Source organism: Barbatula barbatula (assembly GCF_947034865.1).
Source record: "Barbatula barbatula genome assembly, chromosome: 12".
Taxonomy (NCBI): Eukaryota; Metazoa; Chordata; class Actinopteri; order Cypriniformes; family Nemacheilidae; genus Barbatula; species Barbatula barbatula.
Window position 1 is genome coordinate 9,110,770 of NC_136775.1, and position 144,179 is coordinate 9,254,948.

General features: G+C 39.7%; 1 protein-coding gene across 4 annotated transcripts; it reads right to left on the reverse strand.

The window, feature by feature from the left end:
* Positions 1–9,618: 9,618 nt before the first annotated feature.
* On the reverse strand, positions 9,619–119,537 carry sema6cb (semaphorin 6Cb). Of its 4 annotated transcripts, XM_079469676.1 has the most exons (21): positions 119,250–119,537; positions 105,784–105,885; positions 72,270–72,400; positions 50,159–50,349; positions 46,167–46,281; positions 45,310–45,367; positions 43,815–43,871; positions 43,159–43,260; positions 38,865–38,955; positions 38,473–38,595; positions 38,272–38,360; positions 37,874–38,091; positions 37,557–37,688; positions 36,562–36,717; positions 36,138–36,311; positions 33,437–33,574; positions 31,473–31,550; positions 25,995–26,053; positions 25,488–25,538; positions 21,282–21,434; positions 9,619–13,347 (listed from the first exon to the last, which is right to left on the reverse strand). In XM_079469676.1, the coding sequence occupies exons 4-21, from the start codon at positions 50,289–50,291 to the stop codon at positions 12,071–12,073; spliced, it is 3,204 nt and encodes a 1,067-aa protein (XP_079325802.1). In that variant the 5' UTR covers positions 50,292–50,349; positions 72,270–72,400; positions 105,784–105,885; positions 119,250–119,537; the 3' UTR covers positions 9,619–12,070. The 4 variants fall into 4 exon arrangements, with proteins under 4 accessions (XP_079325802.1, XP_079325804.1, XP_079325803.1 ...); XM_079469678.1 differs by lacking the exon at positions 21,282–21,434; XM_079469677.1 differs by lacking the exon at positions 72,270–72,400 and having other exon boundaries at positions 119,250–119,456.
* Between the last annotated feature and the right edge of the window lie 24,642 nt (positions 119,538–144,179).

Consider the following 144,179-nt stretch of genomic DNA (forward strand, 5'->3'; position numbering starts at 1 on the left):
AATAATTAATTAATACTAGATTCTTGGACACCACAGTTTTTTTGCTGGAGTAATTTAGCACAAAATTAACCATTGCACCTGTTAAAACTACTAATATATGTTTGGATGATAACATGAGGATCTCTGACTACTTATTTTAATTTGTATTTACATATACTATGTGTATACTATGTGTGGAGGGATGATTTATCAACATGAAAATGAACTGCATTTTGAAGGTATGTACTGTATACGAAGAGTTTGGTTCCAAAATGAGATGATTAAAATCATGTTTTTATTGTGCATTCCAATTAATATCAATCAATGAAACTGCAGCTGGCTTCTTTTAATAACTAAAAGAAATACAGCTAACTAACACAATAAAACACGATAACATAATAAAAAAACTCTTTGTATATAGCTTGCATTTGTTATAATGAATACGTATAATTATTATACAGAATCTTCCACTAAATAGATTTACATTTAATTAAAATATACTGTAATGTTAATTTTCTGAATGAAACATTTTACACTAAACAATCTATTGTTTAATATTATTTTCTTTCAAACATTATTTGAAATGTGTGGACATAAACATTTGTCACAGAAGCCCTTTTCTTATGATCCTATTGAAACCCTGTTTTTGTCTATTTTAATGTAAATAGCGTCACCTATCTATTTTCTGCTGTAGCGCACCCCACCGGTGCTCAAACATCCAGAATGCTCTCAACCAATAGGTTTCCATCTTCTTCTGAGGTCATTGTAACCAAGAAGCAGAGAACACATCAAATATAGTAAATAAATATGTCTGAAAATGGTTCTTAACGTATGTCTACATGTAAACATTTAACCACCTTCATCCTATTCAGACATTTAATACAGTTGTATATAGACGTAGATAAGATTCATATATAATGGTGAAGCCGATGGATAAATAGAACAATTCCACACACGTCTTATGTCTTCTGACCACCAGGTGGCAGCAGAGTTCCACTCTTCAACGCTGCCTTTTCTCTCCATTGTTTTAAATGTATGTGTAGATGGCGCTCTGTATCTCTCCAATTTATTGTAAGAGACTCATTGTAGAGAGACCAATGAAAATTAAATGAAAACTCAAGCCTGACTCAAATGTATCACATATCTGATGTAAAGAGACCATTTCTTGTCACTAAACAGTGAAGTAAACTTGTAACGGATCACGACTTGTTTAATGAATTATGCAAGCTGGTACTTACCTAGGAATTCAACTTTGTGAGAAGGGTAACAACAATCGTTTCATGTAGCTGTAGCACTTTTGCTTGCACTGTGTCTACATCAGCAGCAGCAGCAACAACAACATTAACCATCATTAATCAACGTCCAGGGAGAAATATTAACAAAACCACTTACCTTCCAATTCTTGCTAAATCTCTTTCGCAAGCCCTTTTGTTTTTTATTACAAAATGAACACTGCGAAGTAGGCCTACCGCTGCAGACTCCGGCAGAAATATTACAGTAATGAAACATTTGACTGATTCATTCGCATTGCTACTAATATGGATGCAAATGGAAGAAACCGTAGGCAGCCCACAGATATGTGATCATATATTTCAAAGATTAATGATCTTATCGATCGTTATTATTCAGTTGAGACGGGTGTTTGAATAAATGAGGTGAGAGACGTTCAAAGCGGAATGCTAAAATGAAAACAGAAAAAAGAGGGAACATTCACCACGCTAATGTGTTGCATTACATTTATCGGGTTTTTTTTACGGTTAAAACACAATAACTTCAGCACTGTGCGTGATATTTGCAAGCTTGAGGCTTAGATATTACTTTTTTGTGGTTGCTTTGAAATTGTTCTTCTGTTCTCTATAGCTCTTTTTTCTTTGAGTCAACCCACAGCCAAACGTCCTTGTGTTGAAGCATGTTTTGACACAAGCCTGTGGTGACCTCTGATGAATTTCTTCACAGCAAACATGAGAGAGTTATAAAGCATCTCATGCAAATGGTTCAAGCCTAAATGTCACTGATGCATGAGACTTGTGTTTATTGCAATCAACAGTCCATACGCTTCTTCCTTGCCATCAAAACTCTGCATAAATTCTGTTTATGGATTCAATAGAACAAAAGTGCGTGACACAGCTTTTGAAACAAATGTTGTGCCTTTCATCAGAGAAAAAATCTTATGAAAGAAGACAGAAAAGGCAGCAGTCACAAAGAAAGGGAAATCATCTGTGGTGACCCTCGGGCCATTTCTCAGTCCTGCCTTTTGAGACAAATTATTTAATTGAAAATAGGATTGTGGTTCCGAGTGGTTAACTGCGAGGAGGTGCACCGGTTACAGGACTAATTGAATGTCAGCATAAACCATTAAAAAAAGATCTTAAGTGCTTTGTCAGCGTAACCAGGTGGCGGGTAAGAGCCAAAAAGTTAGGAACATTAAGCTTCTGTGTTAGACAACAATAATTGGGAAGATTTACATCTTGTGATTTTACATCTTACTATATAAAAGCATCTCATTGTTTCAAGTATGCTATTAGCACAATAATAGCAAGTACACGCTAAGTCTACTTTTTATGTGTTTCTTATCTGAAATGACACTTGACATAAACTGACAGAGAAGTCCAAGTACATTTGGCCAATGGGCCTACTTGTACTTAATACACTTTAAAGTATTATGAATTACATTCAGTCATTTTACATTTAGTCATGTAGCAGACGCTTTTATCCAAAGTGACTTACAAAGAGTTCAGGGAGCAATAAGCGATAGGTCATACAAGAGCAATAGTACAATAGGTGCTAAAACAAAGTTACAAGTTTCAACTAAAGCTAGACCACTAACTGTTGAGAGAAAGAGAGAGGGTTAGTGTACTTGTTTTATTTTTGTTTTTTGTCTGTCAAGTATTCACAGAAGAGACGGGTTTTAAGTAGTTCTTTGAAGGTTGTAAGAGATGTGGTTGACCGGACCGCGTTAGGAAGAATGTTCCACCAGGAAGGAGTGTAACAAAGTATTCTATGAAGCATAGTTGGCTTGTAGTTGTGTTTACCCTAATAATTGAGTAGACTTTTAGGCCTTTAGCCTATATCGCATAGTTTGAAATACTATTTTATAAACACATGTGTGACTAGTTGTGTACTCAAAGTTTACTACGGTTACACTTAAAGTATAATTAAACATACACTTTTTTTAAACGACAAAAAAGTGGGCCAAGATAGTCCCTGGTAGTACTGAGTATTACTAGTATATTACTTACACATTGTTATTACAGTTGTGATATTTGCATACTTCGTACATAAAATTACACTTGTAAAAAACGACACTTATAAAATACTCTTGAACCTTACTCAACAATACTAAACAAAAGAACCTTTTTTTTAGTACTTATTTTTGGCATACTTAAAATCCTTAGGAAAAGCGAATGAAAGTCGGCACTTTTCATACGTTTTTCTGATATGATTGGTTTTGGTCGAGCACCCATTTAAAAGTTTATGTGCGTGTCTTTGTTGAATTATGTTATACCGAAGATACGTACCAACCTGATTTTAGGGCGAGTTAATAGAAGAGATAACTGTCTTTGACAGAGAAAAATGTCCAGGACCAACATAGAATTGCCTTGCCTGGGAAACTCACGGTGACCGTATCTTGCCATTTTATAGAAGTCTCTTTGTGTTGGGTTTGGTGGTGCTTCAAACGCATGAACAATGTCTAAGAGAGGTGTGAACTGCTCCCTCAAAATTATTAAATTCTGTCTGGACCCTTTTCCTCTTTCACTGGCAATCTAGTCTGCGATGTCCTCAGCTACGGAAAGGGAGGCTCAGAGCAGATCTTCTGCTTTATGTCTTCCCTGTGTTCCTTGGCTTTCTTCCATCATTACACATGCACAGCAGGAAGGAAACTGTTCTCCAGATGCACCTCTTCCAAAAGCTCATCTTTCTCAGACGTTCACAATTTAGATTCACTACTACACAATCAGAGTGCTCCATTTTTAGCTCACTAGAGTTTCTGGCTAATTGACTGCACAATTAGAAAACCTTAGAAAGTCTAATGCCGGTTCAAAATGAGTTCAATCTGCAAAACCCTTGCACCTGGTGTTTTTCAGGACCCCCTCTACAGGGACCACCGCAGTGCAGACAGCCCTAAAAACCTGTGATAGGAACACTCAATCTCTCTGCTCTCGTTTCATCAGATCACTCTTTCATTTCCGTGATCCACAATCCCCCCAAACCTGAGCTTTAATGGGAATGAGGACAGGGACAAACAGTGTTTACAGGTATTAGGAGTTAGGAGTTAAAACCACAACTCGGGTATGATATAGGACCCCAATAACTTGGCAGAGACGGCCATTACTCACCACAAATGTGGACTCCAAACCTGTTCATTTCCTCCACCTGTCTGTCTCTCTTTACTGGTCTCCAGCATGGCAAACTGGGTTTCCAGCAAAGCCACCAATAACCAGAATAAACCCGTCTGGACCATTCATGTAATCGTGATGTTGGTATAGGAACGTGTATTTCTCAAACCCAAAATCCCCGGCATCAGGTGACGGAGCAGATGTCCTGTGACAGCTGGTAATGTACATGAGTCCTGCAGTTGTTTAGATGGCCTGTGCCTTTGACTTACACTATGCCAGCCTGTGTCTAGCTATGTGTGTGTTTTAGTGTTTGTTGGGATGAGGGTCATGCAATGAGGGTTAATTAAAAGTGGGTAAAAGAATGTGCATGTGGGCTGTGCGTTGCTGGGTAATTAGAGTTGGGGGCAGATGTAGGGTGGGGCGAGCAGGCAAGCAGGGCTGTGTGAGACAGACAGAGACAGGTGTGTTGCTGTTTCGATGTAAAATGTCAGAAGTGCTGGGTGAAGGCTCCTAGTACACCAGAGGAAACTGGATGGAACCAGCCCTTACTGTAATGGGGGGGGGGGGGGGGTCTGTCTGACATACGGTCACGGCTGTCTGACATACTGGACATGCCACCCATAGCACATAGCTCTTCACTGACACAAGAGTTACTGTACTACTGCTTGGGACTATCCATATCATAGCAATTGACTATGATATGAGGTGACCAATTCCTATGAATTTGTATCTCAGCCTCATTTACTTATTTGAGCATGATCCTCTTTCTCCCCAGTGATGTTCCGTTTATGGGTGAGCTAGAGGTGGGTCTTCATATTTTTTTCTAAAATGTTTACCTATTTGTACTTTTCACATACAAGGGGTGTCAACGTATGACAATAACTGTGATATTAAAAACAATGATTATCAATGTTGTGTTAATACTACAATCAGATAATATGTTTAATAAACAATGCATCACCTGTTTCAAATCTCTTTCTGCCACCCTACATTCACATGTTAAGTGTGATTCATTGACCAAAAAAAAGAAAATACAAAATAACAAATTAAGGATGAATTTGATCGGCAGCATTTTTCGATACATTTTTCTTGAAACATTTCAATAGTTATCACGATAACGTAACGTAAAAATCTGATATTGTGACCACCGACTGTACTTCTTACAAATTATGGACTTAAAGATCAATATTCTGTCATCATTTACTCACCCTCTTTCAAACCTTTCTGAGTTTCTTTCTTTAACACAAAAGAAGATATTTTGATGAAAGTTGGTAACCTAACAGCACTGGCCAGTTAACAATGTTCTCAAAAATATCTTCTTTTGTGTTCTGCGGAAGAATTAAAGTTACATGCCATTTAAGTTATATTTTTTGTGACATCTCACAGAAACATAAATAGGCAAAAGTCCACCAATAGTTGTGGCTGAGTAAGCCTGGTAATAAAATAAAAAGAAGATTGAAGGGCAGTAATTTTGAAAGAAATGTAAGAATTTTTATCCATAATTGTTTCATTAACTTCTAGTTTGATGAAGACATTTCTGTGAATTATTTAAAATCAGTATTAATATTTTAAGGTTTCTAACACGCTTTAGAACAATGAAATCATAATATGAGTATTTTATACTTTGCCATGGCTTATTCAAGTACTCAGGTTCATGACTTAACATCCTCATCGGTTCCATCAACCAATCAGGTTTGAGTTAAGTTTACGGCTTCAACAGCCCATTATTTCCCAATGGTTTTAATAGTAGATTATGTTTAATGATACTGCAGTTATATAACAGAGCTTGATTTATGATTGTCCAAGTTTTTCTATGTCACTTCTGGAACCTACCAGTTCAGATCCATCTGCCTTTCAGAGAAATGTGTGTAGGTGAACATGGTTCATTTAAAATAGGTTTTCCTCAGCTATGTTTGGTCACTGTGTCTTAGGACAGGGTCCATAGTTGGACAAGGTTACCATGGCAACGGGAAGAGAATATTCTATTGCGTTCTATCTTTGGGGATTTAAAGACAGCAGCAGCCAACAGAGTACCTGCAGTTAGGCCGTTTACTCTCATGCATACTGTATGTGCTTCACCTCATCTAAATTGAATCAAAAGAATCGATCAAACGAGTCAATTATTCTTTTGACTTGAACTAGTAAAATATAAATGAGGCAAATAGCCGTCATGTAATTTCATTTTGTAGCTGCAATCCGGAAAATACTTGGGAGTCACTGCAGTGAGGACACAGTCCACTAGCTGTCCGTCTCTCAGTACGCACATGGGCTTCTCTTCAGTTTAGGGTTATGAATCCAAACACTGTGTGGCTTGCAGTGCTGTAATATGTAATAGAAGGAAGACACACTGTATACATTAAAATAATCTGTTAAAATCAGTGACATTAGAAAATGAACACTGTTTCTCATGTAGTGAGACATTTCAAAGATGTCTGAGGAAAAATATATTTCATTTTATTATTATTATAATTATATTTATTTAATTGTAGAATACCGTTATTTTTTACATGATTATATGTTTTTATTTTAAATGTGACTGTAACATCTTAATTAAATTTTCATAAAGCATAAGGTCAAGCAACTGTCATACTGTAGAAACTATAAATGATGCAATGAATTCACATGAATAAAGAGTGTGAGATGGAATATTATATCCAAATCCCCTAGAACTCGCAGATAATCTTACAGACTTGTGCAAACTAATTATTTAGAGAACAAAGATGTTTAGCAAAAAAGTGTTTGTATGGATTCTTGAGTCCAACTTTCTAACAAACTGTATCCTTAATCATTTAGACATGCACTATTATTAGGCAAGCAAAAGTGTCTAAAATATACCCTTGTAAACAGAACAGCCAAATAGGGCCTCATATCATATAATGAGCCCACGTGTGCGCAGACACGTAAACATACGCAGTCAGCACAGTTGTATATGGTGCTGTCAGCAGTGTCTATTCTCTTGCTCAGTTCTGTATGCATCCCTTCAGCTGTGTTATTGTGGAACAGACAAAAAAAAACAACACACACTGACAAACAAACTCAACCGACTGAATACATTTCTATATAAACCACATAGACCAATTCACCAGACTGCAGACTGTATATACATTCTAACAAAAAAAAACGTAGTACATATTTTTAAGATATGAATCTAACAGCAGCAGTGAGGTTTAACATAACACAACAGAAACATTATAGTGCCTGACAGCTCCGAGATGAAAGGCATTCATCGTTTCCCAGAATGCACCTTTCTAATAACCCTCTCACTTCCAAAACCCTGACAACCAGCCGGAGACAGTGAGATACAGTGAACGAAAGAGAAATAAAAAAAATAGAAGGTGTATTCGGGCACGAATCGAATGATTCTTGCTGAGGTGATATCAGGTAGTTCCTCTCTCGATGACACCTGATGACTACTGAACCAAAAAACTGTGGGTAAAAATGGAGACCGTGTCAGATAACCTGCTGTTAGTATGTCCACAGAGCCAATCGCCACTTATTTGCACTGAGGACAGACACAGATTTACTGAAAACTGCACAGATACTGAACAGCACATATAGTGTCCGAGTGTCACTTTTCAATCTGACTGGTTTTGTGAGAAATCATTTTGTTTGTTTGTTTTTGCCAATAGAACAGCAAGTCCGTTCTACCCTGTTCATTTGCAGGACCTCTTCAGATCTGAATCTAGCAGAACCTCCGAGCGAATGAGGGCAGCTGAAGTTCGAGAATTTAATCTTAGCTGCATCTAAACCAGAGTAGGGCAGAGAGAACCAGCAAACTATCAGGGAGCGTTTAATCAAGGTCCCCTGTCTCATGTTTCAAGATCATGTTTTTTTATGTTCTCTGTGAGAGGAGGAGCTCATATCTATTCAGAGAAGATAGTGCTGAGAAAGCAGGGTCGAAATTGGAAAAACCTCAATTTGAATTTGAAGGCGTGCACGCCGACTCGCAAAAAGAAAATGTGATACTCATCCAGTTTTCGTTGGAGGTTTTTTAGATGTGTCTGTACATCCCATGGAGAAGCAGCAATCATTTTTCATTATATCAACTTTACAAAGTAAAATTATCCTTGAAAAACTATTATAAAGTCTTATGAGATTATTATAAATTAAACTCTAGATTTTGCCTATATGACTTTTAGGACATCAAACTGATTTAGGTCTACAGTATCTTAGCACCTTGCAATAGCTGCAATATAAAATAATTAAAAAAAAAATTGTTTTGTTGTAAATATAACAAATAATACAGAAGCAACTGTAAGAACTAAGGTCACAACGAGAAGACTGAATATGTCTGACACATTTTAACTATAATACTGCAGACTAGAATTTAAAACTGCAATAAGACACGATTGGTGCTGAGGGGTGTCCAAGACAAACATTATTTCTAATTTCTTTGGTTATTTCTCATTGTGCCAGAACACAATTCCAAGCAATGTTTGTCTACCATTATCAATTTTACTAGCAATTTCTTGTTCTCAGATGTTTGGTCAATGGGGGCGTCTCAGCTTGAGGCCTCTGGCAGTTAAAGGCCTCGGGGCAATGATCCCATTGAGCTGAGCCATAATCACTCCCCATATGCGCTCAACATCTGGCCAGAGAGCCACAGATATCACATTCAATCCAGATTCACAAGAAAACCAAGGGCCCAGGGCAGTTAAATGACCATTGAGTCATTTTTGGCCCTTGACTGGTACAGTCAACATCATCTCACGCATTCTTGTATTGCAGCTGAGTTTGGCCAACAACAACAAGTCAGCTGTACTGTACATGGAGATTTGTGACAGCAGCGACTTGTCACAGACTTTGACTACACACAAATATTTTTTAAAGAAAAAAATTGAAATTGTGTCATCATTTACTCACCCTTAAGTTAGTCTGTATAACTTTCTTTGTTCTGATTGTAACCAAACAGTTCTTGGCCACCATTAACTACCATAGTAGGAAAGATTTTTTGATACATTTTCTTGCACTGCTGAACACAAAAGAAGATATTTTGAAGAATGTAGGAAAGAAAACCGTTCTGGGGCACTTTTCACTACCATTGTAATTTTTCCTACTTTGGCAGTCAATAGTGGAAAGAACAGTTTGGTTTTAAGCACTCTTTTTCTAAATATCGTTCTTGGTGTTCATTAGGACATTTATAGATTTGAAACAACTCGAGTGAGTAAATGAAGACATAATTCGTTTTTTTGGGGTAAACTGTGTGGGATTTTAAATAAAAATAATGCTGTAACCCACTGTGAGCAGTGCCGCGTGCATGTCACTCTACTAGAAAAGCAAAAAAAGACGCATAACACGTAAAGTTTGTAATGGGATCAAGTACACAATCAACTAAATAAAATGCGTGATATGTTGATATGTTATGATCTCTCATTTATTTCTGTTAGAAGGAAAATACAACAGTATTCCATAAAAGCAGGGGTGGAGAATCCATGGGGCTACGCCCAATAGTTATCATAACAGAGCACTGAATCCTGGGAAACTCCAGGACTGTATTTACACTGTGCAATTACAGAAACCTCAATGGCTAAAGCAGGTAAAACAGACACGCGCAGTTCCCTTTCCATCAGAATACCTACAGAAATTCAAAGAAACTACTCCTTATTCCTCCCGGAAACTCCTGCATCAGTCTTTCACTCCAGTTTGCAGCAGAGGGCAGAGCAGACATTGAACCCTCAGTCCGTTTTCCATCTGTGATGCATATGATGCAGTAGCGTTTGTTTAAAATGCAACGTTGCATTTGGTTTTGAATGGGGCGACAGAGCACACAGTTACAGGCAGCCAATTTAAAAGGTTCATTCAAGTGTACGTGATAAGACTGTACTTTAGACCAGTACCAAGAATTTATGCAAAAGCCGACACATCATAGGGTCTTAAACAGATTGAGGAAGATGAAGAGTTTGAGCAGAGTTACTGAAGTAGTGGGGGAAAGGAAAGGGAGGTGTTTGAACTACAGCCGACTCCTCGCGGATCACACACGCACACAGACACCCACACATGCGTTTATCCTCCTAAGAAGTCTTCCTCTCACTTTTAAACAGAAGTTGTAAAGATATGCTGGAGTGTAGAAGTTCACATTTCTTGCATTATACAATTTAGGAAAAACCCAGAAGTTTATTGTTGACATCGATTACTGTTGAGTTTAAATGGATCAGGAAAGAAAAAAGAAAACGAAAGAAAAAGCAGGGAGAAAGAAAGAAAGATAGAGGTAACTACATACATAGATGCTGATCCAAGTTCAAAAGCCTCACACAGCCTGGGGATATCAAACGTATCTAGAAATATATATCTACAACAGTTATGACACATACAGACAACCAAACAAAAAAAATACTAATATTAGAAAATATAATGACGGCTTCTCTGCCCTGTTCTTTCATCATGACCCCTCAACCCCTCTGCCGCCAACCCCAACACATCATATTAAATAAGGCACAAATTTACACAAACAATTAAAATTTGGCTAGTTATTTTTTAAATCCATGTACACAAAACAATTGTAGTGTTAATATTGATACAACGTTCGTTTTAACATATAAGAATAACTCAGGGCAATAGTTGAAAATCAGTTTATTCTGGACTTTTTTTGGCTTGTCTTAGCCAGTCGTGACACGTTTACATTTTCTCCACCTGCTCTAACTGGTCACCACCAATCAAAAGACATTAAGAAGTTTAAAATACGGTTATGTGGTGCAGTGGGTCGGGGCTCCCTGGTGGGCGGGGCTATCCGGCACATCAGCACAGAAACAGAAATAAGCAACCAAACTCACTCGCTTGGTTAGGATAAAAATATTTTGATAGAACTATCTTCGTGTCACACCTGGTTAAGACTGTTATATTATTCTTTTGAAGAAGGGTAAAAAACTTGTATGATCACATCAGTGGACACCGAGGGTAAATACTTGAGCACCTCGAACCAATTCTGCAGCAATACATTCTTCTAAGGTATATACATTTCCTTCATGACAGTAAGACCAATTCACCTCATTGGGGACTAAGCACTGCGATGGAACTGTATCTATATCCACAGATTACATTTTAACCATACGGAGTTATAATTCTTGTAGTTGCATTACACTGGAGTGGACAGGATGGGGTGGAGCTTATTGCTTATGGATTTGACAGAGAACTCTTCATTGGTTGTGTTTGCAAATAAGGCAAAGAAACTTTGAGGGGCTTAACCATTTCAATATTCTAGATACATACACTGGGTATGTGTGTGTCCACATATTCTGTGCAGATATGAACACCCATACACACGCACACACACACACATATATGTATATATACACACACACACATGCATATATACACAATTGTAATTGGGATCAGCACAGTTCATCAACTCTACATGAACAGAATAGTTAAGCCAAAGCAAGATCAGTATCAAAAGTGTGTATGCTGATTTGGATTCAAGTTCATGTCCAGAAAGCCTGTCTAGACAATCAAGAGTAACACTGTAAAGCCATTACTGTGGCAGGCTAAATCTAGGTGGGTGTGGACTCTTGAAACCCCTCCCCTCCTATTGGCCAATAGCTGAGCAATACCAATATGGTACAAATATATTAATGAAACAGAAAAACAGGTCATATAGTTCTGATGTGAAGTTGACAACACTGGCAGTCAATCTTTTGAGGATCTGTATCCGATAAAGGCAGTTTTTCTTTTATCCTTGAATCCTCGTTGACCATGTTTAGCTCTGATAGGTTAAGAGAACTTCCCACGAAAAACCACAGGCTTTTCTTTCCTATCGTTCAGTAGTTGAACTTCCCTGCCTGGTTGACAGGTGAGCTGGCAGGGATGAACAGCGGTTTGGGCGGGACGTCAGGCTTGAGCGAGGCTGTCCGGCGGACGATCGCTCCACGGTGAACATCCGGCTGCTCGCTGTAACTGTGCTGACGCGTTAGATATCCATTAGGGATGAGCGGGTGCCTTACGTCACAACCCGAACTGCTGCCGCTGGAGTTCATGCGGGAGAGCAGGAGGGGCTGATGGGGGCTGCGCTGGTTAAAGCTGTGTTGCCGTGGCACCACGCCCCCGCTGTGCATCTTGGGGGTGGTTATTAGCAAGTGGCGTTGAGATGCATGACGGGACACTCTCTCCAGTGTGGACTGATGATGGGGAGGGATTTCAGGTGGGACGTCCATGCGACGGGTGAGGCTGTCCCGAGGGAGCGTGGAGGAGCTGTAATATGGCGCCGACTCAGTTTCCGGGATCTGAGGCTGGACGCGGTTAGCAAATGCCATCTGACCGCCGTGGGCCGACATGGAGGAGGTTAGGACGGTAGGACTTTTACTAGTGGCCACGTTGATTTCGTGAATGTGTTTCAGAAGTTCATCAAGGGAAGTGACGTCCACGATCTTGTGCGGGTAACAGTGGTACGGCTGATTAACCACACGTTCTGCATTGTGCATTTTGCGTTCCTCGAGGTGCGCAGAGCCACCCAGTACCTGTCCATTGGTCAGACCTTGGGAGAAGGGAAACATCTGATGCTGGATAGCAGAGCTTGGCCGAGATGTGCCCATATTATGCGATTTGGGCTCTTTAGCATTATTGCAGTTTTGATTCTTCTCCCATTGGTTCTTAAAGGCCTTCATGCTCTTGATAGGAAGCTCCGGTGTCGAATCGGGTGTTGGCAGACCGGATAGCTCGGCAGAATGATGGTGATGTGGATGAATGAGCTCCGTCATTGCAGCATGGTGGGCGTTCCTACGGTGTGCCTGCTCTTTGCCATTGGCAAAGAAAGCGTTGTAGAGTTTGGGCGATGAAACTTCTAGCATCTCGTCCTTATTTTGACCCTCAAGCAGGCCATTTAGCTTTGCCAGGCTGCGAAGGGACAGAGCATGAGGGATCGGTGCCTCTGGGTCTTTCGACAGCCTCTTGGTCTTATTAACATTATGGTTGCAATAACAGGAAACGAGGAATCCAGAGAGGAAAGCGCCAAGGACAAATGCCACCAGTACACATGCAATCAGCAGAGTGTAGTGAACGCTGTGGTTGGACTTATCAGCCTCAGGATTTCGCCGCACTCCTGCAGAGAGAAAGAGAGAGAGAGAGAGCAAGATAAGTGCACGGCAAAGACACAGCAAGGTGCCGGTGAGGTGAACTTTCAGCAGAGAACACAAGTCTTGGCAAAGTTTAGTTCACGTTTGAAACTGCTGAAAGCCAAAATATTGTTTAAAATGTTTTTGATGTGATAATGTTGCAGTTCTCATTAGCTATTGCTAATGGTTTTGTAGTAAGCTAAGTGATTCTCTCATTAACGCAATCTTAAGAGCCGCAGAGGTGCGCAGCTGATTTTGCAGTTCTGAGCCTGCATATGGCGTTAAGATGGTACCAAGATGACATGGAGATGTTTTTTCGGCGAACACGAATCAAAATAAATGCACGGACCACCTTGCGGTCCTAATGAGCTGAGGGTACTTCAGATAACACGTGCACACTCAGATCATTAGTAACTCCCACAGCCATCTGCACCGTCAGCTCTTCCCTATTTAGTCCCTCTTACCGGATCTCCTTCTTTCGTCTTTACGAGAGAGGCGGCAAATTAAAACCCTGCTGCGAGCTGGTTAGAGGTATGATTGGCAGGTTGAAAGTTGTAAGAATGGCTGCATCTGAGGCTTCTCTGCTAAACAAGGTTCCATAACTTGGAATGCTTTAGATATCTGTAAAGCCGATTTTTAAAATAGCATACAACTTAAATCTCTTTAATCATGTCATGAAAATCTCTAAAGTGATTCAGTTGTGAGAACAGAACTAAACAGAGATGAAAGGAACGTGTAGCATTGGGTGCTTTAGACTCTTGGCAGAGCTTCACAGCTGCTAAAAGCTCCAATTCAGGGAACAGCGACGGCAAACACAAGAAAATGTAAGCACAGAGTGGGTGGACCACTGTTAGTGAACTATCGAGTTAGAGAGAGAAAGAGAGAGCGATGCTATTGTGCTTTTTCTAGCTGCTGTAAGCAAAAATACATCTATGAATGCATAATAACTCGATGTGAGAAAAACAAGGATAATCTTCCTCAAGGCATCAATACAAACACATTAGCCAAGCAGCGGCGGCGCTAGCTATAGAACGAAGCGAGCTTCCCGCCAACTCAATTTTCCCCAAAATGCTTCTCTCCAACAGTTTATAGATACAAACCAAGATGAGTTGTAGCGAAGTAAACTTCTGAAAGACTGTTCACGCATCCCTGAGTCGCATGGAATATTTATGGGAAGCACTTAACGTTTTTTTGTTTTAATAAGATGGAAGTTCAGAGGCATCATAACTGACAGGTTTAATGTTTGCATACAACTCTAGATAAAACTACTAATAGATCTGTCAGGGTTTGCATCTTTCTCTTGTAAGCAATAACAGGCCTCTGCAGAAACATACCACAAGACGTTATAAATAACGGAAAGGACCTTCATCTTTCTCTGACTCATCTGTTTGGTCTCTGCTGGTCTATAAACTGTGGTCTTTGGCCCCTGGGAAAGCATGAGGGCCGACATATGCTATGTGATGTGACTCACGCGTCACACATGTATGATGTCATGAGTATTTTTTGTGACTCGACTGCTTTTGTATGCTGGTACACTTCAGATAAACTAACTTCTATATACACTGTAAAATTATATATAAGCTTCCAAAGGCACAAATGATTATTTGTATGTTTTAATATTTTTTAAATGCACTAAATCACCATGATCTATTTGCATGCCAACTACCCTGCTAAAAAAAGAGAGAAACCCAATAGAAATCATCACAGAAATTCTAATGTTTTTTTTCTCTCCATTAAACCACTACAAAATATATGTTTGTAGTGTATTTGGGGCATTATTACAATAGGATTAATGTGCCAGATAACACCCCACCTATAGAATCCAACACATACCAGTAGACAACATTATATTTGTAATGGGTCAGTAACTTTCAAGGCTATGCAAACAAGATCATCACCAGTGTTCATAAAACGTTAAAAGCTTTTAGCTGCAGGCTTAACCTCTCTCTATTTCTCCCTCTTTCTCACTCAAGACACAACACAAGCTAAATATAGTGTGAAAGTGTGAAAAACACAGAAAATTAGTAAGGAGGAGAAAAAGAAAGAAATAAAGAAGAATGAGTGCAACTATACTGAAAGTATGAGAGTGGGTGAGAGGTGCGGAGAAGAGAAACCTATAGAAATAAGGGAGGCGAGTTCTTGTGCGAGGGATTGTGTAGGCCCCTGCCAAGAACCCAATAACTCTTGATTGATTCAGACTGAAAGAGCATAAGGAAGTGGGAAAAGGGATAGAGAAAAATGAGAAAGATAGTGGTGAGAAAAGAGAATGACAGATTTATTGAGAAAGGAGACAACGAGACTGTAGTTAAAGAGAGTGGGTGAGAATAGAGGAGTTTGATAGAGAGAATAGGTCGAGAGGAAAGAGTGACAGATTTCCGTGCTGAAAACTCTCAAGTCTTGCAATCTTCCTTTCGGCTGTGTGAGGGATTGTGGAGGCCTCTGTCAAACCCCTCTAACTCCTCAAAGAGCCGGAGAGTGGGAGAGAGAGAGAAAGCACAAGTGTGTGTTTAATTGAAAGCGCATTTGTGAGCATCTCTTAAAGTTGCCAGCATCTGCCAAATTTGACTGCATTAAAGTAAATGTATTTTATGCTAACAATTGCAAAGCCGGACTCTTGTTTATCAGTAAATTATGTACGGACTCTCTCCAAGGCGAACCTTTATTTGTAAATTAAATTCAAATGGGGCTTTGTATAAAAAAATCAAGTCATTTGCAGTCTTTGAATGGAAGAATTTAATTATCCTCGAAACTCAAAAAGTATGAAATATCACCTATGAGTGAGACACAGATAATGAGAAAGCGGCCACTGGTGAACCACTGTGGGCTAGTGGAAAATATTATTTATTTATTCATTATTTTTTCTTTTCTTGAATAGAAGATAGAAAATAAACAAATGTATGTATAGTTATGTAGGTGGGGAAATAGATTTAAAGATAGAGATTAACAGAGAGTTGGAGAAGAATAGGGTGTTTGTAGATATTCTATATAAATAATTGATTTAAAATATAAAGATATAAGAAACTAGTTTGTAATAGTATCTTCAATTTCAAAACAATTTCACGTTTTGTTACTTTCTTTAAAATGCTTTAAAAATCCTTTCACTAAAAATTACTTTTCAGTTAAAAACAATTCGGGCGACATTTGGTCCCACAAAGTACAATTCACCCATAATCAGCCACATTTACCCAACATTGAATATATTCCCTCCATCTCGGATTGCCTGTGATAGGTTGGAGAATGGAAGTTTGTATGCATCATAAATGTGATATCGCCGAATAGATCAGGCCCATTTGGAGATGTGATATCAGGCATCACAGAGCTTCAAGGGCTATTGCTGTGCAGTTTATGCTCTGCATCTTAGAACAAAGGTGAGACGAAAACAGTGGCATCCTCAGGGACTATTATCTATGTAGGTTATTACTACTCTCAGTTTTCTCTGTTTGGTTTAAATCTCTTTTCCCTAGAAAGAGGCAGAAAAATATCTGTTTATTGACTTCATCTGTAAAGACTCCAGATGTTAGTCATATTGGATATAGCTCACTGAGTCCTTAAGGAGACCTGAGGAATTAGCTGCATTAATCTCATGGTCTTTCTGTGGGCGTTCAATAGGCTTGCTTCTTGATTTCCCAATTACCTCTAGTGTAATTCTGCTGATGTGATTGAAGAAGTGCTGTCATAATGTTCTGCGGGTTGCAAACAGACTATATGGGGTTCTGGAGAGCAGTACAAGTTTCTTGGAAAAGTTTGAGCTATGCTCAGTAGAGTCAAATCAAGCAGATCTTTAGTAGAAGTTCAGTCGTTCTTTAGTTAAGGGGCTTTTCAACATCTTGAATTTGGAAAAGCTTAAAATTGAATTTGTCTACCATCAAGGGAATAAGCTGTCTTTAATAGAAACAAGTATCTGTGGGATCTCAACAAAGATGCTTAAAAAGTTTATCGCTGAACATCGCTTTGTCTGCAGAACATTTCAGAGGAGTTTTAAACAAGCATCCACCGCCTCCTGCCCTGTCTCTGTATCTAGTCTGCCCTGAGTAAATGCCAAGAAATGACAACAAATTAATTCCGTCAAAAGGTGATTGACATGCTGTGATCTCCACACAGAAGTGCAAAATCCACCTCTCAGAATTAAACACGGACTGAGATGAGATGGTACACAGTGAACAGCAAATAAAGTTAAATAATTGAGCGCGTCTGAAGCTGTGCATGTAGGAAATGAGAAAATATTCTCAGTGAATGGATTTGTGTTTTCAGCCCGGTGCTCTTGGCACCAGAATTTGATACGGCCTGTGTGAGTGAGCCGTACAATCAGAGATTTTCACTTTCATTTTATTTAAATTATTAAAATTATTTCTCAAGCTGGTGAGAGAGTGAGCTGACAGGGATTGAAGGACTCTCAGATCATCTTTAACGTCTTCCGACATGAGATGTCCAGCAACTTTACATGCTATAGTTAAAATATTAACATCTACACTTAATAAAATAATTAAAGATGGCATGTGGGGTTTGGCATGTGGTGATCGTATTATCTCCTCAAACACATAACAGTGTAGTTTAGCTTAAATCTAACAAAATCCACGGACCCGACAGAAATGAATACATTACAGAATACCACATTTTAAAACATCATGCAACTGATGCATCACGCATTCAAAGCTGAACAAAGCAGAAGTCTTAGAAGGAATCTTTGTTCGGCGCACCGAAGGCGAGACATCCCTTAGATTCATGCAGCAGGTTCACACACACAGGGAAACAAATTCGAAAACTCAAGGGAACAGTCAGCGTGGGTCCATCTCGGGAAAACCATCTTAAGCGAAAACAGACATGCAGGAGATGATGGACCTAGCTTGAGCTTCACTCTGAAGCCTGAGTTCACAGTGAGACTACACCCCATTTCAGCTATGATGTCTATATATATGTGTGTGTCAAGTCCTTGGGAGAAAACTATTCTTGAGACAAAAAACGGAGACAGCGAGTTCTGGAAGTCTGAAACAGCTGAAGGCAATAATCTTCCAGTCTGACTACAGAGCTCAGGCTTTAAGAGATTCTAAACTAAACCCAAATGGGGAAAATAAGAAAGGCTTTAGAAGGTGAAGCATTAGTCTGGAAAAACACAGGCAGGTTAACAAAACACTACACCTCTCCGGTCAGAAGGACCGGATGAAGAGAGGGAGGGGCAAGGAGAGGAGTGTGGAAAGTTTTAGAAAGTGCGTTATGTATGGATCCAAACACCGTATGACCCCACAGTTCGTTAAAAAGGATGCGAGTGAATGTGGCATAGTTGTGTGCACGCTATTGGAGTATGTTTGAGTCCGGAACACTGTTAGAAATTATGGGACACAGACCCCGTTCACCTATTAATGTAGAAATGAAATGTGTTCATTGGGGTCAAAGGGCCTGGGATAAGGTTGCCAGTTGTTTTCCCCATGACGACAGCCCTGGTTTGAGTGATTTCAGGGCATGTGTTGGACCGATATCAGGAAAATATTAAGAGAAAACGGGATCTATTTTTTTCCTGATCTTTGGTGATGGACATTATTTCCTGGCTGTGGCTACATGGGCGGCAGGCTGGCTGTGACATTTACAGGCGAAACATTTTAATGAGATGGACGTCACTTTGCTCTTTCGGGACCAGAGCTCCAATGAAAGCCATTACAGCTGTTACCGCACCTGCCTATGCTGAGGGTTTTTTCTTTTATTTAATTATTGGAAACCATAGAGCCGCATTTGTGTGTGTGATTAGACTGATGAATAGTCTAATTTTGATGATGGTGGAAAGACTAAAGATTATTTATATGCAAGTGCCAAAGATTTCTCATTGCTTCCTTTTCCATTATCTTTCTCCTTCCTCCATGTGGATGGTATAATCCCTTTCATCCAATTTCTATCTCAGTTGATTTTGTTTAATGCAGTACAGAAGTGTCTATTTAGTTTTTCTTCTCTTTTGGGCAACAAATCGGACCTAAAATGTATGTGAAAGGATTAGAAAGAGCATTTGTTATTATTGTGTCTCTTAAAGTAAAACTTTAAATGGGTGCTGAATTATTTGAGATATTATTATAGAATTCACACGGTATTGGTAATCATGTTTTATCAATGTTATTGTGACATCCCTTATAAATAGAGTGTTTCATCAGTCTCGCACGCTGGGGCGAAGTTAACTTCTAGTCTGTGTTTGGTTATAATATAACTTATTTAATATTTTATTTTATGATAATTGTATTATATTAAATTAAACTACTCAACAGTTGCAGACTGTTTGCAGAGGTCTACCGGAAGTTATGTATGGGCCGCATTATGTTTATGTTGTTGCTGTTGAAACCGTCTATATATAAAATTGTTATTATTTTACACTTTGTAGGGCACTACATTGGCCATTAGGTCTCACCCCATCACTTACCATCCCTTTCTAACACCTACTTCTTACGTTTACCACATCAATCCTTCTCTAAACCTCAATTTCTCTCTCTGCTGAGGTATTATTAGCCTCTCTGCAGGACTGAAGGCGTCTTTATCCTGGAGTTCAGCTGCAGTTCACTGTCAGTTCATCTTCGGCTGTGTTTTAATGAGTTTCAGTGTCTGCCCACCCACTCATAACAGTCCATCCTCCAGCACTCGTACAAATTATCAGGGGGCCAGAGTTCCTGCCATCACACTGCTTATTTGAGTGTGTGAATGACCTGTGGGAAGGTGTGTTTAAAATAACATTAACGAGTAGTGTGCACTCGGTAGCCGCCACCTCGGAACAAATTGAGGTTTCATTTTTGGCAGACATCATTATCGCTTTCTTTTTATAAACGGAGAGAGATTCGTCCCAACGTACTCGGCCACTTGCTACCTCAAGACAGAACGGAACGAATTGCTCGACTCGGTGCCTTTGTTTACCAAATTACTCGTAATAATGTAGGGTGCGGATGAAAAGCTAAAGATTAAATCATTAGCTATCGACATTTGCGTCTGTACAGAAGCGTAAATAAGTGTTGCGCACGTAAATGCAATTTTCTATTTAACAGAATTAAATTACATGTAATTACAAATCTATGTGTTTCTTTACATGATAACTAAAGCTACACAATGTTTCCTTTTGTATTTTAAAGTTCAAAAGTGATGCAGCTTTGGAGTTCAGTAGAAAAGTTATTGAAAAGTGAAGATTTTAATTTAATGAGCCCCTGTTTATGGAACACCCCCACAACCATAGTGTAAAAACATAATAATTTCTGAGATTTGTAGAAGACCTCTGCAAGTATTAACAAATTCCCTCTAATGTCTCCTGAGAGTCACAAAAACAGAGATATGACTACAAATTGAGTCAGAGAGATAAGGTGCATTGTGGCTCTTACTAAACCCCAGCGCCCCTCCTGTACGCAGTTTATTTGATTGTTCTCGACCACGTGGTTGAATAGATTGCCCACTGGAAGTTTCTATCAGACGGCGTCTGCCAGCGGGTCTGTAGTCCTTATTTATCGACCGCTGGTGCTTCTCATTATGGGCTGAGTTAGCGATCATAGCTGTACCCAGTGGATTTATGATCATTTCGTTGCGTTCTGACGAACTCCACGCGTGTGGAAACCAGACAAAGAACCTTTTTGAGATACAGGACAAATGCATTAGAATAACAGAACACTGCGGAAATGTATTCCATTAGTTGGTCTAGAAAGAAAAGCGGGGAAGGTCGAACGCAATGATTGCTGAAGAGCTGGATGCTTGACTCAAAGGGATTTTTATCTACCCAAAACATTTTTGCATCCCAAGGCGGATGTTTGTGTATGCAATTTCAAATGCTATGTTTGTTTTTGTGAGTGTTCTGTGTAAGGGCTGTGGGGACACACGGTGGAATCCAGTACAGCGCTAGAAATGTGTAAACTTGGGATAAAGGAAGCTAGAAGACAGACGACGGGTCAAGGGCCTCTCTCCGCCCCCTTACCCTCCATCTCCACAATGATGGGCTCCAACTCAGGAGAGCCCTGCCCTCCCCGATTCCCCTCCTCGGGGTGGGTACCTGTCTCAGGGACACTTTTGACTTTTGGCAGAGCTGGCCCCTGATTGGTTGTGGTGGCGCTTGTGGGTGAGGTCTTTCCTGTGGTTGTATTGGAAGGGGGCAACAAAATAACCAATCAGAGATGTCCATAAGATGCATTTTAAAACAGGAAAACAACAAACGAGATAAACAAAATCCCTTTCTGTACAATGTGAGTACCGCATCAGTTAAAAAAATTAAATTTTGAGGTCCAAATGAAGTAATTATGAGTACAGTATAAATGCAGTATAAATCATTATCACAGTACAAAAAAGGCAGTTTCTTAAGAAAGTAAAAAAGTTTACATTATGAACCCAGGAGAAAATAAAGAACATGACCTTCCTAAGTAATGTGAACATTGTAACACTATCATTAGGCTCAAATGCACGGCTTATTTGCTAAATGTGCACTCAGCTGTGTTTTCCTCATTAAAAACATTTATTTTAAAGAAATAAATAGTAGCTACTTTTTAAACAATGTTAAAAATCACATGAGAAAGATCCAAGTCATATTAGAGCCAATCCACATGGAGACACGTTTAGCTGTATATTAAAACATTTTGTATCGAATCAGTGTTTTGTCCAGATGGATCTGCCTTTTTTAGAGCCTGAAATCAAAACATTTTTAAACAGGGTCCCAAAGTGGATCCATCTGGACAAAACATTTTTTCAGTGTGTACGTGATATTTCTTGAGCTCTTGCTTCGTGTGGATGTGGACTTAGTGACGGCGCAAAAGCTGATTGATTGTGGGTCACGTAATGGGAGAAGCCATGTGGAAATCACATGATCAGCCAAATACAAATAAATTTATTCCTGTAATTCAAAGATTTTTTGTTGTTTTGCTCACAGAAAACATGGCTGGGTTTATGCTGATTCGATGCTAAAAAGTGTCAGTCCAAGATGATATAACCCAGCACAACAAAAAGCAAACATTACCAATAGCCATAAACGTCACCAATAGCTATAAGCACCTATAAATAACATTTGTCATAATTTACTAACCCCATGTTGTTCCAAACCTGTATGACTTCTGTGGAGCACAAATACAGAAATCTGAAGAAATGTAATGGTCATTAAATCACACATAATTACAGTGAAGCTTTAAAGCTTCAAAAAGATTAAAAGGCATCACTAAAGTGGTTCATATGCCATGCATTATATTCCAGGAACAGACCATATTTAAAACTTACAGCACAAAATAATAAAGTCATAGAGGTTTGGAACCACACGAGGATTAGTAAATGATGACAGAATATTCATATTTTATGTGAGCTTAATAACTCTCAAACCTTTTCCTTTTCAAACCAGGCTTTGGTCTGTTGTGCTAACACTTCTTGTTTCATATCCGCCAGTGCATTCTATGACTGTCCTTGGTAGCATTTGATCAAAGGCGAGCAAAAGTTCAGAACTGAAGCTAATCTAACAAAAAGCCAAGTCTAAGCTTCTTTTTGAAGACTTTTGCTTCCGTTCATTTCTTCCATCTGTCCTCCACAAAGTGCTGATCCTATATCTACTTGCAGACCAGAGACTAAGGATATCCTTGCGAGACAGATACAGAGATTTTCCTTTCCTCCTGTCCGATTTTAATTATCAACGACCTTGAAAAGTTCTGTACATGAACGGCTCCCTGTCCTTGAGCTGTTGTGAAAAGCTCCATCACAGGACTAATGCTTAATGTAGCGGCACACAGCGCTCATCAGCACCAGCCGGTTGCCCCGGCCAAGCGATGAGCCCATCGTCCGCCTCTAAATAAAGGCTGTCAGCCTGCCATCCCAACCACACGGTGCCCGCCTGATGGGGAAGCCGAGGGCTGGCACAGGGGAGGCTTTTATTATCGTTCCATTTCCTTTCTATTTTAAGGGTGCCGGAAGAAAAGAGCTGTCGGAAAACAGTGGTGCATTGTGGGACTTTTTGTCTGCCTTTCACAATGGGATGGCTTTATCGCACAGTGGGAAGAGAGAAAGCGAGAGAGTCGAGTTCTGAGGACATAATGACTCCTTGCGAAAGCAGGTAGAGTTCTAATTATTGTGCCACGGTGTCGTGGGAGGCTTCGTCTCAGCGTGAGGCGAAAAGAGAAGGACGGTGCGCTGCTGTGTCATTTACAGTGGCTTGAAGACGAGCTCTGGTGCCTTCAGACACAAACTGAATTAATCTGTGGGGAAGCTCATTGAATCCGTGCACCCACTGTGTGCTCTTTCACACCATACGAACCGCACGCAGAAAGACGGCGGCGAGGCGAAACGCCATCCAGCGTCCCGCACGCCCGTACTGTCAATTCTTCAACAACAACACTACAGGCTAATGAAATGATGAACACTTGTCTTTTCATTTCGTTTCGATTCTCCTTACTTCCTTAAAGGGATGGTTCACCTCAAAATGAAATGTCTCTCATGATTTACTCACACTCTTGGCAGTTCAAACCGTTAAGACAAAAGAACATATTTTGAAGAATGTTGGTATCCGAACAACGACAGTACCCATTGACTTCTATTGTATGGATACAAAACCAGTGCAAGTCAATGGGTACTGCAGTTATTCATTCTATAAAAATCATATTTCGTGATCTGCAGAAAAAATAAAGTCATACAGGTTTGAAATGACAAAGAGGAGAAAATTATGAAAGAATTTTCATTTTGGGTGAACTTTCACTTTAATCTCCAATCTCTCGAATTGACTCTTGATCTTTCTCCCTCTGGCACCATCTTTGACCTCTTTCTCATCTTTCTCTTTTTAATATGGTGGGGCAGTAGCCTACTTTGGTTTAGTACTTGTGGGGTAGATGTGGCCTATTGGTTAGAGTAGGACTCGTAACCAGAAGGTCACCAGTTAGATTGTCAGGGCCAGCTGGTAGCGAGTGACGTGCCCTTGAGCAAGGCACCGTTTGCTCAACCGTGCGCTGCAGTGATAGCTGGCCACTGCTCCGGGTGTGTGTGTTTATGACTTGCAGTGCGTGTGTTCACTACTCACTGGATGGGTTAAATGCAGAGGTCACATTTCGGTTATGGGTCACGATAACTGACAAATAGGTCACTTTCACAATATGTAAATAATAGGAATTTAGGAAGTCGCCAGATTATTCACGCCTTTATTATTTTAGCTCCATAAGCAGTTGTATTTTAACAACGCCACTGGTTCATTAGTTAGGGATTAAAACCAATCAGGTGACTAGAAAATGCTATTGTTTACTGAAACTCATCTGTGCTAATAACCCAAAGAGACTAATCCAGCAACCATACATTAAAAATTTCTCCATCGTGTTTGCACGAGTGTACTGTGTGTTGTAAAATAGCTGTATGCGATTCTCTGACCTCGATCATTCTGTATCCACTGGCACGCTTTCGAAACACAACCAGACTCCACACACACCAGCTGTCAGCTAACGTTAGCATATGACTGTCTGAAATGTAATATATTCCTCACACAAAGAAGCGAATCAAACCCTGCAACTCGGTCTTTCACCCTCCAACACACACACCACGTGCAAGCTCCCACTTTCTCTCTCCAAAACACGTACATATGCTGTCTCTCTTTCATACGCAGATGCACGTGCACTGTCTATCACAACACCCCCCCTCCCTTCAACACACACACACACACAGACATATTATCACACATCCACTCAGTGAGAAAATTAATTTGTCAGAGCATTGTTCCTTCAAAGGTCTCGCTCAAAGCTCACTGGCACAGTCTGAGTCGTGTCCTGCAGGCCATTTCTGTGTGCGCTCCAGAGCTTCCGCCTGAAGCCTCACTGCCAGTCATTTGTGTAATGCAGGCTATTGATCAGGGATGCACCTCGGTAGAAGTCATAGAAATGGCTGCTCAGAGGTCAGAGCGGGACAGAGTGAAGTTTTATGTGTTCGTGTGAGAGAGAGAAAAGGGAAACTGTCGCATATTAAAATGATATGCTGTTATGTTCATACCAAGACGCTAGCCACAGAATGTGACAATAATAATAGCAATCTGTGCCCATTGTTGAAAGTAATGGCTGGTCATGAGTTTTTTGCCTTGAAATGAACAAGAATATGACTATGAATAGGACTGGTCGAGGGTGATTATTTACAAAAAAAAGATGGCATAAAATTAAAACACATGGTAGTCATTTGGTACACTGACCATATGCTGAGTCCACAGCAGGGTTCTGTTTGCGGGTCGTGGCCAAGACATCTAAAAAAAAAGAACATTTGATTAAAGGACCATAATTACAATTGTGTTTATACTGTATTAATTAATTCACAATTATAACATTTTTCACATTTCTTCAACTGTCATTGGAGCAATACTGCTCAGATTTAGTACAACAAATATATTATCGTACATTATGTGTTCACAATACATAAACACTTTTTTTCATTGCACGTATATTAATGGGAGAGGATGCTCAGGCGGCTCATTTTCTTTATGCAAAACATTTTATTATCATTATAGGGTGACATACGACACAGAAACGTTCCCGACACTTTTCGCCAGATTCTTCTCAATAAGGTTCTAGTGTTCTAGAGCTCTTCAGAACAGTAGGGAAGCTGTTCAGTAACAAGAATCAGGAATGTGCGGGGCTGTAATAATGGTGTGGATGGGTTATGACCTCTGAGAGCGAGTCGGCTAGGACTGTCTGGAACTCACCATGACAGCTGTCTGGGTATTGATGATTTCCACTCTCGACATACTGTTCAAATCCAGACCTGTGACAGAGACAGAAGCAGAGAGGACAGAAGAAAGATGAGTAAGAGAGGGAGTGAGATCGAACAAGCGAGTGACAATCATTCTTTTGTGCACGTCTCCTTGAATGATCCTTCTAATTAGTTCTGCTGTCATCGGCCTGTTGTTGCCTCTCTGAGCAACTGTAAATGGAAATAACACGTTACAAGCTGCTTGAAGCTTGAGTGTGTGATATGGAAGGGCAGGCGTCTTCTATACCATGACAACCATGTTTATTAATTTACTGTATATACAGTAGTGACCAAAAGTATTGTACGGAGAGCATATTTGCACGATATTAGCTTTAAACACTCCCCAGGTTTGATTTAACCAGTAAAATATGGTGTATGTAACAAAACCGTAAACGTAAGGTATTTATAGGACAAACTTATTTGGCAAAAAGGCAAACCACAGTGTTTCAGGGAATCTGGGTATAAAATATAAGAAGAATAAACTGTATTCACTACAAATTTCACAGTTATTAATATATTAATATCCCATGTATTCTTTTTAATACATTTCTTTTCTTAAGGAGTTCTCGAACAGTTCAAACTAAATCAAACTGGAACACACATGCAACATTTTTAAAAATCTTTAAAAAACATATGAATAAAAAGTGAAGATAATTCCCAAGTTGAACATTAAGTTGAAGTTCAACATAATTCCCAAGTTTTGAACATCTTCAAAAAGTGAAGATAATTCCCAAGTTGAACAAAACCCAATAAATGGTTTAAAGTCACTAATTTCCATCTTTACCTATATTGTGTCAGTGGGAAATATTAGTTTATATTTCCAAACATTCAATTTGCCATTATTCGTAATAAGTTGTTAGACTGGTTATACATACAAATAATATACAAATAATATATATATAAATTATACAAAATTTAGCATTTTCTATAAATGATGTAAAGAAATAGCAGCTCTTTTGGAAAAAGTACTCTGCATGTGTTTTGTAAGTGCATAATGTTGCTTTTCAAAGCGTACTGTACTGTATTAAACAAATTACAGATGTCATTTATTCATGATTTAGCATTGATAAAAAGGTCTACTTTTACTGATCGTGCAGCGGGGTACACATAACAAAAAAGGTTGGAAAACACTGAAATAATGTGTAATGCGCAAGTAAGATCTCTGAAAAGAGCTACAAGCTCGTTTACTCATTCAAGTGCAATAAATAATGTCTTCATTCAGCAAAACAAATTCAAGCAAATACGCTTAGTAAGATGTCGCAGAGTCATACTGCCTAACACCGTAACCACAACGACACGTCGCTCACCGACCGCAATGTTCTGCTGCTCTGGGCATCACAGAAACGAGGGTGTCACTGTTGCTCACTGTTGAGCACCTGAGTGACATCTCACACCCAGATGCACAACATGTTCTGCCGCTTTTCGCTTTCTCTCAGTGTTACCATGGAGACGTGATTAGATCAGGGAATGTGGTCTAATGGAGCACGCATTTCTGTACCTGAACGTCCAAAACCATCATTCTCAAAGCGCTAAGATCACTGAAAGCCTCTTGTTTCGTACAACAGTGATTCCCAACCAGTGTATCATGGTGGGTATTTAGAGGATTAGTTTACCCACCCTTGTGTCGTTCCAAATCTGTACATTTATAGAAATACAACAAATTTGAAGAAAAAAACGTTTAAACTTTTTTTTCAGCACAATGAAGGTGAGTAAGGACTGTGTATCAGTAACTAATAATCTGACAAAAAGTTTGTTTTGTGTTCACATAAGAGTAAAGTAATAACAATAAAAAGTGTTCATATTGGGTCAACTTTAACCTTTGGAGGCTTAGACTTTACTTATAAGACCAAAACAACTAATAATCATGATAGTTTCTTCAAGTGAATTGCGTGCAAGTTTAGTAAATCTATGTTGGTAAGTCTCTGTTACTTTGCATTCTAATGAGATTTGAAAGGAACACATTTCTGGTTAAGTGTTGCTCAAGGTCTACTTGTGCTTAGAGCTGTGGGATCCAAAAGGCAAAAACCACCGGTAAACATTGTTCTGAAACACTAAACGTTCGAGCTATAGCTAAATCAAATCAATCTAAGTCCATTTAGACAATCAGAGAGGACACAAGATGTTTGGTTCAACTGTGGAGCAAAGGGTACAACTGTGACTTCTTTTAAATAAAACATGCACGTTCACACACACACATAACTTATCATATAATGACAACCCATTTCAGCCCTGCCACGACACCTGCCTCTCTCTTGCCTCGTCCTGCCATGCATATTCAATCTATCTGCGAATCAGTCCTCTCTACCTGACATGATTTAGAGTCCTTATTTCCATTAACCTGAGTGGAGAGAGAGAGCAAGAAAGAGGCTGTGTGTCTGTGAGAGAGACAAAGAGATGACTTCATCTCATACTGAAGGATAAATGGAAGGACAAGATAAAAAAAGTCTCCGGCATAAAGTGGTAAATTGGGATCTCGCAGGTGCATAATATCTGAACATCAATATGGCTCTTAGACGCATGCTTTTCATTATACCTGAATTGGCCAACACACACACACACACACACACACACACACACACACACACACACACACACACACACACACACACACACACACACACACACACACACACACACACACACACACACACACACACACACACACACACACACACACACACACACAAACACACATTAGCACAAACGCACACTCTCTCTCTCATCCTGTGGAGATTAAATTGCCCCTGGAGTGAGTGAATGGGGAAAAGGGGAACACAGAAAGGAAAATCTCCCACCAGATAATAAAGAGATTTTTCGTATTCTCCAACCCTGCTTTGCACAGCGCACTGTGCGAGAAGTTGCATAACTGTTCTAAAATGAGAAAGTCAAACTATTACCAAAGTACATCTATTGGCCTCCTTTCTCTCATGTCACCTTTTCTGTCTAGCAGTATTTCATTAGAAGCAGATTAGCATTTAAACACACTGTGTGCTCTGCTGCTGTAGTGCTCCTGCAAACCTATTGTGCCACGTCTTGTTACCTGTTCCGACACTTTCCAGTCTTGACTTTTCATTAACGGCAAAATATCTGTTCCACATTGCAGCCATCACGCTCAAAGGAAGGTACAGCCTGACCAGCACGTAAAGCAATCAATTACATTTCTTTTATTATATGAAGTAACATGTGCACAATGACTCCTGGAAATCCACTGAATGATAAGACTGAAACTGACGATTTTAGCTACACTGTAAATACGTCTTAATTTGTGTAAAATAAAGGGACAGTTCACCCAAAAATGAAAGAAATCGAGTATCTTTGCTCGGATGAACACAGAGAAAAGAAATTTGGAAGAATGCTTTTAACCAAACAGTTCTTGACCACCATTGACTACCATAGTAAACAAAAGTGCCTCAGAATTTTTTGCTTTCCTGCATTCTTCAAAATCTTATTTTGTGTTCAACAGAACAAAGAGATTTATAAAGCAATTCTTCCTACGGTTTCATTTTCCTTTTTGGGTGAACTGTTCCTTTAATGCTGATATCTGCTGGCACGCTTGACTGGTAAGTGTCCTGTTGCTTCTTGGTTTTCATGAAAAAAACAAGCTTCAGGCCAAGATTCTACATCTCTTCATAATTATTACGATGCACTATATGATTATAGAACACTTTATAGCATCTGACAGCAAAAGATGCGTGACTAGGGCATAAGATTTGCCTTGGAAGCAAATAATTGAACATTGGAGTAAAACCAAAGCTCTTCTGGGACAATGATAAGTACCCTCCCCAAGTTCCATCTATTTCGTTTGCCGTGCTCTGGAAATTTGATGTACAGTATGCATTAAATAACGTTCATGAGTTCAAGACACAAAAACTTAACATCTCTGTTTAAAACGATCCATACTCACTGCTAGACAGAAGGACCACATGCTGCCACAAATATTGGTTTTATGGCCAAAGTTGTAGCTATAACGTAAAACCATTTAACACCGTGACCAGGACACAGAAAAACAGTATTAAAGGAACAAGCCATGAAAATACAATTTACAGGCCGTCATTAACCCTGTGATGCATGGGGTCCACTTCTATGGACGGATCTTTATAAGACATGATTCTAACCATTGTGGAGTGATGATACACCCTTACCCATAACTCTATATGACTGCTTTCTTTAAATGCTATGCTGTTGTAGATTTATGAAAACATAAATTCAACATGACTTCAAAAGCGGTGATGTTCCAGATACCAGTATTCTATTGCAAAGGACAGGTATGTGATTAAGGTAAGGTAAGGTCATCTTACACTATGTACCTTTTCATTTAAATGTAAGCAAGAAATCATGCTCTGCAACATACAGCCGCGCAAACAATGTGAGAGACCACATCAAAATTTCATTTAAACAGCATTTCTAGATGTAATGTGGCCATTTCAGTTCGGTGCCTGTTGAATTAGTCAGGACTGACTAAGTCCTCCGACAGCAAAGGTAAAGACTGAAAACATGACAAGACACATGAAAACTGATTATTTTGACCTGTTTCTCCAGTTTTCATTTTCTGTAAATCAATGCAAAAAGAAACAATATTTTTATTATAAATGTGGGAGAAATATTGTTCATTGATCATTTAACCTAAACACATACCTATAAATAGTAAATTCAGAAAATCTGTTTTTGAATATTAAAATGGTCGCTTAATTTTTTCCGTAGCTGTATACATAAAAATATGCAGAAAGATATGTTCTCTGCTATAAAAGACTAAATATCAATAAAAAACAGGCTTTAAGGGACATAGAGTTGAGCAGTGCAGACATTTGTGAAGAACTTAGACAAATATTTGTAAATGTTAATGTGCCATTCGTAACAGTTTTTGAGTCTCGTAAACAGACCCTTTTGCTTGTCTTTTAAATAAGGTTTATCTTTGACAAATATCTGTCGGACCAAAGCAGCAGATGTAAATTAAGAACAGACGGTGGTGTGTGAATGTGTGTGTGACAAAGATGTAAATGGGCTTTTTTAACCAGATTTTATTGTATAACTTTTATAAGAGGATGTTACTAATTTACATCATAATTCTAAATTGAATCACTTTAAAACTGCTCTGACAAGATGACTATATATGAACATACAGTAACATTATTTTAAGGTTATCTATGAAGTCATTCACTCCATTGTGAAGAATTTCCACAAGAATTCTGTAACTCTGCTTGGTAATAAATTCTCAAGACATTTTATGGCCATCTGATGTTTCCCAGATGTTTTTAAGATGTTTAGAGTAACTTGAGAGACCTTTAAACAGTGATGCATCCTATAAGAATACAGTCTGTATATAGGCGTCTTAAGTTGTGCAGTCTCTTCACAGTAATGAATTGTAAAGTGTGCTATAGGATGTTTACTATGGCAAGACTAATAGAAGGTTGCGTGATGCAGTTTAACTTACTTTAGCCCCGGCGCCACAGTGGCACAATTCCCTGCGCTCAGCCAGATGCAGTATGGGTCTCGCGAGGACAAACAGCTCCTAAAACGCACACACACAGAGTTAACTCGTACCACATGTGCTGGAAACATTGTGTGTGTTTTTCTAACTCACTGTCTCTCTACCCCAACACCCCCTCCTCTATTTCCCCTTCCTTCCCCCCTCTGAGTATATGTCACATGCTGGAAGGGACAGCCAGACACGCCATCTCCATAACAAAGCATTAATGCCTCTCGCTGGTCAGAGACTCGGTGAGATTGAGGGAAAAATACAGAGAAAAAGAGTGTGTCTTACTGCTGTGGTGCCAGGTGTGTGTTTGTGCAACATGATTGACAGGTGTGTTGTGTTTGCCAGAGGCCAACTGAGATTCAGATGGCTAAGCTGGCAAGCCACCCAGAGAAAAAGAAAGAATAGAGACAGACAGACAGAAAAGGGGAGAGAGACAGGTAAAATAGGATTGAAAGGGCGAGGTCTCTTCCTATTTCCTGCTGTATTTTTCCTTGTCACACATTAGTTTCCCTTGCTGGAAAACCACTGTCAACCACTTCAAATTATTTAATAACTGGCCCAAATCAGATCTTGTTTCATGCATGTTATCCTTATTCTCAATTGGTCTTCCGATGCCAAAAACCTGCAACCTTCTTGCCCCGAACGAGTACGCTTGCCAACACTGGACCTCTGCAGCAAACCCCTCTGCACTTTGATGACCTTCACTTCACATGTATGTGCGCTTGAATACTAGCTAGTCAGGATATGAGTGTAAATGCAGTCTATGCTATAGACCTTTTCACATTTCAATCACAGATTAAAAAATAAATCTTGAATTATATGTTTGCCATGTTACCTAGTAAAACTAAATAGTACAACTTAAACCTGTGTGAAATATCTTATTTTGTGTTCTGCAGAAGAAAGTCACACAGGTTTGAAATGACAAGAGGGTAAATAAATGATGACAGAATTTTCATTTTTGGGTCAACCATCACTTTAAATGAAACAGAGTCAGACTAGAAAATGATATACATTTCTTGCAGAAATGAGACAAAAAATTGCATTAAGACTAAAACGAACAAACTCTTGGATGAAAAGAAACTTTAGTTATTTTTTAATAAATAAAAGTGTTTCAATGTAAACAAACCAGCCAGCGCTCACTAGACATGAAAACAATCCGAAGAGAGAAGGCAAGAAAAAAGGGATGTTTTCACACAAACATCCCCAGAGATTACCAAGCAAGCCTGTCCTCAGAGGCTGAGGCTGCATGAGCGAACAGATGGGTAAAAAGTTAAGACACGGCTGGATCCGACATCACTGAGCAGGCAGGATTGTTTTTGGAAAGGAATCTAGACTGAAATCCCCTGATAGGATTTGGAGATCTTTTTAAAAGGAAACACAGTCTATCAGCTTGCTCATAATACAGCCGTGGTAAAAAAAGGAATCGTTCGTGCTGGCCCGGGGCCAATCAGATGGCCCTAATTTGCGTGTGAGTACCGAATGCTGTCTAGCATGTGATGGAAACACGTCCACATCCACAGCAGCCCATCTCGGCGTCATTTATGTGCAAGCTGAATACTAAAGCTTTTGTGCGCTCTAAAATGCATCTGTGTTGAAATATGAATGCATTTGTGAATGTATGTCTTTGGAAACACAGACCGGTTTTAGTGCACTTACTGTATGGAGATCTTTATGCATAATAGATTTAAAGCATCATGCAGGACTTTTAGAAGACTCTTACACGACTGTTATAAGCTTTCTTAGTACTAAACTGGTGCACTGCATTGTCAATGAGGCTATTTCCAGTCAATCTTTAATACATGTTTGAAACGTCTCTTTTGTCTTAGCCTTTATAAATGTCCTGCATACTGAGTGCATGATCTGATACATGACTAATGTGGAGAAATCTGGGTTCGCGGAGCATCTACGTAATAACTCACATTTTGCAGACACCATAATCAGAACAACGACTGAGAGGAACGCGGATTACGCAGCTTGAAAAGGCCACAAAGAGGGCGTGATGGTCCTTATCCAACTCCAATCCCAGAATCCTCCGGTCCTCACCTTGCACATTACACCTAGGGAGAAATAGGAATTTGAGGAGAAATTTGTTATTTAGTTATTATAATGCAAAATGTGTTACACATAGTGAGGAGCTGCACAAATCGAGTTCAAGTTATTCCTACTCGTGTACAAAATGACCACTAGCTCTATGCTTATACCTCCAATCCCCCTTAATATACCCTGCTATGCACAAAGAGCACAAAATCATTCTTTTATTCACATTCACCATTCCTTGCTGGAAAAATCATATTCCAAAATCTGTCAGATCAGCATCACTTAAAATAAAAAAACAGCTACAAATCTTTTGTGTGAACACTTGATGGGAAAATGCTGAACGTGCACTTTTAAAGGCATAGTTTACCCGAAAATGAAGACTCTGTAATGAATTACTAACGCTCTAGTGAGACAAGTGGTTCCAAACATTTTGTATAATTGAACAAAGAGAAAGCTATTTGGACAAATGCTTTTAACCGAACAGTTCTTGGACCCCACTGACTACCATAGTAGGAAAAATTACAATGGTAGTCAAAAGTGCTCCCAGAACTGCCTGCTGTCTAACATTCTTCCAAATATCTTCTTTTGTGTTCAACAGAATAAAAAATATTTTTTTCCAACTATGGTCAACGGGGTCCAAGAACTGTTTGGTTACAAGCAGTCTTCCGAATATCTTTCTCTATGTTCATAAGAACAAAGAAATGTAAACACCTTTGAAACAATTCGAAAGTGAGTTAACGATGAGAGAATATTTTATTTTGGGTGAACAATTCCTTTTAATATTAAATCTAAATAAATTAAAACTACTTGTATTTCTTTCTCTCTTCTCACAGGCATGTCTCTTACCATTGTTAAAACACATCATAGCACCCATATTACCCCTTTCATATGATTCATCGCTTTTTTGTTTTCCTCACTTTTGGAATTAGCTTTGGTCAAAAGCATCTGCTAAATGTAAAAATGTCAGCCGTCTTAGAACCCTAATAAAAATCCTCCATTCCAATTTGATGTTTTTACAACACGTACCATTTTCAGCATAACAATTTGAATAAACAGAAAAATTACCATAATCAACATTCTAACAATCAAAATTATCATATTAAATTGAATGGGTGTGGAACATGGTTTTAGCAGAATATTAAGGGCTGAATAATTAGTTTGAAGAATAACACGCCAGTCATTCTGAAAAGCCAAAGCGTGTCACCAACACAATTGGCTACAATTACTACTCATGCTTGCGCTCCCAGACATAAGGGATTCGTCACTGATGGTAAAGCAAACATAAGGTTTGTGAAAACGTCTGGACCTTGTGCTCTTACTGCTAGTAATTCATTGTATTGAACAAAAGAGCCACATTGACCTCCCCAGTGGCTACAACTTACATTTATATTTGGTGTCCAGAAAGTTATCCTTCTATCTATCTTTCGATGGGCTCCAGTTCTGATTATTTTAAAATATTGCCAAAAATAAAACTATCTTCTACTATCCTAATTTCCTAATTTGAGTGTTATTGGGAAATGAAACAATGAGGGTGCGTATATTCCTTTAAAGGAGGATGGGGGTCTCTTACTCTAATGGAAGAACAAAGAAATCGCAAGAAAAAAAGAAATCCAATATTTGTCCCACTTGGATGAGTCAATCCCATTAAGCTGATTGAAGAAGGTCAAACCTTAAGCATGAATGACCGGCATCTTCCTAGGTATCCGTAATAATCAAACTTTAATCCTCTGTGCCATGTAAATGTCTTTCCTAAGGCCAACGGGCCCATGGGTGGGGTTTTGGGGGAAAGAATGAGCAATTCTAACTCTCTTCACACAAGATGGAGATGAGCTCACGTTTTGTTGTGGAACTTGTGAGTCTCAGCTGGAGTTGATGTTGGTTGTCAGATACACAGCGAGAACACAAACACGGGTGAGATCCCAGGAGTTCAATTAAAGCACCACACCTAAAATCCACCCCATTTTCCGCAGAAGAGTTTCTGCTGTCCTGATCTAGCACCTCAGCTGACATTAAGTCTAGGGTTGTCTTTGTGTACATGTTTATATTTGCCCGGGACCTGTCGATGGGGGTGAAGTGTTTGAGAAAAGAACTGATTAATAGTGAGGATGTGTCATTGTTTTGTATGTGTGAAACGAAAGACCCTTCCTTTAAAGAAAGTTGGTAACCAAACAATGGACACCACTGACTTCTATTGTATTGACACAAAACCACTAAGTGATTTCTCAAAATATCTTCTTTTGCAGCAGAATACAGGTTTTGAATGGCATACTGGTGAATAGATGATGAAATCACAATAAAACAACTACAGTTTTCATCTGGTTCACCTAATGCACATGCATATCCTGGAGTAAACAAAGCCAGCCACAAAGGCTATTTGAATGGCTTTCAAAACAACTGCTATCGTAACAATTTCTACCATTATTCTACTGAACAGCTCATCACATCTTAAAAACAATCCCAGAGCGGCATATAAAACATCAAACATCATTTTTACTTTTAGTACAAACATGCAAAACCACTTTGTTACTGCATCTGCACACAACACATTGTCTGAAAGAAGTATATGTTCACTATTAAACTCACTTGCTAGGGTTGTACACATCTATGTCCTCCAAGACCTGGGTGCTATATGTGGAGTTTGGGTGTGTGCTGGCAAGAATCTTCAAAACTCGCCCATTCTCCGAGCCCAGAAACAGAACCGTGTAGTTTTTATAAGGACCAGCTGCAGTGTCCACTGCGATCTGGGTCAGCTTAAACCTAGATAAAGAGTTTTTTTAGTAAACAAAACAAATCGCAACTATAAATGTTTATTTATCCATCAGAATTGACGACTGTTGCCATCCCTCTGTAGAGACGCAGATGTTAAGAAAAATATGCAAAAAAAAAAAACGGGACTGGGAGAGAGGAGATATAGAAGTGATTGGGAGAGATGCAGAAGGTGTTCAATGAGGAGATGACCTTCTACTGGAACATGCATACTTGTGTGCTTGTGTACTTGTGTGCATGCCTGCTTGTGGTTCGTGTGAAGCAAGGTCGGTTGTTGACTGATGGTACGGCCTCGTCCATTAGTGGGTACGACTTAATAAAAGTGAGAGTCTCATCTGGGAAATTTGTTGAGGACTTGTAACCAGCAGCAGGGCCATCACCAGCACAGGATCCTGGTCTAGAGAGAGAGAGAGAGAGAGAGAGAGAGAGAGAGAGAGAGATGACAAGTATGTTAATGGGTTAGTTCATCGAAAAATAAAGATTATTTCCTCATTTATTCACCCTCATGTCATTTAAAACCTGAATAGGATGTGGAACACAACAAAAGTGATTTTTGCGCAATGTCCCAATGGTTTTCTGTCCATAATATAAATCAATGGAGGCCAATGATGTTTGGTTACCTACGTTCTTCAAAATATCTTTTGTGTTCTGCTGAAGCCTAAAAGTCATACAGGTTTGGAATGACATGAGGGTGACCTGTCCCTTTAAGAGAGGTATGTCATATACTGTGTATATATATATATATATTCCAGATTGTTCTGGAAACACTTCTTAAACTCACGGACCTCACTCTTTTCATCATAATGCCATGCTACAAGAGTTGCAACTGACTTTAATCTCTCAGCTGCTCCCGACAACAGAGCATAATCTTTTTTCACACTGTTCTGGCAACACAAATGTGTCGTTTGCCATGCCAAAAAAGCACAGAAAAGAAGAAAGCATTTCAAGCAGAGAGAATCAGAATAAAGAGAGCAATAGATGAGACTTCTAACCAAGCTGTCTTCACTATAAAGGGACTTCAAAATAATCGAGATAAACAGCACACGCATACAATTAACAAGAGCCATTCCAACCATATGCCACTATGAAAAATTCTCTCCTGGGTCCATTAGGCCAAACAAACAGCTCTGTAACTCCAGAGACCCGGTCCAAGCAGAGCAAGACGACGAGGAAGTCTATCATTTGGGTGTGTGTGTTGATTTGTTTATTCTGGGGTCTTTTGTGTGATCTTCCCACCTTGGTTTGGGCACGATCTCATCAGGAACTGGCGTCCAGGCCGACTCGCTGTTTCGCTGCTCTTTAAATTTCCCGTTAAACACTTTTTCGATGTCGTCCATGTAGAACGCACACACAGCAGAACCAGTGATGCTGACGAGAGAGAAAAAGCTTGTGGGACAAATCTAATTTATCTAAACACACTATGTATTTTCAACAAACCTTTCCTAACCAATGGCTGTTTATTAAAAACAGACCAAATGGATTGAATGTAGGTGTATATTTGTGAGAAACGGAATGTGTTTGTCCATATTTCTCTGCATGTTGGGACGTCATACCTGTTGGCTTGAGTGGTAAAGACCCCCAGCACAGCAGGTCTGTGGTTAATCTGCATGACGTTGGTTAACGATTGAAGAACATCGAAGTAAAAGAAGGAATCTCCTGGGACCGAACAGTTCAACCTGGCCTTCAAAAAAGACGTCCAGTAGCGCTCCAGAACCCGCGGAGAACCGCCATTATCATTCTTGCACACACGAGCAACTCTGGAGAACACCACCTAGCAGTAAAAATGTAGAAAAAGAGGGACAGTTAGATGAAAGGATGTAGGTGATGAAAGTACAGACCATGACATTTTGGAGAATTACCCCAATTGAATTAGGATAGATTGATATAGAAACAGTATTCAATATTTAAAAATCACAAGAGTTCTAGTTTGGGAGAAATGTGTTGGTCTGACCTTGCCAAGGGTAGTGTACTCTACTGCGATCTCACTGAGGAAGAAGTACACGTAGTTTCCATACTCGATAGCATGCAGGAAATGAGGCTCTAAATAAACACAGAAAACAAAATTCTATATTTTCTTATTTTCTACCTCATTTTAAATGAATAAACAAAACACAACTCCTGACAGGTGTCAGAACCGGGTCACGTGACTCACCCCGTAGCCATTTCGAGTCGTATTTGACGGTGCGCAGGACAGGACTGCTCTCTCCCAAACTTCGATAAATCACTGCGTCACTTGCCAGAAAATCCGTCATCGTAGCAGAATAAAAGTCACCGCCTGGGAAGTGAGAAATGAGTATTGATAAAACAGCAACAACATCAAAGCTATAAAGTCGAGTTCAGTTAAGTTCAGCGTGTATATAGAAGAAAAAAAAGAGCATGGGGTGTTCACATCTCCCTGTTGTCCTTTATAAATCTCTATGCGTCTGTGATCACTGCAGTCTCGCTGCCACTTTCTGCGCTTTGTAAAATGTCATTCGAACACTAGTGAGATTATAAGAGATTTCGTGTCTGCCTCCGCAGGTGGCTGGTGCTCTGACAACTCACCGGCGAACAGGCCGACGTTGGATTGCCGTGATTCGAAAGGGCAGCGGGCCTGACCGACCACCTCCTCTCCGTCCTGCTCCAGTGACGACATCTGACCCGAAAGAGAAATAAATTAAATACAAAGTAAAACCCATACATTCCCAACACATCTCGGACGTTCATCCTACTGATGTAGCTGAATTCATCTGAAAGCGATCGGATGCTCCAGTTATTCTCAGTAAGCTACAGGGAAGTGAAAGTGCCGGTGAGCTTCAACAGGTCCGGGAGGTGCTAATCCGGTGAGGATGACACACAGCGTGACCCTGAATACCAGAATGCCCACAGGACCCTCACAGCAGTAACACGCTTCTAAATGTGTGTCCGTGTGTAATCCAGCAGTCTTTGTGAGGGCTTGAGGTGTGAATATATTTGTGGACTCGCACGCATGCCAGTGCCACCCAACAGAGGCAGTTTCCCTGTTAAAACCACAGGTGTTTAGCTGAAGCTCTGCCTATGACTAACAAGAGAAGTTGGCACACAGTTCACACCTCCAGTTCCCAAAGAGGAACAACACAAAGCATCCATGAAACACACACCACCCACCGGTCTACCGAAACACTTCTGCAACACCGGAGACAAGCTCGCAGAAAACCTTCAGCAAGCTCTCAGCCAGCAAACACTTAACATTTGAAACATCTGATGTTTTTACAAATATTTAAAGGGAATTTTTGTATTAAATCAAATATAATATAGAGTTAGGTACTGTAACACAGTTACTTGACATCATACTCCAGAGTTAAAAATATATTTCAAACATAACAGACATGGTTTACATATAGAAGTGTAAAGGGATACTCCAACCAAAAATGTTGTCATGAATTACTAAACCTCCAGTTGATTCAAACCTGTATATATTTATTTGTGTTCAACTAAACAAAGAAAGCTATTTCTTGTAAGCTTCTGACATTTCTGGGGCACCACTGACAACCATAGAAAAAAATTCAAATGGTAGTCAAAAGTGCTCTAGTACTTGCTTTGCTAAATTCCTCGAAAAACTAGAATTTTTCTATGGTAGTCAATGGTGTCCCAGAACTGTCGGTTGCTAACATTCTTCCAAAATTCTTTCTTTGTGTTCAATCGAACAACTTAATGTTCATTTTTGGTACAGTTGCAAAACAGCTACTGTGAAGAGTCAGAAAAGGGGACAATGATCATAACCCGACGTTTTGGTGCAAGAAATACTAGACATATGAATGCTACAAAAGTCTAGGATATATCAAATGTTTATGCTTTATTCCTACACTAAGTCGCAATTCACAACCTCTCTTTGCAGTTTTTCACAATGCTCTCCACGGCTTGTGTGTAACCTCTGGAGCTGTGGGATGGGAGTGAAGGAATGCGTGAGAAGTTGAGACAGAGGAGCTGTGTGACATGATTAGCACGTTGTGACATATCTTCCCTCACCAGTGCTCTTACAGACCGGCCTTCTCCTCAGAGAGATGCAAAAATGAGACTGTGCGTAAAAAAAAAGAAAAGAGATAGGGAAGGAAGATGGCGTCAGGGTAAGGTGCATAAATCAGGATCTCTAAAGAACCTCAAATGGAAAAGTTGCACAGAAACATGTAGGCGCACATATGATTAAACCATAAAGTTCTGCTAATTTCTATGACAATCCATCATTCATAGGATAGTCCTGATTCATTGTCACACTACATACTGTAGCCCTTAAAATAAATCTAGAAATGTGTAAAACACATACACACCAAGAGGGGCGTAATTTACAATGGTGACAATGGGAACATGTCCCCTCCACTTTTCAAAATCCTGTTTGTGTCCCCCGCACTTTCAAATGAGTTTGTTATGCTTTTAAACCGTGCGACATCGTCGCCACAGAGTAGAAGGAAAGAGCACCTGCCTGTGTCGATGCGGGCGTCGCGTGCACACTCTAAAAATAGCTCACTGAAAGGTTGTTTTCAATCATATGGACAGCAGCAAGTGATTTTCTCCATAGGAAATCACATCTGACAAACTCAAAGTACTTATGTTTAACAACCTGAAACCAAATTAAATACTTTTTGTTTATTACTGATATCAAACATAAACATGATAACAGAAAAGTGTTATGTTCTCAGTTTGTCGCTGCCTTGAGCTATTTATGTGGTTTCTTTAAATATAAAAAAGCTTAACGTGAGACTATTGTTATCCTCGGAATAAGTGCTTGTTCTTTTAACAGTAGCTAATGTTATTACAATTAAGGTTTAATAGAAATTTAGTGTGGTTTTATGGTTTAATCAATTTTTTAAAACGATGCAAAACATAGGTATTTTAAGTTTGTGATGGTGAATTCCTTATGGAGGAAATCACCCACTGCCCTCCATCGGCACTTCACTCACTTTTTGGGGGGGATTTTGTATCACCATAGTGCCTAAACTGACTGTAATTAAATGCAGGAAATGCATTTTGTGTCCCCCTCACTTTTCAAACCAAAGTTACACCCTTGCAAACCAACATTAAAAGCAAACCACTGACGCACACTGTGGTGAGGAAGGCGGGACGAGAGCCGTGACGCGGGGCCGGTGGCGTGAGTGCTAAGTGCAAGCAGCTGTGCGCGCACCGGTCCCGCATCTTATCACGGAGGAGATTGGGAGCTTAAATGGATGTTCGGCAGGACTGTTGACGAGAGAGGACCGGGCCCGGACATATGTTTAGTGTGTGTATGTTTTATGGCCGGCAGTCTACCGTGAGGTGGCTGCCGGTTTATTCAGTGTTTATTGTTTATTGTTTATTGAATTAAAGTTTCCGTGTTTAAATGTTCGCCGGTTCCCGCCTCCTTCCTTCCCTTCTTACGAACTTTATTACATTGGTGCCGAAACCCGGGAGGAAGGAGGGGCATGCTGTCGAAGAGCCCTCGCTGCCGAGGGGCATCGTGGTGCGGAGGAGTTCGGGCAGCGCGGACAAGGGACGTCCGCCGGCGGCTGCCCGAGGCGGTGGTGCTGGAGCAAGAAAAATCGTCTGGGACGGAGAGCTCGCTGCCGTGCTCCTGGGCCGAGGTGGGATGGCGGCCTTAAGGAGGGAGCGGAGGGGTCGTCGCCGTTGGCCGTGGGCCGGAATCCTGTGTCCAACAACCATGAGGGTGAGGAACAGGAAACGGGGGACCCGCTGCTGGCTGCCCTCACGCCGAGGGCCATCGCCAACCGCCAGGAGGCGGAGGAGGATCGGGCCGTCCCCCCGACGTCCAGCACCACCGCATTGCACCGCGAGGAAGAGCCTCTCGGCTGGGCTGAGGACCGAGTGACAGCGTGTCAGGGAACCGGACAATTTTTTTTTCTTTTCCTCTCTCCCCTCTCTCGTCCCTGTCGCTCCGGGGGCTCCCGTCTCCGTTCTTTCGTCTCGCCGGTGCATACCCCCAGGCGCTGCCGACTCCGAGACTGGCTCCCCAGGGGGGGGAGTAGGTACAGTCTCGGGGGTGCCCCCCGGCCTGTAAGGGGTGATGGGGGTATGTGGTGAGGAAGGCGGGACGAGAGCCGTGACGGGGGGCCGGTGGCGTGAGTGATAAGTGCAATCAGCTGTGCGCGCACCGGTCCCGCATCTTATCACGGAGGAGATTGGGAGCTTAAATGGATGTTCGGCAGGACTGTTGATGAGAGAGGACCGGGCCCGGACATATGTTTAGTGTGTGTATGTTTTATGGCCGGCAGTCTACCGTGAGGTGGCTGTCGGTCAGTTACGTTATTGTTTATTTAATTAAAGTTTTATTATTGAATGTTCGCCGGTTCCCGCCTCCTGCCTTCCCTTCTTACGAACTTTATTACACACACATTAACACGTTTAAGAGGATACAAAATTCATCATTTTTTTCACTCTCATGTCATTCAAAACCTGCATATGATTAAACCTGCATTATGATTCTTAACAATATCTTGTTTGTGTTCTGCAGGAGAAAGTCTTACAGGTTTGGAATGACATGCGAACTACCACATAATAAAAAAAGAATTTTCGGGTGAACTATTCCTTTAACTTCTTGCAAAACTCTTCACTAAAATGCTTGTTGTTGAGTGACAGGAGAGGTCCAAATGTTGTTTGTAAGTCGCTTTGGATAAATTGTCTGCCAAATGTAAATGTAATTAATTAAAATGCCAACACATTTGGGATAAATGCTTGTGCGTTCAGACAGGTTGTCAGATTTTGTTCTTAAAGAGCCGCTTTGAATATCTACTCAGTTATTCAGAGTGATTTTTATTGTGTGTTTGTGTGTGTGTGTGTGTGTGTGTGTACGCGTAAATCTGTTTGTGAGACATATGTAGGCTTAACATACCTTGTAGTTGCGACAGGTGGGATTGAATGCGTTCGTTCCACACGCAAAGAGGGTTTCGTCATTACGTGGCACCAGCACTTTGATGTAGTTGTAACACTCATCCTGTGAGAGGCAGAACATTGGCTTTTACTCACTCCTGCATCACACGCTGACACATATACTGAATCATCTTCAAGTCACTTTTAACATGCACAAACAAGATTACCATCATCTCTATTCTAAGATGCAGTTTTTGAAACAGACAATATTATAATATCATAGGCTGCTTGTTGTCCAAAAATAGACCACTACAGACAGTTGTTACAGTATTTGCCATTTTCTTAAATTGAATACAATGTTCATTACGATTGGAAGCGTATTAGGGCGGCGCAATACATCGTGAACATCTCATATAACAACTTTAACAGTTAAGTTACATCAAAGTTTTAGGTTGATGCAGTTGATCACATTATGTAGCAAGTCATGGGATCTCATATCACATTTGTATATTTATCAATATTGTGTAAGCGTGTAATCCCTGTAATTCCTACTAAACTCAAACAGTTGACTTATTTTGTAAATTGTATAAATATGTACTTTTAATGCAGTACAGCTCTCTTGACCTTTAACTGTTGACTCTTGAAAAAGGCAGAGAAATAAAAGGTGTGTTTACTCACGCTGTTTTTCCCCCTGACTGTGCATTTCTCCACATCCTTTGTCTTCCATGTCAGTTTCTGCCACACAAACAAACACAATCACGGACATGTCCCTATTCACAACAGCTGCAATGAGAAAACTTATTTACTTCCATAAGCTTCACAGATAATAAACAAACAGGGAGAGGAGACTGAGCAACAGGGAGGAATTGAGATCTCACAGAGGTTGTTAACAAGCTGTGGGATGTGAGTTCATGCTTGTGTGTGTGTACATTTGCATCTGTGTGTCAGGGGTGGTGGTGTCATTAGGTCAGGTTGTATTACAGACTGCCCCCTCTTAGCCCACCCAAAAGGAACACCAGGCAATCAACACACTCACACAAACCATGACAGACTGAAAAAAATAAAAATACAACACAACGCTTTACCACAGTGTCATGAAACCTCATAAGAGGCCAGTCTGGAACACAGTGTGAACAGTGTGACAAAAATGTAGCTAAAGTAATGATTTTGCATTCTAAAATGCATCAAAATATAGTAATATAATAATAATAAAAATAATAACTTATTAAATACCATTTTAACTAAAATAATGTAATAATATGTATTATATATTTGAATTTACATTAGTGTTTCAGAATTTATATTTTATATCAGAATAAGGATTCTATCACTTTCCCTGCCACACTGGCTCTTTTACTGAGGTTATCGCTGTGGGATCGTGAAAGGATGCATGCAACATTGTCTTAAAATTTAGACTTTTTATGCTGTTGTATGTTGTAGAACAGCTATTGTATTAAGAGCAAAACCGCGATAAATTTAAAATGACTCATCTGAAGGCACTTCACTGGGCTTGGAACAGATTAAATAACATAAAAATCAAGAGAAATAAATCTGGTCTTGTTCTTTTGAAATAACTATGCACAAAATCGAACTTTCAGGTCTAAAATCTCCCAACACAGTTTATCCAGTCAACTCATTGAAACCCAACTGCAAAAATACATAAAATCCATCACCATGCATTTCAGCCTTGACTATTTAAACAATTATAATGTGATGTAGGTTTTGCATGAGCTGAATGGGACTGTGTGAAGTACATCAGACCAGAAAGCAAATCCATGACCAATGCTCATTTTATATGCAACAAGCTTAAACAATCATAAAAGATGTCATTAACATACGGCATGGAAGTCTTAATGGTACGATGGCAGAATCAGAATGGGAAATGATGGTGTAAAACAAAATTACAGCTGTTTTTGGTGTAAGAGACCTTGACTAACATTCCAAGTGGACCTCAGGGAAAAATATAAAAATCTGTAGAAAAACGTGTAGAATATGAGGCCTTTCAAGGGATCATAAGGAGAACTGCTCACTGCAAAATTCGATTTCTGAATGGTCCTTCCCCAAGGACAAATAAAATGAAATATTCCAATATCACACACTTCAGTGCAGATCTGTGAGAAAGAGAACCATTAGAAATGACTAAAACAGGAAGTTGAGGGCCAGGTGAGTTTACCTGTTGGGGGATGAGACGTTCCGCTGAAGCGCTGAGGTTAATGGCAAAAACGTGATCTCTGAAAAGAGAGATAAAGACTCAACATTTCAAAAAGCTGCTATTAAACCAAATCCGCCAGGAACAGATCAAATGCATTTGTTTGTGGGAAAGGGCAGTTCATGCCGTAAAACTTATGTTTCAACAGCACAACCTTAGAATTAATCCACGTTCAAGAAAGCATATTCGGAAACATAACCAAATTCAATTATGCAGTATCTGTTAGAGAGCATTCTTGTTTATTTTACAGTACTTTAGTTTTTGTATATTACTATTATTTAATCACCATCCCTGCTACTGTATGTTTTTTTCCAATAACTGCTTTATTTATTGTCCACAATAAATATAAATAGTTTGTAACAATAAACTAGTCAAAATTTCAAACTTGAAAATTGCGTGAGCAATTGAATTTCTTTTGTGCAGGTTCATTCGATACATAACAATATACTACAAATAACACTTCAAGTAAAATTGAAAGGGGCAGAAGATAGGAGAGAGAGCAAGAGAGAGCATTAAAGGTAAAGAGACATAGAGAAAGAGGAAATAGAATGAGTGAGAGAGGTGACGCACACAGAGAGAGCAAGCACCCATCTGTCTGCAATCCAGGTCTGAATGAGACTGATTGGCCCAATCACCCAACCCTTATCATTAGTGCGGGGGTCTTATCACTGCAGCCGTCTGGAGAAACAGTCCCCATGTGTATGAAACAGAAGGTTTGGAATTCCCAGCCAATGTTGCATCAAGAATCTTCCTGGCTGTGGTTTTCTCTGCAGTGGTGCAGTGTAAATGCGCGCGTGTGTGACTGAATTGGCATTGCATACCTGGCAGCAATGTAGAGCATGTGGTTAATCCGCAGCATCCTCTGAAAATCCAGCCCCAGTCTGGCAGTGTCGTTATCGGACATATTCCCCTGGAAATTGGGGTACAGGTAGGTGTCTGCAGAAGGGAGGAGCAAAAAGACATCAACAGTGTACTGTTAACAAGATTTCTATTATTATGACCAATGAATTATCATGACCTTTCTATTTTATTCATAGTCCTTGATGAATCAATAAAAAACACTTTAAAGAGTCTTTAAAGAGATTGAACTCTTAAACAGCAATCTAATGCTTTACATCTGTGCATAAGAAGATAGATTTATTTACTATATAATCTAAGACCCATTAACAATACCCAGTACACACCATGGTCTCTTAGCCGCCTTCGTGGCATTCCACAGCACATTAACAATAACCCCACATTGCTGTTTTTGTATGAGCTACATTAAAATGCACATTAAAATGAACACACGCAAGTTTGTTCGCTACATTAAACTATTATCATTTGCACTGGGCCCACTTTTGCACATTATAGATTCTTCACTGTCATTCAATATACAACGAAAATAGGAACATCCTACACTAGTGCACAGTTCATGTATTTTTTCCCATTTTGATGTACTCTTAGCTCTATTTTTATTCTTATTTATATTTCTGTTTTCTATTAATAGTATTTTGTATACCACTTTAATGTCATTGAAATGCACCAGTACACCAAATAACAAATAACATGACAATAAATGTGATTTTATTCACAAAGACTTGATTCATTTACTTGTGTACATTTTTGAAGATCTGTTGACAGAAACGCAATATAATGTACAAACTTTGTCTTCAGAGGAGTATAAAGGCCTTACATAACGAAGAGTCAAGTTTGTATTAACTATTTCTATCTACATACAACACGGGTCCCCTTGCATTCTACAGTAGGCCAAAACGGACAAATTTCGCAAATACGTTATCTCCCTTGACAAAGAACCGAAAATGCGACAACATCTTAGTTTTGTGTCAGCTGCTGTAGTGCTTTGAAAGGGAGGGGTGAGAGGGGGAGTGAGCCATTGGTTGCAATTCGCAACCTCACCAATACATGCTGCCAAATTTTATACAATGGACCTTAAAGGAATTTCCCTTCCATTTCTAGATCTGATGGCCTTAAGAGCACAAAATGAACTTGAAATCTATAAATATTTAAGATTTTGGCACCACCTAAAGCATTCAGTGATTTAGTTGTTCTCATCCCCCGACAGTTTACATAAAAATAAAAGGGGCTTCATATCACAGATCTCCTTTTGCAACAAGCAATGTTAATGTGTATTAACATTTTGACAGGGCAAGCACTCTTTGCAAATTCTACTTCTTGGTTATACCTCAAAAGGTTTATTTCTATGTCAAAATAAATAAATGTCAAAGAAGAGTCAAGAGGTAGTTCACAATGTCCTTAATTTGACATGCCCTTGAGCAAGTGACCTGCAAGACCTTTTAAATAGCTAAACTTAAATCCCAAATGTAAATTCCGGTAGACCTTTGCAAATAATCAATAACTTAGTGGTTTTAATTTCATTTAATACAATTAAAATATTAAACACAAAATAGTATATTAATTGTTATATTACTAGCCACTAGGCAGACCGATAACCAATCGCAAATGGAAGTTAACTTTAGGCCAGGTGAGGCTGGGTCATCGAACCATTCATGATACAGATAGAGAGAACCCTTATTCAACAGTATTCTTTCAGACTTATTTCAATTACTGAACAGAATATTCATAAGACTGACAATCATATTTACAAAGATGTGTGACAAATTGTCTCAAACAATTCAGCTCATACAACAAATAAAAATAAATAGCCTATAACTTAGGTTAACCAAAGTGTTACTCTCAAGATTGAGTAGCGAGTCTTTTCTTAAACATTTTAAAGAGCTACCACGGTTAAACAACGCAGACAGTCTATTTTTTTATCTGAACTGTTTGTGAACAAAACAAAATTCAAAACACTGTTTAGCAGAGTGCTTAGCAACTGTAATCTGCTACTGTGTGACCATAGCAATGTTTCTGGAATCTCACAGCAGTAAACAAGAAATACTGTATAGCCACAAACATTCAGAGCCATTTGGCGTCTTATATAGATACTTTTGACCAAACTAGGTTAGCAACAGGAGATACATTAAAACCCAGCGTTAGTCTGTATTATTATTGCTGCTTTATCTATGGTCATTCAAGGGATACTTTGCCCAAATTTTTTTATTCTTTCATCAATTTCATCCTTTCCCTTACCCTAATCCCATTCCAAACCCGTATGGCTGTATTCTTTCTTCAGCATAACACAAAAGTAGATATTTTGAAGAATGTTGGTAACCAAATAACATGGGCCCCTACTGACTTCCATTGCAAGTACACAAAACCCCAAAGACCTTTCTCAAAATATCTTCTTTTGCGTTCCACAGAGCAAAGAGTCAAAAACTTGTTTTGAATGACATGAGGATGAAAAACGTCTAGCATAATTGGTGACCTATTAAGGTGCTGTGATCCTTCCAGACTACATAATGTAATGTTTGAATATTTACGAATAAAAAATGGGTTGTACAATATAGTTCTCACTCCATTCAAATAACTGAACTTAACGCATACAGAACAAGATCAAGCTATCAGAATAGGGCAGAAATTACAACTGTTTGCAGGTACAGTGTATATGGCAACATGTTTAAATGATAAAATGCTCACAGCTAAATCTCAGAATGCAGAAGCACATACACACAAGCATACGCATACACATACAGGCACGCACGCACAGGTGGAAATAGTTGATAAATGGGCCTCATTACTCGTGTGATGTTCTTCTCTGAGAGCTCTATTAGCCCAGCTATCTGTAGCAATGGCTGTGAGGCTCGGTATCTCTTTTTGATCCACAGGAGGCTGCAGACTCGTCTACTCTTCCACCTCTCTCAAATAGAGGCCAGTCATTTCAACAGAACAAAGCACCTAGCAGGGCTCTTGTACCTGCTCAAACATAACCCCAGAGTCACCGCTGTCCGTCATGTGACATCCATCATGTTTTTTGTAATGACGGGTACTTCAGAGAAAACGATGCGAAAGAGTTGTGAGCCGGACTCACGTTAGAGTTACAGCTCAATAAGTTAACCGCTGAGCCACAAATTTAGCAAATTCTGGATTTTCTGTCTGTAATAAATAGGTAGCCTACAAAAACCTCAACTTCAAACACTGAACACATCTATCACACATCATTTGCAATTGAATAGGCCTTTTCACATCCCGCTGCTTGCTACACGGCCAAGACGAGGGGTTTTATTTGTCAATTAGTAACAAGTTCACAACAGCTCCGAGTGATGCTGTTTTCAGAACCAGTGCGTATGGATGCAAGGGAGCAGCGTTGGGAGGTAAATTGGGAGGGGGTAGATTAAGGTTGGGAACAGGAAGGTAGAGTGGGGATGGAGTTGGCACCCGTGACTGCTGATATGCGATTTTGGCCTGGGAGACGGTTTGCGTCTGCCAAGACCTGATTGCTTGGCAGGCATTTTACTTTTAAACTCTGCGTACGGTTTAATGCCTCTATTGCTATACCGTGCGAGATACTGCATTCATAATTCAAATTGCCTTCGAATTACAGAGATCTGACAAAACCGAGGTTCTGAGGCTCCTTTTTCTCCCCGAAGTTCTAAAACAAATCTGTGATAAATACTCATCACAGGCACGTATAATAGTGTTAGAAATCTGAACAAACTATTATTCTCATATTTTCATGTTTCATACTAAAAGAGAACATCTAAAAACAACCATAACAGTCTTTCATCATTTATTTATCCTTAGGTTGTTCAAAACATTTATGACAAATGAAGATATTTTTGGTGAACTATCCATTTAATATGTGTAAAATGGACATTCATAACCACGTAGCTGCGAGCTTGTTCAAATAACTAGTCGGCCCATCTGCCCTAAAGAAGCCAGCCAACCTTCATGACCCATTGCTAATACTTACGTTCACTGCCAATGGTGCTGATGGGCTCCAAGTCCTGAGGAAAGGGTGTGGCACCATGGCACAGGTGAGTTAGGCAGGTAAAGGTGAGGGTCAAGGCCAAGAGGGGCCGCGACACCAAAACCACCAACCTCATTTCAGCAAGAGCATAGAACTCAGCCACACAGCATGACCCAGAGTGAAGCAAACACTACCTGAAAGAGACCAGAAAGAGAGCAAAATTGTCAAATTGGTTTCAAAACACTTCACTTTAATATGTTTCTACTACATCTCTAAAGGCTTCCTGACCCATCCGTTATTGAACGACTGTGTCATTGTTAATTTAGTTTAATATTTAACCTGCAGTCTCGATGAGTCTGCCAGCGTAATCTTTTCAACAACACACATAAATTAATTTTAAAAACAAATCTAGATGAGGAAGTAAAAATCGAAGAACTGAGTGGGAGAGCACTAGGTGATATAATAAAGGCCCCTGCCTGGGGGACACCTTGCTCATTGACTTAAACTGTACAGTCTTTCACAGGTGACTTAACTCAATTAACCGCAAAGGCTGCTGGGATAGTGTTTCAGTCTGTCAGCTTTTACACGAGGCCAGCGGGGATGGATCAAAAACGTATTTTCGGGGCAGGGGAGAAATGAAAATCGCCTGCCTGAGAGTGCTATTGAAAATGTCTCTCAGGCTGAATTATTAATAACTGCTTGAGTGTTTATATTAGATTCATAATGGACTGAGATTCTAAGAGTAATGAATTCAGCATCAGGTTATTATCCATGATACAGAGCTGTACTTTAATCCAGTGGTTTTCAACTAGTTTTGATTCAGGATTTTACATCGAGCATCAAGTGGTGACCCCACATGGTACCCAATGTGTTTATTATATCAAAGCAAAATCTCTATGTTATTAAAACGTATATTGCTACTGATATTACTAGTAAAATCACCATGAACTGGATATGCCCAGACCAACAGTATGGAAATCTTGACGTAAACTAAAAAAAATTGCAATTTAATTTCTAAATGTCAGAGCCGCACGAAGCAAACGATAAAGACAGACAATGTTTATCCCTACTGCAAGAGAAATCCATGTTTAATGTGGCCTCACTGGCCTTCCATTTTTTGCATATGTACCAAAATACATAACAATCAGCTGCATAATATATGGGAAGCATTTAAGCCTCCCTTTAAAGGTTTATCAATTATTTTGCTTAATCTTAACTATGGTCAGCTGCCTGTAATGCTCTTCTGCTATCAAAACTGACATGCAGCCCATTTTATTGTTGCAAGCCACCAGACCGCAACTTCAGTAAACAGACTTACAGATTAATTTGTGTCTTATGAGAGGCCAGCGTGCCCTTTAAATTTTAATGGCCAGTTAGTATTTGGACCAGAATACAAATAGTCATCGGCTGTTTGAGCTTAAGCACTTTGGCAGTGTCAACATGGATATAAAGTCCCATCAGTATTAATGTCACCCCACACGCCCATGTGAACACACACCCTGTCAGGGCTATACAAAGGGACATTGTGGCCGTTTCTCAATTCCAGGAACGCAAAGAACGGACTTGTGTTCTTGTGGAGACAGTTCTTGCGTAGCAGCATTGGAAGAACGAACTTGGATGGACGTGCCGCAGTGACTTCTGGGACGTCAAACGGATTCCGTAGGCACGCAAGGCTGCATACGATGCATCTTTGATATCGAGAACACACCCGGTTACTTCCATGCATTCTCTGTTTTTGAGTATTGGACCGGACTTTGACAGTTATTGTTGATTGTGGTGAGGAAGGCGGGACGAGAGCCGTGACGCGGGGCCGGTGGCGTGAGTGATAAGTGCAATCAGCTGTGCGCGCACCGGTCCCGCATCTTATCACGGAGGAGATTGGGAGCTTAAATGGATGTTCGGCAGGACTGTTGACGAGAGAGGACCGGGCCCGGAAATGTGTTTAGTTTATGTAGGTTTTATGGCCGGCAGTCTACCGTGAGGTGGCTGTCGGCCACTTCCGTGTTTATTGTTTGTTTATGTTTAATTAAAGTTTTATTATTTGAATGTTCGCCGGTTCCCGCCTCCTTCCTTCCCTTCTTACGAACTTTGCTACATTGATGTATAGTGAGAACACGAGGACGCAAGACCGCTGAAGAACGCATATTGAGAAATGGCCTCTGTCTGAATATTAGCTATACGCAGAGAAGTGGCTTTGAGTGCTCCTATGCAGAATGTTCACACATTTAAAAAAACATGCGCTCTTTTCATTTATTACAGCAAAAAACTGTAAAACGCCACATTGCCCAGGCCAAAACCCAATTTTTTGTTTTTTTCATGTAGACCACTTCAGGAGATGTAAACAACGCTGGTCCAGAAGGACTTCAGGTTTAATTTTTAACACTGCACAAATTAGAATATGTAACAAATATCTTTAAGATTTAATTATATATGTAAAATAATCAAATAAAAAATATAATCCGGAAGTGCTGCTGGACCAGTGTTTACATCTTGCAAAATTGTCAACAGAAACAAACAAGCATGAGTCACAACCGTATATCAGTCTCATGACCGCAGAACATAAGAAGAGCTTCAAAGAATCGATTATGAGGCCAAGATCATGTGAAACGTAAACAGAGGAGAACAAATAAGTCTTTTCCAAACAAAACTGGGGTAAACAAGTGAAGTCAAGTGAAGCCAAGAATAACATTTTGCATAACTAGCTAAAAATATAACAACTAGATTTGTGACTGAAGCCAGAAAGTTTGACAGAGATACCCACAGGAAACATTTAGATGACATCTTTAATAAATAAAAAAAACAGCTATACCTACAGGTATCAGGTCAAAGTACTCTTTTACAAACTCTTGTCCCAATACTTATCACCAAACAGCAATCCCTTTCACTCAATGCAAAGCCCTCTTTAGAGATCCGAAAGTTTGAGACCGAGGAAGAGATAAGAGCAGACAGCTCATTCCTCCCAACCTCTCTCCGCTGTCATTAATACATGCTCCAAATGGCACCTCAATCAGCACTCAAAGCTGATGGGTGCGCTTGATAGGGCTGGGAAACCAGTGAATGTGTCCCTAAATTAATTAAATGACCTAAATGGATTTGGACTTAATTACTTTCCCTCAGTTACTTTCAATCTCTCTGTGTTTCTGTGAAGCTCGGCACATTCGGCCTACAGGCTACACAAATACGCTTTCGGTAACAGCTTTGAATTCTTGGCAAAATTATATCAGAGGCTCGATGAGAGGCGTATCATCAGTCACACGGGCGGAATGAATGTTAATATTACATCAGCTCTTTTTATTTGTCTACTTAGGACATTGTCTGTGTGTATGCTATAGTGTAAAATACTATGATTAAGCCCCGCCCATTTTCAAGTATGCTTGTTTTGACCTGACTGCCATACTATCCAATGTTCATATTGCTACTGAAATACTCTAGGGATGCACCAATATATCGGTGAATAATCAGTATCGGTATTGGTAAGAAACATCGGTATCGGCAAGAAACATCATCAGTTTTGCAATTTAATATTAATTGTCATTATTTGAATTAATAACATTCATAAACTTAAGAAAATTTTATTTAATCTTCAGAATCTGGAGTGTATCAGAAAATATCACTCTGAATAGTCGGTTATTGGTAGAGGAATTAAGTATCAATTTATCTTTAAAATACACTATGTTGAGTTTAAAGCCACACCCACTTAAATAACCTCACACATTAATATTAAGCCACAACAACTGTACAGGGTCAAATCCACAGAGCTGGACTGTGTAAACCACCTACCAAAAGCTTATTATGATCCATGAAAATCCTTTTTAATGGATACAAACGGAGACCACCAAGTAGTGTTCACTCTCTTTTCCAGGCAGGTAGCTCACAAATGAATATGTGCATCTTAGCAAACTGTTTATGTGTTTATGTGTACTCTAATCAGTTTGCATTCATGTGGCGTCTGTGATAATGTGGGGCGCCGATAAGCAGGCAGCTGTCGATATGTCACTAAACCCTTGCTTATCCCCTGTTTCCTCCACAGGGTCAGCGCTCATTCGGCCCAATGAGGCCAGTGATGCAAGGGTCCGTGGAGGCCCTCTGTTAATGAGGCAGAGTTGGTTATGCAGCGGAGGGTGGGGTAGGAGGGTGACTGAAGAAGCTGCTATGAAGTTTGAGAAAGAGAAATTTGGATTTACCAGCAGCTTCGTGCATTTTCCGGCACCACAGAGGTCGGCGCAGGAACACTGATGGGAACCGGATGGCATGTTTTTATATCACTGGACCAACGCAGTCATGTCACGTTTAAAAGACCTTTATTAATTTACAAGTTGACTCTCTTTTTAACAAGTCTTTTATCACTGCTGGCCAGAGACACGCTTGTGATAAAAACTGTGGTTAAAATTTCACACGGAGAAATTTGAACTCCGTCAGAGGTTTATTATACCAGCGAAAGGAAACATCACGCCAGCCAAGAATGAGTAGCGAGAGAAAGCGAGAACAAGAGAGAGTGCATCATTTTTTATTCAAATAAGAGTCAGGCTGCCTATAACGTAATTCTCTTTGTCCTTTGACACGGGGAAAAAGGACACACTTCATTCGCTCCCTTTCTCTCCTCCCTCCATTCTTTTCCACTCAGGGACCCTTTCACACCATCCGAAGCAGAGATTGAACGAGCCTCCCCTCTGTATACATGGCCCAACATAATAAAGTCTGGTGTCCCTGGGCTCCTCTGTCATTTCAAACACGATTAAGCACATTAGCGCTCTGGCTCTGCACGGCCCATTACCCAGCAACCCTGCTGTCAGGGACCCACAAGTAGCTGGGGCAGAGGCCAGACCTAGCCTTACAATACATATATAGATCCCATATAGATTGTACAATAGAGATAGAGATTTAAAATTCTCGAAAAGATTAGATCCCATCTGAATTATAGAGTTTCTCGAGCCATGCGAGTTTGCAATGACCCCTTAAATCTGCTGGTTTTGAACTAGGAGCTGTTAATAACTGGGGGTTACGAAAAGAAGGCTGAATGATTAATCCTATCTAAATTATAATCGTCAAATAAAGCATAATCATAACTTTAAAGTGCAAAACAGCAAGCACAAAACATCATCATGATAAGGTCAGAAATTGTTAATTTACAGATGATATTGCGCTTTGAAAGTATAATAAGTATACAAAACTGCAAAGTATAATAATATGCTTGAAAATATATTTTTATACATTTTAAACAGCAAAATTGATCGGGATTAAAATTTGGTGCACATAATCGGGTTTATTAACGGCAATAAAAATTTGGATCAAAATAATTGTGATTAACATTTAGCAAATTAATAAATATATTTTTAATCGTAAGAACTACTCCGCTACATGGAGACATAACCTTGCGGCTCAATTGGTAGAGAATCATGCTAGCAATGCAAAATCATGGGTTCACATGAACATGAAATAATTGAAATAATACCTTAAACATATTGAAATAATACCTTAAACGTGTAATAGGTCACTTTAAATAAGAAAAAGAGTCTGCCAAATGCATTAATGTGTAAAAACCCTATGCAGACATTCAAATGTTTTAACTGATCATCAGCAGAGTTTCACTGAAAAAAAGTGGTATGGACCGCTGTCAGCTAAAAACATGGCTGATTAGTGATGCTACGAGTTTAAATTACACCTTTCAACCTCGCAATGATGAGAATCCTTGACTGAATGCCTGTTTTTCACAAATAGATTGAGGTTAATTGCTGCTGAATCGCAAATACACCATCCTGTGTATGAGAAGGCAAGAGCCGACACCTCGCTTCACTGAAATCTGTAAATCCAACTTAATGTTCCATACGCACACTGGTGCACGCACGCTCAGAGAAAATGTTTCATATCTTTGGCTTTTGTGAGTTAATGAGTAAGAAAGGCTGGAGGAGAAAGTAAATCATGCAACACTCTCAAAAGACGTGCAACCTGGACTTTGGTTCATCTTTAGTCTGACAAATGAGAGTCAGGAACTGATCAACAGCCCTCGTTCGTTCAGTGCAGAGAAAAACAAAAACAAACAAATTACCAAAACGACTCGCTGGCTTTTGGGTTGAGGGGGGAAAACAAGGAGGAAACAGTGTCACCGTATGTATGCTGGTGTGTGCGAGTCGCTTTAAATCACAAAGACAACATTGTTTGTTTTAGACAGCAGACATCCACTTGTTTATGGCAAAACAACCAATCATTATCACAGACCTGTCTCATGATATTATCACATGATCCACGGGTCACCTTGCAGGCTAATGCACGCATGCATGAAGTCACACACACACACGCATACACACAGCTGACAACAGTAGGGCTGGGTGACAGAACAAAAAATTTTATTCTAAAAATAAAATGCAAAACACTAATAAACTATATCTATTAATTTATTTTTATTATTTATTATAATATAACATATAGCCATCAGTAAATGAAACCAAGAAATCTGATTTCTGAAACTAATAAATTACATTTATGCAGATATAATGCAATTACACATTTATGCAAATTAAAATGAAAAATTAAGGTGAGATTGAAAATGTTATGCTGTCTCATACTCAACAAACAAAAGACGACAAAATAACTACAAAATAATTATGCAGATTAAAAAATCTTAAATGGCCAAATGACAACTTTGACATCCGACATCCCTAAACAACAGCTCCAGCATTTCCCCAGTTCTGTTTTGGACTCCAAATCAATTGGGTCAGTTTGCAGGTATGAATAGCTCTAGCAGGCTTTAAAAAACTAGATATTTCTGGCACACTGTCTGCCTGTGTTTTAAACACTGATCCAAATGGCTTGCTATGGTGCTATCCGTCATTTTATAGCCCATCTCATCGGGGACACGATGCGGACACACAAGAAAACACACAAGAGCCCCTAATTAGATTTCCAGTGAGTGACCACCCTGCTGTTGCTGGGCTAAATGAGAATGGGACTTAGAGTGTCGGGCAATTATTGAGGGTCTGCCCCTGCAGAACAGATGATGGAGGCAAAGAGAGAGAGAGAGAGAGAGAGGAGGAGAGGTGAAAGAAAACTGCACATCTGACAGCACAAAGTTAAGAGGCCATTATCATGCCTCATAAAACAGACACGCTTGCCCTTATCCCAAGTCACATATTTAAGTTTTTAATCTACTCTGCAGAATATCGGCATATGGGATAAGAGCAGGAACTTTGGGTACCGTAGAAACCAAAAGCACATTAATATGCAGACAATACCAGTGTGACAGCAGACAAAGTCTTCTCAAGAGCAGAGAATAAGAGAGAATGACAAATAGCTGACAGACAGACTGGAAACACTATGACCCTCATGTGGGATTAAATACAAAATTGAATCTCTCACTCTTGCTCTCTCCTTGTCTCTGTGCCAAGGTTATTACTGCTAACTAAAACTTGTGTGAAGACAAAAACTAGCAGTGAAAGAATTATTTAGCCCACTAAAGTTAAAAGTGAACAGCAGTTTTCCATTTAAAAACTAATCTAGAACTAAAAATACACGCTTATATACAGGGAAAGTGACTTTCATTTTAAACAAATGCTGATCTGGTCAAAAAGGAAACACCCCAATGGGACAGCGTTAAGACATTCAAACATTACTTTACTAATAATGTAAAATAACTTTACCTAAATTAAAATTGAACAAAAATGGATTTGTTTAACATTAAAATGAACTAAATTTAAATTGAAATGAAACTACAAACCAAAAGGAAAATAAATAAGCATAAGCATAGTCTGTTTGGCACCCACTGGAAAGGCAACATGAAAAACTGCTTCGATTAAAAGAATCAGAGGCATCTGATGTCACATGGGTGTCTGATCTGTCAGAGCGAGGTCACAACCTTCTCACTATCAATGCCAGTCAGCCAATACCTAAGGGAAGAAAGAGATCTGCTGCGGCCACATGGGTTCTGCCTCCCTGACAAGGTCAGTCTGCGGGAGGAAAACTCTGGTGGGCTGAACCAAGATGCAGCACTGCCTCGGCAGGGAATGGAGGAGGAAACGAGAACATCACTCTTCATCTCATGCACCGATGACAATTCCCGATTTTCCCATTCCAGTTTAAAATTCCAAGAGGACAAGCTGTCAACGTCTGTCTTTATTAGCATGAGGCTCGCTGCGTGAAATGTCATATCTGGTCACACTTTGCACATGGTACATCGAAATAAAATCAAGCACTGGCAGAAATCGGCAGTTCAAATGTTATTTAAATAGAAGTCAGGGTGTAGAAGTTTTTATCTGATGGGTTATACAAGATTGTTACAATGAGAGCCTCAGAGGAAGATCTAATCATTCTAACTGCACGAATAACAATTTATCTACTATGGGTCATCTTTTTTTTACCTTTGCTTACATTTTTAAAGAATGATGGTGTGTTATGCAATATGTTGGCATTCACGCGAAAGACAGAATTTGAAGAAACATATACAATAAAGTCTGACTCGACATTCAGTCTGTCAATAAACATTCACACTTCCCTTTAAAAATGTATTTAACTACCCTTAATATGCACAATTACATAGCAAGGAGTAAGCGATGCAAAGAATATAGGAAAACTAACTGTCCACAACCGGATCACAGCAGACCTGTGACCCATTTCGGGTGTAAACTCAATTACTCTACAGCAGGCCAACAGACCTCCCGATAACCATCAAACAAACTTACAACTGTTTGCTTTCGTTTCGCTCAAGTTTTTCACTCTTGCAGAGTTTGAGACAACATTACCTTCCAGACGTTGACCAGACATCACTGAGGTATCCGTGCCAGACAGCAGACACTGGCTGAGCAGATCAATACAACAACCACAGAGACTCTCCTTTACCGTCTCCCAGCCAGAGAGACTTCACAGACAACTGCAGCATTAACCAAGTGCTACACATCCATCCCTCACTTACCCTCTTTTCATCAGACCTCGGGCTCGCTGCGGCATGCGTTAATTTTGCAAATGAGTCGTATAAACAGGGTGAAATAAATTCTTCTCGAGATGATCTGACAATAACCTCTTCAAACAAAAGCCCCCTGAATTATGCAGGCTACTATCAAATTGCCTCACTCTGCTTTGTTAAAGCTATGTATGCAAAATATGTTTTTTGCTTGATCTCATTAATATTTAAGGTTGTTATCTAGAGGCATTACCTGTCTGTATTGACAGAAATTGGAGCCGTCGTCCCCCGGCGGGTTTTATAATTGGGGGGTGAAGTGGGTGCGTGTTGGCGGAAAAGAGGGAGCAAAACATGTTTTTCCCCTCAACCTTTTAAGCGGGTCTATTTTTATGATCAAATTCTGGTTCTTCCGGAAAAAAACAGCCCAGGGATCCGACTGCTAAAGTCATCACGCATGCACGCCTAGACTCGGCGGAGCGTTCCCGCAGGAGAGCAGGGAGTGGGTGGTTATGTGCAGGGGTAAGCGAGGAATCGAGAGGAGGAGTCTTTATCAAAGAATTGCAGTGTAGTCTGTCAAAATCTGCCTGACGCTCTCTCCTTGCTTCTCTCGCTCGAACCAAGCACAGCATGCACCCGTTCCAATTAGAGAGGGAGAGAGCAGCTCTGATCTCTAAAGGAGACATCAGCTCGCAACAAAGAATACATAACTGTCATGCAACATACTCAGGTGTAATAAACACGGTATTATTATAATTATAATCCAGGCCTGTGTAAGAATATGACTGCTGTAAGGATGTGAAGCCGGGAATATGCTGTCATATTGGTTTTGATCACAACAAGCTAAATAGTGTAAACCAGAAATAACAGGTTCATGTACTCTGGACTGTGTGATCTGTCACTAGTGACATTTACGAAGGGAAGCATCACTATTACAGTTGATTATACGGTTACAGCCTTCCGTTTACAAGGGGCGAACCATAAGTAAGAAAGAAAGAAGGAAAGAAAGATAGGATGAATGAAAGTACGAAAGAATGGACAAAAGAAAGAAAGAACGGACGTAAGAAAGAACAAAAGAAAGAACGGACAAAAGAAATAAAAACAAAGAACAAACGAAAGAACGAAACAAATAAAGAAAGAATGAAGGAAAAAGGAAAGAAGAAAGAAAGAAGGAACAAAAAGAAAGAAAGAAATTGTCACAGCTCTTTAGACAAAACTCTGAAATATTCCCATGGGATGCACACAGACGTGTGTGTGCATATGAGTGAAAGACCCCTGGGTGTATAGCAGAGACATGCCAAGCTCAGCGTCTCAGTGCCCTGTAAAGAAACTCACCCTCCCAAATCCTCTTTATCAAGCACACACACGCGCACACACGCACGCACGCCCACACATAGCTGTGATTATACATCCTGTGCTGGACAGACATGACAAGAAATACACACTCGCACACAAACGAGTGTGCTCACACTCACACACGTACTGTCATGCAGCTGTGATCATACAGTACATACAAGCTGGGGTGGACTGACACGAGAGGACAAACACGCATACACAAACAAACAAGTGCAGAGACACACAGTGCAGGAGACTCATGTCATTTCAGGCTGGTTAGTTTCCAGTGACAGGTCTGTATTCAGTTTCAGTGCTCCATAGCCCAGCTCATAGGCTCGCACAATGATAGCTCCGGGTGTTATCATATTCCCGTCACTACTGCATTGTGCTATTTACATATTTCTTAACAAGAGCTCTTGCTGTTTGTATTTGTGTTCTGCCTGGCTTGACAGCTCTGCCCTAATGTGGCTGTACATTAGTCTATGATTTCCCAAGGCCATTGTATTTCATTACATAGGACATTTTGTATACTTGTTTAAAAAAACAATAATAATAAAACAAACCGATTGTGAAAGCAACCAGAAAGAGATTTGGATACATGGTATAAGGTCAAATATTTAGTCATTAAAAGTCTGGACAGCTTGACCTACCAGACACACACGAGTGCTGACCAAAAGTACAAGCGGTAACTCACAACTCAACAAGATCATCCAACTTTGATTCTAAATGTTAGCAGCTCTTCATTAGACAATGAATGATCAGATTTGCTGCGTTTTTGTTACATGTTTGGCTTTTCGTATGGACAGGACAGACACATGATGCCTGGTTAGGACACCCTTACAAACATTGTATTCAACCCTGTGCACTCTGAACTGAGCCCTATCTGGTATTTACTCATCCAGCTGTTGTCAGGAGAGTATGTTACCAGCCCAGCACTGACAGAAAGCTCTTAGAGGCTTAGACCACACAGGTCACACACTACAGCAGTGTGGTAATGCCTGCATGTCACTGGGCCACATGGTCAAAGGTCAAATTCCTCCAAATAAACTAGCAGTCAGGAGCTCAACATAATCTCAACGCTGAAACAACGTTTTTACAAATATTTTCCAAAAAAATGGCAATGTTTTAGAACCTCCCATCTGGCCTCTTTCATGACAAAATACCTACTGGTGGCATTGCATTTAATCCGCTGAACTGGAAGCTATGAGAGGGCGCCTGGAGTGAGTGTGTGTTTGTTAAGGCATATTGATGTATTAACTCTGAATTCTGATCACATGCTGAATGACACAGATTTGTTTCGTCTTCCAATGGGATAATCCCATATGTAATCCTAATCTCAATATCCAAGGCATAATCTCAATCCCAGACCTGATTAAAAGATCAAATGTGGCTCAGAGACCAATCTAATAAATGCATGTGTTATCATGCCATTTCCTCCATCTTCTCTGCTTTTCAATTAATATTCATAATCGCTCTTAATCCACATCTCTTCGACTATCAGTCAATTACCTACAGCCAAAAAGTAAAATGACTAAACTTTAGCAGAGCGACAGTGAGATAGGAACCTTTAGACACATCACTGAGGGGTATGAAGCCAATCCTTACCAGGGGTGACAAATCCTCTCTTTTCCATGTTAACTGTGTTTCCATATAATATATGTGTATGTATATATATATGTCGATGTGTCTAATGAAGCGTTATGTTTTTATTACCTTGGAATGAGCTATTTCTATCTACTGTACATACTCCACAGGTCCCCTTTCATAAATATGTTATCTCCATCTGCAAATAAGCGAAATTGTGATGACATCTTAGTCCTGTTTAAACCACAGTAGTGCCGCGAAAGGGGCGGGTGGAGAGACCCATTGGTTGCAATTCCCAACCATTTTTTACAAAGCTCATCGCTCTGAAAAGCGAGGTGTGCTAGGATTGGCCAGTTAACCAGTGCGTAGTGATTGGTCTAATACGGCAAGCGTGTGACGGAAATGTAACGCCTCTTACCATATTTGGTGGTGGCACGAGGCGTTTCAGGCAGATCTGGGTGAGCATTCGCTTTTAGATAGAATGCATCTTTTGTTCCAACACTTGAATTTTTGCAATTTTACGTGTCTAATACATGTTTGGGCAACTTATAACACACCAAAGACACAGAACAATGCATATTCACGCCATATGACTCCTTTAAGGTTTTGATCGACTGTGATATTGTTGCCCAAGTATCTTTACATTCACTGAGGCCTGACAAATTAGCTCAAAATCTGTTGCATTGTTCCCGTTGTTAGGGTTCAATGTTCTGCTACACATCCACACTCCAAACCAAGAGGAATGTAGAAGATGAACATTTGAATGTGTCTGTGTAGAAGAGACGTGTGTGTTTAAGACTCTTGCTGTGGTGTCATTAAGCATGTGTGTGTGTGTGATGAATGCACTTCGCTTGTCAGATTTGAGATTCTCATTAGTGTGAGCAAGAGGCAGAGAGAGGCCATTACTCTTCTGTCTCACTGACACATCTGTGTGTGTGAGAGAGAAAGAGAGGGAGGTTAAAGCCACTAAGATCAGAATCCTTCAGAGCAGAGTTATCCAAATTGAATCAATACATAAAGGCAGTGAGGCAGTGCTTCGTCACGTCTGGGGTTTTACTAGTGGCACCAGCCATCATATAAACGCATACACACACGCAGCGCTGATCTAAACACAGCCAGCTATTTCAAGAAATCTCGATATATAATGGCTACGACACCATATCTCTGTAACACAAAACTTACCGCAGAAACACAGAGGTTCTGTGCGTACATTAGTCAGACACAGATACGAGTCCGGGATGCCCATATCCCACAACCACCGACATCATTTACGGCCCTCAGATACAGCTCTCCCAAGAGGGGTCTCGTATCCAGCAGCTCTTACACTACATGCAACAGAGAGCCTATTTTTCAATGCGAATGGAGGCCGGGATGTGTTTGGAAATCGCTCGAGCCATCCTTCACCAGCCTGAAATCGGAATATTTTGAAACGCAAAGAGGGTTTAGTTGGCACGGGGAGACCGGTGAATATGAGCTACGGATCGATGAGAAGAAAAAACAGAGAGAAGAAGTAACAGAAGAGGCTCTGGTTAGTGCTGTGAAATAGAGAAACAGAGGCTATTTATGGCGTTTTGTTGACACGGGTGATGTTTCTCAGACCACTACTGTTGATTCGAGAGCAGAATGTTCAGAGACATTGAGACATTCCTGGTCTCTCAAGTGTGATGGGGCAGATGTTTCAGCCTGTAAATAAGCCAAAGGTGGATGCTGGAAGTTCTAACATATATTTCTAAGCGAGTGCAACTCAAGTAGTAAAGATGGTCTCCGAGAGTCCCGTGGATGTGGTCCTAAGGGTCCAAAGCTAATTAATATAGCGAGGAGGAGAGGAAAGAAGCACATTTAGACCTTGAGAAATACTCAGATCTCTAGAGCTCGGGTCCTATCAACAGATCAAAGGCCTAAATCTTCCGGAACACGCCCTTAGGCGAGGAGGGACCACTGGATGAAATGAAACGGGTCTGTTAAACTCTCGGAGAGGAGTGTCTAAGAATGTCTAGCCAGTATTATTTTGGGTTAGCAGTAGAAGAACCGTTACTTGGCTAAACTTAAAACTTGTTAAAAAAATTGTTGGACGTATTACGTAGCATTTCTCTGCTCGATACACTCCCCCAGTGTTCGTACAGGTCGAAAGTTTTTTACGGACATAAAATCCGTTACGTAACAACTTTTTGTCCCTTACTGGACAATTCTCCCGGAAAATCATGCAGCAAATGTAAGCATCAAACATGGAGAGCGGGAGAAGGAACATGCGCACAAGTCACCTTCACTTTCATGGAAAGAGCACTATGTTCGCAAAGTATAGCTGTGTTGTTTGTACGCTGCATTTGGGTGATGAATGTTAAATAAACGGTGGATATACCGCTGGATTTGGAGATCGTTTGAAACTTGATCCGCATGCAGAGAGTGAAACTGATGTTTGTTTTTTGTTGGGAATTTGTTCACACGTGCTTTAGTCCTCCCACACGCGTCACATGTTTTCGGAAATAATCGTACAGCTGTATCTGTCTTTTATAAATGCGATCAAACTAAAGATGTGATCAAACTAAAAATATTTAAAGGGTGCGACACTATTCTGTAAGTACTCAAGATTAACATGAGATATACAGAAACTGTCTGAGTTATGGCCGCATTAAAACATGAATATACAATAAAATTCAACAATTGTTTTTTAATACAATTATTATAAAATTTAAATACATATTAATCTAAATTAAATCAAATATAAATAGGTATATTATTTGCCACTACCCAGACTGATCAACAAACACAGGCATGTGTGTCCGATAAAATCATCGATACACAAACGGTATAAAATGCAGTAAATGGTATTAAAAAATAAATTCACAGTAATTTATTTCCGTATGCTAAAATGACCAACTTAACTAGTTTGGGAGAAGTTATATCCAATCTTTCAACTTTATTGTCATGATGACACAACAGCAGTAAAGCCTGTAAGCCCAGATGCTTTCGCACGTCAGCATAAAGATAGAAAAGAAAAGAGGTGACGCATCTTCCCTGTTTACACAAAGACAAGCAGGTAAACTCAAAAACCACTGGCTTAAATCAGCAGAAAAGAAACTGCTTCCTGTCTGTCTGCATGCGTTTATAATGTCAGACAGAGAGAACCGTTCAGATCCAGTCTAGGCAAAAGCCACATACATCTACCTCACAGCAATGAACAATGTTTTTACTGTCAAAACATATATTTGATGTCACACGTCACAAACATACAATCATTTTAAACTCAAACTAAACATGGTGCATTTTAACCCAAGCAGCACTAAAGCAATGTAGATGCAAAAGTCTGCAACATGTCCAGACATTTTTTTTTTACATACAGCAATATTGCTAAACAAACTGTTATCTGGAATAAATGAAAGATGGCTTACAATTCAAAACCATCTAATGGTTTAATCTGCATATTTATTATTAATTTAAAAAAACTTCTTATTTTATTTAGCTATTTTGTAAGGTGACGATTTAAAACCATGATGTATTCCTTACCTGTAATCTAGTGAGGGTCATGAAAAATGTATTTTCAATATATGGTTTCATCTTCTTGACTTGTTCTAAGGCTGGTTAAAGCTGAAATTCTGAGCAAAACTGAAAAGCCAATTTAAAGCTGTTAAATAAATGACTATGATATCAAATAATAATTCATATCCTCTATAGTGTCATTTTATTTTATAAATAGGAACACGACTGTATTTCTTCACAGTAAACTGACTTCCAATGGTTTAAAAGAGGGTGGGCATTACCTATCCAGAGGTCCAGTTACGCTCAAAATAGAATTAATTAATCTTCTGCCAATTCTTTTGGACATGTTCGCAGGGACAAATCTAAAAGTAGAACAGCATGTTTTATTCTGCTTATCTGTGGAAACAATTCAGGTCAATCAGATATCGCACCCAGAAATATCACCACGAAAGCCTGATTTAAACATATCCTTCCGGAATAATCTTTTTCAGTTTGAAATGCGAATAACGCAAACACCCCCGGGCAACATTTATCCACGGTCTAGGAATCCAGCATTATTAAAGTGCCAGTGTGACACCAGAATGTCAATATACGCATCACACTTTACCTGCTGCAAGATTTAACATCACATTAAACAGGCCGAAAGTGTGCGGCCAAGGTTGGCCTCCAGCTCCATAAATATGGTAATGTGACCTCGGGGCATAAACGCGTCTGTGAGAGCAACAGAGGAGTCAGGGATTGTCTGCCTTGCTGGTCATCAGCGCAGGATACCCCTTATATACGGACCTTGGAATCAACCTGATGGGGAAAGGCCCGGTGATACCATGTCAAAAAAGCGCCAAGGGGCTGACAGTGCACGTCATTGTGTGCACGATTGCAAGTGCTCTTGCGTGTAGTGCGACTGAGGAAAAGACAGACAGAGTGAAGATAAGAGGGCAAGCGTTAAGAGTGATTCACCGCGTCTCTATCGTACAATTATCAGATGAGAGGGTGCGAATGTCTTGCACAAAGGCCAGAACCCTTTGTGAATAAAAGCAACTTCTTCACATCGAACATGCACATTAATCACGAGCCTCAGTCGGCCGATTTGAGTCTCATCTTCCTCCTTTGTTATTACTAAGGGCATTTTTCCCAGTGCGCAAGAGGTGTTTATTACAATGCTAGGGATGACAAAGACTCTGCACAAAGCGATTAGCATACCATGTTGCGTGTAAAGTCATGGCTAATTTTTATTCTCAATAGGGATGTTAATGATTAATCGAGGATCGATTAATTGTCGATAATAATTTACTCAATAAAACGTAACAATCATCCAGCTGGGTCATGCCCATGCGTGAGGGTCATGCGCAAAACACACACAGGCAAACACGAGGAGTTAAGCGAATGCATCAGAGATATGTCTGGGATCATTTCACATTAAAAGGGGAAAACATCCACTGCTCTGCTTCTTGCAACGGTGAACAACGTTCTGAAAACAAACGTGTCAAATCTAAACAATTTAAAATAATAATAATAATAATAACAACATGCTTACTTTACACTAAACAATTACTAATGAAAAAAGTCTAATCCCAAACAGAAAAGGAGCCTCTGAACACGGGTACAGCCACAAGAACAATCTCCTAAAGCATCCACAGTGAAAGGTTTTAGTCCAGTCCTCCTTTCTTCTATAACTCGTCCCGTTGCGCTGAATGAACGAACGCTCGCTGCTACTTCTGCTCGCGGGGACACTAAACACAGTACATTCGCGGTAGCATGGTCTGTTGTTCTGTGTTTTAAGTTCGCCATTTTTGCGATCTTGCTCAATGTTTTAAATTTACCGTTATCAACTTCTTATCGCTTCTTTATTTAATACATTTCTAATATTAGAAATATTAACAAATGTCTAAAACATAATAAGGAGGACAAGTCTAAAACAAGCCCGGACCACTTGTGAGCTATGATGTAAAAATTGACCCGAAGCCCGGCCCGAGGGGCGTAAATAAGTCAGGCTGAAATGCAGGGCTCTAGCACGAACACAATGACTTATCACTTAAAAAATTGCATCCAGCAGTCTCCGTGACTGGATCTGCACAACCTACATTAACCTCCGTTTTAGCCAGTAAATGATCTGCTCAGAAGGCAGCAAAGCGCCAAAATAAATAATACAGCTCAGGAACATTAATCAATGAAGAATGATATGACAACACTGTCTGGTTTTGTCGCTTAGGCAGGTAGGCCTATTTGATTAGAAATGAATCAGCTAATCATTTACCTTAACTATTACATTTAACTTCATCGCATGCAATATACAAATGATGTTATCCTTTGAGATACGCGAGTCTCAACTGCAGGACTGCAGCCGGTTAAACTTGTGACACGTCATGGACATTCAAGAGTAAAAGCATAAATGATATGCACATTGATTTTGGGAAGAAAGTATCACACTTATAATAACAAAATATAAAAAAAATTACGCGAACACCCATATAAGGAAATGAATAGTCCCACATGCAACTGTTCCAGAACAAGCATCTGAGTTGGCGTTTGATTATTAAAATAAATAATTGTGTCATATGCTAAAGACAAAATACTACGTATTTTTGATTAGTTGATCATGAGAAAACAGCACGTTTAACACTTAAGAAGTCAGAATGCACGACACACCTTTGCACCACCCCTTTAAAGCCAAGATGAACAATAGACTATGAAGAGAAAATCTGTGCAGAAACACTCGCAACAGTGAGTATTACATTCTCCTCTAGCGTTTGGCTTATACGTGGGCAAAAAAAACACAGTTACCAAAAATCGGGTCTGATTGGTCGGTGACTAAGCTCAAGATCAAATCTATGAATCTCACAGTTATCCCATAAACTTTAAAATGGCCTTTGCACGGCATCCTTTCTGTTCAAACAGACGGCCTGATCTAAAAAACACTTCAAAATGATGAATGAATCAGTAGTTACACGATTGAAAATGAATAATAGATCACGCAGAGGTGGTTAAACAGACTTTATGACACATCTCCGAGGTTGTGTGTGTGTAGCAGCTAAACAAGAAGTGTTTACCTGTCTCACATGTTTTTTCACAGCTCAATCTGTGCTATCAGCGCTGCTATCGAACCCTCTGCAGAAAACCGTAATACCATCTCGCTTCATTCAACGAAGACCAGCAGGAGCCGAGCATCATGGCATCCCAGGGAGGTTGGCGGAGGTTTTAAATCCAGCTAAATGCATTTATCTTCTTTTGGCAGCTTTTCAAGTCCTCCAGCTGAAGCGAGATGGTACAGGAGAACGCGCCAGCACTCCCCTCATGGGCAGATGCACACACAAGTGCACAAAATTGCGTAAGTCGTGTGCGTGTTGGCTTTTGGAGAAGACTGGATGTCTGTGGTACAGTATTTTTTTTAAACAAAGCTGGATGCATATCAAAGTAAAGGATTAAAGAATAAAAAGGAATATGTCAAATGAGAGTTGAAAGATCAACCACAGAAGTACAAGTCTACACAGAACTGTGCTAAAATTTAGGCATACAAGATGCTTGACAAACATTTTCAAAGACAATGTTCAAGGCCAAAATATAAGACAAAGAGATATAAGGGGTCTGCATGAGGTTAAAAGAGAAACACAGATTTTGCATGAGATAAAGAGAGCAAGACAGAGGAATCTTGTGTTCTTCACAGCATGTCTTAAAAAACAGAAGAGAGCGCTATGTGAGATTTGAGGCCACAAACACATGCACGTAAGTTTCAAGCTTTAGTGCTGATTGTTGTTTTTTGGCCAGGTTCACATTGATATACATACACGCCAATGCACAACCTCCCCTGCATCTCACTCTGTGGTGGCTGTTATTGTCTCAAAGCAGGCGGGTGAGAGACATCCAGGACTGACAGACCTGATCCTGGATCAGCAGTGGGTGAATCCCGACGGATGCATCACATCAGAAGATCAATACCCCACTTAATACTCCGCTGTTGTGGAATAACAATGGACCGTGAGAAAGCTTTTCACTCACCACCTTCCTGCTGATACCAGCTACAGCCCATAATTACTTTTGGGCGCACACGCGCTGCAGTTATGGGGGCTGCATTTCTGAAATGACGTTTCTGTGAGATTGCAGGGGGATTATGACTATATTCCACTCAGATCTTGGGAAGGTTTTGTGCAAAAATGCAGCAAGGTCTTCAGTTGGAAAATAAATTAAATGACTTAAAAATTTGAACGGCTTTTATGGTATATCATGCATCGTAGGTCATGTACAGAAGATCTTTAAGGGGCCGTTCTTCAGCATATATTTATACTGAAAGATACCAGCATCGAATGCTGGTGTTACTACCAAGGTCCACTACCACATACTAGCATAAAAACATGTCGATCTAAGCTGGTTGAAATTGTTATTTCGTCCCTGTGCAAATCGTCAATATTTTGTCGCATATACAATGGCACATTAACATTAGAAAATATTGAACATACCGTACTTCCATTCCTCACAGTCTTGGGTCAAATTAAATATGGCATAAACTCGCGATGGCTTGAGCCTTTAATAAGTTCTCGATCTTCAAAGCTGTCCTTCCTTCTTTTAGTCAGCGCCAATGCGTGCAAGTTTGTTCAATGCAGTCTATATCATTTAAAGTTAGTGTGTCAATGTGACAGAGTATAATACGGCGGGTTCCCATCACTGGCTGTTATAGCAAGACAGGAGGAGGGGCAGCCATATGGATTACAGAGATACAGCAAATACTGGCGGATGAGCGAGTGTGTGTGCGTGTCCGGGTATCTGTCAGGATTACAGAAGCGAGGCATGTGTGGCTCAGGAGGACATGATTCTGTCAGAGTCAGAGAGCTGCTGCAGGGTCACCCCTCCTTGGAGCCATCTGCTTCCTCCTGCCAGTTAGTCTCAGGGCACTGAAGCTCAGATCTCAAACAGGCCTCGGGAGACAAACACACAAATGAACGGGTGCACTGAAAAACACACAGAAAATAACTAGCGAAACTGCTGGTTAGGGAAGCATACCAGCAACCAGGAAATGATCGGAGTGCCAATCTCCTGGTGAAAAGAGAATTTAACCCCAAGCTATTTCTAAGCAGCCAAGTGTTTCCCTCCTGGAGTACAGAGGAACCAATCAGAAATGCTGTTACTGATGCGGGGACACTAGAGGGACTGTTTGTACAAATCCTAAAAAGGACACTTTAAATGCACGGTTAAGTAAATGATAAATCCCTGCTCGTTCCAGAACTGTGTTATGTGTTATCGCTCCAAGTCTCATCATTATAATAGAGTTTTCATTTATAAAACTCAAGCTTGATTATGTGGAATATTCTATTGTAGCCTGAAAAAGTCGTCACACAAAAGTCTAATAATTGTCTTCATACTCAAAGTACTGTTTCGGGCACTTGCTGTAAAATGTCCTATTCGTTGGGTGAGATTCGCTATGCGCTATGTGCTGTAGCCCCGCACTGAATGCAAGAATTAGACAGGACATGTAACACTATTAAGCCGTCCTACGTTACACAGAGAAGTAGATGGCAACACACTATGAAATAAAATGCAAGTATCTGAATCACAGAAATTGCAATAACAAATAATAATTAGAATGTTAAAAATGTGAAATACACCCAATTTTGATAATGTTGACCCATTTGAAGAAATGTGGAGACATTTCCATGCAAACTCCAACTCAACGACTTGAAAAACACATTCAACAGCATTTTCAAAAATACGCTTTCCTGTCGCTCAGTGGTTAGAGCGTGGCGCTAGCAACGCCAAGTTTATAAATTCAATCCCAGGGGATTGCACATATTCAGAAACAATTGTATAGTACAATGCAATGTAAGTCGCTTTGGATAAAAGCGTCTGCCAAATCCATAAATGTAAATAAGACAAGTTCTGCTTTCCATAAGCCTTCTCACCCAATGTGTCAAAAAGTACCACTATAACCAGTGGCAACAAACAATCTACATTAGCAACAAACAATAGAAGCTTCAGGATAAACAGTGTGATGCAATTCTATTGAATACCACCCCGAGCAGTCCTCTGTGGCATTTGACTCAAAATGCAGCATCCAGGACAGAAGAGGTGGACGGATAGAAATCTAGAATGAGAGCGCTTACATTGTTGTTTCTGCTTACAGAGAGTAGCAAGCAAGAATGAGCGTCAATGGACAATGGTGCTGACCAAATGATGTGAGGGCAGTTTTAGCCAAAAGTGTGAAGAGAAAAACAAAGGCCATTTCATTGTGTGTCAAACATCTGTCACATGTTCTCTACAACGAGTTCCTGTATGTAGAGTGGTGTGTTTCAGTAAGGCAGTCATTGTTTTAAAATATTACATTATTAAAAATATAGTACCAAAACGTATTTGTGCTAATGTGCTAACCCGCTACAATGTTACACTGCTGCTAAATACATTCGACAGAAACGGTGGGATTTACTGTGGTGTCACTTTAAAACATTTATTTATAGCACTTAATCTAAATACATGGGACACGGCTCATAAGGCTGCGAAGGCCCCAATTTAAAACGTCTGGTCACTCTAAACTGCCATAACATGGCCCCGCAACACTTATTTTAGATCAGCAGCTCCTACGTGACTGACAGGCAACGGTCACGTTTCCTTAGCAACGCAATCTACGGATGCGATCCGGCTGGCGTGGGTTGCATCGGCTCTGACAGGTCGATCTGCGTTTGTTAGTTCTGCTGATCTCTAACCGATGCCGCATCTCTGTGAAATGCTGTGTCTGAAATCAATTCTGTCTGCCGTGACGATGAGAGGAAATATGAACTGGCGTGTCCGTGATGACAGGCAGGAAACCCAGAACACTGTATATAAAGAGACCGTGAACTCGATACTCACTGTTGTCCTTTGAGCAGACGGCCAGTAGGGGAATCTGAGGATATGTTGTCCCGCTTTACCTCAGATGGGTGTCGTTGAGGAGGGAACTGGGGCAACACCTTCAACAGAAAAAAGTCTTGGCAGTCTAGATCCTGAAAATGCGAAAGAGAGAAAAAGAGAAAGAAAAGGACATAAGTATATTTGGATCTGGCTGTGTTCAAGATTTGTAGAGTAATAACCGCTGGTTTGAAGGTGACTCAAGTTGGCAGGAGATGTGAACCAGTCAGTGAACCCGCAATAGAAGAAGATGCAGAACTCAAACTGTTCGGGAAAAATAATGTATCTTACACTCCTGCTTAACATAAAATCTCGCTCACATAAACACACGCCGCATAACTCTAAACAGGACCAGATGTTTCTACTTGAGAGCTGCTCTCCCATCTGTGTATGGAGTAAAGAAAGCCATCGCGCATTTTTGAAACCCATTAACCCACTGTTGTCAAAAACAACAAGAAAGTCCTGGAAGCCGTTTGTGTTGTACACACAAAAAACACTGCCATGCATGTATACAATGCGTGCATCTATCTAACCATCCATCCATCCATTACCGTCGTGCGGTTAGTGCCAGGAGAACATTAAACTTTTATAAGGGCTTAATACAGCTGTGCTGCCCTAATGCAAAAAATAATCTGACTGTGGTACCCGTCAGCGAGACTGAATCACGGATTCAATTAACCGGTCCTGGAATTCCATACCCCTGCATCTTTAAAACCCCTGGTGAGGCTGGTGGGGATTGAATGCGTTTCCAGGAACACATTTGTGCAAGGCTATCACATTCTGACCACAGTTAGCCCCTCTAACCGCTGGTGAGTTATAGCACATACGTGCAGAGGCTTTTGCAAAACTCGCCCACTCACGACCCCCACCACATACTAACACAGGGGGATGGACGGGTAGGGGGGTACAGGCATTCCTCATAAGCCCAAAATTGGTGATATCTCCTATGTGCTTTACGCTACGGAGGCAGAACGAACAAAACAAACCATAGCAAAATACAAACACATTCCTTATCTAGCTGCATTGGAAGAATCAAAAACTGCCACAGTAACGTGCCGTGAGAGTAGTTCAGCCTTTTTTTCCAAATTGGCCTCTCTTTGGCCGCTACACAGTGATATAGGAGCAAGAGGTAGATAGGTAAAAAAGAACGAACATCTTTCCCGTTACCATTATGTGTGTTATCACGGACCCACAATCTCCACCCACTATCAGCACTATCTATTTTATAACACAAACTGGTTTTAAAATAACGTCCCTCATGCCGGCATTTGTCAGCTTCTGGAAAGACCACACTGAATTTGGCCTCACACAAACAATATTATACGGTGTTTATCGCTGTACGCTGCCGGGAGTGAAATCGCAGTTCATTCTGCTTTGGCTGGTGGATGTCATTGGCTTTTTGATGAGCAAATCTGTCAAACACAGCTCATTTGAAATGAAGCTAATGTAACTACCCAAGCATGAAGTTACACTGCCATAAAATCAATACACGCTGTGGTTAGAGTGAGTTGCAGCTTGGAAATATGAACTAGAGGATAAAAAAAGGATAACAGTGTCGAAATTGCCTGATGCCGGTAGATTCCCCCATGGCTGAACCGCACATTAAGTGACTGTGTTTGTGTGTGTCGTGATTTACCGGCAGTCTTGCTTTGGACCCCAGCATTGACTCGCAGTGTGCGATCTAATGGCCATGACAGTGTTTGATCTGTACTGCATCTTGAAACAATCCAATTCAATCAAATCCATTCAAACTCTATTAAGCTTCTTTCGAGAGTACTCTTTTTATTGTGATGCACCTTTTACAACTTTCGCAATGGATGTACTGAAATTCACCTTTGGATCTACCTTTAAAGGGACAGTTCACCCATAAACTAAAATTCTGTCATTATTTACTCACCCTCTTTTCCTTTCCTGTATGACTAACTTTATCTTGCAGAAATGTGGATGAGTGTTTGTAACCATTCAATAGAAGTCAATGGGTACCGCTGTTGTTCGGACACAAAACCAAAGCAAGTCAATGCGTATCGCAGTCAATTGGTTACCACTGTTCTTTAAAATATATCTTTTGTGTTCTGCAGAAGAAGGTCACGCAGGTTTGAAATGACAAGAGGGTAATGTAACTGAAGACAGAATTAAAATTTTTGGGTGAATTGTCTATTGGGATGTCCTTGTTTGTAAAGATGTGTTTAAAATGTCATAATGCAAGTCTACAATCTCTTTCCATTTAGATAGCTGTGGGTGTGTTGTCCATAATCAATTTCAGCTGAGCGTCAGGCGTTTATGTTTTACAATGTCATTATTGTCCTAAAATGGGGGCTGGTCTTCTCACACAGACTTGCTGTTCTAGTTTGTCACTGCTGAGCAAAAGGAGATTTAAACTCGGGATTAGAATTCAATTTCGGAACGTGTTTCATTTATATGAGGTGTAGAAGCACAGTTGCTTTGTTTTAAGACTCAGTGAGCTGCCTACACAGCCTGCCTACAGCGTTCTCTAGACTCCAAATGAACTATTCTTTTGAAATAATAATTTACCCAAACAATTCTCTCATTATTTACTCACTCTCGTGTCACTCTGTGTTATGAGCTCACCGAAAATTCATTATTCACTGCTCATTTATGCTGAAATCAAATTGACGTCAGCAAATATTTCTCCTTTTGTGTTCCACTAAAAGAAAGTCACACAGGTTTGGAGGTGCTTCTTTAAGCTGGCGTCAGTGACCATTTTCATGTTGGAGTAAAGTGCTTCTTTAATCTAAAACACCCACACTAATAGTGCTCTTTACCGCTACATGAAACGATTTCTTCCTCCAAATGTGTGTATGTGTGTCCTACTTTCAATTCCACCATGTGTTTGTTAGTGTCCACTTTGGCCAACCCATCCCTTTATTTCATTTTGTCTCTGTTTGGAGATGAATTGTTCCTGGTCTCCAGGAATGGAACTGTTAATAATTCAGACCGGGCCTGGCCATTGACCATTAAAGCCAGGAGGCAGAACTTTCAGCTGATAGATCACTAATCAGATTAATCGCTGACTTTCAGCGGGGAAATAAAAAAAGGGTGAGGGACCACGCGCCGCATGGTAATATACTGGACCTTCAGGAACACTCCGCGAGGGAACACTTTCAATTACGGGTGATCAACCACTGTCAGCTGGAGAGAACATTGCTCATGATTGTGCATTCAAATAGCGATCCTGACATTAGCTGAACGCCGGTGAAAATATGATTTTGCTCGATGCGCGTTGCGCAAGATTTGCTTGAGTAATTTGTGACTAATGCCTGTTCTACGAATTTTTTTTTAAGTATTGTATCATCTCAGTTCAGTTAACATTACACAATATAGCCAAACCCAAGCATAGTTTTTGAAGCCGAATTTCAAGACATCTATATCCGTGTTCCAGGAATGCTGGTCATTTATAATAATTGCTTTGTTATTAAAAGTTGATCATTGATTTGCCTGCAAATTTATATGATTCTTAACATACAGATGTGGCATGTGGTTGCGGCTGTTGAGATAAAAGTGGCCATTTGTTGAGGTTATTTGTGTGCGTGCTTCTGAGCTGATGCCGGATAAATTACCCATATTAGAGTTCACCTTGGAGTGGAAATATTGATTAGTCGCAGTCTTCTGTGATCCACACGCACGCACACACCACAGACTATAAAAACAAACAGCCCTCCATAAAGGAATAGCTCACTCAGAATTAGTAAAATCTTTCGATATCAACTTCAAATGTGTAATTTCGTGCACAGCATACCAAATTTTGGAAATTCATATAATTGTTGGCTTTTCATAATTTTCTCTCAAAAACTAAAACTAAATGATGATAAAATACATATTAAATGCCACGGATGAATATTAGCTGAGGAATTCACTATTTTATAGAGGGGTTCAGCTAAAACTGACCAAAAGTAGCATCAGCAAACAACATGAGACATAATAAAAAGTGACAAAACAAAACTCCTTTTTGTGCAAACACAGGGGCAATAAAGTTCAACCAATTCCCCTACTTTCTTCCAGTACAAGATCTCTGTCGCTCTGTCTTTCTATTTCTCTCTCATTCTACTGAGATGTGTTTGTTCTTTTCTCTGCAATGAGAAGTCTGATGTGGTCTGGCTGATGGCGACACTCACTGACTTTTCATGTATAATTTATCACAGAGAAACAAAAAAAGAAGTGAGAGAGTGCGAGTTTGTCCCTTTCTCCAAAATATGTAAATGCTGTGGCCAGAAAAAACTGCGAGGCTAACGCTGCATCAGACAGCAGATCCTGTAAGGCACCGAACCATATACCACATACGGCTGAGCAAGAACATGAACCAAAATATACAAACAAATTATCCTACTCGATCCAAATATCAGAACATTTTTGAGGTACCGAGGCAAGAACATGCAAAAAATAAAAATAATCACACCACAACATTTTCACTTTTTTGCTCAATAAACACAGGACATTTTAAATGTTAGTTTCATGGCTACATTCACCCTGTGAAAGCTGTTTATTTAACACTTGTTTAACCCCGTGTTCGGTTGATCAGAATACTGAAAATAAACTTTTGCCCTAGTTTAAGATTTCTGTCTAATTATCCACTCGGTGCTTATCAGAATAAAAAGATGAAGAGTTTGAAGATACGGAGATTCGTTCTCGAAAATCAAAGGACAGACTTCTAACAAACTGCAACTAAACAACAAACACAAGACAAAGAATAACAGAAATGATGGACTGATGGATATTTTTTTGCTAGATAATAACAGACCACAATGAAACAAATATAATTATTATTTAAATAAACCGTGAACAAAACAATGATAAAGTTGACTTTGCTGTTGTACATGCAATTATTGAATAATTAAATTAATCTATAAAACAAATCTAAATGCTTTAATCAAAATACTAACACCATGGATGTGTCCATATTCTTTGTGTGTGTGTGAGTGTGTGTGTGTGTGTGTGTGAGTGAAAGACAGAGAGAAGGATGAAGGGGCAGAACCTCCCAGGGTCAGTTCTTCCTCCTCATACCGTGGGAACGGACAGACGGGTCAGACACACAAACAGACCACTGTATCTCTCCCTTCACTTTCCTTCTCTTTCAATAACGTCTTGTTTTGATGCATGTTTTTTTTCTTCTCTGTAAAATTTGTTACAAAAAACAATCTGTCAGTTAAACGGCAGACACATTCACTCACTGCTATGTGAAAACCATAAAAATGATGCCATATGCAAAAGCTCTGCCTTCCGGGACACATGTGACCAGTAACGGTCAAGGCTGGCTTAGTTTCTCTCCCTGCACCTGTGCGCTCGCTCTCTCGCTCTCTCTCATCGTGCCATCTTTCTCTTGCTGGTCTTGCTCACAGTGACCCCGACATATCTTTCTCTGTGACCACAGGAGTCCCGCTGTCAGGTGACATGTGGCCTTTCAGCGATGCCTTGAACCACTTGCATAACCACCCGTTTCATCAGCTGCAGGATGGCCTATGTTGTTTGCTTTTATCAAAGGGGACATATCATGACAAAGTAGATATATTTTACACATTTCCAAACATCAAAAATGTGTGTGTATGCAGCCATTATGTAAAAGTGTCAAATATGGCACCTTTAAATTCATATCCTGTTCATTGATTCTTCAAAAGAAACATTGAACACACTTACTGACCCAGCATTTTCGCTGTTTAATAAACTTCAACACCTTTAATGCTAGATGCTGAGACTGCAGCATGTTCAATACAGCATCAACAAACAGCCAATAAACAAAAAGCTTGTGGTTCAGACGCAGCCACAAAATGTAACAATTTTTAAAATAAAAGGCCCCGTCAGAACCCCCGGGCAAGTGGCCAACGGATGTGTGGGCAAGTCCAAGCTCGAGAGCAATATAATGGTATCTCGGCACATTAATCACCCTGAAAGCCACAAGCGGCACACAAAAATTGACAATCTGGCAACCCACCGCATGTCTTTATTAAATGCCACATCATGCAGGCTCCAGAATCACCTATGCCTTCCACAGAGACACAAGAAATGTGAACAATGAGGTGTGGGTGAACCGAGAGAAAGGGAATGAAATAGGAGAGCAAGTGCCAGAAAAGAGTGAATGATGGAATAAAAGATGATGAATGTTTAAATATGGCTGTATTTTATGGAAAGAGCAGGGGTGATGTATGCTTCTGTCGGGTGACAACTAAATCAAACTATGGCTTGTCACAGGCACTCGGGATAGACTGGCAAAAAAGGGCGAGATAGAGAATAAAAAAATGCCTATTAGAAGTCCTCCCTGACATCTTATTGAGTAAAACATTACGGTGACGTCAACTTTTGAATTATGATCCTGAGGACGCCACAGTGCTTATAAAATTGTCAAAAGGGAAGGAACGCCAATGATGTCACAAATGCAGACGTACGCATCAGGGATTTAAACACACAACCACACGCCGCTCAGGAAACAGAGGCAAGGAGCATTTGCTCATTCAGGTGAAGATTTTCTGACAGCAGGAAAAAACGCCTCACCAAGTCATTAATTCAAGCAGCCAGTAATTTCCGTCCGGACGAAAACATTTCCCCTGCAGGAAAGTTAAAAATGGAAATCTGTTCCTTAGACCTCGAGTGTGTTCAACCCAATCACTTGACCCTTAAGATGTTTCTATGCAGGTTTTAAAGGCGACATATGGAAAACAGGACCTCTTTTTGATGTACTCGGAAGACATACTCTTCAGTTCTCGACTGGCCCAGTCTGTCTAGACATTTATGTAAAATAAGATGCAGAAATGGGTCACTCAGAAATCCCCTAAGGTATTGATAACAGAGAACGTAAGACCACATTTTAGTGCTAGGTGTAATAGCTAAACTCACAGATCTTTGACAATATGTCTACTTGAATCTTTAAGATAAACATTATAAATGTTGCAAAACACAGTAATATGTCATTTCAAGGCAAGTGAAAATTTATTTAACTATGAGTACACAAACTATAAGAATAACCCCCTATAGATTATATGGCCCCTTTAATCTACTTCTGTTTTACGGACTGAAGCTGGTTTGAACACATCTGGTTCTGATCAGGGATGAAGTTCAATCTAAATGCACAATGCACCGATACCCAGAATATGGAAAAAGCATGCAAAGAAAGAAACTCAAAAGATTCTCAAAGGAACAATTCACCCTGGAATGACATTTCTCCCCATTATTTACTCACGCTCATGCTGTCCTAGGTGTACATGTCTTCTGGCAAACACATTTGGAGTAATAATAATCCAAATCCTGGTCGTTCCTGGCTTTGTAATGCAAGTGAATAGAGACTCAGTCAGTCACTCCAAAATGCACATAAAGCAGGTCCAGGGTTATATGTCCGTGGTTAATGAAACATTTGTGAGCAAACAATTATTATTTTGAGTTGAGAACAAGACAAGGGACAAACCAATGAGATTCAAAACTTGAGATTCGTAGCGTCGTGAAGCAGCAATGTTTTACCATTTGAATCTCATTGGTTCTTGTGGTTGCAAGACACTTCCCAACCTACAAGATTGCCAATTCCCCTTTTTGTAGGGTCACTGTGTCTCTATTCACTTGCATTAAATGAAGACATTTACACCTAGAAAGCACGAGGGTAAATAAATTATGGCAAAAATGTAATTCTAGGGTGAACTGTTCCTTTAAAGAGCCCATTATGTTCTATTTTTAAGTGTCCTAATATTGTATTTGAGTCCCCAACAACAGGTTTAAATGCATTTAAGGTCAAACAACGCTGTAATTTTCTCAAAATAAGCATTTAATTTCACCCCATTTCCCCAGAACTCTAAACGGTTCCCTCAAAGTAGTTTGAAGATTCAGTTTCTCTAAACCCCTCCCTTTCACAAGCCCACTTTGTTCCGATTGGTTGCCTACCCCAGTCTGTTGTGATTTGTGTTTCCGCATAGACGCACGCACAACTACATTTCAGCTCTTGGAGGCTTATTAGTAACTAACGCAAATATTATTAGTTCACGGCACACAACACCGCGTCTCCAGCTCCGCTACATGTAAACACACAAACTATCAGAAGTGTTTGTGGGTAGGTCAGAGGTCAGTGTTTGTGGGTGTTTCGCGGGCAGGTTGGGATTATGCTGATGTGTTAATTCGTTACGTTTAAAGATTACACTCGATTCGAAACCGAAACGACTTCTTTGTGCGGTTCAGAGTCTACTCCTTATTCTGGGAGACAATATCTTTATTTATCATGACTTATTGGATAAACAACTTTGCAGATCTTTAACATTGAAGGGCAGCTACGTTTCACACTGAAAGATAGTCAATTTTCCATGTAACGTGCTTTTTAAGACAGATATTTTGGTTGTTATATTTTCTCTGAAACCACTGTTGTGCTTCAGAACAGAAAAATCTCCAGTCTAAAGTTCAAAACTAACAAAGAAAAGAGAGAAGTTGTGAGTTGAGTTTTGTTTGTCTCTACAAAAAGGTTAGCGTGGCCAGGAAACATGTTTAGGGCATTCCTCACAAAAAGTAATCCCTTTTCTCATCTATCTGTTGTTTACAATGTCCACAGATACACAAAGGTAATCCTGGATTAGAGGCCCAAACCACATTCCTGAAAATCTTTGAACGAGGATAGAATTCCCAGGAGAATATATTACTGCATGAGACGATCAACTTAATATTATTAACTGATAAAATTGTACTCAGAATATGTTTTATTTCCTGTTAGCTTTTTGTTTTGGATGCTTGTTTTATGAAACCTATGTTCTCTGATATTTGTCAAATAATAATGTCCAATAATTACTCACCACACCTCACATTTGATGTTTTAATCTAACCTCAGGTGGCATCCCACTCACCAATGTAAAAGAACGTTGTAGGCTACCCATTTCGCTCACCTAAACCAAAACACCATTACTGAAGTGAACCTCAATTGCACATTGGCACTTAAGATTGAGTGCTATTCCAAAACTAAACAATTCCAAAATCTAACTCTACTTAAAATATCCCAAGTTGTTGTTGGACTCCTGCAACATGATACGACAATTTCGAGCAGTTATTCGCACACAACACCTATGAGCTGTTCTTATACAGTAAAGAAGCTGTGCAAACTCCCTTTCCAAAACTGTAGGACACAGGAGAACACAGTTTCCTGGTTGTAAAACACGATTTTGAAGCTGATCAAATATGTCTTGTGTAGCTGATTGTAAACTTTCCCACTTTCTTGGCAATTCACTTATTCAACTAAATTGCAAAAAAATTGTTTTCCTCTCTCTGATTTCCTCGCCGTCTAAACATCTTAACTTAAAGTTTAGCTTTAACTTTAGGTTTTAGCAGTTGTTTCCACTAGGTTGACATCTTTTTTTATTAAAACAAGAAGTTTGGGCACTCACTTTCGAGTTTTACCATTTTCAAGTTGTAAGACAAAAGGACTTTTCTAAAGATCCAGCTGTGCTGAATGTGCTGCTTATTGACTAGAGAGCTCTGAGAAGTTTTACCACCCCGCTGCTGGATTTTAGATTAGCTCTGATATAGATTTTTTTTACTCTTTTTGACAACAGCTCACTAGTTTTACAGTGAAAATATATTTCAAGAAGTTCTGCAAAAAGTTCACAAAGAATCTTTCTCCACACACAGGCCCCTGCAAAATGACCTTTTACCCAGAAAACAAATGCTTCGCACACAAAGCCCCATCTGCTTCTCAAATTCTTCTTCCAAATCAAATCAACTTTAAATCGAGCGCCTAGCAGCAGAGGAACATTGTTTAAATACGGGTCAGAGAGTTGTAGGAGAGCGGATCGTTGGGTGGAAAAGCAGTGCGGTCTGTTTCTCACGACTTTGCCGTTTTCTTCGATTGCAAAACATGCAAGATGGTAGTCATCCAATAAACTCTAAAATGAGAAAGCAATGAGCAAATGCCACCAAAAATCCACTAAAACAGATCAATACGTACAGAGAGAACGAGAGAGAGAAAGAGAGAGAGGCATTCAGCTCCCTTCATGTAACAGTAACATTTAAATTTTTCCTGAAAGAAAAGTCACGGCTGTAAAAGCGGGGGGGGGGGGGGGGGGTTTGTGTGGAGGCGCAGAGGGACTGAGTCAAGTGAGTGAATTTTAAGGGGGGGGATGGAGGTCCACCTCAAAACGTAGAGGGTTTTCATCTTTTATTGATGCAATATCCCCAAAACGCTTTGCAAATTTCATACATACATAGTGGCATTTTCTAAATCCATAGTTCAAAAATACATGAAAAAATGTCCCCAACTAGAGTCCCTCCCAGTCTGTCATTTCCAGCACTGTTTATACTGTATCTTAGGTCATTATATGCCATAATCTTCATGAGTTATGATTTTTCTCCCCAAATAAACAAATACACCTCAGAAAAATAAGCATTCCTGTTCCCGCCGAAGCTATCAGTGTGGCGAGTGAGGGGTTCTTTTATGAGGTGGGCTGTGTAAATATGAAGTGAATGAATGAAAGCACTCACTGACTTCTAAATTTAGGCAAGAAGTTCTGCTTCTCTCCATCTGCAGGATCTGAAGAAAAACACGTCTTCGTGCCAACGGATCATGTACGTACGCACGGCCATAATTGCACGGAGGCACACGCGAACATACATAAACAGACACAAACGCTCAATTTGTAAAGATGTGTTTTTCGCGAACACAAGCTGGAGATGCTGACAACCTCACCTAATCTTTTAAATCGAGACCTGGAACAGAACGTTCTGAATATTCAGCAGATTTGACTCTGTGTTTATGAAAACCTTACGTTCCGTGACAGGTTTAACTAATTATTTCCCGTTGCTGAGAGTTTCCAGAGAATAAGCTGGAGAGAAGATTTAGGAAGTTATTCCTCAAATAAGAATTCTTTCATTTATTCAGACTCTGACGCTTCACGGGTTTTGTGTCCATACAATGGAAGTCAATAGGCACCACTGTTGTTTGGTTACCAACGTTCTTTAAGATATCTCCTTTTGGATTCTGCCGAAGAAATAAAACATGTTTGGAATGACGTGAACAGGACATCAAAAACATCAGTAGGTCAACCATCTCAACATTTTGTCAGTCAGCAGCATTAATACCTACAGCATGTACAAGCGGTTTTAAGAACCCTCAGCAAAGCCATTTTCACTGGTGATGAGGATTCCATAAGCTAGAAGACCAGCCAGGTCACATCCTCACAGAAGCTGAGAACCCTTCCTTTACCTGAGCTGACAGCGGTGCTTGGTCAGTGTTACCCGACAGTAATGCTCTCAGCTGATTCAAACTGTGATTACGAGTTAAAGGCAGACAGTTGTGGAACACCTTGACAGACTGACAGGTTGGGAGAGATTTTCACCGTTTGCCAAACTTGGTAGTCTGACTCATCAAACCCCGTTTCAGCGAGGAAAACAACAAGAGAGGGAACACCGGGTCTCATTAATGCAATTATAGTCAGTGTCATGGGGATATTTGTGTGCAAATCATCATCGACACCGGATTGTTTGCACGCGTTTCATTAGACTTGAAGGCCGCGTGTGACTTTTCCTGAAGAGTTGTTTACGACTAGCACGGGCTGGTTTGCAGGGGCCAAGCAGGGGCGTGCGTGGTTGAACTGTGCACGTAATGCTGCGTGGACAGTTTCGGACGTGCAGGTGGATGGTTTGCGGTGGTGTGCGAATCTGCGACAGCTTGTGTTGACTGGCGAGGAGTGTGTTATTGGTTAACAGAGAGAGTGTGTGGTGACAGTAGTCGCTCTGTTCGACTGATGCGCTGCAGGAAGCCGGTAGCTCAGCAGCAACAGCTTATCTGCCAAAACAGCTGGAGAACTCTCCTCTCCCACCGAGAGGACACGAACACATATATGTGCACGTCACCAACCTGAAGATAGACAGGTGCTTTTAAAGTCAAAGAAAGACTTGCACGCATGTAAACACACACACACCCCTTTTATCACATGCTTTAGGGATGAAAATCTCCACAAACTTGCTTTGTTTCTTTACTCTGTCCCACCCTACCTCACACCCATAATGCACTGGGGCTTAGGGTGCATCGTGTTTGTATTTCTAAAGTCAGATAACAATGACAAAGCTTTTTTAATACATTTTTTTTAAATGTAAAAAAAGAATGCAATTTTCCAATGACCTATGTCCAACAGACAAATACTTTGACAGTAAACATCACTAACTAATATATTATAATATAATACACAATTTATCTCAAATATATACATTTATATTATACACACATGTGTGTACTTGTATTTTGAAATAATACCATAAATAAAAAATAAAACTTTTATTTTTAATTTAATAAAAAAAATCATGTTTTTTGTTGCTTTTAATGTAATTCAAACAAACTGCAGTTTGGTTGTATTGAGTAACTTAATTTTAACAACAACAAAAAAAACTGCTTACCAACACAAAACGATTAAAAACATTTATTAGATTTATTTTAAACAGAGTTATCTGTTTTTGCAAATAAACTCTTTAGTGCTTTTCCCATTATTGAATTTCAATAAATAAAGACAAAAATGTGAATTTAATTGAAATTTTAAAAGTAAAAGAAACAATATCTACTGTTGAAGTGGGTGTGTCCTGGCGATTGTTTTAACTTCAACACCAGTAAATATATTTTTTTGCTGCGTCATAAATATCGACCTTGCCCTCCGCATCACCCACTTAAAAACTCATACTGGGCTGACAATGAGAATAATTTCTCCTCTTCAATGCAACCGTAACAGTGCTTTACAACATTAGTCTCATCGGACACCTGGCTGGGTGGAGGAGAGATGTGACAGATAAAACAGTGCTCTTATAAAGAAATATGGAAAAGATATACAAACCCATTAGGTGAATATTACCAAACACCCCCACAGACCCCCAGACAGCGTAAACCACATTGTGAAAGACTGAGTAAGAAAGAATGTGTGTGTGTGTGTGTGTGTGTGTTAGCTATTGTAATGGAATTAGAGAGAGCGGCCCATGTCTGATTTATGGTTGTGTCACGCCTAAAAGTACCTCTTTTACATAAAGGAGAGGCACACGATTTATCATTCCCATCTCTCATCTCTCCATCCATCCTTATTCTCGCCAAGGCTCATCTCAGCCTTCCCCAGCAGCATCTTTCTCACTTTTCCTCTTTCATTGAATGGGCGAGCGAGAGGTGTTTAACCTTGTTGTTATATACTGCCCTGTATAGTGCGGCAGGGAGGGACGGATGCCATATGGAGCGCAGAAGGGCTTAACTGCGGATGCTCACACTGGGGTACCTGCATTGCATTATATAGCTGCAACAAAATGCAGAGGATTATGGGATATTTACTGAATGAGGTTGTAATGAGTAGACTTTGTCGTGTATATGAGGATGAGTGTGTCATAGAGAAAGATGTTGTATAAAGGTGTTCTGAGATTTTAGATGGGACATTGTGTAAAGCAGTGTGTTGCTGATGAGGAGATGTGTGGGCGCAGGACAAAGAACAAGATAAACATGTCAACAAAAACGATTAAAGGTGAAGTGTGCCAATAGCGACTCTAACAGAAGATAAAAGATCAGATTTCTCAAACACTCCGGTCTTCCACTGGTTAGACAAACTATCGAGGCAGTGGTGCTATAGGATGCACTATCAAAAATATTGTTTGATTGTATCACAGTAATGTATTAATAGGTTAGATATAAAAAGACTGTATCAAACACAGCCCTTACTGAACACTGTGCCTTCAGGACAAAATGCAAGATAAGAGAAAAAATAGAGTCAAAAAAAACCCAACACGCTTTCTCAAACACATTTTATGTTGACCGGTAACATTGTCCTTGATATATGACTAAGTGCGAGTCAGAAAGTGAGCCTGACAAATCGGAAAGCATTAAGTACGTTATTTTAGACAGGAACATCTAAAAAACAAGCACAAATACACACACAGCTTTAGCAAGTGTTATCACTGCTTTCTCAAGAAAAACAAGCGCACGCAACATGTCAAAGCGCGTTTCTATGGCAGCTTGGAGAATGTCTCGAGTTCTTGGGCAGAACAGCGTACGGCGAGAGCCTGTTTTAACAGTTATCTTTATTTAAATCGCAGTAAACAAATAGCTGCACATGGTCAGGCATATTAATGGTTTGCCACGTGACTGAATGGCAGCTGTGGCTCAGTGTTCGTTATTCATTTATATTGATCTTAAAGCCACTTGACTAGTGCCAAGAGACTAGTACTTTAGTGCATTCAAGACATTCATTTCATCCGTTTCTGAGCTCTGTCGAATCTGTATGAAGGTCAATCTCTACCAACTAAGCAATAGAAACTGGAACATCTGAATCATGTCGATCTTATTCAGGATCTTAAGCTATGTTTAAAACGCAGACGAACCAAGAGATACAAAAACAACCCAGTTCTGTCATTCGAAACATCAGGTCTCTTAAAGGGACGGTTCACCCAAAAAAAAATTTGTCATCACTTAATTCCAAATCTTTATACATTTCTTTGTTCTGATGAACACAGAGAAAGATATTTGGAAGAATGCTTATAACCAAACAGTTCCTGTCCACTTTTATCTACCACAGTAGGAAAAATTACAATGGTAGTCAAAAGTGCCCCAGAATGGTTTGCTTTCCTAGTGAAAGAAACAACTGTTTTTTTATCAGAGGTGTGTGGTAGGATTTAAGATATAATTTAGAGATAGTCTTAAAATGATTCATGATTCATGACTCAGTTTTTTTAAGTTCGGAGATAAACAACACAGTTAATTGTTGTTTACTACTTAAAGCAATCAGAATAAATGTAGTACGGGTATGCCGGCCCGTACAACAGGTTATAGGATTGTCAGAGAGGTGAAGGAGATCGAGATGGAAATCGTGCGCAAATGGTGGAGGCGTCTAGCTAATCGAATGTGCTAATTAACCTTAGCCCTTCCCAGGGAGAACAGGTGGAGGAAGAGAGGAAAGGATGGATGCATTAATGAATACTCCTACAGACCGGGTGGGTGATGTTTCCCATGAGCGGCCCCTGAGGAGGTCTGTCAGCTGGGCTGATGAGGACTATCGGCAAAGACTGATCGACAGAGATGCCGAGACAGAAGGACGCGTACAGAAACGTTTGAACCCGGACGATCAAGGAGTCCGGTATAAAAGGATTAGCAAAAAAAACAACTGAGAAAAATAAATTCAGCTGAGAAGAGGAATTTGTGACGAGAGTGAAACAGAAGGACAATGTTTCAGAAATGAACGTCTTTCATCTCTGAAACACTTAAGAGAGAATGAAAGACAAATAGAGAGTCTTTGTTCCGCCGCCAAACAGGTCACCGCATAACAGCACCTGCTCTGAGCGAAGGACACTTCAAGGAAACCGAGCTCGAACAGCGTGTGTGGGACCCAAATCAGAAAGCAAGGTGAGGGGCCCTCATCATAAGCCCCTGTCCCCACTGTCATGTCCCCTACTGCCCCTCTGAGAACTGTCCTAGTTTTTGATGGTTATCTGTCGCCGTGTCAAAGCTCCCCTTTTCTGGCAACGACATTTTCCTGAGCTATTGTTCAGCCGAGACAAAAAATATGATGCTCCCAATCCACCTGTGCTCAAAGAACAAACCTTCACTATGTTTATGTGGCCTAATTCTTTTAAAATCGAACCCCAAGTAGGTCTGTTGATCATTTCTTAGAGTGGGATCCGTTTCACCTTTTTGGTGCGGTTCACATTAACCCTGAGCAGCTTACACACAGCTTTGTGCTGATGCCTGCAAATGAAAAATAAAACTGAGGACGTGGGCCATAACACAGATGCTCGACTTCCCTGAGGCAATATGAGCCAACAATACTTTAAGACATCTACATTTAATATTGTATTTACCAAAACTATTTACACTATTTTGTTAGCCTGGTCCTGAAGGGATAGTTCACCCAAAAATAGAAGATATTTTAAAGAATGTTGATAACCGAACAACTGTGGTACCAATTGACCTGCATTGGTTTTGAGTCCATACAATCTAAATGAATAGGTAACGTTGTTGTTTGGTTATCAACATTCTTCAAAATATCTTCTTTTGTGTTGTGCAGAATTTGTCCGAAAAAAAAGGGTGAATAAATGATGACAGAATTTTCATTTCCGGGTGAACTATCCCGTAAATAAACCTACATATGAAATAACTTAATTTCCCAATAATATACAGTAGTTTTATATACTGCAAAATATATATTCAAATTTGCATGTACATACATTTTTATATTACAAATTGTTAAAGGAACTAAATTGATAAAAAAGCACTGTGTTCATATGCGTTACGTCTTAAAACCCTTCAACATCACAAGATTGCCACTAGACTAAAAGAAGTTGTGTTTATCTAAGCAGCCTGGTCCTCAAAGTAGACGGTTACATCTAGTAACACCCTCTTCTTTCTTTCAAGCCTGTCTCCGTTGCTCTGTCGGTTACCTGCAGCCTCTCTCTGGGTCCATCACCACTCTGTCTCCATGGCAACGGCTGCCGGGGCTGAACGGGCAGTTTTATGCGAGTCCAAACACAAGCGGGTACATGTGAGGGTATGGCCGGACACATGCGGAGCACAAAGACACTAAAGAGCTCTCCATAACAGAGATACCCCCGTCTTCTCGCTGCCTTTTCTCTTCGCTTCCTCTGAACACTGCCAAAAGCCCAGAGACAGAGAACGAACCCCGAAGAGGGAGAGATAGTCAAAGACAGAGCCGTGTCTGTGAGATTGAACGGGGTTGTAGGAGAGACTTCATGCTGCATATACCGCAGAATCGGAATGTTAATGTGGGCAGGCGGTGAAAAGAGAACATTCACTCTCTATAAATGACGTTTACTACAAGCGATTGGTTATATAATTTTCAGCCATTTTGGAGTTATACAAAATATACGCATCTTGGAATTTATGTATTTATTCTTAAAATGGCTTTTTTCCAATCAAAAGACACTTAGAACTTAGAAACAGCCACTGATGAAAATTCATTGCAAAACATTTAAACAGAATTTTCTTTAACAATAAACACAACAGCAATTCGTAATAATGTTAATTCATATGCACCAATATAGCAGTGCATACTGTAGCAAAAAAATATTATATGATTTTTATATAAAAGGTAGCTATACTTCTAACAAGTTAACATGGGTACAACACTTTAGGTTGAGCCCTTATTTATTTCACCCTTTCCCTGTTCGCTCTCACGCAATTATTCCTTGCTCTCTTCAATCTCTCCATCCACCTTTCCATCTCTGCCAGCTCTCTCTCTCTCTCTTTCTCTCTCTCTCTCTCTCCCTCAGCCTGCTCCCCTCCGTGTGATCTATGGCTTCATTTCCAGCAGGTCTTTCTGGCAGAATAAGATTACAATCTGTGCAATTGAGCAGAAACTCGATGGATTTGGTCAAATAAAGGGGAAGGTGAGAAAGGAACGGACAAGAAAGTAAATCTCTTTTCCCCCTTTCTGGAGTGGTAGTTGATTTTTAAAACCACACAAACAGAGAGCTCGAAACAAAAGATGACAAGCAAAACAAACAGGTATGCAGACGACACAGGCGGATGGAAACATAACAGACAGGTATGTGGACGTACAATTGACGTGCATAGGTGAGAGAGATAGATATGCAGACAGACGGGTGAAGGTATCAGAATACGAAGCAGGCGTACGTGCAGGGGGTGTACGAGGCACTCTGGCCTTTCAAATGGCTCGTTATCGTTCTTTGCAAAAGGGCAGAGAAACAGATAAATGCAATATCATTAACGCAGAACACACACATAACACAAGCTACCTTTAGTGGTTACCACGGATACAGCTGTTCCCGCATCTTCCCCTGATTAAAAAAGCACAAATCCGCACAGGAGACGGATATGTTTTCTTAATCAGTCGAAAACAGGATTCACTTAAAATGTCAATTTATTTATAAAGCTCCATTAAATACAACTACCGTTGACCGATGTGCAGTACAAAGTAAAAAAACATAATAAAATAAAAACAACAACAAAGTCAACTATAAAGGTTTTAAACGAAAGGGAGAACATTACATTTTTGACCAAACAACAGCCTTTGAGCCATATAAAGGCAATGAGAATTTGCATTCTGCCCAGGAGTCGCTTTCTTAAATGGTTTGACAGAAGGGAAAGCGGTTGGAAAACTCTGATTGTCCTATCAGATCTGCTGTGTAACAGTGGGAACCGCAGGGTCTCTAATGCAAGCTAACAGCCAGTGGACATGTGGCAGTACAGAATGGCTGCAGGCCTGTGTCACACCAATTACATCCAGGCAGAAACTTCACCTCCCTCAGGCAGACACCTGCAGCTGTGCACAACACGGCCTAGAGAAGAGACGTTCACAGACCACACGAGAAGTCTGAGAGACCTAATGAAAAAGATCAACTTGGACCCGAGTGTGTGTTTGCGGGTGTCTCCAGTGTTGGGGAAGCTACTTAAAATGTTTTGCAGTTTCTACCAGTAAAGCACAAAAACGATGGCAAAAAGAATGAAGAAAGACACACCATGCAAGTCCAACTTGGGGAAACTTAAATTAAAAGTTGCTTGTTGCTGGCAAAGCTAGTATTTTAAAAAGAGACATGCTATTGTCGTGCTTATGAAAAAGTATGCTTTTAAAGTTAATATAGGATCTATTGACTACACAAGATGTAAACACTCGTCAAGAAGCACTTCGGGTTTCAATTTTATATATTTTCCCAGTATTTTGAAATTGTATGGATTCAAAACCCCTGCGCCATGTGTTCCTCGGAAGTCCAGTTTTAAATACAAGAGAGAATCAATGATGACAGATTTTTATTAGCTGAAATAAAGACACACAGGTATGCAGCAGAGAGATTTGTATTGAGAATGCAGCCAAGATCACTGCGGTACATAGCAAACAAATTTCAAGAACTCGATCCAGAACTCTGATTATGTGAGATTATGCTATGAAAAACAAGAACAGTAATCTTCCAAGATCAGCTGCCTTTCTTTTCATATCTGCCTGCACACAAACATGTTCACTTTCTGTTTACTGCTTATGTAACACTCAGGAACTAAATCAAAATGTTGTGCTTTCATATGGTTTTCATAGTCAAATCTCTAGTCGAGCTTTGTAATTACCAATGTATCAAACCACACACAAGAAAGCAAAGCAGCACTAAAACTGCACACAAATTACAATTTCACATCTGCATGTGCTCTGAAGATCGTACAGACGAGTGCACGCTCCAAGCCAAGGAGCTGCGCAGTAGCTTCGAAATCCTTCAGACATCTGTTGAATCATCCAACAGTCATTTCCATGTCAGTACTATTCATTACATCTTCATCTTTTCGATTTCTTCACAGCAAAAGGCTTTGATGAAAAGGGACAGAAATAAGCCACCTTGACTAAAACATCTTTACCTGTTTGAGAAGGATTGGATGAAGTATGCGTGTGACGGGGGATAATTAGTATTTACCGGGAACATGCCAGGCTGCCATTAGCAGGTCTTTGTCTATGAGACCTTACCAGCGAATACTTTTTTTGCGTGTGTGACTCAACTCAAAGCCAGGTTCAAAAGCGCAATCAGTGATATGTCGAGGCAAAGAGAACAGAGCGACTTGCTTTTTCCCCTCACATGACTGATTTAAATATCAAAACAGAATGTAAAATGGTACTTAAAACCCAATTACTCTGTGCTCAGCTGAAAAGTCAATTGGAGACTTCAGAGGCTTGGATAAGACAGATGCCAAGGTGAGGAGGGAGGCAGTGGCATGGTCTTTGGCAAAACAGGTAAAGAAAAAAGCACGCGCACACCTGGGAAAGCTACATATCGCCCATGAGCACCAGTGAAAATGGCGCTCTCTTAAGGGGCTCTGATTAGTATGTGGGGGGGGGAAGAGGCCCCCCCCATCTTCATCATGACCCATCCATAAATGATGAGCAATTTGCATTATGAGACATTCAATTAAGACCAAAGAGCGGGAAAAAAGAGGTGGAGAGTGAGAGAGAGAATTAAAAAGCTCTACATTTAAGTGGGCTCCATCCAGAATTCCAGTGATGTCCCCTCTCATTGATCCTTCATTAGTTATTTATGTGGCGGTAATGAGAGCTGGATATGAGGTAAGAGTGTGTGGGTGGTGGTGCCAGACCGGGTTTTGATCAGTTGTATTTAGTTCCACGAGGGACGGATGGTGCTAATCAGAGCTAGAACAGCGCCAAAGCTCCGTCCTGCTCCAGACCGGACTTAAACCGGTCCTAGAGAAACTTCAGTCCAGTGTCACACTTGGCCATGCCGAGGGCTGTAACAGCGTTTATCCCTGACTGTTAAATATTTATTGCTTGCAGTGAAAATTCATCGCCTTCAAAAGTGATTGTAATAGTGCTTATTGATATTCCTCAAACATTGTGCTTTGTTTTACAATCCAAAGTATTAAAGTTTTGCAAGTAATTCAGTGGGTGAAAACAAACTCTAATTAAAGTTTATTTGTAGACTTTTAAATCTTGCTGTTCCAGTTATTTATGCGTTTGGTTAGATTTGAGATCAAAGTTTCAAAATCTCCCAATGACTAATTATAAATTGTTTAAAATCATTTATTCTTTCTTAACCCTGTGGTTAAAATCAAGCGTTTAATGTTGTTTATATGGCTATGTGGCATTTTTATTGTGCTTTAAGATAAACCATGTGCAAATCATGTCACCATTTTAAACAATTCAAGAGTATGTTCTCCGTAAAACTGCAGTTTACCAAAGAAACTGCCTCTGTGTACGACATCATAACCCTGTAACCAATCAAGTTAACAGATTTAACGGTCGCTGCTATTTCAGCTCTGCTTCTACAACACGAGGACACGCTACTCACACGTTAGGCTTCTTTGTACCTATAATTGATTTTCCTAGCTCACGCAATTGAGTGGAGGCGGGCCTATTTTGCATATTCATGAATCAAAGTATACTAAAATGTTTAGTTCATTTAAAGCATGATTGAATTATCACAGGAAACATGTAAACTTATCGAATGCATTGGTACTTTAAAGCGACACTACATAGGATTGGCCTCTTTGTCGCCATCTCAATTGGTACTGCAGGTGATGTGCAGAGGTATTTTCTTTACGCGAGTTGTGATTCGGCACTCCTCAACTGCGCGGATGAGTCTGATGTTTTGAGTCATGGCCTGTGACAGTGCACCGGTGAGAATCTTCACTGTACATCAGTAGTGCATAATAAACCCAGATAACATTGCAGATGATATAACACGAAACAAATAAGAACATAAATAGACCCAAATAGTGCAAATGGAGGTTGTTTTTATATCATTTCGGGTGCTGGGTCATTTCCATACCTGACATTTTAGCCGGGAGTCTACCGTTTTGTTATCTTTCATGGAAACTCCCAGTAATGCGAACCGGATAGAAGATCCTCGAACATGGGTCTTAAATTCTGACAAGTATGGTCATAAATCATTGTACATTATACAACTATATATACTACATGCAAAGCCTTTGATATAAGTCAATTGTGCTAATTCGCGCCACATGAAATACAGATGTGGGTACTCTTTCTAAATCACACGAGGTCCCCAGACAATACTAATCCTGTGTGAATAGGGCTTAAATTACATCATAATGAACATAACAAAGAGAGAAAGAACAACCGATGAAACTGTACCCGTCTGAATTTACACAACAATCACTATAAGTTTTTTGTGTTGTCTTTATTTGTCCTGAACAGGTAAGACATTTCAAAGTCATGCATGCATCCGTTTTAAATCCTTTCAGATCGCGGAGTTCACGCCACCTTTGAAATGCCTTGCCAATATTCATTATTGTTTTCCAATCCAATCACATTCACTTTTTCTTTGTAAACTGTCATCAGTTTGTACTTTCTTGTTTTTCACAACTGATGAATCCCCAGATGTCAGCACTGCTTGCTGTTTATAGGTACTAAACGCTGCCATAAATAATACTAAAAGTTGTATAAAATCCTACCCAACAGTTGTGTGTACACGCTACAAATCGCATGTCACTCGCCTCATCCACACGCTGCCTAGCAGCCGGATCCTCTTCGTTCTGTGTACGAATGTGACGAAATGACACCAAATAAGGATCTCCGGGAAAGACGAACCGACAGGGCAAATTACAAAACATTATTACAAGATTTCCGTGGTAAATCCCACAAGGGCAGTGACACAGTATTAAACACCGTTCTTTCATGTACTTGCTCAACAATTTTGTTGTAGCTGATTTTTACTCAAAATAACTTACGGGCTGCCACTTTAAAGCTATTTATTCATAAACAAAACCCATATTACTTGAAACTTATAATTATTTCGCAAACACTGTTATTTCCTTCAGGAAGTGCAAATTAGTTTTTATGTCTGGCCTTCTGAAAAGTGAGGAAGCACACATCACCCATACACAGATTATGACTTATCAAAGTTAATAGCTTTGGTTCCAACCAAACATGATTGTTTAAAGTGCTTTTAAAGGTGCAAAATGTCAAGCTGAAGTAACACATTGGTGCTTTCCGTATCAGGATTCAGCCACTAAAAACAATCATACCAAAAATAGCTCAACGGAGTACGTCCCATCAACGCTATGATTTTTCACAAAACTCCAGAGACAAAAAGAAAACACAATCACAAGCTAGTTTTGTTTACCCTCTGCATTTTTCCCAAGATCTAAGACACTTTAGGGCTGTGGGAACGCACATGCTGTTGTTTTAAAGGATGTCCAAATAGCTGACTGTTTACAGACTACTGAAGGACAATGACATTAATAGGCATTTACACTGCAGTCGGAGAAAGCACTGAAATCTCAGCTATGGCGATGTCTACATCAGCTACTGATGCTGAAGTTGAAACTGATTCACATGAGATGTAACAAGTTTTAAAGAAAATTGCTGCATGGTTAGTGTTCTTTCAAGGGTTAAATCACATAAATTAAATATGATGTGCTTTAACAGAATGTATATAGAAACATTTGTCTATGATATATTACTTTCATTTTGTTTTCAAATTCCAACATAGTGTGAACAGCTTTAAGCTCCTGATTATCTTCTTGGTGATAGACGGATAGAGCAAAAAATAAAAAGCAACAAAAAATAGAGAAGGGAGTGAAAGTGATGTTGACTTGTTGAACTTGGCATGCTGATATGATACAGTCAACACATGATACACCCTCCCTACCTCTCTCTCTCGCTCCATAACTCTCCTTTCTCTCTCTCTGTACTCACAGGACAAACGAAACACAATCATGACCTACTCTGGCATTTCCAGCTCCTCTGAGCATTTGTGTGTGTTTGAGGAGAATAAAAGCTTACAGGTCAAACTGCAGTCTCAGAAAATCATAAACTCAGCGACCGAGCTCCCCTAAAGCACTGGCTTGAACACGCCATAAACCTGCCGTTAAACAGCCATTGAAACGGGATTGACGGGTGCCTTTTGTTCCATATGCTGCGCTGTTGATCTAATATCAGTGTTAATTCTTGCTCTAATGGACACTATTTCTCATCTACTTTCGATTGTACATTAACAAAATCCCAGCTTGGAGGGAACACTGATGAGAAGTCTGTCTTTCACTTCCATTTATGTTTGACGGACATCACACGTTTACCACTACGAGAAAGCGATTGATTACCCTCTCCATTCTCTTTGCTCTCCACTGCACCCGAGGGCTAAGGGCAGATCAACAGCAAATGCGGGGCTCGTGTAAAAGGGGCACCAGGCAGCACACGTGGCCCTTCAGGAAACACAGAGTGCTCGATGCCCACAGCCGAAGCCTCGGGGCAGGTGAGATCACCGCTGCTCTTTCACACACGCTCAAGCATTGTGCAATCTTCGCCGCGGGCAATTTTCCCCCCATTACCGTACAGCGAAAATGCTTTACATCAACAACTCTGCAGCGTTGGAGGACGCACCGTACATCTACTCAAACAGAGATCTGAGGCTTGAAACAGCAGCGCTACAGTTAAGCCAGACTACTTGACTATGAAACGCTGACAGAAAGCTTCTGAATATTTCAGACCAACCGGTCGGTGGTACCAAAATACCTGGTTTATTTCTGAAGTCTGCATTTTACATGTTACGCAACTCAAAAGACGGCGGCAATATGCTGAACACTGCTGACTAGATCATGTACGTTATCAGAAAGTAAAAATAACCATATTTTAGCTCGGGAAGTGAAACACTAATTTAGACCCCAGGGTCTTGTGGGTACTGAGGCAGCAGAAAGAATTTAACCTGGTACAAAAAGTTTTTAAACAGACTTTCGGTATATTTACAGAGGAAAGTCTTGGTTTTGCTAACTTTTTCCTTCTATCCAAACCCTAAATAAACTTACAAAGATGTTTTCCACTTCTGGCATGGGGTGCCAAACTCTACATTAAAACCTCCTGCTCTACGTCTGACAGGGCAATTAAAGTGCCACGGAACTAGTGCTCTCCACTACAGTGGAAAAAAATGACAGTCTCCATGGTAACACAGATGGTGGTCCACAGTTTTGAGTTTTTCAATTTGAGACACTTTTGTCAGAAGCATCAAGCTTCAGAAGGCACCTCTGGACTTGAAAGAGACAGAAAGACTAAATTTCTCAAGTCTCAAACGTCTTTCCTAAGGCCATCATTACAACGGTCGTGAGAGGGTATAGCTCTAAACAGGTAATAAAAGCTCAGGGTTTGTGGGTAACGGAGGCTGCAGGAATCGCTCACAATAAATATAGGGTTCAGCAGTAATTGCAAGGCGATCACTTCGTATTTGTGGGTGGAAAATGCCTGAAAGCAGCCTTCTACTGCAGAAACTCTCTGAGAATCAAACAGGAGGTGTAAACCGTAAATGGCAGAAAGGACATACCCACTGGCATTTGGCCCCGGAGAATGGAGAATATGAATAAGAATCAAATTTTAGATTTACTCGAGTGCCAGAGAGGAATCATCAAAGAGAAGGAAGTCTTCAGCAAAATGTTAAACACTCAAGATAACGATTTTTTCCTATCAAATAACCCCTTAATTTTCCTTCCCTTTATTCATCTCGATCTGTATCAGCCCGGCCCTTAACCTTTGTTCTTTGAATCGGCCAGCATAGACATCTATATCAACAGCAGAAAGACAAGGACAAACTTATCCCCTAACAGTGAGATGATGGAAAAGATATCCCGCGACATACTAAATGGGCGCGAGCAGGACACAAATTCACACACACGCACGCACGCATGTCGATATTATCGAGTATGTAGTGGTCTTTGTGGTGGGAGATTTAGTGACATTACCTGCCCGTGTCAAGCCTTATTGTGAGGTCATCCATCACCGCGGCGACAGGGGTCGCACACAGACTGCCGTAGAGAGAGGTGGCACGCGACCCGTGATTGCAAAAAGACGTTCAATCACTCTTTGGTAGGTATTGTGTAGCAATCGCACAAAAATCAATTCACTTGCGTATGTGTGTGTACGTGTGAAGACTATGGAAGCTTTCATACCCCTGCCCTTCGTGGTGTCCTTGAGGTACCAACTGCAGCCATTTACAGACAAATATACACATAAGGGGTCAAAAATTCCCTGTATGCCTGCCAATAGCGATAAACCAGCTGTAAGTGCTTCATAAACTGTACTTTGCATTAATCTCGCAGAACAAATTACACCATTTAACAGCTTTTCGTTACCACATTACAATAGGGTTGTTTTGCTAACATTAGTTAATGCATTAGCAAGAACTAAAACTTCAAAATATTTCATTTAGTCCATTTAAGCATTTATTAAAAGGAACATTGGGAATAGAGAGATGTATGGCTTAATATATTAACATTAATTAACATTAACATGGAATTGACTTTATTACTGTGAAATTAAATAACAGCGAAACTGATGAAAAAATGCCGTTATAAAATGCACAGTAACCCACTGCTTCTTGGGGCTTATTGCTTTTAAAAACGGTTATCCATATGCATGGCAAGGTTTCATACAATAAAGTAAATAAAATCATATTTAGGCTCTGTAATGCAGTCAGCCTTTATAAATCGAGGTATTTTATAAACGGCTTAGAACTCGGCTCAGCCAATCAGAATCAAGGACCAAAAAGGACTGTTTTATAATCTTTTATCGGTCACGTGAATATTAGCCTCCGTCAGCTAATGACCGAAAGAAAGAAGACAAAAGGCTAATGATGTCGATAAATCAACATCAAAAAGTCATAAAATTCTCAATAATGGTTGAAAACATTGTGTATAGATTACATTTGCAATGATTTTGGTTATTAATATGCATGTTTGTATTGTTTCTGACCACAAATATTAAAATGAAAATACACCAAATAGCATCATTGTTTTCTTTATTATTTAAGCATTATATAGTTTTTTATCCTGCAGTACCTTATATTTACTGAAGACCTGATTGGTGTGTCTGTGTTCAGTTTGGATGCCTACCATTTTACGCCATCGAAAAAGAACATTGGGCCAACTTAGGTTAAAATGAGTATTACATTTAGGGTTTTTCTAAAGAAATTTAAATATTTGATGCGTTTCTAACAACAAATGTAAGTAGTGTAAGGCTATTACAGTGTATTAATCCATACATATCTCTATACCCTGAGTTCCCTTTAAAATCAGAAGTTGCAACGGATTAATGCACAGTGAACTAACATGAACAATTGTATTGACATTAACTAAATAATAAATGCTAAAAAACATTGCTCAATGTTTGTTGATGTTAGCTAATGCATTTAGTAATGTTAATAAATACAACCTTATATAGTAAAGTCTTAGCATATTTGTATACATTACTGACAAAAATTAACCCGTTACAATATCAATCCCAGCATATATGAGCTAGGCTCTCTATATTATGGTGGTGTTCCATTTAAATTTAACTGCTTACTAGTTTTATTTACTTCCCAAATCCAATTTTACATTTTATGCATGCGAGCGTTCATTTTGGACCCTGGACATGAATGTGAGCACACAAACACACATATGCCTCTATCTCGGTCAAGGGCTCGGTCCCAAGTGGCTAATTTCCTACATACTTCTTAGCATTAGTCGCTCGGAATATGAGGAAGCAGACGAAAAAGATTGCTTTGTTCTCAATCACACCGAAAAGCAATTAATACAGTAATCCTGTCCCAGCAGGCCTTGGGGGAGGGCTGTATGTAAATGACCTGAAACAGGAGAGTGAGTGAGATGAAGTAAATTAGCTGCAGGCTCAGAGTAATAAATAAATATCCATGCTGATTAAAAACTCACTAACACGCCTCTCGAACGCGGGTCGGCAGGTCTAATCGGCAAGAGCAAAAGTGAGCTTGAAAATTGTCAAGGTGACCTTCCATGCCCACTAAAAGATAAATAACAGTTTCTTCAGGTCTTGCAATGCAAGATATATATGCCTTCATTAAACGTTCCAATGCACTGACAATGATGAACATGGCTTTAGATAAAGATGCATTACTAATATTCTTCCTATTAAAAATGTACTATCTCTATCCAGCACGTGCCCTGCCACGGAGACACAACAAAAAGCGTTCCATGGAAGGAGACGCCAGACACGATGCATAGTTGATGTGGGAACTGGCAGGTGTTCGTGAAATGCACTTCACTTACTTAATCAGTGGCCTTGCCCTGCGCTGTCAATACGGCTGATCACTGGATTTTTTATTCCTAATTTACACTACGCGTTTCACGAGATTGAAACGAACGCTATATACGAAGAAAGAAATCACAATGTATCCAAAATAAACACGCTCATCCGGTAAGCGTAACTGGAACAGAACAAAGCGAATAGAAATTACATAAATCAGAGCCAGACAGCTTGGCAGAACAAAGGTGCGCTGCGACACAACAGGTAGAAAATGTGGAGAAACAGCAGTCATGTTGCACAGCTTAACCAGGAAGTCATTTTACAGCAACATAAAAAACGTCTGTATGTGGGTGTCTGTAATGTAACATGCTATTCTAAACCAGACCTGCAATTAAAGCCCGGCAGCTTAACCAGGTTTGTCACTTTTTTAGTGAGAAAGCGCATCGCTTACTTTTCTCGGAAACGTACCGAACTAATCCGACTCGCTGGGAGGCCACTTAGGCTAATTGGCAGGTTTTGTGGGCACGGGCTGGTTCTCGAAATAGCCGAGACCACCTTCTTTCTCATCTTGTATAAATGGCTCCTTCACCACCATCATCTCCTCATTCCAATCAGGCCTTTAAATGAGCCGGGCCTCCCCCACAAAGACGACAAAGTGGTTTGTTAAATTTGAGTAATGAGAGGAATGACTTCAGAGCAAATGAAGGAGAAAGTGAGCGAGAGTTGGGAGAGAAGGAAAGACAGCGAGATGTGAATACAGCACACCCATAGTCACATTAAGAGGACACAATAAAAATCTTTATAGGCTAGAAATAGGCCTTTTCTGCATTGGATAAAAGCATGTGCAAAATGCCTAAATGTAATTTTAGATTAACGTTAAATAAAAATGCCATGGTAGCACTAAAACACCTCTTGGTGGAGCTATCAAGGTCACGATTAAGAGTTATTCTACAGACAATAAAAACAATTTGTGATAGATAAGGATATTTAATAGCGCACTTTAAAGTAGTTTAGCAATTGCAGAAAACATATTTACACCTTTGTCAAACACATTCAGCATCCATCCCGACCACGTCTCAATGTGGTTTCGTTAATCCAATTACACGTCTAATAACACGTCTCAAGTGCTGTCCGGTCACTAATGTAAAGCATGTAAATAGCAGGTGTTAAGTGGGCCATTGTGTGACTGTTAATGAGCACAAGAGCCATTTACTTTAACAAACATTTCAGAAGTACATTAAGGTTAAATTCCCAAGGTGTTCTGTCTGTCTGAAGTAAATAATAGCGAGGATATTCACATCACCTCAGCAAGCCAGAGCACTGTCACCACATCTCCTGTTAAGCTAATTGCTTTTATAGGATCTGATTGGTGATGAGACTTCTCCAGCTATTTGTCTTTGTTGAGAGTTCTGGCATCTAAAGGACTGACGCTCAATTCTTCAAGGGTTTGAGCCTTAGTCACGATTCATTGGCAGAATAAGCCTGTAAAACAGAATATACGGAGTTCAGACAGTAAAACTATCCAGGAAATGTACAAAATTGATACGCTCAGAAAGAGAGAGCATCTATAAAACACGCCTCTTTCTCTCCTCAAATCCGATGCGGCATTGAGGCACCTAGAAAGATTTGCGCACCACACCGCATTCATTCACGCACATTCACATATCAAAGTCCTTACATTTTATTTTCTGTGTTTCTATAGTTAATCTGATAAAACATGGAACTAACAACAACAAGAGTGTGAGTCCAATTCTGAACAACAAACATCGTGATAAATGTAAACCTTAAACACAGCATCATCAGTCACTTTTGCTAAAAGTACCTGCCAATTGCATAAATGTAAATAAAACATGGATCATTTGTTTTTATGAGCTCCTTGACTTCTGAACCTCACTATACATCCTCATAAAAGTGTTATTTCCAGATATGTTTTACTTTGTAGTCTATGATTAGAGAAGATGAGGTGACACCTGATCTCAGATCTGCCTGAACACAGTGACTGCCTCCCTCAGAGACATCTTGAGGCAAGGCTCTCTTCCTTATTTACATTTTGTGTGCAACAAAACAAATGTCATCCTCAAGGATTTCTGCATAAATCAGCCGGTATTAACCTCATTCATTTCCAGGAATTTGCTCCTCTTTGTGTTTCTGAATCATACTGAAAAATCCTAACAGAGTTTGGAGTCCCTGCCTTCTCCACAGCAAGGGTTTAAACATGCGTAACGGTGCTTCCTTGCCTCCAAACCAACTTTCTTTTTGGCCAGGTATTAAATGTGAACAAGCTGTGGATTTCACCAGACGAGTTACAGCTTAATGAAAGACTTGTTTTATCCAATGTACTGCCTCAGTCGGAGCCTTATAATAAATGCAAAAAATGCTTAACAAAATTGAATATTGAGCTTTGATGCTCATGCAGGAGATGAGGGTAGTATGCTCTGCACCAACAAATAGGTAATAAAGACACGCTATAAGGCCTTAAACTATTACCAATAGACACCCTATAATAAGACACATACCTATAAGTAAAAAGGTACCCTATAAGTAAAAAGACACCCTATATTATTTTTGAGGCCACTAACCAGTCCATCTGGATTTTTTATACAACTTTAATAAATGATATTACTATAACAATACTTGAATACTTTTGAATGACTGCCAATGGAACATGCTTTATGGGGCCAGATGGTCTAGTAATGGTATTTACAAGCATCGGTTAACCAGCCAAACCTAACCCTCTTGGTTCCGACCCCCTTCCTTCCTTTTCTCCCCATCAGTTCCTGTCATCTTTCTGCTTTGTTTGGCAGTAAAACCCCCTCCAAAAAACAAGAAAGTATTTGAATGCACTTTGCAAAAACAGTGAATGTTTAATGCCATAGCACAAAAGCATGTACCAGGGTCATACAGAAAAGCTAAAGAAAGAAAAGGGGGACATTCATAATGCAAAAACATGTTGTGGTGGTGGAGAAGGGGGATTAATCCTCGGTCTCCATCTGCCTATACTAAGAGCCTCAGATCCATCTACACTGAACCAGGGGCTTTCGGCTAAAGATCTGGGCTGACCTGCATACTGGCTCCCCGCAGACTTTGCCTCCCTGTCTTCCAAATCTCCAACGCCTGACTTTGAAGTTTCCAGAAGGAGAAACTCGAAGGGGCCTGCAATCTCACCAGCATGGCTGCTCTCAGGATTAAGGGACACAGATGAGCCAGGAGGTGCTTCCTGGCTCCAAACGCAGAAGTTTTTTCCCTTGGTGCAAGCGCTGATGGATTAATAGAAAAACTAAAGGCAGCAGAAAACAAACACAAACAAAGTTTAATAATGCGGTCCTAAGAAACCAATTTGTGAAAAAGAACAGAAGGAGGAGGGGGATACTGGTTTAGTTCTTGACCCATCTTACAGTGTTTTCCTCCTCCTTTTCTTTTCACTCCATATTGGGATTTTCTCACCAAAACAACCCACGAGAACTCCATCTGGAATGCCAATGAGCTTCTAATCAAACTCTGTTTGCACAACTTTCAAACCTCTGTTTCACTATTGACGTACCTGGAATGTGCATACTTGGATCATGATAAACTCGTGTTTACAACTAACAGACCGAGCCCAACCCCCTACACGCATTCTTTCAAGTTCTCATCTGTCCAGCGGAAGGGTGGAGGGCATGGTTGGTGGGCAGAGAGCATTGCACAGCTGCAGAGCCCGCGGGCAGACAGACAGAGCCCGGCTACAGCAGGTGCTGACATTAATGAGAGTGATAAACCATCAAGCGAGGATTTATAAACCAGTGAAAAGTTATGGTGGACCAAATCCTATGCTGGCAACTGTCTATTCAGCTGACCCATGGTCAAACAAACCTCTTGACGACTGTTTTTGGACCGATTTGGTGTGTGAGGATGTTTAATCGACAGGTAGATGAGGTGTCAATGAATCCCTGCTTTTTTTTAGGTTGCTGAAAAAAGCTTTCAAACCTTATTCAGCTCATCTCATGCCTAGAAAGAGCCTAGAAAATCTCTTCAGTTTGCCTTTGGTGTCACAACGTCAGCAATATTCAGAGAATGAAGAGTAAATCGTATCTGGAACAGAATGTGACCTGAATGTCTGAACTGACATCAAACTCAATTAGGGAAAGACAGCTGTTAACATCACTTGCAGAACTGACGTCACACCCTATTATTAGAACATTCTATTATTAGAATGTGAAAAATGAATGGTGGCACAAATTGCTGAAGAAAATTGAGAGATAGACATTGATTAGGTAGGAACTATTTCCTGTGCATGTGTGTGTGAGAACAATCCTCGCACACATAAGTAAAATGGTTGAGATTTTGTCAAGGTACTATAAACTACAAAGTAATAAGGAAAGAAAAAAGATATATAAGCCATGAAATCAATGACATGATGAGTCAACCAACATTTTTTTGACCAAACAATTCCCTGACCAAAACACAGAAGAAAATGTAATGGACTGTAATGGATATTTATTTTAATGGAAACTATAATGGTGTCTACTGGTATGTGATGGATTCTATTGGTGGGGTGTTCTTTGGCAGATTCATCCAATTGGAATAATGTCCAAAACACACAACATATTTAGTACTGGAGAAAAAGCGAATGGGTCTTGTTGATATTTTAATGGAAACGATTAGAATATCTGTGATGGTCTCTACTAGGTTTCTATTGATCATTTAGTAGGGTTCTTCTGCATCCTACATGGGCTCTGGTCTAACTGGTTTTAATTACAGAACGCTGATGGGGTTCAGCAACATGGAATAATTGAATGAACTAATTTCTCCAGATCTCCTTCTAGCCAGTGTGTTATACAGTATACCCTATTAAAACAACTACACTAGACAAAAATGAATTTCCAGGCTGGTTAATGCTGGTCTGTCATGTTTACCATCCACAAATAAGTTTATTAATCAAAACTTTCATTGCGAAGCTGGCAGTCTTCTCACCAGTGTAAACTGCTATGGTGACGGCAGCTGAATCTGTCGTGCGCATGCCAGCGAGGTTATAAATCTGAGGGAAGCTGACTTCCTAAAGATCCACTCTATCAACCCTTGATCATCTGACCCCAATTATAATTCTGACACCCGTTTTTCTCAGAGCACAGAGTTGAATCTAATTACTAATATCTTACGCTGTATCTCCTCTGTCATAGTGGCCCGTCTCAGGGATTTAAACCTGCCTTTGTCTGAATACATAGCGGGTGATAAACTACACTGGGAATAGTGATACCACCAAACTGATAGCGGCATAATGGCTCCATATGGCTCATCTAAATAAAACAACCATAAGCTGTCAAAACAGAGGAGAGACTCTGCTGTGCTCAGAAACAGAGCTGAGGGAGGCAGAGAAGCGCTGGAGGACGCCTGCGATGTTTAGCCTTCCTCGAGGCCCAAGGTCAAACTCAACACCGCATCTGGCCGGCCATATGCTCCCTGAGGCCAGCCGACACACCCTGTCACCGTCGGCCCAAGCCCAGGGATAGACGCCAAAACGCGTGTGAATGTTGTGGGGGTGTCTCGATCTCCAAGGAATATCTAGACAGACAGCGGCCGTGAGTACAAGGACCCTGCACAGGTGTTGCGGTCTTATCTGTGTTGTCTGTTCGCAAGTTATCGCACTCAATTTCTCCGATCTGCTTGTTTGGCTCTTTCATTCCATTCCATTCAGCCCACCTTCCTGTTCCCCTCTCAGACTGCAATACCTTCATATTAGTTGTGGACTGTTCACCCTGAGACTTGATTTATGCTCAAAACCAGATTGTCGCACAGATTGTCAGATGTTGCTTTAAAATTACATTTGTATTCTACTGTACAAATCGACAGACGCCGTCCCTAGCAAAAGCCTCGGGTGAGTAAACCAGCAAGAATAATAAAGTTGAATGAAATTTCAATTTTCTGTCCAATCAAGTGACTGTCTGTCCAATGGCTCAAGCGTACTTCAACAAACAAATTTCAATAAAAGCCGCAGAACGTGAGAGGAAACTGAAATGAAGCATTTAGGCGACTAGGGGTGTCAATACTTTCAATAGTTTATCTTCTCTTACCTCAAAAGTTGATCCAATCTGACAGAAGAGCTTCAGTCATGTGATCAAGGTGCATCAATTGTCTGATAGTGCTTGAGGAAGCTGAAGCATTTCACAATTCACCTACAAGCAAGCACAACACAATATGATTAGTAATCATAAATTCACAATTCAGAAGATCAGAATTTATGTTAAAAACCTTAAATCTTTAAAGCTGTTGACTATAGCAATTTTTGTTTGAAACATAAAATTGCAACAGGTTACTTTACATTTGCGTCGAGTGAAATTAAATCATGTCAAAGTTTGACATTTACCAAGAAAACGTGCACGACAGCTCAATTTATAAGTCATTATTGTAAGCGGTCTCCTATAAGATAAGATGTTAGTGTACTTTGTATAAAACCACAAATTTGAATGAAAGTTGTTGACCGAACAGCGCAGGCACCCATTCACTTCTAGTGTATGGACAGAAAACCAATGCAAGTGAATGGGTGCCGGTTAACAAGATTCTTTCAAATATATTTTTTATTTTTGACTCACTTTAATGGTTGCGTCACACAAAAATGTTATCATTTACACTGTAATATTTAATCTGTATGAAATTGAAGTCACAAACTAAGACAAGAAAATGTTATTTTGTGTGCACTGGTCCTTTAATACCATGCAGCAGCCGGGTAAAAGCATTTAGTCAAAAAAACAAACCCGCGACAGATTTGGAATATTCAGCACATTCTGCCAACTCGTGTTCTCAACTATTGTCTCCACATACAAAACAAAAGAGGCCTATTAAAATGTCAAATCCATTCATTCTGAAAATCTCTCCATTTGTGTGGTCTGCAGATACCAGTTAATGAAGATAGACTGTCATATCTCAGGATTGTGACACGCAGACACCGAGCCAAAGCCAACACAACAAACTGAGCTGAGAGAAAACAATGTTTTTACAGAGAAGACGACGAAGATGCTTTTCACTTAACAATCATTATGGGCAGATTTCTATTCAAATCTTGACAAATCCCCCAACGGAAGCTGCCCAAATCTCAGGGCATCTCAGAGCGCAATCTGCTCTTCCAATCTGCTGTGTGAGAATGAGATACTAGCTCGAGCCAGCTCCTTACTGACAGCACCCAGCTTACCGCAAATCTCCAGTCTCGCTCTCTCTCTCTCTCCGCTGGAATTTCTCTTTGCATCATCTTATTCCCTTGGTCAGTCTGTCTGTCTTTATCTCAGTTCGCCGCCTGTGTTGCTCGCTCTTTCTCTTTGTGCGCCTTATTCTCGTCCTGTCTGGCTGTCTCCTTTTTCCCGTCTCACCCCATTGTGCTTTACATAAAGATGTGCTGCGGTCCCCTGTGTGCCAGAGAAAAGCAGCCTGGTTGCTTGCATCGCAGGAGAGTAATGCGAATTACAAAAAGGACAAATTGATCTAATAACGGCCCTGTTTAATATTGTACGATGATCTTCAACTTGCAAATCCCCCCAGGGCAACGTGAATTAGTTATGCTCATGTAGAGCGGCCTCTTAATTCTGAGAATTATAGAGCGCTACCTGCATATGTTTAACGCTTTACATATAGCTGATGTTGTCTAAATTACTATATTTACAAAAGCAGAAAGTTGATTTAGCTGATTTTGAAACGACAGCCATGATATGATCTCCAGGTCAATGCCGGACACAAATATCATCCATCTGTCCTCTGGACATCCTCCTCAGGGCAAATGTCTGGATTTGGGTGAAATCCAATGCTTAGTTCAACAAACGTAACATTTAACGTCCTGTTTACATTTTGTCTCCATTTCCATGTTTCTTTAAAAAACTGATATATTGGAGGTGTAAAGTAGTTCCAGAATATCTGATCTAATGCCACAAGGTACTTTTCTGCCTGAATCAGCGAGGTCCGACCAGTGCTGCGGACCAGGAAATCTCATCCTAGATCAGCATTTCAACAGAAGAATGTTTTTCCAAGCCTACACTTTGTAAACCCACAGCCTTTAGGGAGCGAAATACGGGTGGCGTTTCGCCAACATTCCTCAAAGGCTTTTAAAGCTCAAACCCCTGATAAGAACTCTGGCCAACTGGTCACCTTCGGCTCCTCAGGGTTCACGCCGAGAGGAAAAGGCTAACAACTAAACCACCCGTCCTTTATTTCTTCCAACACGATCTAAAAACCTCAAACTTTACATTACTTCATCCAGAAACAACTTAAGTGCATCAATAGCTATATATTTAGAGGTTATGTGATTCTTTTTGGGATTTCAGCCAGAGTCTTACTGCCAGTTAGACCATTTTGAGTCAAGTCCAATGCTTTTCTCTTTTGGTTAAATGCAACACAAACAAACGGCAGACTTGCATCGCTGTCGACTCCAGTATGCAATTTCAGTTCAATTTAAAAGGAGCATAATTGAATTATCCAAATGTCCTTCACTTTACTCAATTGCTTGCCATTTAGCAGGCGCTTTTATTCCAAAGAGACTCGTTGTGTAGTAAATGAAAGGACAGACAGTTCTCTTGCAGTAATCTTGCTCGTGGGTTTAGAGAACAAGAGAGCTTCCAATAACAGGGTCACCCCGTGATCCGGAAGCCCTGAATTTATAAATACATTTACCTTTTGAATAATGTGCTATGTATAATGACAATTCGTGAATAACCCTTGATGTTTCACAGATTTTAAAACTAATGGGAGTTTGAATCGGCCAGTTTTCACGACCAAAGCTGCTTCACAACTTATTTATGGGCTCTTAAAAATGAGCATGTGGTCATTCAGAAGGAATCTCACCCAAGTCTAAATTTATGTCCAAAAAAAGAAATACAAAGTGGAAACATGCTGGATTTATAAACAAACAAATCAAAAATGTTATTCTCCAAAGGCCTATGCACTGAGATTAACAGTAAAGAGATTGTATTGCCTCAGCAAGACTTGGTCTTAATTCAAACTTCAACAATAAGTTCACTCTCAACTTCACACTCAAGCTGCTTTTGAAAATGACTCGAGAAAAATACGGCACGTGTCGTATTTAGACGTGCTTACACTTCTTCTTATAGCATCTATTTTAAGACAGATACCAAAGCCATCCCAACCACAGGAAGCACGCTTATGTGGAGTTACAGGAGTTTCGGGAGTGTCTTGCTTTATCAAACTTTGCAGAGATGATTAAAGTTCTGCATGGTTCTCACACAGTATCAAAACAGACATCAAAAATGCCATCGGCCACAAATAAAGCACGTTGACTAGGTGATTCTTTTATTTAAAGCTATGACTCAACTCAACAGGCTCTAAAGTTCAGTCTAAATACTTTTGTTGAAGTTTAATTCTTGAGAAGTAGTGACATGGTCCAGTGCACTGCTGAACCGGGGAAGCCCTGAGGACTTTCTGACGATTCAGCCCATTGTGTTAGACTTAAACCTTTTAACACCTTTTGCGAGGGACAAGCTGTTGCCGGCATGAGTGGATTCCGTTCTCTATTAAAAGCTGAGATGCAAGTCAGGATTTAGTTTACGGGACGTCAGACCACCTTCTTTCTTCCCTTTGGCACTCCACTGTCTCTCTGTCTGTCCGCCTCTCTCTCTAAGGCCAAAAGGTTTGACCCTTTCCATCTCCATCTAACTTTCCTCTGGAAGAAAAATCAATTGTTTTGGTATTCAGAACACACTGTTCCTGCTTAACATTTGACCTTTCAACTGTTGGATTGTGAAAGTGGAGTTTGTCTAACAGAAGTCGAATGCTTTTTTAAAAGCATCTTCACTTAAACAACACTACAGGGTGGTCTCGAAGCACGCTTGGAGGGAACATTATGACACCTTCTCAATTCCAGCTGAAAAAACAACAACAACAAACATTTCAGAACAGGAGATGTGACTTTAGAACACAGTTTCCTCTGCTAACCTGGATTTTCAATATACCCCCACTGTCACTATCTTACTCTTTACCCTCCCTCTTCCATCAATGATCTCCGCTGTGCCAATGGTTAAATGTTTAATGCAGGGGACTCACCGGGAGACTATTACAACAGAATAATAGCCGTCGAAACGATTTCTGCTACAGAAACATAATATCATGAAAGTGAAGTACAATTTGCCATTGTCCCCTTCCCATCTGCTGGCGGTGGGTGATATGAGAGATTTATAGAGCAGTTCAGCATGTTAGTTTAACTGATGGCGCATTCTGTATGATAATAAGCTGTCGATCGTCACAGAAGAACGAGATTAGCACTTCCTGTCTATCTACACGCTATTATCATGCTAATTGAGAACAGTGCCAAGAAAAATGAAAGCAGCAATCTAAATTGAAAGCAGGATCGCTGGATCCAGTTCACTCGGACTTTACGGGACACAAAACAGACATTAATGCTACAGCCACAATAACGATAAAGATATAAAAATTTGTTACAATTTAAGAGAGTAGCAAAGTCAAACTCAACAACGAGAACGATACAGAGGGACAATATTTTTGGGATCACTTTTTTCAGGCTGTTGAATGATAAAACATTGACAGCCAATCAAAATCCAGTCAAATATGAAGGGCTTGCATATTAAAAATGTTCAACTTCACTTTGCAAGAATATAATAAACATAAGGTAATTGTTTGATGGCGTACTTATTAGTAATCTTACTTTGTGTGAATGGGCCTTAACACCGAAGGAAGTCAAATAATTTAAAGCTCATGATTTATGTTACGTCATCGTTATGTTTGTTTCCATATGACATTTTCTAACAAAAGCACAAGTGTGGCCTACAACAGCGTAAGGACAAAATATATATTTTTAATTTATTAAGAGAAAATTGGTACGTTCTTTACAAGCAGCCTTTCAATAAGCTTCTCTTTTTAATCAAGATGGAGGATCCATTGTTTGCTTTTTTTACATCGGCTCAAATTGAAATTTCACGTACATGCTGCTTTTTAAACATGTCAATGTAATTGAGCATATGGTCGCATATCATAATGAAACACGTGACATGCTAATTGCGAAAAAAAGTGGCCTCCTGTGAAAAGTCTGGTACTACTCTAGAGTCTAGACTATGCTATACATCTACGAAATGCCAAACAAAACAGAGGGTGCAAAGATGGGCTTTACGGCATTAAAACAAAACAGCGCTAACCCTATTTTCACACTATATAAAAATCCCACATAAATGTATAATCTATGTGGCACACCTTGGAGCAGCAGACAGCACCAGAATCCCCTTAGCCACACACTGTTCACTGTCTCTATGTAATTCAATGTATCGCATCACCATACAATATATTTTTAGGGGAATAGAGGGAGGGAGGGGTGACACGAAGGGCAGACTTGATTATTTCATGGAGCCTCCAATGCCCCTCAGTTATATCCACCGTGATCGCTATGTGATGACACTAGGGACAAGCGAGAGAGAAACAGGAAGAGAGGGAGTCTGCAAATACGTCTGTGGCGAGAAATGGATTAGGGGTAATATCAGTCTCTGTGGTTGAAATGTGTTTATGGCTAGTTGTTTCTCATACATCAGAGATTGCTCCACAGAGATGAGCTGTAGGCCAACACACAGATAATGTGAGAAAGCAATAAAGCGAGATCAAATGAAGCTGCCTAGAAGCTCCACACTAGCAACGTGTGTGTGTGTGTTTATGGGAGTGAAATGTTTTCTGGGACCTGTTATATCACAAATAGCCTGAACGAATAAGACCCAAAAACAGGTAATTTACATACACCGTTACTTCACACCTGCATCCACAGTTAAGTCATCATGCGACTGACAGTGGGACATACTTGAGGAATGTGAGGTTGGGGTGGGGGTGTTAGCTAGCGCTCTCTGGCCGGGGGCCAAGGGGTGATTTTAAACCCCTTCCCTGGTCTCAATCCTGGTCCCCGCCTCCACAGCCAGACCTAAAAATAACCCCGGTCTCTATAAGAGCATTTGCAGAAACAGAGCAAGAGAGATGTCTGTTTCTAATGCAAAACTCGACAGGGTCCAAACCAAACCCAGGTTATCTGCACACACTCACAGAAATTGGCTCAGACGCACAACGCCATATAGGCCGCTGAGCTTGAAACTCTCGCAGTTCAGCCTCTTTTTTTCCACAGAGCCGCCGCACAAGAATACCTTGACCGTTTCTACAAAGGTCACGCTAGACTTTTCATTTACAGAGGCAAGGAGCGTAGCAAAACTATTTAAAAATATAACTTTGAGCAATCATCATTGCCTGGCTTCCAAAAAATATCTATAATAAATTGTTGAATAATCATCCATCGAGTGGCTCGCAGTGTATGCAGACAGAAATAAGTCATTCTAAGGTAATAAAAGCATAACAGTTCATCATGTAAGGTGTTTATACACCTCTGAAGACATAGTTACGTATATCATATTGCATTTCTGTCACTAGATCTTCCAAAGATGTCCACATTGGACCTACAATCTCCAATAAAGCACCGGTGCCACAGCCATCTAAAAACATGTCTAAGAAGCGATTCACTACAAGTATTGGTGGTCACACTGAAACTCCTGAAGATTGACCACATGCGCACACGCGCAAATTAATTCTCAATTTCTCAAATCAAAGCTGTGCTATGCTGCCTGTCCCGGATGAATGGCGTGTGGCGTTGCCGTACCACGGGATTCCACCGCCTCGCCGTGGGGAAAGAATCTCCTATCTTCAATGCGTAATTTCCTGCTCCGTTTCACTCTTTAGAGCCATAAAAAATTTCATTTTAAAAACATGTAGTGAAGCAGTCAAGTCATTTATCCAGCACTAACTCTGATGAGCGCAATTCAGATGCGCTCTTTATAGCCGCCTATAAAAAGGGATTGCGAAACAAAACATACAAACCCTGAAACATTCCGACAGTCTCTCAAAGGTCACCGTCATGCGACCAATATAAAACACATAATCCACTTTCTTTTCTGTCCAAATTCACATTCCTTCCCTTTGACAAAGTCGATAATGCCAAACACCTAAAAATAAGTAATTTCCCCCTCCGTTCTGCTCTCTTTCACCTGACGTCTTCATGTTTGTCTCTCCATTTAAGCTTGTTTACCTGCTCCCGTTCTGGGAGTCTGAGAGTTTTGTGAACTTTCCAAAACCGAAATCTTCAGTTCCAGGATCCACTAACAGGCTGCTAATCATTGCAAGAGAATGTGGTTTTCTTTATGCAAGGCTTATACAAAACCACACACTCCTTAAATCAGATCCCACGCTCTAAATTCATTAGAGGGTGATGGAAGCAACACAAATGGCTACATAATACCCAATATCAAGTTATCTACGTATGAACAACGCTTTATCTTCCCCCGCGAGGGAAAGAGGGGTTAAAATTAAGTCTTTACCGAGGCATTCTGGGAAATGTGCATGTTATAAACGAGCCCCGAGACTTCAAAACCAGATTAGAAAGTTGAAGCTGCACTACAATTCCAGCCCAAGCAGGTAATCAATGCGGCAGGAAGAGTTGTTCCATTATAAAGTGATTAAGAGATCATTTAAAGCACAATCTGGAGCAGCCCCAAAACCACCACCCTGGACTGAGACAATCAATAAACTGTATGTATGGAGAACAGTAATTAAAAAGGAAAGCTGCGACCTCCATTCCAAATGCAGGTTGGCATTAGGGAAGGCGAGGGAGATTAGGATGGAGGCTGGCGAACGAAAGAAATGTTCGTGCCCGTGGATGTGAGCTCAGCTTTGAATCCCGGCATACCAATGTGACGGGCACAAAAAGGTGTCTGTGTGGAAAAGCCTGGAGGCTGGGGGTCTGACTGAATATTCAAATGAGTAAAAAAGGGTTATCATGACTCTGTAATCGGAGTGGGAAGGAGAACATAAAAAAAAGTAAAACAATAACACACATCAGTGATTTCACGTTGTTAATATTCGGTCTCCATTTAGCTCCCATTAGTCAGCTGGCTTTACGTCCTTACAAGACAGTAGTGTGTGCTTTTGTTTCTCATGTGAATCACAGAGTATGAATGTGTATGTAGTAGATCTACATTTGTTTATAAAAGCAACAAAAACAATAATGCTAAAGGTGCTGCATGTCAAATTTAGGAGGATCTATTGGCATAAATACAATATAATATACATAACCATGTCTTTAGAGGTGCAGTGTTTCCCATACAATGTATTTACTTTTTTCAATGGCATTTTACCCAGGTATTTTAATGGCCGCCCATGTATATTTGGCATCACATTATGTAATTTCTTATCAATCCGTGATAATGACTGTATCGGTGATCCAATAACTAGTGGATGAACAGCGCTTCCGCGTCTTCTCTCTTTCCTGACTTGTTTGGTGTGACTGGCGCGTCCTCCTCTTCCATGTTCCCGTGCACTCTTACGAGGAGCTTCAGGTATGTGCGCGAGCCCTCTGCCTCTCGTCCGCACGTGTGGTCATCTTCATGTAGTGTATTTAACTGTCACTTGCATTTTAAATCAAAGAAGGGTTCATAATCCAGCAACACATTGTCTAGAAAAAGCAAACAGCATATAGCCGCTCTATAATGTAGATGTACTGTGTTGTGATTTTGTCCAATGATGTTGCGTTTATAATACAAGAATAATATATTTTAGTAGCAGTTCGAGTGAATGCTGGTGGCATTTAATTGTAAAATACAGTATAATCAGATCAGAGATCAGTATGACGGATCAGAGAGTAGAAGAAAAACAGATACCAAGTGTTTACACGAACACGTCGCAAACACGACACGATAACGTCACAAATATAGTACTTCGTTCGTGACGTCACAAGAGCCACAAGTCTGTCAAATTATTTGGGAAACACTGAGAGGTGCATATTGTGTGACCGTACATAATGAAGCGTTATGCTTATATTACCCAAGAATGGGCCCTTACTTGGAATTCACAACATTGTTTTTTAGAGTAATATATTAATATATCTGTTTATTGAAATCAAATTAAATATCGGTCTAAATATTACTTGAATAACTCAAAGAAAAATTGGGTGAGACACGGAGAGAGGACCCAGGTGCAGACAGCGGGTAAGGGGTTAACAGATAATTTAATAAATAATAAAACAAAGACCCACGAGGGGGTTACAGAACAAAACATGGATACAATACCTTGAACAAAACTGGACTAAGACTAACTATACTATACACAAAGACTTAAAATAAACTCAAAACAAGAACTACAATTACACTAAACTAGACTGACAAGACACATGGACTCGCCACACAACCACAATGAACCAGCACAAGACAGAAGACACAAGGGCATTAAATAAGGGACCAAATCAAGAGGGGAACAGGTGTAGGGCGTTAATCAATAAAGAGGGTAACGAGAGGATGGGAACAAAGACGAGACCGGAGAGAGAGTATGGAAGGCCATAAGAACAATAATTGTCTCTCTCCACATTAAACATGAGGTTCTGTCATGATCCTGCCACTATACTAAGAGAAACATGACATGATGCAGCAGAATCATGACAAATAGAAATGTTGCCTCAGCACAATACTTGTACTTGAAAATAAATAGAAACTAAGCTAACATTAAAACAAATTATACTTAATATAGCAATATAACATATAAACTAATAAATAATAAGCTCAAAACAAAATATAGCAAAAACAAAAAATACAAAAATTTCATTCAAAATATTAACAAAACTAAAGACAAGACTATATTAACTTTGCCCTTCACTTGTCGATAAAATAGTATTATGCTTTTAAGTGCTATATTAGTATTTACTAATATAATTTATAAATAAATAACATAACATAAAAAAGTTATGCATCTTTGCAGCATCTCTTCTGTCAATTACATCAGAAAATCATTTTAATCCTGCTATACTCTTATTGTATTTAAACAAACACCTTTTTCTGGCTACTACAAGTAATCTTCTTAGATAATTGTCTTAGGTCAAAACTAAGAACTTTGTTAGGCTTTCTAATCTATAAACCTCCAACTGTTGATAATTACATGTCTATGTGGCAAAGCGCACAGATGATGTCCATAGAGCTTAACTTGTCTTTAACCAAAAATATTCTTTCCAGTGCTCTTTGCCCCTGACTAAAGCCTTCAAAAGGACATGAGGATTTGATAATAAAAAAAATGGCATGGTAACAAAATCGTTTGCTTTGGACATCTGTTATTACTCCAGCCCCTACAAGTCACCGATTACACGCACAGAAATGAATGAAACAACAGAAATGTTGTGTAGTGAACAAAGCTGTTATACTCCGCACAAGACCCGATTTTCTTTTCTCTGCATTTAATCTATCCTAATTTGCAAACATATCTATGTCTTTGTATAGTATCTGGACACACTCCATATCAGCGTGCTTTGCAGGAGTGGCCAGTTGTCTGCGTCTCTCCATCTGTGGCTGCTGTGGTTCTGCTTGAGATGTTTGACAAGAGGTAAAAGTTTCAGAAAAATGTCTTAAAAAGCTGCTGTAGGCCAGGCAGCCTGTTGTTTGGCAGAAGGAAACCGAGGGTTGAGGCCTGTATTTCATCCAACGTGAAGTCCAACACACACTCTTGCTCTCTCTCTCTCATGCGCTCTCTCTCAGCTTGCATCACTGTTTTTCTTTTTTCAGTTGAGTTCAGTGCTTTCTCACTCTGCTTTTGCAGCCTCGTGCTAGATCTGCTGGTAGTAACACCACTTGCCTTCAGTCAGTATGAATGAGTTTTGGGATTCTGGAATGATTCTAAAATGTAGCAGAAGTGTGAATGTGTGACAAATTTGCATTGTCGAACACCAACAACTGGATGACAGGATTTAGCATGACGATGCCATACATTACAACAGATTATGGAGGACCAACGTCTACATCATGAACCCTCCAGTGTAACCTGGGACCTTTTGAGCTCTTCGGCATTCCCGTAGCAAATGAAAACCTGCAGAAAACATCCTATTAACGAACGCTACGATCCATCTACCGCACTCTCTGCGGAAGCGCTTTCACATCCTCGCAGCGCAACCGTAAGAGGTTCATAATAGCTACTAGCTAGAATGGCAAATGTTATACCCACCCATGAAGAGGGAGCCAGGTTTGAAGGCCAAGGCCCACTGATCGTGATGCCATGCTAGGGCTGACTGCCCCGCAAGAAGGGCTGCGTAATAGATGATGCAGAGGCCCCGGGTCTGGCAGGTAATAATTCACTCCCTAGGGGTATGAAACCCCTCAATGGACTCAGGCAGCCAGGCAGGAACAAACAGCTCCGATTCTACAGCGCCCCACAGCCTCTCAACAGCCTCGTAGCCTTTCCTCCAGGTATTTCTAGCAGCTATTGGCTACCCAGTTGCTATGGGTTACAACAATCAACATGAAATATGAGGGGCCATTATGGTGCCGTGAACTCCCTAGGGTAACTAATTGAAAGTGATCTATTGTGTCTCACAGCCAGTCTAGAACAGGTACATGTAGCCATTTAGTCCAGGTTCACATAAATGAATCGATTCGGTTCTGAAATGAACTAGCGTTTGTTCCTTTCCAGAGTTTCAATCCATCATAAAAATAGCTGTGAATAACTAAACCAAGAAAAAAGTCTTCAAAGTAAATTGCCTTTGTCTGATGAAATAGGAAAAAAACAAAGGTAGATGATGGCTTTGATCCAATCATAGTACCAAGGTTATTTTAGCTCTCATTACCCTAAGAGCCATTACGAGCTCACAGCCATCCGCAGCACGCAGTTAGCGTAACATCATTTGGGGCAAAACTACAGCAACGGAAATTGGAAATAAAATTACACCCCGGGCTATATGCATCATTACCTCTGCCCAGAGGCAGCCATGATGGGGTAAGATAAAACCAGAGGTAAGTTTAAGGTTGGAGGGGGAAGTTCCGTGTGTCTGACTACAGAGACCTCCAAATGCAAATAAACTCGAACAAGATGAGCAAGTTAATGATTACAGTTAATATTAAAACCAAGGACTGGATAGTAGCTGCGATCACTTCGATTTGAAGGAATGAGATCGGGGTTGCAAGATTGCTTTTCATTTAAGGCAAAACAATCGAAACAAACAGAATGCTAGAGAAGAAATGTATACTGAAAGAATTCCCCTATCGCCCTTTAAGTGACTTATATACCTACAAGAAAAACTAAACACACATTTTTCAAAAACTGCAATGAGACAGCGGTGACCTAGAGCAGCAGTCATGAAAACAGGGTGATGACAACACATGCCAAATGACTGCACGCAACAAGGATTTCAACTAATCTTACAGTCCTAAAATCAGTTAACTAAGACAAAGAAAAAACCTTTTGAAAGGAAAAACAGCTCAGTCTCTAGCTGTACTCATGACAATGCTTGAGCTCATTAACGTTGTACTTGGGCCACCAGAATCACTGGTTGAATATTTTAAGAGCGCTTATATAAGAATTATGAACCAAACCCGCCCATTAAATAACAGTTATCAAGCCTTTAAAAAAAGGAAAATGTATAATGAAAGCCCAGCGAGCTTTTCATTATTCAATAAGTCTTTGATGATTTAAGACAACCTCGGGCTCAATGACAGAAATATACCTCCTGCAGCCGGAGGGATGAATCCTGCCTATGGTCTGGCTCAGGGCTGATTTTGTCAGCGACCAAAAACGCCTAAATGCGATCAATGGCTCTTAAGCACCTTTAAACGCAGTTAATCTGTAAGCGAGGGCTTTGTTATTTTATCCTACGAAAACGGAGATCATTGTGGAACAATAACAGAATGCGCTTCGTGTATGTTTGTTCATAAAGAAACAAAGAAAACAAAATGAGTTCGATATTCTGAATGCATCCTACACTAACAAGAGTTGTCATATTAAATATGTATTTACAGAGCCAATAACTGGAGTAACATTGCCACGTTAAAGGTTTGCACGCGCAATTACGCAGCCTTTTAAATTGCTCCGTCCGGTATACAGCTGCCAGGTGTGCAACATGCTTCAGAAATACTGCACTCTTAGCCTTGTGCATAGGGTTAAACGACAGCGACCACAACCAAAAACAAGCATTTCGACCTTTCGGGAGCGGGATACGACGCTGTCTGCGTGTATTCGCTCCTCTAGCGCGCTGAAAGTGCTGTGCGTGCGATCTAAACAACTGGACGCGTTTCGTGTGAGGATCTTAAGTCTTTCACGTGCAAACACGTACAGCGACCGCAAATACAGGTTAAACTAGAAAGCGAGTCTAAGAAAAATCCATGGCATCAAAGTGGCCAGCGTGAGTCATTCGATGTCAACAACGTTGTCACAGCATTAGAAACATTAAATGCAGACAACCAACTTACATGTTCAATGCAGAGCAATGCTCGGATCCGAGCGTACATACGTACGACAAACACCTAAATCGTGCAACACTAACAAGCGCAGTAATTCATATCAAAGCGGCGCTGTTTGTTTCAATACAAACTGCCTTTATGTCGACTCGCTGCAATATTCACAGAACTGAAATTCTCTCCAAAACTATTGCAATGTATTTTCATCCAACGCAAACTTCTCCGACTGTCACGGTACGGAGTTCAGATCAAATAGGAGAAGAACGCAAGGGGCAAACTTCTAACGATGAAGAAAACAGCCCGTTTACCTTTGTTTCCTTTTAATGTTCCTTTGTGTGCGTGTAGGACGCTGATTCCTCACAGGCTCGAAGCTCGTCCGTCTTAAAACACAGACGAAACAGAAAATCGGATGGTTTGTTTAGCGTTTCCCCAATAGGTTTGTTTTCTTCGTTAATCGCATCGGTAAGCTCCTTGGCGCACACACAGTTGACACACGCCTATGAAAAAGCAAGACTGCGCTTAAACTCTATTACATTGACAACGATCGCTCCTAAAACACGCCCCCTGGTTGAGTGACATGTAGATTATCCAATCGTAGAAGTGTTTGGATGTTTCTCTTTAAAAGTTCCCCAGAAGCCCCGCCCAGAACGTGCCCTGTATGAACTCCCTGTACGAGACTAGTAAACCAGTACATTTCCAAAACAGCTAGCGTGGCTGGACTCTGATGGCCAAAGGTGTAATAGCACGTAGAGTTACCTTATGAAATGAATGCATTTGTTCCACTATGTGGATTTGTAACAGTGTTTAATGGCAACACGTTGTCTGTTGGTTGCAGCACATGCTTTGGAAAGCAAACAGTCAGCGGCGTGGCTTTGGGTCCAGAGGTACTCTGGGATAACGCATGGAGGAGATAAACTTGGTTCAGTGGGCACTTTTAGAGGGCTCAGCTCTCCATTGACAAGAGATTTCCTGCAGAGCTTAGCCATGGAACATAAAACCTGGGTGTTCTGCCATGGTCAAACACTTTGGTCGCCAGCCATGTGAATGTCGAGCACCTTTTTGACCTTTATATAGATATTTTTGTGTCATAAATAGAAAACAATTGATTAATTTCTGGTTTGGGGAGAGGGTGTACAAAGACCTTTGCGAAAGATAAACAGGTTTGTAGGTGAAAGACATGAATGAGAAAAAACGTGCCAAACTATTTAAGTGGTTTCAGTACTTTAAGTGCAAACGGTCAAATCGTCTTTATGTTTTGCGTGGTCATGCTTTTCATGGACCATGTTTTTTTGGGTTGGTTTGGAGCGTTTACAGACAGATTTATCTGAGTAATTTCTTTTGGCGGTTGGATGTTTGCTAGAAGCCCAGTAACTGTGGTGAGCTTACTGGAAGAGGAACAAATCCAAATTCATTCACTGTAGATTTGCCTATAAGCTCTGTTATATCCTTCAATGAAATATGGGCTCTGCTTACTGTTCTGTACATGTTGGCAACATTTTCCATATTTCTTTCTCTTGACCTGCCACTGTAGTAAGTGAGCCATCAAGAGAGCCATGTGATGAAGAGAATGGTTTTGATTCTGGTTTGTGTGTAACTCTTTGGAGGATCTATTGACAGAAATGCAATATAATATACATAACTACGTTTTCACAGGTGTATAAAGATCTTACATAATGAAGCGTTATGTTTTTATTACCTTAGAATGAGCTATTTCTATCTACATGTGGATCCCTTGCATGAAATTCGCCATGTTGTTTCTACATTAGCCCTTAACTAACAAACCGATCTACAAAGTACGTTTCTTAAATGGCTCTCACTAAATCCTTGGTGTTTCGAGTTACGAAACCTTTACCCTAACCTGACTCTTTCCATATAAACTATGCCAAAAAACACGGTTGCGTAATGACGTCAGTCTCGAAACACCAAGCATTTAGTGAGAGCCTTTCTTAAATACGTTATCTCCTTTGGCAAGGAAGCGGAAACGTGACGACATTGAAAGGGAGGGAAGGCATGAGCCACTGCTTGCAATTCGCAACCTCGCCGCTAGATGCCGCTAAATTCCATACACTGGACTTTTAAAATTTTGTCTTTACTTTTTCTGATTTAGGGTGAAGACCCAAAGTCTGACATTATTGGTAAAAATGTCAGATTATTTTTTTTACCGTTTTTATTAAAATAATTATATTGTAAGTATTAAATCCCAATTAAAATTCCAGGTTAAACAAAACAGATGACTTTATACACTTTACTGTCAAATTTTTCAGGTTTATATTTGATTTATTTTTTTATACTACCAAATTAAGTGTTTTACAGACAACCCATAGAGACTTTGACCCATAGAGAGTAATAAAATGGAAAAACAATTTAATTCAATTCAGTTTTATTTTATATAGCGCTTTTCACAATGTTTCAGGAAAGCTTTATAGGAAAAAAGACAAAGATAAACAAAAGTTCGTATTAGTATTAAAATAACAAGGGTCCATCTTTTCTCTTGATTGTTGACCGAGATTGCCTGGGCTCGAGCTGGGATGAGATTAACAGGACCTCGCAGGAGGATGGCACACATGAAGTCCACAAGTTCTCGCATGCGGAATGGCGCATGAAGTCTACAGGTTCTCGCATGAGGATGGCACCTGACGATCAGCTAGTGCTGGTGTAATGTGTAATTACATTATATTTATAATTACAGGATATAAGCATATATTTTAGATTGATTTCCCCGTTTCTTTTGTAAATTTGTTGTCTTTTTCTGTAATTATATATTTTTTGACTGTATTTCAAAAATAAAGATAATAAAATGAATCTTGTTTAAAAAACGACAAAAACTATGTTTCCCTGTTACAGTATTCTCGTAAATTTGCAGTCTTTTCAGTAATTTTTCTTTACTGTATTTAAAAAATACATAAAAAATCCAAATGACTGATTGTTTTGACTGAAATTTTTACAAATAAAGGTCACCTATTAGTAGAATTTCAACATGTTTTCCTTTTGGAATAACCATTGTAAATAAGCTTCGAATGCTGAGCTCCTGAAGCTAACATGTTAACATTCTTTCAAACATTTAGTCTTCACTATCATTGCCAACATGGACACGAAACCTCAAAGTGCTGTGTGGTTTATCATATGACCTGCCCACACTGTGTTTATACATACACACATAAACACACACCGACTTGCTGGCTTCACATCCTGTTGCTGTCATCATCTCTAGCAAATCATGTGGTTAGTAATCCAGAAGACTCCTTCCAGTGTTCCAGGGCAAAAACACACACACTGTTAGTTCTTTGAACTCTATTGCTTGATAACATTAAATGCTTACCTTGACTTGTGTTTTCACATTCACTTTAAAACTTTAATTGAAAGGGAGGGGTCATTTTATATCCTTGCGGTCCATTTATAATGTTAATACTTTTATAATCTAGTTCTTTATGACCATTTTCCATCCTCTTTCTGACCCTTAAAATTAAGCGGGCCATTTTATGTGGCTTTGCCTTTAGGAGCTTGATATAAACAACTTCATTCGCATGTGAAATGAGATACGCCGTTGTGCTGCACTTACTTATGAGCTTTTGGTTAACTGTCAAGTCCAATATAAGTATTTAGCTAAAGCATCCTTAGAAAACAGCCCTCTAGCTAAGCCTGCTTTACATTGTGGCAGGGACACAAAACAATCCTGAAATCTCTGGTTTTGACAATTTGTGCTGCATGTTTTAGCATAGATTAATTTGTCAAACTTCCACAATGGGAAGCAGACATGGGACTTTGTTAAAATAGACAGTTTTGTATGCATCAGATCAGCTTCTGATTGAATTTCGCTAATGACACTTCATTTACACAGACTTGCCAAAACATTACACTATCATTATACATCAAGACAATTATCTCAATTCAGCACAAATGACTTGTTTTTTAACAATACAGTGGGTTCCAAAAGCATGACCACATTACAAAAATGAGTTTCAGAAACATTAGGATATAAAATGAATAAGAAACGATGAAAATGATAAACATTAGAAAAAACAACATTTGGGCGATGTTAAAAGCTTCCGTTAAAGTAACCCTTGGATGCTTGCAGCATCCGTGATCGTAGTTGGCTAATCCATAATTGTAGAAATAGATACAAATACACAAAAACAGATCTACAAACACATGAACAAAGAATGAAGAAGCAATAACATGACACGTCAAGCAATAATCTTGTGTATGACTCACAGGAACAAAAAGCCAAAAGGAAACTGACACAAGAGCTCGGAGTAACATACCAGCATCCTCATGTTTATATAATTTCAATTTCAAGCATATTTTTATTATTGTTAAGGCTGAGGTCTTTCCTTTTAGCATCTTCTCTCTGTCTACTTGTTCTATTTCCAGAACATTCGGATTCAATTGGCAGATGGTGTATCAGTGTAACAGCTCAGTTTTGCTGTGTCTCATTAACAGTGCTTCTTTCATTTCAGCGTATTACAAACGCGAGCACAGCAAAATTGCAACGTGTCGGCTGGTCTGACCTCCACAGCGGCCACTTTTATTAATGAGTGTATCAAAACCTGCCTCAGGTCAAAAATAAGACTTTATCTGTTACATTGTTCACCTCAAATCTAACAACATAACAAAAGCTAAGATCAGTTCCAGGGTTTCAGAAGCAATGGAGTAGTTCGGATGTCAAATGAAGAAATGTAGCCAACTTGAATGAAGGTCATTTAAATGTCCAGTTTATGGGATTTGGCAGCATCTAGCGTTGAGGTTGCTTCTTGCAACCAACGGCTCACTTTCCCCTTCTGAAGCACTAAGGATTCTGACACAGGACTAAGATGTTGTCACGTCTTCTCTTCTTCGCCGGCAGTTGGTTGACAAATAGCTAGCAAGCTTTAAATACTTTAATATCCCCAAACCATGATCTTAATCCATGATGCGCCTCTATTAAGCGCCTGGCTGTCATGAGGAAATGAGGTCATAAAATGAAGTATCATTACATTTACGCATTTGGCAGACTTTTTTATCCAAAGCTACTTACATAGCATTATCCTATACATTTGTCGCTAAGTATGTGTAATCCCCTGAGATGGAACCCATGACCTTGCCGTTGTTGGCGCCATGCTCTTACCACTGAGCTACAGGAAGGATACATGTCATTAAATGTCAAAGTATACACTTTAATTTGACAGTTTACTTTATTATTGATATTTTTTTATTTAACAGAATTTTCGCGTATTTATTTACAAGTCAGCAGTAAAATGAAAACATGAAAAATATGTATATTTTTCTTCAAAATTAAAAGTATCTGAATTTGAATTTTATTTTACAGTATTTTTCTGTATATTGTAGCATTTTTTGTGGGGTGATCTTTCTGTTGGAGAAAAACAGGATCAGGTCTGAGTGCTGTTGTTCTAAAACTTAGCTGTGAACAACAAAACGTATCAACAAGTGTCTCTGTCACCTTCAGCTATCCATTAAGAATTAAATTATGTGCTGTGTGCGAGCATTGTATTCACATTCCGCCGAAGAAAATGAGTTGACCCTGCAGAGCAGTTTGGTGCACCAAATCTAAATTCCCCTCATCTCTCAATGTCAAAATTACATTTCATACTCTATGAACTCTTCGAAGCTGAACTTCCTCATTTGACTAAACAGAGAAGGCATTTTCCAGCATCAGCATCGTCTAAATGCGGTTTTCGGTAGCAGAGTTGGTGTTGGCTCTCGGAAGAACTAAAGATTATCGCCTAGTTTAAGTGGGATAAAATAATTTTGCATCCGTGTGTCTACAGCTCCCACTCTCTCTATCTGACATACAGAGACATGACTTAAACCCTGGGGCACATAAATGATAATAAGGAAAATTTCTTGGTAAGCGTGAGGTCAGGTGGGGGTCAGCTCTGCTCTGCCTCTGGGTCTCCGTGCCATCCAGGTTCAGGGTCTCTAAAGCCTAGCTTCCACTAGCTTAATCTGCTGTTGTCCTGGATGGTCTGCTTTAGGCAGCGCTGTCTTTTCAGGCCAAAAGAAAGACTGCAAAATGATGCTCTCCTAAGTTAATCAGACACAGAACATAATTCTGTGACTTTAACTGAATTTTCATCAGTGCCTACTGGATATTCTGCCAAGACAAGTAATGGAGTTCAAGAAAAAGTCTGAAGTTATTGCAGTGATTAATCAAACAATCTTCCATATGCTGCACACATCGCTGTGCATTGCCTGTAACAACAGACACCTTCTGCTTGCTTCTCAAATGAAAACATCTATACTTGGATTGAGGGCCATGATGGTTGACTGATTTCACAACAGTCAATTAGTGACATCACAGTATATGATTTCTTATACTGTGTTTTGATTTGTAGCTTGGGTTCTTTAAAGTTTTTCCATTTAGGGCTACAGTAGAAACAACATGGCGAATTCCATGTATGTAGTATGTGTATGTAAATAGCTCATTCTAAAGTAATATAACATAACGCTTCATTATATAAAGTCTTTATACACCTCTGAAGACATAGTTATGTTTATTATATAGCATTTCTGTCAATAGATCCCCCAAAAAGTTACGCATTGGACCTTTAACAAGTATAGAACATCCTTCTAACAGTAGTTTTGTAAATCTCTAATAGCTATCGCACAGATTACCTATAAATCAAACAAACAGAAAAGTCATCTAATCAATATTCAACCGCATTCAATGCGCGACACATATGCAAGACCATGTATTCAATATTCATCTAATGAGTCCCTAGTATAATGACCGTCTGTACAGCAGTGGGAGGTCAGCGGATGGACACAGCCGGCGTGAATACGTGTGAGGCTAGAGAGAGAGAGCGCCTGTGGGCCTAGCTGGGGGCCGCAAGGTGACACAGTGTTAATGAAATCAAAGCCGAAGGATGGATGGAGCTATTAATAAGGGTGTTAGAGGTCCGACCAGGATCATCCACATCGACACCCGTGTTGGTGTGGACTCACTGCACATCAGAGCCTCTTTATGTTTACTGCCCAGAGCCGCGCTACAGAAGACTAATTAGGCTGTCAGGGGACACCAACCCTCCCCTCTTCACTCTTGCGACAGCAATTAAAGGCAGAACAGGACGGCGGGAAACGCTTCCCGTTCCCACAGGTGACAGCTACGATGACACCTCACTATTCCTCAGGTGCGTTCTGCGGCTGACAGATAAGCCAGACGCAGCAGGACGGAAGGGTGCAAACGCGGAGTGGCATCTGTGAGGTTTTTGTAGATGCAGCTATTTGTAGACGCTGCCTTGCAATATGGCTGGTGGCTTTCCGTAATGACGGACTCACTCAACCCCACGCAAACTCGGAGCAGGAAAACAGAGGTGCAATCTGATGAGACAGTCTGTACAATCTCACTCAATCTGCTCGACGTAATCACATTCGGATATGCCAAAGATTTCCGGCATCCCTAAACACTGCTGTTCACGTTCTCCGCGTTGGCAGACACTCGAGGTACGGACGCGTCACGCATCTAAAGATACTTCACAGGAAAGAATTACAGAGACGATTCCACATGCTATACATCTGCTTGACAATGGGGTGCTGTCTAATGGATGTAATTTACATTGGATGCCTGAACTGAGGAAGCGTGTGTATAAATATTCCCTTCTGTGCTTGTCGGAGGGCTAAGCGACAACATGGGAAGATGCGAGTAAGATAGTGAGGTAGACATGGTACCTTCAACCCTGAATACTCATTACCAGTGTAAGTGACAAAGTAAATCTATCAGTCGAGTCAACGCGGGTTGTTATTTGCATGGCTTCACCTTGATAAGAACTGTCACTAACCTTCTTTGTCACTGACACTTTTCTTTAAAATGCAGAAAGTGCGCTCCGCACTGTGCATGTCGACACGCGTTCGGTCACGTCCTTTTCCATCAAAATGGATGAATTAATATTGACATGAACACTAGAAAAATAATACAAACAAACAAATCTATTTTTAAAAGGATAGTTCACCCAAAAATAAACATTCTTGCATCATTTCCTCACCCTTTTGTCGTTCCAAAACCATGTGACTTGTTTCTGCAGAACACAAAAGAACAACATATTATTTACATTTTATAAAACCCCAAAACACAAAATAATATATACAAAAAATATATAAATATGAATAAATATATTTTTTAAAAAATTGAATAAAACCTGCAACAAATATTGTATACAAAGACATTTTTTTTATTAATTTGATAAACCCCCAAAATACAAAATAATATATAAAAGGGAAAATATATAAATTTGACCCCGGACAACAAGTTTTTCTGAAATGGACATTTTTAAAACTCTGTCAATTGTTTTGATCTATACTCAAGGTGCAATGTAATTTCTATGGATTTGACGTTAAACTTTATAGACACGTTTCCCAGAAAATATTCCAATCAGCTTGGATTTACATAGCAGTTTCAACATACATTTCTTATTAAACAACAGTGTAATGTAGCATAAGGCTTCTACGTGGACATCACAAAATCCATATATTTTATAAGAACACATGCTGGCTTTTATGTCTTCATACTAGCATTGCCATCCCATGTCCTGCTGTGGGGGGCGAGAGCCAGGTCATTTAATAGCCCAGAGAGGGTGTGGGAAAGAATAGACCTGCAGAGAACCTCAAACTGTGCTAAAAAACTGATCTATACTACCCATGAAGAAATAAGTAATGGCATCCATTCTCTCTCAGTCTCTCTCTTTCTCTGAGAAAACTGTTATATCCACCCCTTGTGTGTGTTGAGGGACAAATTGGTCTGAGAATGGAAAAGGAAGACCTCAAACGCCGACCCGTGTTATAGTTTTCCATCAGCATCATAAACAAAACAAAAAAACAAAATCAACCATCTGGAATAAAACGTCTAAATGACCTTTGCCACATAGATTAAAAGAAATCAACCATAATGATAAGATAGGACATTGGTGGGCAATCAACTACATCATTTATTTGTTTTAATGTTCAGTCACAACAACAATCTAGATCAGAGGAAAATGTTGGTCAGTTTTTACAGTAAATGTGGGTAAGTACAGATGTGATCAACATTTGCAGACATCAAAGGTATAACTCAGACAAAGTTAATAGTTGGTCCTAAGATCAGAACTATTATAAAAGCATTAAGCCATTGCTAATTCTCTATGTTCTCATGAATATGATAAAATACAAATACTCAAAACAATTATCCTTTTTTTTTTACTAATAAGCAACTAATGATGCACCAAATGTAAAAGAGGATCTTGATCATCTATTAGTATAAATCATATGTGACTCAGTCTGTGAAAACCCTTTTTTGTGGTTTAGGGGTTTCTCCATACAATCATACATATCATACAACATAATACTAAAGATGTCAGAACGATATTTTCACACAATGTTCTTGAGTAATGCCATGTCAAAAAAATGACATTGAAATCAAACTTTAATGCTTGTTATCTCATAATTAGATTAAGACTTTAGGTTTCACGGATCACATATTTCATATATACAATCTCGTGCCTTTGACAATTCTTCAGCATTCCTCCACAACCTTATCTTAAACTAAGTAATAATAAAAAATAAGGTGTTAGGTTCTTGGTTTATATTTGTTCAACTGGGATCTTATTGCTCACAGCATGCCAAATTTGTTTACCACGTCAAATTGAAGTATTATTATACAAACCTGTGAACTTGTGAAATATAGTTCATTAGCCTGACTGTATGCTGTTTGCCAAGTAATGTAGCACTTAGCAAAATCATGATGAATTCAAATGTGTTCATACACAGTACGTGTGTACAATATATCACCGATTTTACAGAGGCTTCAAACGTGACTCATTCAATTAGAACTGAATTTCCATCACAATCAGTTCACTTTAAAGCAAGGTTTGAAGCTTCCTAGGAGTGGTCTGTTTTAGTCATCTACTTTTGCTTTTAACAAGAAGCGTTTAAATAAAACAGCGTATCTCAGTCTTCTAAACCAAAAAGTCTAAACCTCTCATTTTCTTTGGTCTCTGCTGGTGATCGGATTGGGGCTCTATTAGTTTATGCGTTAAAGCGGGAATGATAAATGGATACAATTTGAAATCATTTAACGTGTGATCTGTGGTTATTAGCAATTAGTCGATTAAACTTTGAGGTGTTGTAATAAGGCCTTTTGCTAAACCACTCTCTCTCATTTAACAATGCCATTGAACGTGTGTACAGTACATGACATCTCAGGGGTTGCTTAAGACGTTCCATCACATCACTGTGTCATTATATTGATGAATACAAAAAGCTTTCTGCATTTATATGACAGCCGTAAGGGGCACAAAACCTGTTTATTATTTACAACATGATTGTCTTTAATTACAAATAGACAGTTTGGCTGTGGGGCATCGAAGGAATATAGTTTTTTCTTAGAAGCAAACATTAAAGCAGTTTGATGTAGTTGAATTAATAAAATATTATTCTTTGTAGGTATTGAAAATTAAAATATTAAATGGATAAAATAAATATAAAAATATGACCAACATCAAATATGAACCCCCATAGATGCTCAGTGCACCTAAATTCAAAGAAATGGTACATATATTTTTCATATCTCAGTAACACTTTACATTAAGGTATCGTTAATAAGCATTTATAAATGTGTTCATTAATGATAAATAAGTAATTTACAAATGCGTTATATATGAATAAAAAGGGGGATTCTAACGAAAGACCTGCCAAATAGTGAGCCATGTTTAACTCACATAAAATGCTTAATAAATGTATTTATTCATCATTTATCTGACTCGAAAGCAGATTTATTATTATCTTTGTGTCGTTTGCAATATAGGCTGCAAGACTGGACACTGTAGAGTGTTATGTTGTTTTTCGTTAGAATCCCCCTTTTTATTCATATATAACGCATTTGTAAATTACTTATTTATCATCAATCAACACATTTATAAATGCTTCATAAAGAGAAGCTCAATGTAAAGTGTTACCCATATCTCTACTCCTACTTGTGTGTAAGTGAATACAGTGAATATTTCAACCTTATGAAACATTCTACTTTTTTATGGATCTATACTAGGATCTGTGTTTACAGGGCAGAGGGCTAATGCATTTGGGGGTGGAGAAATGAAATGCAGCAACAATGGCCTCTGTTGGATCCATTTAAGGAATCCTCAGTGTTTGTAGCTAAAATGCGTTCTGGCGTTGTGTTATTAACCTGTCCATACCTCTCTTCAGATGTTCTCTCTCTGCTAATGCTTTTAGCAGACATTGACCTGTTCAACCTCAGCCTGCCGCGCACAGACACTGCAGCCCTCATTTACAGAATTAAGCTCAACTCTTTTTATATCAGTGGTATGGTGGGCGAGAGAGGTCTAGTTTACTGTTGGGCAATATATGCAAATTTACAGTTTGGCAAATCACAACTTAAAAAAAAGTTTAAAAGCTCAGCATGACTAATCCAGTATCCAACATCAACTGTCCCTGTAATTTCGGCCCTTGGATTCTGTCAGCTACCGCCCCCAACTGGTGGGGGAGGTTTCTGAGGTTTTACATTTTATTTCTGTAAAATTTCTTGAGGCGAATAAAAACAGGTTACGGGAAATGTAGGAATTGCCATTTGTTTGAAGACTTTTGATATTTAAGCAAATCTGATCACACTTTGAGGCATTTCCCCTAAACTCTAGTTTTTCTTTCATTTTCTAATAAAGAAATTGCCCGAAATTACAATATTGGAGAAACTATTTTAAAATTCATTAAAGAGATCCGATTGGTGTGTTTTCATCCCTCTGGGTTAAAAAACTGTAACTTGATGCACAAACTTCTCAACTCCTGCATGAGATGTTTAAGATAAACTGGGATCTATTCATAAACCCCAAGCTTTACACTGAGTTTATATCAGTTGGGTTTTGGCTGTGGAGAGCCTGTGCAGACAGGCAGGGTGCCAGGTTCACCTGCTCTCTCTGCCTCTGCGGCAGCTGCCAGATGGGTTGCTGGTAGGATGTAGTTCTACAAGCAGGAGGTCTGTAATCCACGGAGACAGCGAGTGTTTGATTGTAAATGACTAGATGCTGAACAGAAATGGAGGAGATGTTCATTCAAGCGGAGACTAAGAAAAACATTATGCTACTGGACCTCTTGAGAGATTTTTGGCATTCGATCGGCCATAAAGGTGCAGCAGCGTAGCAAGAAGATATAAAGCAGGACATGTGGGGTTGGTGGAAACAACAGCGAATAAATAAGCAGTTGTACTTTATGCTGATTAGAAGCAACGGTTTAAAAATGAAGCCCATACGCTTCGACCCATTTCTCACCAGGATGCTAATGATCCAATTCTCTTCGTCATTTGAACAAACTGCATTAGATAGAATAGACGGTCTATCGCTAACTAACTTGAATGTGAAATATCCAACATTCATTTGCGGGGGTGCAAGAATTAACAGATGTTTTACCTCTATTTAGTTGGGTGCGAAATAGTTGTGTGCTTCAATGTTACTTCAATTCACTTCAGGTGAATTTGGACCCTTTATATTTAACAAAACATTAAGAAATACCAGTCGAAAGTTGACCAACTGCACAATTTAGTTAAGGGTATGATTTAACCGTAAAATGTAAATTCTGTCATCCTCATGTAATTTCAAACCTGTATGACTCATTTTTCTGCAAAACACAAAATAAGATATTTTGAAGAATGCTGGTAACAGAAAACCGTCAGTCCCCATCGAATTGCATTGGTTTTTGAGAATGGGGATCAACGTTTTTGTTTACAGACTTCCCTTAAATATCTTCTTTTGTGTTTTGCAATTGAAAGTAAGTCATATAGGTTAAAAAGACAACAGGGAAAGCAAATGATGACAGAATTTTCATTTTGAGGATACATCACAACTTCTAGGACTTTGATTGACCACACTCCAAAACTTGTTCATCATGAAAGTCATAATATTTCCAGTTACCACACACATAGATGCTAAATGCAATGCGTGTCGAGATTATAGTTGTCATCCACCACAGAGACACATTAACCGCTATGTGTTTTTATCTTTGGTGATCCACGAAGCTCCATACTAATGAGAACACTCTATACAAACAACCCAAATATACCAGACTCCATCTGGCTCATGAGAAATCAGTCGTATTTATGAGAGCGGGGCTTCTTTCCTGACTGCATAATCATTATGCACAAAATGAAATTCTGTAGCCTAGCTCCTGTTTTTCACTTTTAGCTTCTGTTTATAGTCACACTGCAGATGGGGAACTGCCAAACCTGCAATAATTCTACCGGTGTAATGCCGAGCGGAAAGCAGAGCCACAAATCAGAGTGACAGCAACATTCAGCACCAGCTCTGTAAAAGGCCCTTGCCGCCTTAGTAAGGACAATCGGCTGAGATGTGGTAAATTGCATCTCTTGAAACAGGCTGAATTAAAGGAAGTTGGCAGTGCTTTAGGCCTCAAATTACTTCATTACTTACTATAGATAGCAGACAAAAACTTTGGTAGAGAAAGAAGAGGGAGTCCGAGATTAAGGAGCTAGGCTGAAAGGAAGACCGGCGGAAAACATCACGCATGTTAAGAAAGTGGCTTGGATACAGATTAAGTTCTGGAATAAAAAGGATTATCCGTGCAGAATCATCTTTCATTGTATAATTTAAAGAAAAGGATAAGGTTTAGCAATCAGTTTTCCCTTACACGACACATTTACTTAACACTGATGTACAGCTGAAGACATAGGGTAATAAATCTACACTTTGATGGAGAAGCTCAACTTTATGATAAGTATTAACAGATAATGTTTCAGTTAAAAGTCCAGTGTGCCCTTTTTGAAGGACCTATAGACAGAAATGCAATATAATATTCATAACTATGTCTTCAGAGGTGTGTAAAGTCCTTGCATAATAAAGCATTGTTTTTATTACTTTAGAATGAGCTATCTACGTACATACACCGCAGGTCACCTAACATGGAATTCATCATGTTGTTTCTACAGTAGCATCGGACAAACTGCTCTACAGAGTGCATTTCGTAAAAGCGTTATCTAGGTTAGCGGAAACATGACAACATCTTAGTCCTGTGTCAGCCACAGTAGTGCTTTGAAAGGGAGGATTGGAGTGAGCCGTTGGTTGCAGTTCACAACCTCACCACTAGACCTTTTTCTTAAGAACCTAATTTCAGTTTTTTTTCTTACTTCACTGGCAACAACTTTTTACATACAACCATAAACTTACAAATTTTTTATATTTTGTTTTATTAGACATGGCTAAATAGCTTAGGTGACTTTCCAAGTAAATGTATTTTGATTTAAGATTTTTACGATATTTGCTACAAGAAGAAGATAAATGTACTTGGTTTATTTTGGTGGATATACTGTTTACTTTTTTCTAAACCCAGTATGTTTTCTAAAGTTTAAAGTTAGACTAGCCCTGTTTCCTTCTATTGTAAGTGCTCTTCAGGACATTATGCCATAAATTCTGTCGATAGAGGTTAACTTGCACTGAACTCAGAACGTGCCCTTAAAACACAGATGACAAACATGATTTTGAATGTCTCAGTTCTGCTCGGGAAGAATTCGAAACTTTATATAGAGCTATAAATGTGGAGGCACATAAACACAAACTTGCTAAGCCCGGAGCAATCGAAATTCATAAAAAACAGACTCTCTTTTAACGTCTGCCTCAGATTTATAGAGACCATTCTTTTAAACCCTCTTCTCTCTCTCTCTCTCTCTCTCTCTCTCTCTCTCTCTCTCTCTCTCTCTCTGCGAGTTGCCCTCTGTCTTTCTGTTTTTTCACAGTCAGCTCCCATTAGGAAGCTTGTTCGTGTGTTGGCCTAGCCTCAGGCTTGCCAGTAAATGACTTAAAATAATAAGTAACAAATGTTCTTGTGCCAGAATTGTGTTAGATGGCTTGGGAAAGAGGCAAAGGTGTAAACACAGTCCCCAAGCACAGCTCTGGGCTCAGTGTCTGCATGCTTGATACAGGTTTTATTTATTTACTACCAGTGCACAAACAAGAAATGTATATATTGCTTAGTTAGAAAACAGTGTTGTTGTTTATTTTTCTTTCACCTGAAAAGCAAAGAAAATGTCCAAACTAGAAAGTGTCAACCAGCTGCTGTTGCGTTGATGTCCAAACCTCCCACTTTGTAAAGATTTGTTTTTCACAACCGGAACATGAATTTCCAGGTGTGTGTATATAACACCTGTCAAAATGATTAAAATGTTCTTTAAATTCATATTTAAGAGATGAAATTCCCATTTCCCACAGACACATACTCCAGAGAGACGACGGTTTCGTATATTCTACACTTCAAATTCAGAAAAATAAGGAATTTTCTGGAGTGATTTATCAGAAAGTTATGCTGGTGAAAGGTGGTCCCTGTTGTGTGCTGAACCGATTCTGCTTGCTTGACTCAGGGAAACTCACAAGAAGGTATTGTTGGTCATACTGCAACCAGGATAACACAGAAGAAAACTGCCTGCCATGCCAGACAGCTGTGGAATGCCAATGCGGGAAAATTGAAAATAAATCGCTGTGCTCCTAGTTAATAAGGAATGAAAATAATGTCAAATACAAGTCAGACAAACAAACAAGACTGGGCCGATGTTGAACATTACGGTAGAACCTGTGACAGATGGGAATTAAACTATGTTTGACACGGTTTAAAATTGAATAAAGAATCCAATGCTAATGTTGTAAAGTACTTTAGAGATGCCGAATCTCGAGTATTACCAATAATCAGATCCATTTGGGGAAATGTGTATTAAACTTCACAGGTTATACTAAACATCAGTGCAAATGAACACATTATAGGCTAAATAAACCTAATTTAGAGTAAAGATATTCCTCCACTCGCCTCTAGGGGACTTGATAGATTTATCTTTCTATGCATCTTCATATTCACTGATGAATGTGGTTATACAAACACATAAATTAATGTATCCTATATTAGTCATTTTATTTGACAGAAAATATAGCTTTTATTGTTTTTCCACCATCAATCTGCTAGTGTACTACAAAAAGTCAGCAATACAAATCTTACACATTTACAATGTATAGTCTCTCCCCTCTGGATTTAAATATTTGCATCTAATCTTTAGAATTACAAGCAAAAATTATGATGGGAAACTTATATTATTGTCCACTCTATTAATATTTTATGTCATTCCTACTATAAGTGTAATGTTGTCTAGTTTTGGAAGAAGTGGTCTTGCTTTTTACTTATTCAGGATATTTATTCATCAAATTATTATTTACCTTTTATCAGAAGGGGGCAATCATGCAGCAACTTTCCACTTCCCATCAACACCATATCTCTCATTGTATCTGCAATCTTGTTCATTGCTTTCAACTTTAATAAAATAAATAAGCAAATGCGATTTAATGAGAAAAATAGTGTGATGCATAAAACCCATCAACAAGATCGGAAATTATTTTAGCAGTTCCGCGTAGTCAGCATGTACCGTATGGTACATGCTCAATTGAGTTCATCTCATATTTTCTCATTCAGCAAATCCCATCACTGCATACAGTAATGAAAACACACAAACGTGTATTAGTTTGATTCAGAGCGAGCAAAGCAAAAACAATTAAATGGAAAACTAACTGAAGTTGAGTTGTAGTCATGTCATGTCGCATGCTAACACATGAGACAGGCTATGTGGTATCTATGCGGTTGCATGGAGAACAGAGAATGTCAGAGAACTGCCATCTGGTCCCAACAAAGAACTTTCATAAACAGCCCAAGGGATGCATGAGAATGCACAACCCAAGCATCTTCAACCAACAAAGACTGTTTGCAACTTTTTTGAGCTTTGAAAGAATGAGAGATTTGTATAGTGGTTTGTAGTGCCCTGTTTTATTTCCTGCAATGCATGCCTATGTATATTTTAATGCTTGTGTTTACACACTGTGTCTATATCATTAGTGATAAATATTTAACTCGCTGTTTTGAGAGCTTTGATTCACTAATGTCAACTGAATTGGGCCTGAATTTTAAACATTTACTTCTCATTATTAAACATACAATAATGCATAGTATATGAAATAGTGGAAAGTCAGGGGTCTCTGCATTGTTGCCATCGTGCAATTTACAAAGCAAATAAGGCACATGTGTAATTTTGTTTGTGCATGCACGTGAGTACTATGTGTTTGTGCATGTTTGCGATGTTTCCAGGTACCCTGACAACTTAATAAGATTCTTCTGCATGAATTTCCCACTAGCTTTCTGCTGTCCGCAAGCTGTTTTAATGCATACACAATCAGACACTGCAGCTTGACTCATTCGGACCCTGAGTCATCTCAGCCGGTGACTGTGTGAAATAAGAGACAACTGGTAAAGGCAACACAGCAAAGTATCCATAGGTGCTGCCAAAGTAACAGCGTTTACTATATAGTAGGACACGCTGTAGTCCAGGCGGACAAGTTGGCGAACAGTGACAGAACAGCGAATCCTGGTCAATCACGATTTAAGTAGGCAAAACCTTTCAGAGAAGATCTACCAGTCAACCCACATAAACCAGACATGTCACCAGGCGGTCTCACTTCAGTCGGACATAAAACTGACATCCAGCAATGGCTTCTGAGGCAAGACGGTTTCGTGTTATTGCGCGGCCTGTTTGATTTATGTTCCTTCAAACACTGTTTGGTTTGATACGTTTCTTTTCTCACACCTGACAGCTGAAGGAAGAAGTGTTTCTTGGGAAAAGGGGAACATGAAAGCAGCTCTGGGTGGGAGGCGTCATGTTTCCTGCACATTGATGTAATTGGATAATTAAGTTTGATTATTCAACCCAGAAAAATTTGCATGTTTATGTTGTTATTATGAGCATAAAATTATGAATACAACAAAATCAGCTATTTTTAAACTGAACATCAAATCATCATCGGGTTGGTTAGCACAGCAGGCGTTATCAGAATCAAACCGAACATGCAATAACAGGCAAATATAGTCATCCAAATATCAAGCACTATACATCCAATACATACACCTTTACAAATACACCTTTCATTTTAAAAAGGACATCAAAGTTCATAAATGATTTTATGAGGTGGCCGTTCCAACTCGTCTATACAATTAGTATTGTTATAATTCACATCATTAAAACACGGCAAAAGAACGCACATCAACTTAAAGTCAACACACCAAATCTCTGAAAATATCAAAATCATTTTTATCGACTTGCACAAAACGTGTAACGTTTCAAGCACACATGCTCTTCATCAGACCCTGAAAAATTAGCATTGTACAAATTCACACGACATCACCGCCTTGAAAAATGGTATGTGAGTAGTGTCCCTGTCCGTGTGACAGCAAAATTCTGAAAACAAACTGTTAAAAATATATAATTTTATAGTATCAGTTTTTATAATTATAATATAAAATAGCGTAAGAGCGATTTTTCTTCATTGTTAGTTTCTTTCTAAACATTTTGCTGTCACATTACAGGACAAAAGTATGGTTTATTTGTCAGCTATACCTATGATGTACTTTTAAACGTTATGAAGAGGACAGGATGAATAGCTAACACATATTTCTCTGTATTATTCTTGTATCTTATAAAGTTTTAACTCTGGGTGCTTTTCTGAAATTGAGCTGTTTTTCCCTGTTTAGTAAATCAGGCCTTTTTTCTTTGGCTCTGGGGGCATTAGTGTAGTTAGGGCATTTCTCAAAAGATGATTTGACTCACAAACTTGAATTAAATATTTTATTCCTCAAAGGTAAAGGCTGACTACACTGTGTGAATGCTATGTTCTCAGAACGTTTTTATCATTTCTAAACTAGGCCCGATTACAACTTAACCCTAGTATTTATGCTGCATTGCCTCACGTCGGAACATCACATCCTGTACTTTCTTTGCACAAAAATTGGCCTAAAAAGGTTTGGACTCAGCTCAGAGAGTATAAATAGGCATGTGCTTATTTATTTATTAATTGCTGTATTAAATCATTGGAATAACAGTGAGAGCTGGAAAGATTTCAGAGGCCGTATCTGTATACTGTAACCACATCAATCTGCAACATTGTGATGAGGTCATAATGGCAATTTCTTTAAACAAGCTTTCATTATACGATCAAGTCCTGACTGTCACGCAAAGAGGTATGAATTTCAGAAAAGTCAGGAATAAGTCAAGAGGATTTTTAGTAATAACTTCATAATCATAAAGAGCGGTAATAGTAGGCTTTACAAATATAATTACAAACATGGTTTAGCAGAACACAGCTTCCAATAATGAATCTGCCTTTTTGGATCAGTGACAAGTAAAATTAGAAGCGTTTATAATATTAAACATTGAATTTCCAGGGTTTCGCTGATTCAGAAAGGATGATACTCAACAAAAACATCACCTTTCATTACTGTCTCTATCGGCCATGCATCATATTCATTAATAAAAACTTGTTGAAGCAGCTGATTGGTTTTCTCATGCGATTTGTCTGGGAACAGGGTGAGCCATGAGGTACAAGACGATTGTTCGGAAAAGCTGGCGGAGTGAAAGAAACCACTACGCACACCGACAGAATACTGTCAGGAGTAAAGGAGCAAAATGGGGTGAGAGACGAGCAGAATGTTAAATGTGAATCATCAGCGAGTCACAAAAAGATCACAAATGGGAGAAAAAAAAGAGCACAAAAAGACAGACAGAGATGGAGAGGATGTGTATGCAAGAGGGGCGACGGAGTAGGAAAGCGACCTGAGAATGGAACAAACGTGACAGGAAGAGAAAGGCAGGAGTGACAAGAGAGTGATGGAGCAACACAAAAAGAGGGGATATTAAAGCAGGTCTGTAGAGGGATGAAGATGGAGTGAGGAGAAGGAAAAGGGCAAGGAGAAGGCAAGGCCCATTGGCATGACAACATGACACCTTAAAGGAACAGCTCACCTACAACTCATACAAAAAATAACCATGGCTATTTCAATCATAGTTTTTTTCTGGTTTTGTGTTTATTAGTTCACCAGTTTCACCTGTGTTCCATTAGCTCACTCGTTCCCTTTGTTTGCCATGCAAATTTAAACCCTGTGTTATCCTCCGTTCTTTGTAAGCTATTGTTTGTGTTTAACGTGTGGTTCTGTTCCTGATCGCCTTTGCGGATTTATAAAATAACCTTTTGTTTTCTACTCCGTGGTGCTTGTATACCTGCTACACGTGACCGACATTTCTTAAAATATACATTTTGGGGGAAATATGTCAAATACAGGTTTTGAATGACATGAGGGTGAATGAAACGATGACAGATTTGAGATTTCTGGGTGAACTACCCATTTAAGTTAAAATGTAGAAAAACAAGGGTTAGGCCAACAAATCATGGTTATTTAATGGCATTAAATTCTGTCAAGCTTTACAAACTATGAGAGTTTTAAGTATACTTGTGTACCATATTTGTTTTGTGCTCACATGGTATGGCTTCAGGAAGCTTACCCACAAAACATATGGACCATATTTATGTTGCATATTTGGGGCTTGACCGCCTGTGGTCACTATGTTGTATGGAAGTCATTCACGTGTACATTAAAAAAAATGTCTGTGTCCCACGGGAGCCAAACAGAACACCGGTTTGGTATAGTATGAGAACATTTTCATTTTTCATAGGGGTTAACCATTCCAAAATGCACATATTTAATTAGGGTTAAAAAACAAAAACCGCATGATAAATGTATCTTGGCAGTGTTATGCTGCACAAAGCTTGTTCCATTAGGAAGTCACATTAATGGAAAGACGAATTGCAGGAGGACTGAAATTGTTCGGCCGAGTGTAAATGAGACTGGGCTTTTGCGGGAAAAGAGCAGTGTTTCTTCACGTACAACCCCCTAATTAACACAGGCTTGTTTTAAAACCCCTCAAACCTGAGCACTGCCCTGGGAGGAGCATCCACTCTAATAGCTTATTAGTTGTGTTCCTGCCCAGCCTGTTTCCTTGTTATCTGAGGAAACGTATTAGAAAAATCAATTCGCTTTCAAACATTCTGCAACACTCTCTCTCTCTCTCTCTCTCTCTCTCTCTTTTTCTCATTTCCTCTCTCTCACCTTCACCCCTCGGGTTTTCCGCGTTCCAAACACATCCGCCAACAACAGCCACTGTCAATAAAACATAAAGCCTGTGTATTCTTTGCTGATGGCCTGATCTTTGCTTTAAAATGTATCCATTAAAAGAGAATGCTATCTCGCTCACCCTCTCGAGTGATGCTGCATATTCATTATGAAAACGCTATGGGCACTAACAGTGCCAAGTTAAATGTGACCCCGGGCCAATTACGCCTGTCCCACAAATACAATTACAGATACTGTCTTTCAGGCAGAATCCCTATTATTATCAGGCCAAGCGCTAACAGCGTGTAAGTGGGACCCAACAGAGGCTATACTGAGGCGATATTAAGAGCTGTGATACAGTAAGTTGTTAGCCGAGCCAAGCGCAGTGAGAATATCTGAGGTTTTGGAGATCTCTGACAGAGACAGTGGAGCGACGCCGCATCCTAAATTAGCATCATTCTCTGTGGTGGTTTTGCGGCAGCATGGGAGCCTGTCACAGTCAGCCCAGTGTGACAGGTGAATATTGGGCTGAGCTTCCAGCTGTCTGCCTTTATTCTGTTACCTCGGGAGACAAAAGACATAGCGACGCATGCGCGGCAAAGCGCCTGCCCGATTGGAGCTGCGCGGAGGGAGAGGAAGTGAAGGAAAGAAGAGACGAGGAACGGCTACGCTGTCAGAGTGAAGGGTCTTTTCTCTTTTCCTGTACCCCTGCTGGTCAAACTTCTTTCCAAATGTGCCGTGCCTGGCATCAGTTAGCTATGCATGAGCAAAGCGTAGGACAGACTGGCTGTAGTGGCCTCAGCCAGAAAGGGTTTGTTAGAGGGCTGTGATGAGGAAGAGTGAATAAATCAGACGTTTGTAGACAAATCTCGAATGAGGACTGTACACTGAAAATAGAGTTCTTATTGTCTCTTTAAAGACACAAGACAGTTGAAAACATACTGTAACAAAGATCCATAAAAGGAAGGAAGGAGGCGGGAACCGGCAACGTACAACAAGCTTTTGATTAAATAAACAAACAATACAACCTAAGTAAAATGCCAGCAGCTCCCTCACGGTTGACTGCCAGCCACACAAACATAATAAAACAAAACATAAAATCCAAGCCTGGAAAAAAATTGTAGCATTGTGTGTTTTGGTTCTGGAAAACTTCTAACCTTAAGTATTAAACTTGAAAATGTTTATTTATCATGTACTCACCCTTTTGTCATTCCAAACCTGCATGCTTTCTTCTGCGGAGCACAAAAGAAGATATATTAATACACAAACAACCTTGGCCCCCATTGACTTTACGGGGAAAAAATCAGATCACTACATGGTTATCATGGTCATGCTTTCAAGAACACGATATTATCATAACATATATACATTTTTTATGAAATATACATCACAGCTTTGTGTTCTCTTTTTTCGGCCAGCGAAAAACCAAAAAACGGTGCTTTATAGCACAAAAATTGCTTCTTGGCTCATAATCATAGGGGAACCAAGTGCTATTTCCATGTCTTGGTGCTTCAGTGGTTCTTCAGAGGTTCTTCAGCGGTTCTTTGGGATCATCCAACAGCAATTTGACAGACTGACAGCATGACAAGAATCATGAAAACTGTGATTAAAAATCTAGGTTTCTACATTAAAAAAATCTCACATTTTCCTAAAAGCATGTACAAATAATACTGTTGTATTGCTTACAAGTGAATATGAAATTGTGTTCTTTGCCGTATTTGAGATCTGAAAAGCACATTTCTGTTATTTTGAACTCTTTCTCCAGTTTTCATTTTCTGCAAATAAAAACAATCTTTTTCATTTGAAATTTGGGAAAATATTTGTTAGTAGTCCGCAAAATTAAACAAAAACGATATTTTTACCTATATAAATAGTACATTTTGTCTGTGTGACTTGTGCATAAATACACTATAATGACTCTAATTTATTGCAGACAAGACAATAAAAAGGAAAAGGGTCCAGTGGGTGATAGGCCTATATCACTGAACCAAATGATTGTATTAGAGAACAGTGCTGGCACCCTCCCAGAGACGCATCATCACAACATCAGTGTTACATTACGCTGAGTCCTGTTCTCACAGCTGTGTGTGTATCGGCCTCACAGACACAAACAGAAATAAATCAGTTTAGCAGGAAATGTCATTCAGCATCTCTAATCCGATTGTTTGTCCGGGGTGATGCGATTGTTGTGCCGTTTCATTTGATCAGCTGCAACAGATTTAAAATCCCTCACTTATCCTTGACCAGTATGTTTCATCATCAGTCTTTTTCGTTTATTTGTACAATCCGAGATACGGACATATTGACTGGATGACGGATTTACCGTCCAGGTTAAATGGTTTAGGCTTATGTTACTCAAAGCAATCAGAGAGGGCGATAAAGAGGCACAGTGATTTTTAAGCATGTACCGTCTCATTTGTGTTGCCCAGGACAACCTTCACCTAAAGTGAACAATGGTGGTATCCATTGACTTCTTTTGTATGGATATATTTACATATACATTAAACCAATGCAAGTCAATGGATACCGTCGTTGTTCGGTTAACAACATGCTTCAGAATTTCATCTTGGTGTTCTGCAGACAAATGAAAGTCACACGGGTTTAAAATGAATTACAAGAGGGTGAGTGAACAATGAGAAAAAATTCATATTTAGGTGAACTATCCCTCAAAGTATGAGGAGACAAAAGTATTAAACATTTCAATACAAAGGCAAAAACGCAAAATAATTTTTGAATAATATTGGCACGACTGCTGCGATGACATTATCATTAATCTGAAATGATTAGATCAAACTGACAGATTCATCTGAAGAATAAATGACAACATCTTCTTCAATGAAAATTCGACATTTCTGAAAAAACGCAGGTGTCTGTAAATTACTGGAGAGTCCAAGATGATGACAGAGGTCCATGGGGACACATTGTTCCCGGGTTCTCAGTGCATGATTTTATTAACCGCATTGATAAGCTTTACTAATTGTCGCTCATTTTCATAAACTAAGTTCACCAAGTTCAGCCCTGCTCTGGTGATGATGGAAAAGTCATAAGTGTGTCCAATATGATTGTTGATGTACAGCAGTTTCTCTCTGCTTTTTGCGGCAATAAAGGGATTTAATAGGTGCTTTACAGAAGACATCTAGTCATATCTCCATTGAGCTCATACAGCCAACCCTCGCCAGTCCGGTGTTTACACCACAGGATTATCAAAATGAAGTCAAATGGATTTGGTGTGTTTCTCATTAACAGACTACAACTCTCATCTGTATATTCTCAAGCTCCCCTTTTTTGTTTCATCTGATACAATAAAGTATTAAGAAACTAATTTCAAAACATGGGTCTATCGAGCGAAAAGCCACCTAGATTCTGCAGAGGAAGTCAATAATGACATAAAAATCATTATGGCTGATTACAGTGCGTAAACTCATATCGTTTCTCATTCCTACATAAATGTTAGCTCCAAAAGTCCCCGTATAACATCTTGAAAATACACTTCAGATTATTTGGTAATTACGCTATATTCAGTCATTATGTTTCAATTCAGGGAAGACAAGGGAGGCCAAGCGTTTCTGATGAAGTCGAAATTGGAGATGAAGTCAAAATTGAGCTTGGAGGCAGAATGACTGTTAAACTTTATGGAAGGCAGGTTGATCTGAGCTTAAAGGATTCTGAGTTGTTGCCTAGAAATGGTAATATAATAGATGTGCATTAAACCTTGAGCAAACTCTTTCCAAATGTAGAAGACACTAAGACACATTTGTAATAATAATTTTTGTTAATAAACAATCTAGAGTAGTAGAGTTAATAAAATAGTTTTTAACGCCAGGTAGCCTATTTATTGTTTGTTATCTAAATGTAAGATTATTTTGTATTAAAGCTAATGTATCATTAATAAAGAAATGTAGTTTTCTATTGATAGGGCAGTTACTACTTGCACATGATAAAGCAATAGTTCACCTTCAAAATCAAATGTCATCATTTACTTTGCTGTCATTTTAAATCTATTTGCGCTTCTTTTTTTTCTGCAAAACACAAAAGATGAAGAAAATGTTGGTAACAGAAAACCGCTGGTCCCCATGACTTCTATTGTATGGACACAAAACTAATGCAAGTCAATGGGGACCAACGGTTTTCTGATACAAACATTTTTCTAAATATCTTCTTTTGTGTTCTGCAGTAGAAAGAAAGTCATACAGGTTTGAAATGACAAAAGGGCATGTTAATAATGACAATTAAAGGTAAACTATACCCTTAAACCAGAATATTGCAGGTGTATTTGTAGTAGTCTTGAG

Bases quoted from the DNA above. Each gene is read 5' to 3' on its own strand.
- sema6cb (XM_079469676.1), bottom strand. From the start codon at position 50,291: ATGAGGTTGGTGGTTTTGGTGTCGCGGCCCCTCTTGGCCTTGACCCTC. The intron at 46,282-50,158 runs GTAAGTATTAGC...TCCCTTCTGCAG, and splicing joins CAGCACCATTGGCAGTGAAC to ACACCTACCTGTACCCCAAT. The intron at 38,092-38,271 runs GTCAGACCAACA...TTTTACTGCTAG, and splicing joins AGTACACTACCCTTGGCAAG to GTGGTGTTCTCCAGAGTTGC.